Source organism: the organism of the source record quoted next, unplaced genomic scaffold (assembly GCF_019419815.1).
Source record: "Pyrus x bretschneideri cultivar Hongxiangsu unplaced genomic scaffold, Pyrus_bretschneideri_v1 Contig2, whole genome shotgun sequence".
NCBI classification, from domain to species: domain Eukaryota; kingdom Viridiplantae; phylum Streptophyta; class Magnoliopsida; order Rosales; family Rosaceae; genus Pyrus; species Pyrus x bretschneideri.
Window position 1 is genome coordinate 7,165,559 of NW_025999501.1, and position 122,686 is coordinate 7,288,244.

The 122,686-nt window shown below is 37.2% G+C and overlaps 16 protein-coding genes across 28 annotated transcripts; 9 read left to right on the forward strand and 7 right to left on the reverse strand.

The window, feature by feature from the left end:
* Positions 1–1,067: 1,067 nt before the first annotated feature.
* LOC103952533 (vacuolar protein sorting-associated protein 60.1) lies at positions 1,068–4,791 on the reverse strand. Of its 2 annotated transcripts, none has more exons than XM_048582917.1 (8): positions 4,507–4,791; positions 4,254–4,408; positions 3,709–3,860; positions 2,810–2,903; positions 2,021–2,092; positions 1,815–1,926; positions 1,407–1,567; positions 1,068–1,259 (listed from the first exon to the last, which is right to left on the reverse strand). In XM_048582917.1, exons 2-8 carry the CDS (start codon positions 4,320–4,322, stop codon positions 1,203–1,205), a joined length of 717 nt encoding a protein of 238 aa, XP_048438874.1. In that variant the 5' UTR covers positions 4,323–4,408; positions 4,507–4,791; the 3' UTR covers positions 1,068–1,202. The 2 variants fall into 2 exon arrangements, with proteins under 2 accessions (XP_048438874.1, XP_048438875.1); XM_048582918.1 differs by having other exon boundaries at positions 1,068–1,256; positions 4,507–4,785.
* A 4,698-nt stretch (positions 4,792–9,489) lies between these two features.
* LOC103952535 (crossover junction endonuclease EME1B-like) lies at positions 9,490–14,219 on the forward strand. The gene is made up of 12 exons (XM_009364134.3): positions 9,490–9,900; positions 10,126–10,281; positions 10,437–10,507; positions 11,070–11,246; positions 11,320–11,473; positions 11,564–11,673; positions 11,923–12,098; positions 12,369–12,432; positions 12,556–12,674; positions 12,969–13,058; positions 13,360–13,474; positions 13,830–14,219. The coding sequence occupies exons 1-12, from the start codon at positions 9,612–9,614 to the stop codon at positions 14,007–14,009; spliced, it is 1,701 nt and encodes a 566-aa protein (XP_009362409.2). The 5' UTR covers positions 9,490–9,611; the 3' UTR covers positions 14,010–14,219.
* Positions 14,220–14,960: 741 nt separating this feature from the next.
* LOC103952545 (pentatricopeptide repeat-containing protein At1g71490) lies at positions 14,961–22,924 on the reverse strand. Of its 3 annotated transcripts, none has more exons than XM_048583227.1 (5): positions 22,623–22,924; positions 22,278–22,331; positions 21,855–21,924; positions 21,018–21,113; positions 14,961–18,340 (listed from the first exon to the last, which is right to left on the reverse strand). In XM_048583227.1, the coding sequence occupies exon 5, from the start codon at positions 18,169–18,171 to the stop codon at positions 15,988–15,990; it is 2,184 nt and encodes a 727-aa protein (XP_048439184.1). In that variant the 5' UTR covers positions 18,172–18,340; positions 21,018–21,113; positions 21,855–21,924; positions 22,278–22,331; positions 22,623–22,924; the 3' UTR covers positions 14,961–15,987. The 3 variants fall into 3 exon arrangements, with proteins under 3 accessions (XP_048439184.1, XP_048439183.1, XP_018504268.2); XM_048583226.1 differs by having other exon boundaries at positions 22,278–22,357; XM_018648752.2 differs by lacking the exon at positions 22,278–22,331.
* Positions 22,925–24,367: 1,443 nt separating this feature from the next.
* Positions 24,368–36,369, forward strand: LOC103952603 (DEAD-box ATP-dependent RNA helicase FANCM). Its single transcript, XM_009364231.3, is given in 24 exon segments — positions 24,368–24,749; positions 25,179–25,222; positions 25,224–25,323; positions 25,618–25,700; positions 25,812–25,926; positions 26,141–26,232; positions 26,421–26,475; positions 26,547–26,668; positions 26,741–26,854; positions 27,211–27,401; positions 27,935–28,065; positions 29,310–29,370; positions 29,471–29,541; positions 30,600–30,649; positions 30,714–30,879; positions 31,000–31,127; positions 31,217–31,234; positions 31,236–31,550; positions 31,642–31,723; positions 33,227–33,889; positions 33,997–34,449; positions 34,667–34,718; positions 34,923–35,069; positions 35,754–36,369. Coding segments are annotated over 24 exon segments (4,173 nt in total). The 3' UTR covers positions 36,292–36,369.
* Positions 36,370–42,941: 6,572 nt separating this feature from the next.
* Positions 42,942–47,112, forward strand: LOC103952542 (probable alkaline/neutral invertase D). The gene is made up of 4 exons (XM_009364145.3): positions 42,942–43,338; positions 43,723–44,154; positions 45,117–45,675; positions 46,529–47,112. Exons 1-4 carry the CDS (start codon positions 42,952–42,954, stop codon positions 46,822–46,824), a joined length of 1,674 nt encoding a protein of 557 aa, XP_009362420.2. The 5' UTR covers positions 42,942–42,951; the 3' UTR covers positions 46,825–47,112.
* A 1,519-nt stretch (positions 47,113–48,631) lies between these two features.
* LOC103952541 (F-box protein CPR1-like) lies at positions 48,632–52,017 on the forward strand. Of its 6 annotated transcripts, none has more exons than XM_048583228.1 (4): positions 48,632–48,863; positions 49,027–49,110; positions 50,225–50,455; positions 50,603–52,017. In XM_048583228.1, exon 4 carries the CDS (start codon positions 50,632–50,634, stop codon positions 51,889–51,891), a length of 1,260 nt encoding a protein of 419 aa, XP_048439185.1. In that variant the 5' UTR covers positions 48,632–48,863; positions 49,027–49,110; positions 50,225–50,455; positions 50,603–50,631; the 3' UTR covers positions 51,892–52,017. The 6 variants fall into 6 exon arrangements, with proteins under 6 accessions (XP_048439185.1, XP_048439186.1, XP_009362419.2 ...); XM_048583229.1 differs by having other exon boundaries at positions 50,345–50,455; XM_009364144.3 differs by lacking the exon at positions 50,225–50,455.
* A 5,259-nt stretch (positions 52,018–57,276) lies between these two features.
* LOC103952544 (alkaline/neutral invertase CINV2-like) lies at positions 57,277–61,543 on the forward strand. Its single transcript, XM_018648753.2, is given in 4 exon segments — positions 57,277–57,618; positions 57,969–58,400; positions 59,461–60,019; positions 60,893–61,543. Coding segments are annotated over 4 exon segments (1,614 nt in total). The 5' UTR covers positions 57,277–57,291; the 3' UTR covers positions 61,189–61,543.
* Positions 61,544–63,020: 1,477 nt separating this feature from the next.
* LOC103952540 (F-box/LRR-repeat/kelch-repeat protein At2g27520) lies at positions 63,021–66,284 on the forward strand. 3 transcript variants are annotated; one of them, XM_009364141.3, is made up of 4 exons: positions 63,021–63,210; positions 63,379–63,462; positions 64,610–64,720; positions 64,868–66,284. In XM_009364141.3, the coding sequence occupies exon 4, from the start codon at positions 64,897–64,899 to the stop codon at positions 66,154–66,156; it is 1,260 nt and encodes a 419-aa protein (XP_009362416.2). In that variant the 5' UTR covers positions 63,021–63,210; positions 63,379–63,462; positions 64,610–64,720; positions 64,868–64,896; the 3' UTR covers positions 66,157–66,284. The 3 variants fall into 3 exon arrangements, with proteins under 3 accessions (XP_009362416.2, XP_009362417.2, XP_009362415.2); XM_009364142.3 differs by lacking the exon at positions 64,610–64,720; XM_009364140.3 differs by lacking the exons at positions 63,379–63,462; positions 64,610–64,720.
* Positions 66,285–68,675: 2,391 nt separating this feature from the next.
* On the forward strand, positions 68,676–73,703 carry LOC103952539 (adenylate kinase, chloroplastic). The gene is made up of 7 exons (XM_048583233.1): positions 68,676–69,004; positions 69,089–69,184; positions 69,563–69,691; positions 69,776–69,910; positions 70,199–70,345; positions 70,521–70,595; positions 73,288–73,703. Exons 1-7 carry the CDS (start codon positions 68,777–68,779, stop codon positions 73,390–73,392), a joined length of 915 nt encoding a protein of 304 aa, XP_048439190.1. The 5' UTR covers positions 68,676–68,776; the 3' UTR covers positions 73,393–73,703.
* Positions 73,704–74,623: 920 nt separating this feature from the next.
* LOC103952538 (serine/threonine-protein kinase-like protein CCR4) lies at positions 74,624–77,318 on the reverse strand. The gene is given in 2 exon segments (XM_009364138.3): positions 74,624–77,101; positions 77,104–77,318. Coding segments are annotated over 2 exon segments (2,370 nt in total). The 5' UTR covers positions 77,210–77,318; the 3' UTR covers positions 74,624–74,837.
* Positions 77,319–78,250: 932 nt separating this feature from the next.
* On the reverse strand, positions 78,251–81,545 carry LOC103952537 (receptor protein-tyrosine kinase CEPR2; the record flags this gene model as incomplete). Its single annotated transcript, XM_048583362.1, is given in 3 exon segments — positions 78,251–78,797; positions 79,056–79,508; positions 79,511–81,545. Coding segments are annotated over 3 exon segments (2,886 nt in total), but the record flags the coding sequence as incomplete, so codon positions are not given.
* A 9,252-nt stretch (positions 81,546–90,797) lies between these two features.
* On the reverse strand, positions 90,798–94,873 carry LOC103952536 (E3 ubiquitin-protein ligase RNF170). Of its 2 annotated transcripts, XM_048582891.1 has the most exons (6): positions 94,537–94,873; positions 92,601–92,774; positions 92,259–92,458; positions 91,451–91,552; positions 91,210–91,261; positions 90,798–91,114 (listed from the first exon to the last, which is right to left on the reverse strand). In XM_048582891.1, exons 3-6 carry the CDS (start codon positions 92,445–92,447, stop codon positions 91,002–91,004), a joined length of 456 nt encoding a protein of 151 aa, XP_048438848.1. In that variant the 5' UTR covers positions 92,448–92,458; positions 92,601–92,774; positions 94,537–94,873; the 3' UTR covers positions 90,798–91,001. The 2 variants fall into 2 exon arrangements, with proteins under 2 accessions (XP_048438848.1, XP_009362410.1); XM_009364135.3 differs by lacking the exon at positions 92,601–92,774 and having other exon boundaries at positions 94,537–94,861.
* Positions 94,874–97,319: 2,446 nt separating this feature from the next.
* On the forward strand, positions 97,320–101,004 carry LOC103952546. The gene is made up of 7 exons (XM_009364150.3): positions 97,320–97,621; positions 97,883–97,951; positions 99,270–99,386; positions 99,464–99,538; positions 99,895–100,029; positions 100,315–100,456; positions 100,675–101,004. The coding sequence occupies exons 1-7, from the start codon at positions 97,394–97,396 to the stop codon at positions 100,833–100,835; spliced, it is 927 nt and encodes a 308-aa protein (XP_009362425.2). The 5' UTR covers positions 97,320–97,393; the 3' UTR covers positions 100,836–101,004.
* A 1,142-nt stretch (positions 101,005–102,146) lies between these two features.
* LOC103952550 lies at positions 102,147–106,003 on the reverse strand. Of its 2 annotated transcripts, none has more exons than XM_048583235.1 (3): positions 105,732–106,003; positions 103,950–104,092; positions 102,147–102,480 (listed from the first exon to the last, which is right to left on the reverse strand). In XM_048583235.1, exons 1-3 carry the CDS (start codon positions 105,862–105,864, stop codon positions 102,472–102,474), a joined length of 285 nt encoding a protein of 94 aa, XP_048439192.1. In that variant the 5' UTR covers positions 105,865–106,003; the 3' UTR covers positions 102,147–102,471. The 2 variants fall into 2 exon arrangements, with proteins under 2 accessions (XP_048439192.1, XP_048439191.1); XM_048583234.1 differs by having other exon boundaries at positions 102,147–102,577; positions 105,732–105,998.
* A 1,091-nt stretch (positions 106,004–107,094) lies between these two features.
* On the forward strand, positions 107,095–109,374 carry LOC103952549 (patellin-3). Its single transcript, XM_018648757.2, is given in 7 exon segments — positions 107,095–107,343; positions 107,345–107,677; positions 107,680–108,219; positions 108,361–108,471; positions 108,473–108,486; positions 108,628–108,778; positions 108,890–109,374. Coding segments are annotated over 7 exon segments (1,581 nt in total). The 5' UTR covers positions 107,095–107,166; the 3' UTR covers positions 109,145–109,374.
* Positions 109,375–115,488: 6,114 nt separating this feature from the next.
* Positions 115,489–118,272, reverse strand: LOC103952547 (patellin-3). Its single transcript, XM_009364151.3, has 4 exons — positions 116,956–118,272; positions 116,599–116,723; positions 116,336–116,477; positions 115,489–116,089 (listed from the first exon to the last, which is right to left on the reverse strand). Exons 1-4 carry the CDS (start codon positions 118,255–118,257, stop codon positions 115,829–115,831), a joined length of 1,830 nt encoding a protein of 609 aa, XP_009362426.2. The 5' UTR covers positions 118,258–118,272; the 3' UTR covers positions 115,489–115,828.
* Positions 118,273–122,686: the final 4,414 nt, after the last annotated feature.

Here is a 122,686-nt window from a genome sequence, read left to right on the forward strand (position 1 = left end):
CTAGATAATGGCAAATCTATGATTCTAACATCTAATAGTCCTAATCAAGGTAAGCTAGTTGTTAGTCGAGCGGCGAGTTTGAACCTAACGCCTAGACACCTAGACGGATTTAAATAAATTCATCACATATTATATGAATAAGTGCATATTTACACGTAAGAAAATTATACATTTATTGAAATTTTGGGTTTATTATTTTAATTAGGTTTATTATTTGACATAAAACATACAAAATATTAGAATTAGTATTTTAATGAATTTGGTGATACGAGTCGGGGCGGATCCATTCATGGACTCAGATGGTGCCAGGACTTCTTGAAAATTCGAAGAAGCGCCTATGAGGACCGACTGACGGTCTAAGCAAGTGGTGAAAGAGAGAAAACCATCATGACTTTGCTGTTTTTAGACCTTGGTTCCAACAAAGGATAAAAAATTCCTCTCTATTTCCCACATGACTAGCTCTCTATATTTTTTTTTCTATTGTTGTTCAATCAGGTTGTGCCTAAGCATTTTAATTAATAAAGGAATTGTCTATTACTCAACGAATACTTTTTATACCATATGTTTGTCACCATTAATTTTTTTTAAATACACTACGGATTCATACCTCCGAAAAATATTTTGTCAAGTACAATGCACTCATAATCCCATAAACTTCTACTTCAGTTAAATCAATCTAAACTTCAACGTTAGTTAAATCAATCTAAACTTCTGTGTGATTATCTTCGTTAACCGTCATACTACACGTCCTAGACTAATAACCTTGTGAGTTGTGAAGTGATTTCCACTTTTTCTGTTCCAAATCTCAATAATATTGGAACTCATTTGGAAATACTTGTAAAATAACTGGAGATTTTTGATGAGAGAACTTTTAGAACCAATCTTTAATAAAAATGAAAATGAATCCTGAAAAAACACTTCTTGAAAAAATCCCAGAGCTGGTGCGTCTTTGAGGAAGCACTCTAGGTGCTTTTGGAACCCAAAAATACTTTCACCGAAACCACTTTAAATCATTTTAAAAACATTTCTAAACGAGCCCTTATTATGAAAAGTTGAAAACCAAACTATTTCCAACCACAAAATACGTGAATTTGAACACTGCACAAATGAATATTCACTTCTGCACAATATGTTTGATACAAGGGTTGTTACTCCTCCATCCAGCTCTGTCCCGCATGCACAAAAGAAAGAGCAAATGAACCCTAACCGCGAAGTGTTGCCCGAGGGGCAGCCGGTAAACCCAATTCGTCCTCAGCCTGCCAGCATTGTATTTCAAAGAAGAATTAGCACAACAGAAAACAGTTATGTGGAGCATGCTGCCAATCCAGCGAACGGGTACCCTGAAGGAGACTTTCTAACCACAAGGAAAACATCCAATTCAGCAAACAAAATCAAGGCACATGTACCTGGGCATTGGATCTCCCAGCTGGAGCTGTTGCATGTCCTGTGGGTGCTGAAGGCAAGCGGAGCTCCGCATCCAAGTCCGGTTCAGCATCAGGTTGAAGATAGGAGGGAACTCCATCAGCTTCTGTTTCCATACCCATGTCTGCTTCTAGAGCATCCAGCTCTGCACACCAAATTGAGAATACGGTAAGACAATTAGAAACAGAACCATCAAGAACACAGAATCATATCAGCTTTGAATGTGACCAGAATAGATCTTAACAGTGCACGAGGTGAATAAGAAGGTTTCCCCTAGCCTATAGTCTAAAGATTGACAGTCCGAAATTGATCAGAAAGATTTCAGCCATGAATGAAATGTGAAGGCAGTATTTCCTTCAATAGTTGGGAACTTAAATGATTTCTAAGCTTACCACCCATAAGATCTTCCTCGTCAATGTTATCAGGAACACTATAGCTTCTACCAAGGGTCTCTTGAATTTCATTGCTCACATCCATCAGGTCCATCATTTCATCTTGCAAATTCTACAACAAACGAGTATTCACACGTTAGAAAGATAAGCTTTCAAAAGTAGCTAGTATGGAAGCAAGGGAACAAAAGTAGAACGAGACTACTGACATCAATATCTTGAATCTTCACAGTTTTCATCATCCCTTTGAGCTCCTTGTTTGCGGACTTCAGAGCTGTCATCTGTGTAAAATATATCAATGTTATATTCCAAACAAAAGTATTCTTACGGCAGAAAATATGCCTCCATGGCGTCTACATTTAGAATCCTAAATGGATACCAGGAATGAGCATAACGGAATCCAACTTATAAGAAAAAAACCCTCCCCATACACAAATGGTCCATCTCCTACCTCTCATGAGGTAGGCAGCCGGTTCCAATCAGGGTACAGAAAAAGCTCCACCTCAACAGCCTTGAACTATGCCCCTTGGGCCGCTACCAAGGAAAATCAACAATTTTAAGGTGAATTTAGTATATTCCCAGTGCAACCAAATTTGATGTAGAATACAGAACCTCTCCAGCATGCTGTAAATCAATAGTTAACCCTTTAATTTGAGCATCCTACCTATCTCTTCTTTTGTTTTTTTTGGTACTTGTTTTTTAGAGGAAAGAAGGCATCTAATCCATCTAAATACATGTCATAATTAAAACATACTGGGTACCTACCCCCAGCCCTTAGTGCTAAAGGTTTGGCTTCACTAATAAAATGAAAGCAGTTCGTCATACAATGTCATTTGTTATGTTGAGCTATGTCATTCAGTATTCTCGAATCCTCACATTTGAAAATCAAAACAATCCAACACATGGACGAACATTAAACGAACAGATCCTTATATGTCTATTTACTCAATACTAAACATATGACGTTTATCACAGAACGTAACAGCTTAGGACATTACCGTTTGCTGAGCATCTTTTATACCCTCTGAAGCAAAGGCAACTTGATCAAGGTTGAATGTCTGATTATATAGCATGTCCCGTTGTCCTTCATACCTGTCCAGAATCTTAACGAATTACATAAATCATCAAGGAAAAAAGGATAATGCAAATTGATTCATGTGGTATATTCACCCCATACCTTACAAGTTGCAAAAGATATCTCAATAATTCTAAATTCCAAAGAGAATGATCTCATAATTAGTGGAAATTTTAAAATGATATCATCATTGGTGAAAAAATTTAAAACTTAAATTTATTGTTATTATTATTTTTTTTTTTTTTTTTTGCAAATTTACCATCATGGCCTGCTAACATTGAAAAAAGGTATGTAATAGGCAGAAATGTCCTCACATGCAGATTGTAGCCTAAACCACTGGACATAATGAACCAATGATGCTATAACTGTTCATATTTGAAGGATTTCCTTTTCTCATTGAGGCTAAACCATGCAAAGACACCGTAAACTTATGCCTTTAGTTAGCTGCAGGACACTTCAGGATGTCTGAGTGTGTACACAAACTCATGCACGCCTACTTTGTATTCTATTTGACGTACTTCTAGCACTATTGTGCACCCATAAGTCGCTCCTCATGTTTTTTAAAAAACTTCCTTTTTTTATTTCAAAATTTTTATTTCAATCAACCACTTAAAGTTCACTCCCAAGTCCAACCGTTCTTAAGTCACAGAAATGTTTAATCATCGTCACTCCCAAGCTTTTTCCAAAGTCAAAATAAACCAATCTCAAAATCCTCGCAAATTTCATATGAATGAAGCAGAACAAAAGGGATACAGTAAATATGAGAAAAGATGAACCACCGAGGGAAGCAATAAGTTAGAAACATGGAAGGGGGGGACCTACATTCGTTTCTGCTTGAGAACCCTCATGGCTCGAGACTTGACTGCTTCTTGTGCAGGACCGGGCCTTGTCTTCTTGATTTGCTCTTTGTATCTATTCAGTTCAATATCAAGTTTTTTTATCTTTTCATCCACCGTTTCGCCCCTTTTATTGATCTGTTACACAATAATGTTTTACTTCTTCAACACTAGTAGCAGATAGAACACCCATCGTAACTACAAAGCTATGAATTCAACAATAGACAATACTTTCTCGGAAACAAAACTTCGCGTTTGGTTACAAAAACTATCGATTCTACAGCTAGTCATAATGATTCGACTAAATCTTCAAACTCATGATTATAGTAAAATCTACCCAATTTTTACTATTATTCGTTTCGGTTTAATTAAACCTAATCCTAGTAGAGCAATAAATTGAAATCCCCAATCCCCATTCCCAAAAAATTGGAACAAAAACAAGACGCTGATAATCCCGACTCTAATTAAATTAAGTGATACCCAACCCAACAATCAACCATCAATCACAAGAGTGAGAGGGAGGAAACAAACCCTATCGGAGGCATCGCCAACAGAAGGAGGGGGCTCTTTGTCTTTCTTGACACCGAAGACCCTTTTCATCTCTCTTCTCCTACTAAAACTTGCCCGCCCCGTCCGCCTTTGACCCGACCCGACGACGACGACTGATTCCACCAAAAGCACTTGAACTGAACACAAACAACACAGACAGACAGAGTAAGAGAGAGAGAGAGAGAGAGAGAGAGAGAGAGAGAATTTTCCAGATCCAGATCCAGATCGAACTTACCACGAAAATGGCAACTTTCTGGGAAACCAGACTTTCCCAAAAACCGAGAGGAGGACGAAGGGAGAAGAGACTTTGATTTGAATTGATGCGAATATCCACCAGTGGCCGTGCCCTAAAAACCAAATTAATTTTGGGATTTTTCGCGGTGGCTTACTGGCTCTCTTTCCTTCTGCAACACTCTGGAAAAACAAAACCCTTATACAACTCGGGTTGGATCAGCCCGAATCAGCCGAACTCTCCAAAACCCAATATTTAACCCGCTTTGTTGTGTTCTCAATCCTCTCATCTTACCTTTTTTTAAGGCTTATTTTGGTAATGCCTCGTCCAACTCAAACTTAATTTCATTGTATTTTCGCCAATATCGTCGCTTTACACTTTAAATCTCGATTTTGCTCCACTTTAGCTATAATCCGTCTCTATCATCCAAAGTAGTGTCAAATATGCTAATATGTAAATTGCACGGTTGCGTTTGGTACGTGGAAAGAAATTCATGAGAAATTATCTCCTATTTTTTTTCTTAGAGGAAGGGAAATGCAAAATTGTTTTCTCATATATTTCGTAACAATAGGAAAGTAAGTAGGAAAGATTTTTTTTGGATTCCCGTGGAGAAGGAAAATAAATACTAAAGGGTGAAGGGTAGGGATGGGTAACGGTTATGGCAAGCGGGTAACCGCGGTTATTTACCTATAACCATTTATGTTCATACCTGCATAACCGTTTACTCGTTGGATAATTATATAAACAATTATACTCATACCCATAACCATTTATAAACGGTTAACCATACTCATAACTGTGTATCCATTTAACCATAACCGTTTATCAATTTAACCATAACCATATACTCGTTTACCTGTTTTTGAACTCGTTTATCTTTTTTTTTACCCATTTACCCCTTTTTCACATGTCTACATGTTTTTTTTTAACAACTTGAAAATTACAAAAGAAAAATTTGTCGTAATTTTCGTTTTTTGACAATTAAACACTGTTATAGGTACATTTTAGCATGCATTTCCCTATTTTAATCATTTAAGTCCTCATACAATTCCAATAATTGAAATAATAGTTTACGAACGATATTTTTCTGATACACCCAAGCAAGTCTTTAATTATAATTCATATGATTACAAAGTAAAGCTTCTAAAAACAAAAAATAGTCATTATCTTGAATACGAGATGATTCAAAGCTCCAAATATTCCGAAACTAAACACTTTCGAACACTAATGTTTTAGCACGTTAATCACAAAGTCTCATCGATTTATTGTCACCAAAAAAAGCCTACAAAATAAATGAATTACATAGCATCCCAACAAGAATTTGATTTCCTAGAAGCAATATGATCACACACACACACCTACCTATAATGGATTCATTTGAATAGAGGCAAAAACCATGGAAATTATATTATAAGCATTCATAAACAAATAAATCAATAATCAATCAGATAAGTATGAAATCAGAAGGGTAAAACACACCTTGAGGGGCGAGGAGAGAGAGATGAACGACGAAGATGAGAGAGAGATGTGCGACGAGGAGAGAGAGATGAGCGGCGTAGATGAGAGAGAGGGCGGCGAAGATGAGAGAGGGGGCTGCAAGGAGAGATAGATGAACGGAGGAGATGAGAGAGAGGACAACGATGAGGGAGAGATGAGAGGGGGATGATGCGTTTGAGACTCTGAGTCTGGTGGAGAGATTGAAAATTTAGGGTTTTTATTTTTATTTTTTAAAAATTTTACATATATGAAATTAAATGGGTAAATAGATATCAGTTATAACCGCGAGTAATACCCATAACCGTCCATTTAAATTTCACGGATAAATGGTTATACCCATAACCGTAACCGTGAATTTTAAATGGGTGGGTAACCGCGGTTACCCAAACCTATGAGTATTTTGCCCATCCCTATTGGAAGGTTTCACTTTTCCCCTATTTTTCATAATGCAGGAAATCATTTCTCAAAAGGCTGGGGTTTTCAAACAGGGGAAAGAGCTAGGCGGCCACCTGGGTGGTCTTAGGTGGATTTGGTTTTTTTATTTTTTTATTTTATTAATTGTGTGCTTTTTTATTTTTTTAGTTTCATTATGTTATACTTATATAAATGGTGTACCTAATTTGCAAATGATGGATTGACTACAAGTTCATCAAATTGTGAAATGAATTGGAGAACTTTTGAGAGGATACATACAAAAAAGAAGAAGAAATAAACTAGATACAACAACTTCAAATAGTTTAGTCTATGTCTAATCAATGCAAGGATCATGAACAAGAACAACAACTTCAAATAGTTTAGTCTATGTCTAATCAATGCAAGGATCATGAACAAGAAGAATTTAGTCTATCATCTAAGAATACTCCTCATTATGATTATATGCTTACTATTTCTTAAATATTGAACTTGTTGGATGGATGTACTTTGTGTATTCTTCTACTTCTATTTTTGCATTATATCATTATTCTATTAACTAGATACAACAACTTTAAACAGTTTAGTCTATGTCTAATCCAATGGAAGGATCATGAACAAGAAGAATTTAGTCTATCATCTAAGAATACTCCTCACTATGATTATATGCTTACTATTTCTTAAACATTGAACTTGTTGGATGGATGTACTTTGTGTATTCTTCTACTTTTATTTTTGCATTTTATCATTATTTTATTATCCATATAAGTATAATTTTTTTTAGTGTAAATAGACACTTATTTATAAGATATATAATAAATTTACATAAACCAGCCTAAGCCTCTTAAGCGCCCACCTAGCCGCTTAGGAGCTAGACCTGCTGCCTGACTAACGCTTGACGTTTTTTAGAACCTTGCTTGTAAGAGAGAGGTCATAAGTTCAATTATCGCCAAAGGTGAATTTGAACTACATTATTATGGCTAACCCAGTGTGAGGTTTGGCTCACTCCTCGCCCTATTAGAGTAACTCCACCATTGCTTATTGCCTTGGGGATAAGCAACCCAATCCACTATCCTCCCTCCCTAAGACATTCTAGCCCACTCGGGCAATTGAATCCAAAGGTAGCCCGATGAAGAAGTCAGACAATAATCGCCTAGCCTAGCCCTGTGTAACATCCCACATCACCCAGGGGAGTGATCCTTAAATGTATATTCCCATCCCTACCTAGCACGAGACTTTTTGGGAACTCACGAGCAACTTCCTAGTGGGTCACCCATCATGGGATTGCTCTAGCCCCCTTCTCGCTTAACTTCGGAGTTCCTACGAAACCCGAAGCCAGTGAGCTCCCAAAAGGCCTCGGGCTAGGTAGGGATGATAATATACATTTAAGGATCACTCCCCTAGGTGATTGTGACATCCCACATCCCACATCACCCAGGGGAGTGATCCTTAAATGTATATTCTCATCCCTACCTAGCACGAGGCCTTTTGGGAGCTCACTGGCTTCGGGTTCCGTAGGAACTTCGAAGTTAAGCGAGAAGGGGGCTAGAGCAATCCCATGATGGGTGACCCACTGGGAAGTTGCTCGTAAGTTCCCAAAAACAAAACCGTGAGGGAATGGTAAGCCCAAAGCGGACAATATCGTGCTACGGTGGTGGAGCGGGCCGGGGAAGTGATCCGTCCCGGGCCGGGATGTGACACCCTGCCTATATGACGTAATGCTAACATCATGATGATGTCAGCCACAATTTAAATTATAAAAAACTAATTAGAAATATACAAACTTATAATTTTTTCTATAAATACTTAACCATGTTATTCCACTTTGTACATTTCAATATTTTCAAATACTTTCAACCAATCTTTTATTATTATTTGAAATTAAAAATAAAGTTATCTTTTATTATTTTAAAAAATACTAATATTTTAATATGAATTGCTAAGGCAATTTAGTTTAGGGGTACAGTTACACTTGGGTAGTTACTGTTCATTGCAGGCAATTATTCATTTAAGCGGATTGAGTTACTTATTGCTCAAGGAGCCTTCCTACACTGGAAGTGTTTTTAGTATAGATACTATCGTTTGTTAAAAAAAAAAAATACTACATATTTATAAGGCGGTGTTTAAGCAATTAACTCATTTTATCGTTGACAATCTTGTCACTCATGTCTCTCTAATGTCAGTCCTTCTATTTTAAGTTTTAACATATTTATCATGTTTCAAAAATGACCACCAATTTCCCAAGGGCGTGCACACACATCCTTTTATAGCCTTTAAACGAGAGAATTTTTAGTGTGTTCAACAGGAAGTGATACATCACATATAACTATGTAATTAGATGGCTATTTGAAAAAAAAATAAAAAAATTTCCAACACTTGTATAATAACATGTGGTGTACCGTCTGTATTCTGGACACCTTAAAAATTCTCCCATCTTTTGAAACTCTTAGACCTACTCCAATCCTTAAAGTAAAACTCAAACTTTAGGTTATAAACTTACTCCAACTCTTGGGGCAAATATGAATTAAAACTCAAAACTTATTTCTGGGTCAAATTTAGCCCACGATTTCCCATTGGATTAGTTGGGTTGGTCCATCATATATGTATATTTTTTTTTAATTTTATATTTATAAATTCATTGAATCCAACGATTAAGATATAATTTGATGAAATCCAACATTAAAAAAAAAAAAAAAATCTAACTGTCCAAATTTAAATTCAACAGCTAAAGTAATTAAATAAAAAATTCTTTTATATGTTTCATATTATTTCATAGTGTTTCACGAGTTTTATGTTGTCAGTTAGTGATTTTTCAATATTTGTCGGAATCTAAATAATTTTAGGTTAAAATGTTCATAAAATTAAATTAGGATAGTCTACATAATTTTTTTTTCCTTAAAAAGGTTACTTTAAGAAAAAAAAAAGAAGCTTAAATTCATTATTTAATAATTTGGGACTAAAATTTTAATCCAAAATGGTTGGAGAAAAAAATACTGTTTTTGGTTAAAACCTATATTTACTGAGTTAAAAAGTTTAGATTTTAACCAAGAGTAGGAGATGGTAAAAGAAAACCAGAAACAAGAGGGAAGACAGAATTGCCGCTTAAAATTTTGAAACGCAAATTGCCTTTTGTTGATCACTCACAGGAATCAAGAGTGCAGTGTCGTCGTTCTACTCTTCCCTCCCACTCCCAGTCGCAAATGTCGGAGCCTCAGCAGCCAATCGTCCTCTCCGACGAAGAAGAAGACCGAAATGCGCTCTCTTCAACCCCTCCATTTCAATCATTCCACCACTCTAAGAGACGCCGAACAGAACTCGTTCCATACCCGAATCCTCCTCCTCCTCCTCCTACCGTTCTCGTCCTCGACGACGACGACGATGGTCCCACCTCCTCCCGCTACTTGGTCCTCGATGAGTCTCCATGCACAAAAGCACCTTCGGACTTCCAAACCCAAACTAGGGTTTCACATTCCCAACACAAATTCTCCGGTTGGCTGTTTGATTTCTGTTTTTGTTTCAACTACGGTTTCCGTAACACTAATTGTGAAATTGCTTATTACTTGCCATGTTCATTTTGTTCGAAAATTACGTGTTTATGCATTCTCTGCTATGCTTTGGTTGGTTTGAATTATATTATGATTTTGTAGAATTGCATTTTCTTTGGCTAAACTTGGTTAAATTTGGTCATAGAGGCGTTGTTTTCTTTTCATTCAGGCACCGATGGATTGGTATGCTTGGAATCTGATGATGAGTGTGAAAGTGGTTGTGGAAGGGGAAGGGAGAAGGAGAATGAATCAGCTGCTGGTGTTTCTGGTGTGCTGAAGGACTTAGGTTGGATATCCGGATTTGACGAGTCCCCATGTTCTTTTGGTATGTTAAGGGTTGTATCTGTTAGTCCTGTGGTTATGGTTGGGTGTTCACTTTTGTTTATCAGTTTTGAATTAAAAAATTTTAATTGGAATGACTCAACTCCATGCAATATGTTTTCGCTCCTAACATAGACCCTTCAAACACATGTTTATCAGGACATGATGATCTACAACATGTTTCTGGGAGTTCTTCACAACCTATGGCTTTTCAAGAAGATATTGATCAGGTTTTTTATTTTATTAATTTTTTTTCTTCTGATGCTAGATGGCTATGGAGTAAGCCACACCTCAGGCTGCCATTTCTTATAACTGTATGATAGTTCAGAAACGTGATTCCTGTCAAAGTTTGTATATTAGGCACGACATTTTTCAGGATGTATGCAATACATGATTCCTAACTGAACTGATTCTGAAAAGTGAAGCCTGCGGTAAAATTACTTTGGCATGAAAATTGAGGCATAGTGCTAGGAGTAACGCCTGGTAAAACCTTGAAACGTGACTGATGAATTCCAGTTTTATGATTTGGATGTCAAAGTGAGCTGATGAAGATGTCCAGGTAGGACTGGTGAAAATTGGTTAAAAGAGTACAGATTGAAACGGAAGTTACAAGGGAAAAGTTCACTATACTTCAGTATTTCAACAAATGTATAACTTCATAAGAACAAATTTGTTCACATTTGTAGTCTAATGGCGGTACCATTATTTTAATTTTCTCATTGAATAAAAGTGTGCTGTTCAAAGCATGAAATTTGGTATTTATTCTAAAATTTAATACCATGACACGATCAGGTATTTGGTTATCCTGACAAAGAAAATAGAACGGATCAGACGAGAAACATTGTGAAACAGAGGAGAAAAACTAAAGCTAATTCTGAAAACGAAAATATTGCACAAGCAACGGACAAAAAGAAGATGGCGAAAGAGGAAAGGATACGCCAAAGAGAAGAAAAGAATAAAAAAGAGAAAGTAAGTTGTTCTTTATGATCTGTTCCTAATTATTTTTAACAGAAACAAGATGACTGATATATGTGAAAAACAGGAAGAGAAGCTGCAAAGAACATATCTGAAAGCTGAAGCAGCAAAAATAAAAAAACTTGAGAAAGAAAAGCAAAGGTGGGAAAAAGGAAAGTTTGCTTTAAAATCCATTGTGGCTGAGATTGATACGAAAGTATTGGAATTGGGGTCAGTTGGAGGTGTGGTCTTAATATTATTCCCCTTCTGTGTATGTATCTTGCATTAGTTCATATATTGTAGCCGAGAAGTTATTTGAATTTTTATGGTAGGAAGTCTGCTTACAAAGATTTCTGAAAGAGGGCTAACATACCGCATAACATCAAATCCAATTGAAAGATCAATTATCTGGACCATGACTGTTCCAGAACATATTTTACAGGTAATAAGTTTTTGGAATTGAAGAATAAATCATGATGTTGAAGGTTTATTGTGGGTGTGAATTGTGTGTGACTGGAGACTAGTTAGTAAAGGATCATGATAGGTGCATCTTCTTGGGTTGTATGCATAGCCAAATTAAACTAAATTTTTAAGGATTTCATGAACGTTGGCATCACTTGACTTACTTTACATCTTTGATGCATGCCTGGTGTAACCACTAACATATGCTAACCTCAATAACTGATTGCAGACTTCTCCTGAAGGAACAGAGGTTAAATACATATTACTGGTGTATGAAGCTGAAGAGTTTTGTAACCTTGTCATCAATGAATCTGTTTTGGACCATGTTTTAAGTGTTCGAAGTCGTTATCCAACTTATACAGTGTGTTATCTAACAAATAGGTTGATGGCTTATATTGATAAAAGGTGAGAAATTGATGAAGATCAATGTATCCTTGTGATGAAAAAAATAACCTTGCCATTTGACTGTATGAAATTGCAATAATTATGTATTGTGTGTGAAGTTTTTCTTGCTAGAGTATCAGTTTTTCCTTTTTAATTTTTGCTTTTGGCTTTTTCAAATTTACGGCTGGTGGTGAACCTGGAAACTACATTCTCTATTTTCCTTTCTACTATAAAAAAGCAGTTATTTGTTCGGTTTGTGCATACTCATCGTTGAATTGTTTACAATTTTAGGGAACAAGAAGTGTACAAGAACCCAACAAATCATAATGGCTGGAGACGCCCACCTGTTGAGGAGGTTGAACCAATAACACAAAATTCTTAGGATCGAGACACGTTAATGCTTTCCGGCGGTTCATACATGTCTTGCAGAATAGCAGTTCTTGGTTTTTTTAGTATCTTAACTTCTCTTTTTAACCAGGTGCTGGCAAAGTTGACCACTAATTTTATTAAAGTACATTCCAGGCTGTGCATAGATGAGGCTGAACTTGCTGAACATATTGTTGGTTTAACATGCAACTTGTCATCCTGCCAATTTAGGTATTTCACATGGCATCACTCAGTTTTTTATCTATTTATTCTTCTTTCTACAGCTAGCTTAAGAAACCAAAATTAATCAAGACACGAGAGCTTCCCAATTTAGTACTATCGGATGCATATATGTTCATAAAAACAGGAGATAGAACCCCAATGCGCTGCTCAAACTTGACCCTCTCTCGCACTGCATTCACTTCCAACCCCCTAACCATCGAAGTAGATGGACCTTCTGTCTATCTACATTTTTAATGTTAATTGGTCGATATTCTAATTCTACCTTTTGCTCTAAAAATGCAGAAAGAAGTTAACCAGACTGGATGTAAATGCTAATGAATCTCTTACCATTAAGGACTGCGTTGACAGGGATTTAATCAGAAAAAGCTCATGGTGAGTTGTTTGATGTCAACAGACAACATACAAAAGTAATGCAGAATGTTTAGGCAGCTCATATTCTTATCATCTCCTGTGGCCTTTACAACAGTGGTTCTAATTGATAATTTCATTTGATGCACTTTCTTGTTTCCGGGGTCAAATGGTTAGGATGATGGGTTCTAAACCAAGGATGCAATGCAATATTTGTAGATACTAGGAAAAAGATGTTGAACAACTGCATAAATGAAAATGATTTGTCTGATTTTATAACTTTATCATTTATCTAAGAGCATTTTATTTTGTACCTGACATTTAGGTTAAAAGCATTGGTGGCTATCCCGAAGGTACAGCCGCGATTTGCTATTGCTATATGGAAGAAGTACCCTACCATGAAACTTCTTTTGAGTGTTTACATGGACCCAAATATACCAGTAAGTATAAGATGCTGCAACCTGTCATGAAATATAAAAAGAACGTGTGTTGATTGAACTTGACATGGTCACTCTCCTCTTATTTACGTAACAGATTTGAACTGTTTCAGGAAAGTTAAATTTCAACTGGATGGGTTTTCTTTGTGCAATGCAGATAAAAAAAATGTCTGTCTAGTTAATGAGTGATATGTTTCCGTAAGTAGCAGAATGCATAATTCGCAGAGGCATACTTACATCCAGCAGCAAGCACATTGCTCATTGCTGTATTGAAGGCGGAATTCAAATTGTTTCTGCATATTCTATTTACTTTCGTTTTTCCCTACGTTTTCTTGGCTGCTAAGTATTGCAATGTCAGGTTTGCGAAAAGGAATTTCTGCTCAAGGACTTGATAACGGAGGGTTTACTCGGCGATGACAGAAGATTGGGTGAGGTTTGTTCCAGAAGAGTGTACAGAATACTTATGGCACAAAGTGGATCCATTAAAACTGATGATGCTGAGGACGGTGCTGATTTGTTCAGGCGTCAATTGACTTGAAAAAACTTCTCTCCGGATTTGTCTAGTACTTTTTGATCCTCCGGAGTCCGCCATGCCCATGATAATCCGGCCGCCATGATTTATTTTTGGTAAATGTTATATTTGGGGCCTTAAATAGTAGTTCTTCTTTATAGTATAAAAAGTAAAAAGATTCTTGGCTGTATAAAAAAAATGGTTAATTTCATATTTCCCACCTAAAGTTTTACAGTACTTTCACTTTGGTCAACTTTTTGAGTGTCAAAAAGGGGGAAAGACTTGTATTGCATGGGTCACTGCCATGGTCGCATTCTATGCTAATAATATAAGAACATGTTATTGTTAACCCGTTAGTACAAGTGTCTAATCCACGGTAGTATCGTAAAAGTTCACAAAACTCTCAGAACTCAAAAGGACATGTTCTGCCTTCAACATACCGTTATTTGATTCGTTTTTATAACGTAATCAAGAAACAGCTAATAATTTCCTTTGATCGGAAGATTTGACAATTATACTTCAGAAAAAACACAAAAGATACACAAATTCGTACTATGGTTCGGTTTTGGTTTATTTTTCTCCTAAAACTTTTTCGGTTCGGTATTCGAGTTGGGGTTTTCGGTTCGATTACCGAACCAAAACCAGTCCTACGTATGGTACCGTAAACACATCAATTGATTAATAAAGAAACTGGATATAAATCGAACAAACCAATAACAAAAATTTGTCGTTGAACACACGAATCAAATCAACCTAAAATTAGGTGGCAGTTGAAGAGAGAATAAAACTCAGTTTGAGGTTAGAACCCCCTGAAACCGTATATCTTCTTCTATACACCACCTGCCTTCTCGCGCCTTAGCCAAAATACAACAGCTCAAGCATGCCCAAAATTTTGTTACAGTACAAACTAATGCAAGAACCGAATGTTATCATGCAAATTCACGATAAAATATTGTTACGGTACAAACAATTGTAAGCTTGTAGTGCTTATGAACTGTATATCAAGAACCAGTTACTATAGCTAGACATCAATCTAATCCAAGGAAAGCTTAACATAGCTAAATTCAAAACAGTTCTCATACACAAACAAGAATAGTTAATGCCATCCTCCGAATCAACCACTAGAGATCCACAACATTCGCAAGTAAACGTGGAAGGCACAAAAATCTAGCGCACACTGGGACTGGGGGAAGTCAAGGATCGAGACAATGTCCTAGAAAGCCGCTCTGGCAATATTCACTCAAAATATAATTACTTTCATAGGAGAAAAGACTAGAAGAAGAATGGAAAACACCCGTATGAAATTAAACCAAACCCAGCAGGAGACTGGGACTTCGAGTAAAGGAACATACCTGTGAAGTTGCTCTCACCAACAGGCGCATGTAACAGGAAAATAACGCCAGCAGTTTCCCTTTGACACAAAAGTAACCCATCCCTGTAAGCAAACAGGAAGTGTTGAATGCCACTAATACTTGAGTTTTGAGAAGTCACTAGACAATGAGATGCCATTAGAAAACCGAAAAACATGATATCGTGGTCTGCATTAGAAACACTTTACTAAAATAAGTAAAAATCATATTCTAGGAAAATTACTATTGCTCTCTGTACTCAGAAAAGAAATAATGTTTTGTCAGTTCACAAAGGTGCAACGTCTCTATAAAGAAGTTTCGGCAAATAGCCACTAGCAGGACCGGAATTAGCAAAATTATGTCAAATCAGTCCTATGCACTACAAAACTGAAATGTCAAAGCACAGAAAGAAGATAAAATCTGAAAACAATTCCGCCCAGCATCAACCTTTAGATGTGAATCATGAGATAAGTTCAAGTGGGACAACTCAAGGATTCGTCATGAGACTCTATCCTGCACCATATTAGCAGAATATTTTCACTTCAAAATTGGTAAAAACCCATGGATCTGCAAGTGTTTCTCAAGATTACAGAATTGAAATCAATTCACTTCACATGTGTTAGCAATCCTTTTCGTATAATCGGCTTCCTTCTATTCTAATCCTCAAAAACATCATAACCTGAACTTATATCCCCATTTACAACGGAATCAGTATCTTTTATTAACTCCGTTAAGCCATCCAACAAAAGGTAAATTTCATCTCTCAGCCGATTTGTTGTGTCCCCCACCAAAAAGGGTGAAAATCCATCGCCCACATCAACCCAAGCACAGCCAGGATCCTTCTTCACACCCAAGTCCCTCATGAAAGCCCTCACTCTCGCTAGGTTGTTCCAACAACCAGCAGCAGCATACATGTTAGCAATTAACACATAGTAACCAGAATTTTCTGGTCTCATTTCTAACAACTTCCCAGCTGCCCATTCCCCTATCTCCATATTTCCATGGATACGACATGCTCCAATAAGTGTAGCCCACATAGCAGAAGTTGGCTTGTAAGGCATCCTTGTGATAATCTCCTTTGCTTTGTTTAGTAGACCGGCCCTCCCAAAGAGATCAACCATGCAGGCATAGTGCTCTGAATTGGGAGTTATACTGTATACACTCAGCATCTTTTCAAATAGCAATTGGCCTTGGATTACTAGACCAGAATGGCTACAAGCTGATAAAATTGAAACCATAGTTACATGATCTGGTTTTATGTGTAACAAGTTCATCTCTTCGAATAACTTCAGTGCAGCTTTTCCTTCACCCTGGACTCCATATCCTGCAATCATGGAAGTATAAGTTACTTCATCCCTCTTCAACATTGAATCAAATACTCTTTTCGCCTGTAAAACCTTGCCTGATCTGGCATACATGTCCACAAGGGAATTCCACAGCAATAAACAATCATCAAACACTAAACGTTTTGTAATGTAGCAGTGGAACTCCTTCCCATGTTGAAGATTTGCTACCCGAGCACAGAGGGGAAGGATGCTGGCAATAGTAACATAGTTAGGTTCAATTCCTGAACACAACATCTCCCTAAATAAGAATGAAGCTTCCTCAGCTCGATCCATGTGGGAATAACCAGAAAGCATGGAGTTCCAAGTAATTATACTCCTATCTTCTATCAATTCAAACAAAGTATAGGCTTTCCTAAGGTCTTTGCACCTAGAATACAATGTAATCAATACATTATTAACATTATCATACCCATCACAACCACTACGAATCGCAAAACCATGAATTTCCTTCCCTAATTTAATGTCTCCAATGTGGGAACAAGCACTCAAACCAATTGTCAATGCTACCGAGTCCAATAAAATACCACAACTTATCATTTGAGAAAGCAACTCAAGAGCGCCCCTGAAATTACCCGTCCTCAAGCACCCTCCAGCAATGGTATTCCACAGTAAGATATTAACTCCAATACCCTCCATCTGCATGTTTCCAAACAGCTCGAATGCATCTGTCCACATGCCCTTGGAGGCATAACCAGAGATCATTGCATTCCAAGAAATTGCATCCCTTGTGGGCATTTTGTCGAATAAGTGGCGAGCAACGTCGAGAAGCCCAAATTTCCCATACATGGCGACCAATGAATTATGCACAAATAAATTCCACTCCTGACAACAAGCATCAATGGACTTATGCACATCCCTACCAAAACTTATATCCAATTTTTCACCACAAGCCTTGAGAACAGATGGGTAAGTGAAACAATCTGGCCTAATCCCCTTGTTGACCATTTGTTTATACGTAGAGAGAGCCTCATCCAAAAGTTCATTTTTAACATATGAAGAGATGAGCACATTCCAAGGTAGAGGATGCAATATATTTGAATTCTCAATAATGATACGAGCATCAGCATGGAGATTAAAGCTCGAGTAAAATGTAACCAGCTTGGGAACCAAAATGGGGTGTCGTTCAAATCCCAATGTGACAATATGTGCATGAAGCTGTTCACCATGTAGTAATGCTTTATGGTTGGCACAAGATAAGATAACAGAGGAGATGGAATGTAAGATAAGGTCACAAGTAGGAGAAGAGGCATAGAGCTGGACAAGAGAGATAGTTTTGAATGCTTTTGATAAATTTCCTTGGCTTGCATAATTCTTGATGGATGTAAGAAGAGAATCTACCATAGAACCATCAACAGCTGAACCTGTTTCCGAAATACATAAAGCAGATAATTTCCCAAATAGTTTCGTTCCTTCCTTCCAGCTTTTAGGTATGAATCTTTGGATTTGAGATATAGAAAGGCCTCTTGGGAAGAAACGAGAATAAGATGGTGGCATACACTATAAAGTATCTTCTGCACATAATAACATGGTAAGCAAGAACTGATCGCATGACGTTGCCCGAATTTGCAGCAGGTGTCTCGAGAAAACTGGCTAATAGGAGATCTACTTTTGATTATTAAGATCAGGGACAACTGATCAGATTAAAAAGAAAACCACCTCTCTCCTGAAAAATAATTAGAGAAAGTTTTAGAAAGGGCATATTTTATTTATACAAGGATTTTTAGCCAAAATGGTCCCTGAGATTGTCATAACTACTCATTTTAGTCCCTAAGATTTAAATCGATAGAAGTGCTCCATGAGATTGTCTACCATCAATCATTTTGGTCATTCTGTGAAAAATCTTCGTTAAATTTAAGAAACCACCAGTTCAAGTGGAGGGGTTGATATGACAAAAATACCCTCAATTTAACGGAGATTTTCACAAAAGGACCAAAATGATTGACAATGGACAATCTCAGGGACCACTTCTGTCAATTTTAAATCTTAGGGACCAAAGTGAGGAGTTGTGTCAATCTTAGGAACCATTTTGGCTAAAAGGCCTTTATACAATCATGAAATGTGAGACCGGTCACCATATGCATACATCTTAAATGGTTCATATACAATAACTTGAAAGTAGGGTGTGCTTAAATTTATGCGTGTGCTTGTGTGTGTGCATGAGGGAGTGCCTCAAACTACGACCAAATTGATCAGTAAAAGTAAATGACAAGACAACACAAAACAGGTTTTTGTTAAGTACTTTGCAAAACAAAAAGTACCATGGCAAGTTACACAGTTTCTGATGTGGCCACTGGCACAGTAACATATTCTGAATTTTTGGGAACGCACATGTAAAGTCCTATTCCTTCGCTCAGCTGCTTTTCTACTTCTCCACACCCATTGGCACAACAACCATTTTCTTTAATATTTTATAGGCTTAGGGAGTAGAATTTATGGTTGATTACTTTAGGATGTAATCACCGTTTAAAAGCTTAGGGTATAGGGCTTAGCTCTTAACTAGGAATCTAGAATCTGTACTAATCTCTTGTAACAAAAAAAGTTCTCTGAAAGAGAAAGTAATTCATTGAATTGAACCAATAAAATTGGCAATTGTGGTCCTATTTAAGTTTTCCTTCTTTTCAAGAAGGAAATTTTGCATTGTTTCCCTTCAATCTGTATTTAAAATCAGTTGTGATGCCGAAGGTCGGTGTGATGCTGGAATTTATCTAAATACTCTATTGCAGTGATTCCAATACCGTTTTGGTGTGATACCAAGGGCCGGGGTGAGTCCGGATATCTACCCCGTTCGTATTTATTCCTATTGTCCTGCATCACATATTCCAGTAAGGAACCAGAAACTAAGACTACCCATTAAATCCTATAAAAGTTTCAGCCTTTCTAAAAGAGAATCTACTATGAGTACATTTATTATCAAACATTATAACTTAATTACTTCAAGCATTCTTTCTTTTTGTAATTTTACTAGCAAAGTGTACCCGCGCGTTGCTGCGTGGTTTGAAACACTGTTGAAGATGTAAAAGGTCTCGAAAAATATATATGCTAAAGAGTGGTTTTTTTTTTTTTTTTTTTTTTTTTGAACAAATGCTATTATCTACACTAAGTGGCAAGAGAGATGTTGGTATGCATATTATATTACAAAAATTGGGGATGTTGGTATGCCAGCCTAAAGGATTGTTTTTCAAAAGCTATGGCTCTATCTCATGGAGTGTTTTATGTTTACAACTATACAAAGTAGAAAAAATTTTTGATCACTCATGAATTGAATCACCCTAAATTGCATTATGAATTGAATTGAATGAAAGTAAAAAAATGAAGGGAAAGGTTTCATAAATTCACTATGCAAGATTTCACTATGCCAGATTTCATTTGCAGACACCAAAACATGCGCAATATTAAAGTTGGGGTTTTCATACTCTATTGGGTATCAAAAGTCATGTGAAAGCTCGGAAATAACCAAACCAACATCCAATTTAGTACACACCTGAATAAAACTTAAGCAAGAAAATATATCCAACTCCTCAATCATTAATCAAACACAGTTATACAATGACTGAAAAACTCTCAATCATTTATCAAAATTGAATTAATAAAATTGGATGTTGGGGTCAAACTTTTGTTTCCGCCTAAGGATATTTGAGGCTAAAAATTTAATTTTACTCAATTTAGCTTTTATGTTATTTTATTTTCAGTCTTCAAATTTAGAGTAAATATTAACATTCTACAGTGTGGTTTCAATTTCAATTTTCATGCAATTTGTTATCTTCAAAACTTCAAACCAATAGAAACTCTACATGCATGTATTCCTCGTATCATGAACATCAGTCTATATCAATATATAATTTTAGCATATACTTAGTGGGAACCAATTATTCTTGATGCTCCTGACAATGACAAATATATATATATACATATATATATCGATGTCGTTTATGTACTTACATCTTCACTGTGCATGCCAACTTTTAGGGTTTCATTTTGGGATTGTGACGTTTCAAATGAAAATTTTGGTACCCTTTAGTGATAGTTTGTATACTGGATTTATCTTCTTTAGCCCTTTGTTTGCAATTTGAATTACATGACTCAAAGTCTGTTGTATTTCTTCAATTTTCAGCTTCCGGTTTAGAGAAAAATTGGGGATGTGATTAATAATCTATTGTGTCCATTTATGTAATTTAATTATTTAATAATGTTCTAGTAAAATACAACCCCAATAGAACGAAATGGACCATAGAAAAAAAATGCGAAATATTTACCAATCACTATTCACAGTTTTGGTCAAAGAACTCAAATTTCAGAGATAAAAAACAGAGAAGCATGTATACATCATTTATAAAGGTTACCTCCTTTTGGTTGAAAAACTGAAGCGTGACGCTAATTCTTCTTCTGCTTCCACCTCCTTATAGAACTTGACCCACCAGTAACATTTGTACTTCAACCTACAATCAGTAACCAGTCAATACCTTTGGCAAGCTCATTGGGTATGGCAACAATATGTATGGGAAGATTATTGCAAACCTAACAAACGAAGAAAAAGAAGGAGGCATTCAGTTGAGGATGTCGATGAGGGAAAGAATAAGAAGAAGAAAAGAAGAGCTAGTTGAGGAACAGAAGAATTTTGGTGCTGTGTTCAGTTTGGAGGTATGGTCTTAAGAGTTTAGAAACTGCCTAATGATTCTCTCACTCCAGTGTTTACAAACTGCTCTGGTTTAATCTAATTTGGTAGTAAATTAATGATTTTACTCGAGGTAAATAAGCACGTTGCAGACCCTACTGAATTCTGTAAATCTCTATAACCCTTAACTGTCATGGTGAAGCAACTGTTACTTCAACTATTAACCGTTCTATGAGAGTGTATGCTACTGCCATAATTGCAGCAGTTTATAATCTAATCAAATTAGTAAGAAAAACATATGTTCTCATGCATGTAGAAACTCAGTGGAGAGAATACTACATTTGCAACACAATGAAAAGAGGCAAACACATGACAAATATACCCAAAATATAGAAGCATCCAGGAAATAAAATGACATCAAAAAAGAGCCCACCAATTTAATGAAGAATTCTCCAAAACTCAGAACTTTAAACGTAATTTTACAAAATCATGAAAAATTTACTAAAATCCAAATATACGTAACAAAATTGAAGCATATCTTGACATGCAAAAGGTCAAAAGGTACCTGAAGTGATGAGCAATGGTTTGACATACTTTTTTTTCTTCACCTCTTTGTAAGTTGCTCTTTGCATAAGCTACAGCAATTAAAAATAAAAAATAAAAAACCCATTACATTAAATTTATCTGAATATTTAATCACAGGTGCACCAGAAAATTATAAAACTCAAAATTAAAAAATCCCAAGATGAATTTGAGCAAAACCCATATCAGATTCTAAGTGGGTTTATGAAAAATAGTATTAATCAGATATCAACACAGTAAATAAAAAAATTGAAATTCTCCTACCTTTAAGTTTCAAGGTTTTTACTTTAGAATCCAAGGAAACCCCAGATCAGATTCTAAGTGGGTTTATCAAAAATAATAATCTAATAAGAAATTAACACTGAAAGTAAATAAGAAACCGAAAAAAAAAATTGAATTTTCTTACCTTTAGTTTCTGGGTTGATGCTAGACAGCTATCAACCCAAAAACAAGCAGCATCCTACAATAATCATCAGCCCATAACACCTTAAAAACAAATCCGTAAATTCGAAGTAAGAAACCAAACAAACAATTAAACAAATAAACCAAGAAGCAAAAGAAAATAAACCACATACAAAAGCATATTGATTTCAATTAATACTAGTAATCACAACAAAATCAAAAATTTATTTGCAAGTTTCCAAAATTAACAATCCAAGTCTTTTCAATTATTCTTTTTCTCTTTCCAGGAAACAAAAATGTTAAATATTAACGAAAACCATAAATACAATACAATAGGAACGAACAATACCTAAAGCGGAGAAGATGAAACCGTGGCGGCGGTGGCGGTGGAGATTAATATACGGGAGGAAGCACAGTCTGAAAATGCAACATGAAGATGGAGGGGCGGAGAGCTGAGAAAAGAGAGGCTGAGGCCGACTGAAGATGGCAACCCAGCAGACCCAACAACTCGCAGAATTCAGCTATCGCGCGGTGGGGATTCGCTGGACAATTGGGGCTTTATACGTTGGAGGACGGCGGGGACTGTGAAATGGGAAAAGAGTTTGGGTTTTACTGAGGTTTAAAGCCGGTCGTTGCCTTACTCATCCAACAGTAAAAAGGGATGACAAAAAGGTAACCAATTCTAAAATATAGAAAATAAAAAGGATTGTCTGCCTCCCATCCCATATTTTTTCTATCCTCTTTTATATTATGTGATCACGATTAAGTCACGTCAACATTTTATACTAATTTTTAAGGTGTGTGGCTTCTCACACACCTTTTTAATTTTCGACCGTTGGATCAGATGAATTGAAGAAGATCAACGAACAGAAATTATCAAGATGTGTGAGAAGTAGAATGAGATGTGTGGATAACACATCCCTTGATTTTTTTTTTTTATAGAAATAATAAAACAAAAAGTAATGAGAATATAAAATGTTGATGTGACTTAACCGTAACCACATAAAAGGGATGGGAAGGGTATGGGATAGGGAGGGCAGACAATCAGGTCCAATAAAAAAATAGACGGGTTCTGTATTTAATATGTAATGCTCGTGTTTATCATACTCACTGTACTGTGATAATAGTTTAGTACAAATCAAACTCACTAATTCTTATATATAGACATTATACTTACTTAAGTTATCGTTAAATACTTAACAATAATATTATATAAATTAGACATCAATCAAATTCAAGTTGTTTGATTCCGAAAGCCTAATGGTTTATTTCAAAGTTCATTTTGTTTCAACAATAAAAAATGCAAGTGAACATGAAAGCTTGAAGATAATTATGGGTAGGGTAATAAATTTACAAAAAAAAAAAAGTTTAATTTTTATGTCAAACAATATAAAACTATTACTAAAGGACTATAAATACACATACATCTCTTTACCTTTCAAACACTTCTCTTAACTTTCAGCCGCTAAATTAAATGAATAGAAGAAAATCAACTGATAAAAATTAACATGGTATGCATGTGAGGTAAAAAGAGGTGTGTGTTAACACCATCATAAATACATTATAAACACGTAATCAATGAAAAAAAAAATGCTACAAAGACACTACATAAAAAAATGGATTAAACTACAATCATTATCTGACAGTCAAGTATAATTATTATCTGATTGATGAGATGATTATTTTATTAAAGGGAACTTTAACGAAAAACTCATGTTACTGTTCACTTTAACGAAAAACCATATTTTTACACTAAAAAGTCAATTCTGGTACTATTCACTTTACCTTTTATTTTATTCTTATCTTTAAAACTCAGAGTTTTCAAATCATTTTCATTAATTTTTCTTTTATTAAATATACGTTAGTATTAAAAATCTCATTTGAAAGTCTTTTTAAATAGATTCATACGTATGGGCTTGTGCAATGTTCTCATTTTATTTAGTTAAGTCCAGTAGCAACGACAACGAAAGCCCACATATAGAAGCGTGGTGGGCAAAGCGAATTCTTCAAGTTTTGCCGCCAAAACGCTCTCTCTCTCTCTCTCTCTCCAAGAGTTTATCGATTCACATTTCTCTCTCCTCGCCCAGTTCACCAATGACTTCCGCCAATCCTCACCATGTCATCGACGACGACGACGACGACGACGACAATTTTGATTGGGAAGCGGCGGCGAGAGAAATCGACGTGGTTTACCAGACCAAGGCTTCAAAGCCCTCCTCTACTTCAGACCAATCTTCCCATTTTGCCCCTCCTCCCAGTAACATTAACACCCCAGTGCAAAATCCGATTGCCCCAATCCCTGGCAACAAGAAGAAGGCCGGCACTTCCCGGCAGAGCACCCTTGACAAGTTTATCGGCAGGCCTCCACCAGAGATTCGAGATGTCGAAGAACGAAACCTGGATTGTAGTGAGGGTGATGGGAGGGTGTCCTGTGTTCCAATTGATGCTGAGGCAGCTAAAACTTGGATGTACCCAGGTTGGATTCATCTTTTCTCTGCAATTATTTTCTCTACTGCGTGGAAGTTTGGATTTTGGGTATTCAGGAAGAGGGGTATACTGTTCTTATTTTTTACTTTCTGATATGGGATTTGGAGACTGAAGTTGGAATTTGATTATTTGAATGAACTAGATGGCATATTGCCCCGGATGCTAGCTTTTCAATCACATTTTTATCAGAGTATAAATTTTGCTAATGAGTTGTGCTATTGAGCTAATGTGGGTTCAAATGCATCGGACTTTTTAGGGAAAATGTGAGTACTTGTGCAGAGATTGAGATTGTGAACTAATGATCTCACTTTTTTCGATATTAATGCTTGGAAAGGGTTCTTCTTGTCTCATTTTTTCTGTTTATTGTTAAGTGTAGAAAACATTAAACTTATCTTCGGACTCTTATTCCTTTTTGCAGTTAATTTTCCTCGGCGTGACTATCAATTTTCTATTACCCAGACTGGCATTATTTTCAAATACATTGGTGGTACTGCCAACTGGACTTGGGAAAACGCTAATTGCTGCAGTTGTTATGTATAACTATTTCAGATGGTTCCCTAATGGTAAAGTAACTTGTACCATGCTTCTTCACCAATTGTTTATTATACGTGTTCTGATTCTGGATTCTTAATTTTTGTTTGTTTGATTGCTCTGAATTCTTTTTATTTTAGTACGAACCAACTTCATCCTATTGCAGACAATTAGACAGCTATGCCCTATTCGAATTTGTTCCTATTATGATTTATTCACATTCTCATGTCAATTCATCCTCATTTCTGTTCAGTTTCTTTTGCTGTTGGCTTTTCAAGTTTGTTTTCATTAGTTATGATATGTGGACATTGTTCTTCCCACAACAGGAAAAATAGTCTTTGCTGCTCCTTCTCGACCACTTGTTGTGCAACAAATACAAGCGTGTCATAATATTGTAGGAATACCACAGGTAAGAACCCCATTTACTTGTAAGCAGTGGGCATTGTTCAAAATTTGGTGGTTTCTTAACAATTTTATTCACTTAGGAATTATAAGAAGATTCTGATCAAACTGATTGCAGGAATGGACAATTGATATGACAGGTCAGACAAGTCCTACGAAAAGAGCTTGCTTGTGGAAAACTAAACGAGTTTTTTTTGTTACTCCACAAGTGCTGGAGAAGGACATTCAGTCTGGTGATTAATTCTTGAACTAATACACTAGGATTATCTAATGAAAAGCTGTAGAAATTTGATATTTTCATTTGTTCTATTCTAAAATGTGAAACTGTCCCCACTAGAAAATAAGTATATTCCAACACCATTTTTATGCATATAAATATATAGATTTTTTTTCCTGTTGAGAAAGATCTTTTGTCGCTGGATTTTGATCAGGGGTAATTTGTTGCAGGCACGTGTGCAGTAGAATTCTTGGTATGTTTGGTGATTGATGAAGCTCACCGAGCATTAGGAAACTATTCTTACAGTGTTGCAGTTCGTGAGGTATGTTCTGTTGATTTCTGATCTGTAAACTATGTCTGATCATCCTTTGCACGTGTACTGGTACATAGTGTGGTGTCACTATCGCCACTAATGTTCTTCTATTGCTACCCTTATAAGTGTTGGCTCGGTGTGTTATTATTGGACAAAGTTAATGGTTTTAGATACTAATGATAATTTAATTTTTATAGTTAATGGCTGAACAAGTGCAACTGCGAATTTTAGCTTTGAGTGCAACACCGGGATGTAAGTTGCTAACATACTGGGTTGCTACTAAATTTCATTTAGAGTATCCTAAACTACATGCACTTGTACAGCAAAGCAGCAGACTGTCCAGCAAGTTATTGATAACTTATATATATCAACACTTCAATATCGCAATGAAGACGACCCTGATGTCAAACCATATGTCCACAACAGGGAGGTAGAGTTGATTCAGGTATGCATTGTAATCTTTTGTTTGCTGAATTTTTTTGTACAGAGGAAAACACTTTTGTGGCAATATGTCTAGGTTGCAATGGGTCAAGCTGCTGTTGAGATAGACAATAAGCTCTTGGAAGCAATGCATCCATTTGCATCCAGGCTTTGTGCCATTGGAGTTCTCCCAACTCGAGACATTCAGAATGTATGGTTCGGTATAATTTGAATTCTTCTAGTTTGCTCTAGGAAAACTGTGCTGGATGGGATTGTTTTTTTGCATTTTTATTCTGTTCTGGCGATGCCATCAGACATGGTAAAAATGGGGTGGTTTTGAGTTTTTCTAGTAACTTCTCCTTTTGTTTTTCCTCTATATTTAAGGAATAGAAAAGCCACCATATAGATAACCAATTTCTTTTACTAATGAAAATTTATTACCTTATCTTTCTATCTGTTATTTCTTTTTCTGCTTTAATTCTTACTGAAACAATTACATACTTTCTGGGTCCACAATCACATAATCTCACTCCTTTTTCTTTGGGTTGGGGGGGGGTGTTGTTACAGTTAAGCCCTTGTCTATTACTTAATTCAAGAGAGAAATTTCGTCAAGCACCTCCAGACCTCCCCCAAATTAAGCCTGGAGACATTGAAGGTTTCTTTGGAGCACTGCTTACACTTTACCACATTCGTAAACTAATATCAAGCCATGGAATAAGGCCAGCATATGAAATGCTTGAAGAAAAATTAAAACAAGGGTATGGCTTTTCTATACTCTCAGTTTCCTCACTGTCTTTATTAGCTCATACTCAGATTCTAATAACTATTTCCTATTATATGTGGAACCATCATGCATTTTATTGTTTACTTTTCTCGAGTTAAATATTCTTTAATCTATGTAGGAACCTTCCCAATTCCCATTGATGTGTTAGTAATGCACCTTGAAAATGAAGTGCCAGAAGCTGTTGCTTTTGATGAGAATCACCTAATAACAAAATTTGGTATCAAGCAATTCCAAACAGATCTGCCTTGCAGAAATTTTGAGGCGGATAATTTTCTATTTTTAAGATATTTTTGTTACGTGAAAGGCACACACTCTGTTGTCTCATTATGATAATTGGTGTTTGACTTTTCTGTATTTGGACTCTGAGTTGAAGGACAGAAACTTCTTGTATAGACTTTACTAATATCTAATATATTATATATTAATGTTGATGGCATGGAGTTTAAGCTGTTAAATTTTTTAGCAAGCAATTCAAGACTGTTAAGCTGTTCAAGATCATTTTTTCAGGTCTTTTGCAAGGTATATGAGCAGGAATGAAGATATTTGTAAAGCAAAGCTCATAATGCAGCAAAGTTTGTCACATGGTGCTCCGAGTCCCAAATTGTCCAAAATGTTAGAAGTACTGCATGATCATTTCAGTATGTGGTCTCTGTTCTTAATTTTATTGTATGCTATCATTTGCTGGTTTTGATATTTTATAACTCCTGCTTATGAAATGTATAAGTGTATCAAATGTTAGAAGTACTGCTGCTTTCATGGTTTCAATATTGTGTTCGTCAAGAAATGCCTATTCGCAGATAAATAATTTTTGTTTTCAATGAAGGGCCTGGAACATCTCCCCAGCATTTTTCACTTGTTCTGAATTCGGGAGTAAGGGATTAAATGCTTATTCTGATGTATAAACAATTTTAGTTAGCAATACTAGCAATGTCAAAACTTTAATGTTTCTGTGAGCCAATATACCAATTTGTCCAGAAACTATTATTTGTAAATAAATAATTTTTGTTTTCAAACAAAGGCCTGAAACATCTACCCGGCTTTACGTTCACTTATGGCTGAAGTAGGGATTAAGGGATTAAATTCTTATTCTAATGTATAAATAATTTTATTTAGCAATACTAGCAATGCCAAAAGTTTTGCATTTTTGTGAGTCAATGGACCAATTTTGTCATGTATAACCAACTGCAAAAGATGAGATTGCTAGGACTTGAGAGAAGAAGATAGTTACCGTATCACATCTCAATAAAGATTTTCAGAGCAATGATAAAGCAAAAAGACTTAGCATGGCATAGTAAAGGAGGTCGTGGGTTTAATTCTACTTCTGCAATTTGAGCTTCACAAGTTGAACCCTATAGCACTGGAAAGAGGCCCATATATGAAGGGGAGTGTTAGAAAATAAATTAATTGTTGATCCCCATCATAATAGCTTAAAACTTTTTGGACCATATGAAACAGAAATTTCTGTCAGACCTGTTCAATTTTTTTATTTGATTTTAGGGAATTTTTATATGAAACATGTTTAATTTTAATTAGGATTACTGCTGCTTTATGGCTTTATATTTCTTTACCATTAGGGTTTCCCTGTTGGCTTTATTTCTTTGTTGGATTTGGACTGTGTATTATTATCTGAACAGAACTTGTTGCGGCTAAACTCTGAAGACTTGAGTTTTAAGTTGACATTTGTACATGGGAAATGGACAAAATGTTTGAGTACTTACTATTTATACCAATGATTGTATGCGATCTGGCTACAATGATTTAGTTTTGAGTTTTTGAGTTATGTTTGTGCTGATGAAACACTGGTTTATATTGATAGCATATATTAATCGTATGACTCAAAGTATTAGCTCTCAGTGGTTGATAATTATATTTCTCATTGTAGAAACAAATGATCCACAGAAATCAAGGGTTATAATTTTCTCAAATTTTCGGGGAAGTGTCAGGTGCAACAATTTATGTGTTTAATTAATAATGATGATTTTATTATTATGTTTTCTCAAGCTAATTATATATAAAATGTGGAAAACCCTTCTGAGTATACAGGGACATAATGGATGCATTAGCAAACCTTGGCAATTTAGTCAAAGCTACCCAGTTTATTGGTCAAAGTTCAGGTTTGAAGCTCCATTCTTCACTTTGTTCCTTTTCCCTATTAAATGTGATGTTTAATGAAAATTAGTTATCTTTTGTTGCCTAAATAAAAATTTATTATAAGATGCAGTTGTTCTTAATTCTTTAACTTCCTCTCTTGTTTTTGTTCGCTTTTCTCATGGATTTTTTATTATTTTATATGTACGCTTGGTTCAAAACTTCAAAACAAAATTGTCATATCCTATGTCTCTATTACATGGTCAACCTTTTCAACCATGTGTCTGGCATGTTGAACAGGAAATGTTAAGAGTGAGTCTGACATGCAGGAAGACAATGGAGTTTTCGTCTGATACTGACTTATCTTCCCCTTTTTATTATATTGCCTCTTATTTGTCCACCTCTCTCCTCTCTCTCTCTCTCTCTCTCTCTCTCTCTCTCTCTCTGTCTCTCTCTGACTTTCTCCCACTCTTCAGGTCCTTGACCTCTTTTGAAATGAATTTGTGTTCAAGGCAAAGAGAAGATAATAATTGTTAAGAGATCTTCTTAGGAGACTGGATTGAAATGGTTTCCTAGTTCTTCAAATGGCATACTACAGCCAAGAATTTATGTATGTCTTGGTTAACGTTTGCATTAGGATTAACTTGTATAGTTGGCCTATTCCCTAATACCTCAAGCATTTGGGTTCTAGTTGTTGCCTAACATGGTATCAGTGCCCTGGTCTGAGGAACTCCCCGGTTCAAAACCTTGATCCTTCTAACTCACTTAATGATTTACGTGGGTATTGTGAATTAGCTGGAGTAGAGCTTTTGGAAACAAGAGTAGGCTTCTTGGTTTGTGCGGTGATAATTGGGATTTAATTTAAATAATCTGGTCTGAATGATAGCTGTTAGGTGGAAAACCAATTATTTTAAAATAGTTCTATAAGCAGAATTTAGAACACTGATTATAAAATAAGTATATAAGCCTATAACAAAATCGGGATGGAAATTACCTGTGAAATTTTAGGGCCTCACAGGTTGCCTCACAATTATATTGGTTTGCGTGTCTATTGTGAAATATATTGACTATTATTTTCTTACAGGGAAAACATTAAAAGGTCAGTCACAAAAAGTTCAACAAGCTGTTTTGGAGGTAATTGTGTTGTACTTATTTCTTTTTGTAGCACCTTGCATTAGCTTATTTTGATCTCCCACAGAAATTTCGTGCTGGTGGATACAATGTCATTGTTGCCACATCTATTGGTGAAGAAGGCCTGGATATTATGGAAGTTGATCTGGTTATATGCTTTGATGCTAACGTATCACCATTGAGAATGATTCAACGCATGGGGAGAACTGGAAGGAAGCATGATGGACGAGTTGATATCCTTTTCTCATATGACTAATGCATTTTATGTGGTTAGTTGTTAGTGAGATCAGTATGAATATTCAAAGAATTTCTTGCTTCCCCCGAGTAAATCCTAAATCCTTGACAAGTCTTACTAGTTCTAGCCTGTGAAGGGTCAGAGTTGAAGGGTTACCATCGTAAGAAAGGAAACAGTAAGAATATGATGAAACACATGCGAAATGGGGGAATAAATAGCTTCAATTTCCATTCTAGTCCAAGGATGGTGGGATTTTCTAACAGATGCTGCATCTTTATAACTTTTAATGCTGCGGTCCATTTTTTAGCTATTGATTGCATCAAATTTTATTGCAGATTCCTCATATTTTCAAACCCTGAAGTCCAGTTTCTTCAGTTTTCAGTTGAACAATTTATTCGTCGTGGAAAGAAAGTTATTGATGATAACATTGTTCAGACACCTGTGATCTCAGAAACGTTAACTGTAGCTGAGACTAACTTAATTGCCAAGTATTTCCACCCTCATGGACTTACATGGAAGCCGTCTCTTATTGCCTTTCCTCACGTTCAAACGTATCCGTCAAGAGTGTATAAAGTAATGCATTCACGTCGGACAACAATGCTGATTGATATGATGCAATGTTTGCAAGGACTAACGTTTTCTAGGGACAGCAATATCTCCCTTGTTGAGGTTTGATTTGATCTATGTGGTTAAGTTGTTTTCCTTCTTGTAATGTATTACATATTCTTGAGTTTTACAACTTTTACTTAATTGCTTTCAGGATGAATTCTATGTAAAGGGAATTGACACTACTGAGCAACATGTCATTGACAGTGCTGAACATCATGAGAACAACAGACAAGGTAACTCAAAGGGAAAATAGCTACAATAAACATATTTTGACGTTTGGTTTGCATAAATGATCATTTTTCAGTAACACGGCGACATATTGATAATTTAATAATTAACAATGACACAAACGATGACATAACAACAACACGACGATGATATAATGATGACTGATCATTTCTGCAACCAACTGTCAAAATATGTTTATTGTAGCTAGTTGCCCCAACTCAAAAAGGGCTGTGTAACAAGAAAATTTGATTTCAAAATTCTTCTGTTTATTTTAAGGATTCATTCAGATTATATGCAGATGTAACTTTGAGGATGTGAAGAAATGTCCCACATCGGAAGTTTACTTAACTTGCATGTGCTTGTAAGGGTTGGGCTACTCCTTGCGTTGCCAATTGGTTTCATGGTGGAACCTCAACTTCCTTCAATTATTATGAAAAAATGAATATTTTTTTATGAGGATTAGTTTCATCGTGTCAAATGGAGTTCTGAGGTGCATTTAATTCGTCATACTTTGCATCAATGCCCTGCATCAAACCTATGCATGTTTACATATTAATCAAAATCCAGCTGAGCTTCTATAGTTTATCGTACTTATATTTTCTTTTAAAGTTTATTTGAGATAAGTGAATATTATACTTCAATACTCGTTCTACAAGTAGTTCAGAAATTAAGCTTAGGATCACCAAGTCATTGGTTCATGATGTCTTTACATTCTCGTTTTTGTTTTAACTTTTATATTTCATCTTATATGCAACCATAATGTAATACTGGATAATCTTATTATATTCTTTGAGCCATATTGTTCTTTACTTTGTAACTTTGATTTTTTTCTCACTTTTTGGTCCTGTGTATGCATGCATGCCTGTTCAAAGTTGTTCTGAAATTCATTCCTCTTATCCTGACATTTTCTTGATTGATGAATGAAATAATGTTGTTGTCTTCTGTATGCTTTTCGTCTTCCGATGATAGTAGTAGTACGACAGCTATGAGGTTGGTTATCTTTTCCTGGAGTTAACTAACGCAAGGAATGGACTGAAAGTATCATAATGTTCACTCTTACCACATTTTGTACGGTAACTAGTATGCATAATCATGCTGCTAATTTGAAGTCATGATGCTGCACCTGGATTCTTTAACTAATTCAGTTGATTAATATTGCGAATCTAAGAATTTGAACCTTCTACCTGTTGGCTAGATAAGAAACCCCATTTTGTTTTCTGTCAGAGGGTATAAAAGAAATCCCTTGTAACGGAATACGAAGTTTAATCAGGATTTGGTTCTCATGTTTCAAATGAAATTGTAGAGAGGATTTGTTTCTTGCTATCCCCTTAGCTATTTTGTGTTATGGCTTAAGTCATCATTTACTTAAAAACTAAGCACCCATCATCTCTTCATTTCTTCTTTTATTTTATTTTATTTTTGGCTAGGGGAATTGAATGCAGAGAAGATGCAGGCTGTGCTACCCATTTTCTTAGTATTGTACTCAAATCTTGAATATTTTGTTGCAGGTTTTCTGAATCTTGATGATTCTTTAGAGAAACAGTCGGAAAGAAAAGTACTGGATTCTGAATTATCACCTACTAGTACATTGAAAACCAAGGAGAAGCATTACAAACTTAATTTCCCTGGTGAAAATCCTTATGAGCACTCTTACCTCTTTGATTCAGATGTTGTAAATGTGGATGCTTCCGGAAAGGTCTTAATCATGTCTGTTCCTGTATTTCGATGGAAAGACTTATCACATTCCATGTTCACAAGTGAAAGTAGTATGAAGTTGGATAGCTTGAAGCAAAATTCTTACCATGGAAGGACGTCAGATGAAGACCACACAGAACTAGCTACTCAAGGTGGTGCCAGTGGAGATGTTAAAACTATTCAGATGAAAAGCATAAAGTATGAGAATTCACTTAGCTCTAGATTGTGCAAGTCCGAAATCTGGATGGAGAAAACATTGAATGGGGCCGAAAAAATTCCTCGAACTACAATTTTGAAGGGAGATTTGTTAAGTAAAGGAGATAGTGTTTCCGACACACCTGATGTTCTGGAAAACAAGGCATCATTGTTGCTCACAGATGAAGACAATGGTATTTCGAGAGATGGTGAGCTCAGTCCACGGCTTACTAATTTAATGGAAAGTGGAGTTGTTCCAGAGTCTCCTATCAACACTAGCGGTTAGTAATGCACTTAGTAAGATTTCATTTTAATTCAAATTGGGATAAGCTTTCCTGAGATTGCTATTGTCCCCTAGTATGAAAATTGATGCTAACATATGATGCAGGACTATCAAATAACTCAAATGAGTATGCAGTTCCTGTCCCTGTTTCACCTGCCCAGTTACATCCTGCAAATAGAGAAAAAGTAAGTACGGAAAACAATGCCTGTGGAGGAAAAGTCTCTGTTTCTTCTATGGATACTGAAATTCGAACTCCATTCCATAACAAGCATAGTAGTGCCAGTATAAGAGGCTGTACCTCCGCATCACCAATTAGTGGAAGAGCTAATACTGTTTTAGCTGACCTTACAAACAATAGTTGTGGCAAAGATTGGAATTTAAGTTCTGGAGACAAGTCGGAAAGTGTTAAAGAGGCACGCAAGTTTAGAAGGTTGTGCAAAGTCGGGGATCGTTGGAGAAGTAGGAATCGAGAAAACGTGACAAATAATGTGGGGTCAACAAGAAACCTTGCTAGATCATTTTCTAAAACTGGTTCACTCCATTCGAAGCACAATAGAGGTACCGTGAATACAAGAGAGATGCTAGTTTCCCTTCCCGTATTCTTTATCTTTTTGCTAATCTATCTATTTTTGGAGTTCGATGCTTACTGACTAGTTTTTAGCGATCCTCATTTCCGTAATTTAAAGTGCAACCACACCAAGTCTTTTAGGACTGCCTTTCAGATACTAATCTTTTTATGTGACCTATTTACCGATACATTGCTGTTGTTACTTAGGTAAAAAGAATTCAATTGATGATGTAAGGGCCTTCATCGAGGAGGAAGCTGAGTAAGATCATACTTTTTCTATATTAGAATGGTGTGGCTTAGGTTTTATTTTTTTTTTTTTTGGTAAATTTGTGTTGCAATTTCACCTAACAGAATAAAGAATGTTTACTGTTTGATTTTTTGTTTTGTTTTTGTGGGGTAATAAAATGAAGCTTTTGTTGAAAACTAATATTTGAAATGCTGTTACTCCACTGAAATTACTCAGGGTATCTTCAGAAGCTGGTATGTCTGATGATGAGGAAGATGATCAAGACAACTATTCAAATGATAGTTTCATAGATGACAGAATAAATCCTACAGCTGCGGCTACTCAGTCTGCAAGTGGTGGAAATGATATGATGGCAATATACAGGTCTTTCATCTCTCTCTCTCTCTCTCTCTCACACACACACACACACACACACTCCGACACATTTGAATGGATGATCAAGTTGTTCACTTGGTCGTGGAGTGAGCACTCTGTTCTTCACAAACCATTACCGGTTTGACTCAACTACTTTTCATAATGTAGCCTTTCATATGAACTGGGTAGTTGTCGGAATTTTTTTTTTTTGTTTTGAAAGTCAATATTATTGAATACTCCATCTTGGAAAATGTATTAGAACTTGAATCCAACTTTTACTTTGTTTCACATAAAGGTGCTGGTTCCAAAGTTTTTGCTATCTTTTAAGGAACTTGGAAACTAATATCCAATTGTTATAAGAATTTAGATATAACTTTGCAAAAATTAAAATTACGTGCAGTTGATTAATCTTCCCTTGGAAGCGGTGGCGGTTGTTTCTCAAAACTACTTTACAACTAGTGGGTCATTTAGAATGAGATTATTTAGCTGAACTTCCTTTCTCTCTTAAAATTTCTAAGTTACAAACCGAAGTGACAGTTGGAGTTGCTATGCCCCATGTAAAACCATTTACCAGGCCCCAATCCTCCTGCATTTGGCCGGTGAACTGTGCCATCAATGTAGTTGCTTAGGTTTCTTTGTTTCTGTAACCTGTATTAAAATTCTAATAAAAGTTTTCTTTGATTTCTTACAAAGGCGTTCATTGCTCACCCAATCACCCATGGGGAGGCAGCCAGTTAGTTCTGCGGTATATTCACCTGATTCTGTGGCAGCGACAACGAGGACAACCGAAACTGGAAGTTCCTGTGGCAAAACATCGTTCTCTCTCCAAACGCCCCTAAGTGACGGTACAAATCAATCAACCAGGATGGATTCAAAGTCCTTGGAAATGAACCGGGTAAGGGTAGACATACCTTGTACCGGTGGTGTTTCCCCAGAATACGAGAGAGATGTTGAAAGCCGCAAAAGAAAATTGAGCTGTCATCATTCAAGATATCCTGCAGTCAACTTGGAGCGAGAATTCTCGCTCGAGTCAGAGGCTGCAGGCAGAGACTTGCAGCGCATTGATGCAAACGATGACATGCTTGACGATCAGTTTTTCGAGGGTCTTGATCTTGACGCAATGGAAGCGCAAGCTACATTGCTTCTTAAACAGAAAACAGAAGCGCCAAGGCCGCAGGAGCAGCTTCTGGTTCCCAAGTTGTTCGAGCCGACATTTGATCTTGGTATATAATAAACTTACAGGAAACACATCTAACTGATATTGTTTCTCACTAATTGAGATTGTTTATCCATGATTGGTTGCAATTTATTTATCGTTTATCTAAAATGACAAAAATACTTTTGAAATTTGTTATATCATATTGGCCCACTGCTTATTAAATTAAGGGTATTTTTCTTATTTTGGTCCGAATTTAACATAATTTTTTCTCGAAATGATCAAAATGATTAATGGTGGATAAACTTAGAGATCACTTCCATTGATTTCAAATCTTATGGACCAAAATAAAGAGCTATATTAATCTCACTGACCATTTCGGTTAAAATGGCGCCAAAGAATGACCTTTTGATGGGTGCAAATGTAGTCTTTTATTTTTAGTACAACAATATATTTTACATTAAGAGGAGGAAGAGTTCGTCATTCATGAGATTTAAGTCTAAAACCTCTTTCTTGCTCATTAGTAAGATATATAAAAAAAGGTTTAGTTGACTCCTTTGGAACTTTAATCTTAATTAGGGGTGATTTTTAGACGGATTGAATCAGAAACAACGTTTTCATTCCAAAATTTTGGAATAGGATCAAATTGGGTTAAAATTGTCAAATTCGGAATATTCGGAATCCAAATAACTTTGAAAATTTCGGAACATAATTAAAAAATTCATGTAATTACAGAAAACCCTCCATAAATGAATAATGTTGGGACTAAAAAAGTTATTACTATAGAGAGGCTATTATACATCGATAAATGAATGTTTATTAATTTATGCAGAATTTTATATTTTGTTCATTTTTCTTTTTCGTGATAAGTATCTTTTAAAAAAAGATACATGCAATTTATGTTTTTGAATATTCTGGAATTTTACATGCAATTTATTGTTCTATTTAATGAATGGTATAAGCTTATATATAAATTCAATTATTTTTTTGTTCTACTAATATGCTTATCCTTTTTAATAAAGTGTATGATTAATATAAAAAAATAAACAAAAGTGTCATAAACATTGTATTTAAGTGTGATTGTGTAAATTCTAAATTAGATTTGCTACTAGCTATTTTTTCCTATTAGGCCTTGTATTCCTTATAGGAGAAGGATTCTTTCCTCTACACAACCGTACACACACATCTCTCTCTCTCAGATAAAATAAGCCACAACAATAAGTATCCAAAACTAACCATAAAATATATAAGTTTACAAAATGCATAATTTGAGTAAATACCTATAAAATATCAAAAAATTTTTGTCAGAATAAGTTCAGAACACTTTGAAAAAATTTGGATTGAAAATTTGAAATTACCGAACCTTAGATGCGTTCCGATTTTTATTCCAAAATTTCCGAAATTATTCATATTCGGAATTTTTGGGTTTAGATTCGGAAACGAAAACGCCATTTCTAACTTGCACTTAGGCTAAGTTTGGTATCCCATTGGAAATAACTTCGTATGCCTTTTACTTAGGGGGATGAGAAGTGAAAAATTTCATACCTATATCAGCAAAGATGAGAAAGGAACAAGAAACTACTACTTTTTGGAGATATTGACCTTTTCAATTATCATTGAGGGTAGGTTAATCATACCAAAAAAAGTAATAAATGGTTTATGTTGGTTTCCCACGAGGAAGGAAACTTTCCTCCCTATCTTTTCATGACCAGGAATTTATTTCCCAAGCCTGCCCTTATAAAACATGGGAAATACAACACTTTCCCATTCCCAAGCTCACTTTCCGTTAAACCAAACACACCCTTAATTTTTTCGTTAAAACTAAAATATCTTCACTTTGCACTCTGAAATTCTCTTTGCTCCACTTTGGCAAAATTCTGTCAAAAGTGCTGACTTGGAAGGATAATAGTGCAAATTCATCACAATTGGCAATGAGGACCCGATTTCTACTGGGAGCTCGATCTCCTACGAAAATTCGATCTTAGGCAAAAATTTTGATTTCACGCGAAAATTTTGATCTCCTTGAAACTCAATCGATTGCGGGTTTAGTGATCAGGGCTTAGGTCTTGGTTTCATGACTCAAGATTTGGTTTCTAGCGAGGTTCCCTAGAAAAACCAATCTCAGATAGAAAATAAGAACTTTCTTTTTGATGTCTAAGTCGGACTCGATGTTGGTTGAAGATAGATTTCTAAAGAGACTGTTTGTACCCAATATTACATGTTGAATGAATAACTCGATCGTTGTGGGTTTAGTGATTAGGGCTTAGAAGATTTGGTTTCTAGCGAGGCTCCCTAGACAAACCAATCTCAGACAGAAAATAAGATCTTTCTTTTTGATGTCTAAATCGGACTCGACGTTGGTTGAAGATAGATTTCTAAAGAGACTGTTTGTGCCCAATATTACACGTTGAATGAATATAGTTCTAAAACATTGAATGAAAGAACTGTTAGGACAATTTTTTGTGGATGTTATTATGATTTCATTTATAATCATAGTACTTGTGTCGGGAGGTTATCTTGACGTCTATTTATCAATATCAAGATGGTGTTATCAACAATTGGGATGATTTGGGTCCATGCATGTGTTTACCCATATATGGTTTACTAGTGATGCAATTCCAACAAATTTGCCGTGTGGTCTTGATAGCCAGCATGCAGTGCCGTGGATTGTCAAGGCTTTCAAGGGATAATCATCACCACCAAAGAATGGTCAGTTATCACCAAATAGGATCTTATCCGGATCTTCTTTGTAAAGATCTCGGCTGTTCATTCATCTGTCATCATGCAGCTATAAATTATTTTGAATTTTTTTATTTAAAACTAGTAGAGAGTGTGACATTCCACATCGTCCAGGGTGTGATCCTTATATATATATTCTCATCCCTACCTAGCACGAGGCCTTTTGAGAGCTCACTGGCTTCGGGTTCCATGGGAAATCCGAAGTTAAGCGAGTAGCGCACGAGAGCACTTCCATGATGGGTGACCCATTGGGAAGTTCTCGTGTGAGTTCCCAGAAACAAAACCGTGAGGGCGTGGTCGGGATCCAAAGTGAATATTGTGCTATGGTAGTGGAGCGGGCCAGGAAGGTGATCCGCCCCGGGCCAGGATGTGACAAATTGGTATCAGAGCCTAACCTTGACCGCGTGTGTGCCGACGAGGACGTCGGGCCCCTAAGGGGGGTGGATTGTGACATCCCACATCGCCCAGGGGTGTGATTCTTATATGTATATTCTCATCCCTACCTAGCACGATGCCTTTTAGGAGCTCACTGGTTTCGGGTTCCATGGGAACTCCGAAGTTAAGCGAGTAGTGCACGAGAGCACTCCCAAGATGGGTGACCCATTGGGAAGTTCTCGTGTGAGTTCCCAGAAACAAAACCGTGAAGACGTGGTCGGGGCCCAAAGCTGACAATATCGTGCTACAGTGGTGGAGCGAGCTCGGGAGGTGATCTGCCCCGGGCCGGGATGTGATAGAGGGCACATATTTTGTGTGTGTGGATAATTTCTCTTAATAACTGCATATTTTTCTTAATATTACATAACTATTGTTTTGTCCTCCTTATGTAAATATTGTATATCAAAAGTGAGGGTAAAATTGGAAAAATAAGTATAAAAAGAGGGTAAATTAGGAAAAATAAGAATATGGTTGTCATTTTGTCAAAATGTACAAAATTACTATTTTGCCATTCTTTGTCAATAGTGTGTATCAAAAGTGAGGGCAAAATAGGAAAAAAAGTGGCAACAAGTTGACAAGCAGGGTTCTCTTAATAATAGTATAGATTAAACATAAACAGTACCTGATAAAAACTGATAACACGATATACATTGAACGAACATGATGAAATAATCACCAGAATCCTCATAAAGAGGATCCAAAGATGATCCTCATCTAGTTATCACCAAGGAGTCCCTATCATTATTTGTGAGATAAATCCTTGATCTAAATAATGTTTAACTAACGATGGAGATATTGATTAGGATGTGGTGGTGTTTGGTAATGATCATCACGTGTCTTTATCTGAGGCCATAAGCGTTGGTTGTGCATGGGATTATCCACTAATTGGCAAATGATTAACATGGCCATGCATGTTTCACAAATATAGTTGAAGCTGCCAAAATTGATGTAAAAGATCTTAAATTTAGTAGTGAATTGCATAGCTTTTCTTCAGGTTCTAGAACTCTAGGTCGAGAGTGTTCATTCCTCGATCATAGTTGCTTGGTGCAGAAGTCAACAACGCGTTTCATCACCACATCACCGCATTTAATCTTGGTTGCTGATTGTGTTTGATTTATTCAATTTCGATGACCATAAATAAAGATGTGTGTGTGAAAGTCATTTTCTCTTATTTTTTTTAACAAATTTAGCCATGGTAGCCCTCCACAAGCATTTTTTTTTTTTGTAACAAACAATATTATCTACACTAAGAGAACGAGATGAGCCTAACCTCATAATAGACTAACAATAATGTGATTTAAATTCGTCTTTCAGGAAGAATCAAACCTAAGACCTCTCACAAATAAAGATGAATATTACTAAATACTATTAGAACGTAATACTAAATATCTTATTCTGACATTTAGAGTCTCAAAATCACCTTAGTTCTTCTGTATATCCGCCATTAGATGTACCCATACCTTGGTCTATTCTCGTAAACAGAGGAAAAACTGTCATAATCACATGTAATTAAATATTTTATCAGTATTTAATTAGCTTACCAAACCACCACGTGGAATTTAGTTAGTGGGGAAGGAATTGGCAAGTACAAAAAAAACAGTGTTTTAAATGAAAGAAGACCAACGGATAAAACAAGTTGATAGCGGGCGTGCCTGCGGAGTGCGGGCAGTGAGGCGTTCAATGCGGGCAGTGAGGCGTCCCATGCTGGGTCAGAGACGGAGACCCTTGCGGAGGCTCACACGGTGTCGTTTTACCCACGTTGACTAATCACTCGAGCTCTCTCACCGGCTATTCCCGGTCTACTGTCTTACACTTCATTTTGCCTTTTGTCCATTTTTTTAAAGGGTTATTTTACTGCATCTCATATGTTGTTGATTACACCGTACGCATCTACTTTTTAAATTAAAAAATATCTTAATACACCTCGCATTATTTTTCAAGCTACCCTCACATTCTAAACTCTTTACATACACCCTATATCAAACTCGTGTATTCGTCTTCACAAACTTGTTTCCTCCAGTTTTCTTTTCAATTTTCATATCAGTAACCTATATAATTCTAAAATATTTCTTTTAGTTGAAATGAGTTTTCATTAAAGCAAAGACAAAAGGACACAAGCCTCACCCAAACTGACTCAAGAGCAAAAGAGTTTAAGTCTTGCAGTTGTATATATATATATTGAAGTCATGGAGTTTTGCATTGAGTTTTCAAACTTTTACGGAAAACCTGTTCATTCTTTTTGGAAAAATAATCATATTGCTTATGTGCGAGCTAAGAAGTAAATTTTAAGCATGACGTAGGGGTATATTTAGAATCTTCTTTTTAATTTTTAGAACATTTTAGGGCTTAAATAGTCATTTTATTTAATATTAAATTATTATATGGAGTGTAGTCAACAAAATATGAAGTGTTAATAAACGGTGTCGTTTTTGACACGTTGGCAAATCCATCGCCTGCTCCACTCTTTCAGCTACCCTCCCACGCTATAAATAGTAGGTGCTTAACCACCTGCTCTTTTTTTCCTCTTCGTTCTTTTCTTTCTCCTTTCTTCCAAGAAGCAAGCAAATCGCTCTACTGTTGTAATAATATTAATATTATATTTTTACGTCATCTTTCCGACCACTCCCCCGCGATATCGCCGGCGATAGCCCGATCACGCCGACGGAGACTCCACCTCCTTCACCTCCTTTGACATTTCTCTCTCTCTCTCTCTCTCTCTGAGGTATAATCTCTCTTTCTCTCTTCTCGTTCTCTCTCTCCTTAATTTGCATTTTTTTTTGCTGAGAAGGTTCAGATCTGGTTTTCTTGTACGTTAATGCTGAATGTTACTTGTTGATCTTGATCTACCATTATTACAATTTATTATTATTAAATAATGTTTAATTTTATCTGCTGTAATGATTTAATCTGTCAGAGACTGTTATATAGTGCTAGTACTATTCACACTTTTTTACTGTCACGCACCTTTGTTTATTTCATATTCTTCAATTCATTCTATTTAACAGTTAAAATTGATCTGACGGCGAAATTAAGAGATTAAAGGGTATGGAGAGTAAAAATGGATACTCATGTGGATTACATCACCCTAAGTAATCTGTAATTTTCTGTTTTGTTGCATATTTTTGTACACAGGTTTTGAAAAATGATTGTTCATCCTAATAATATTTTACTTATGGATAATGATAGGAGACGAAATTTTCAAACCAAATTTTATAAACTCATATGAGGTTGTTATTGTTGATTGAATTATTATTTAACTATTGATTAACGTCCTTAATTTTTGTTGGTGATAGATTATATGATTCACTGGAGCTGCTTTCTCTCTCTCTCTCTTTTTTTTTTTTTTTTTTCAATTTTATTTTCTTTCTGAAAGGTTTATGTGATTTTGTTTTTCATGTAAATTGTATGTTTTGCCTGATAAAATAATAAATAAATTGGTCTGGTAGGAGTTGAACACAACACAAACAGATTTCAGATCCGTTGAGACTTGAGAAGTGAAGCAAGTCATTTTGTTCGATTGGAATCTGTTGAAGTTCGAAGAAGAAGAAACGGACCGAGGAAATGGAAGGGACCAAAGAGTTTGGGCTACGAAATGTGAGCTCGCACTGCTCCATTTCGGACATGGATGACTACGACCTCTCACGCCTTCTCGACAAGCCCAGGCTCAACATTGAGAGGCAGAGGTCCTTTGACGAGAGGTCACTCAGTGAGCTCTCCATTGGCCTCACAAGAGTCGGCTTGGACAACATGGACAGCACCTACTCCCCCGGTGGAAGGTCTGGTTTTGACACTCCTGCTTCCTCTGCACGCAACTCGTTTGAGCCCCATCCAATGGTTGCTGAGGCATGGGATGCTCTCCGCCGCTCTTTGGTCTTCTACCGCAACCAGCCTATGGGCACCATTGCCGCATACGATCATGCCTCTGAGGAAGTTTTGAATTATGATCAGGTCAACTTTTCACAATTGTCAACCCTTGCTTGCCTTTTGTTTTCAATTTCATTTTGTGTGAGATTATGCAATAATCTATCTGTTTTTGAAATAATAATTCTGGCAATCAAATCAAATTGGGGAAAAGTGGTTCGCCCTCTAGATTGATAGACATTCTTAATATCTGCTAACTGCGATCAATTGAAATATCTAATTTAGACTCGTGAGGTGAGGTGATGACGCCGAGAAACTTATTGATCTAGCAAATGTCGCTTGTTCTCTTTGATTTTGGCATAATATTGGATATAAAAAGGAATTACACCCTTGGGAGAAGGCAAACAAAGCTCTAAAAAAGTGTTCAGTTAAGTGAGCATTAAATCTTGACATGATTCTTGTTGTGTTTAGGTTTTTGTCCGAGATTTTGTACCTAGTGCTCTGGCTTTCCTTATGAATGGTGAGCCGGAGATAGTTAAGAACTTCCTCTTGAAGACCCTGCAGCTTCAAGGATGGGAAAAGAAAATAGACAGGTTCAAGCTCGGGGAAGGTGCAATGCCAGCAAGCTTCAAAGTTCTTCATGACCCTATCCGAAAGTCAGATACAATCATTGCAGATTTCGGAGAGAGTGCAATTGGAAGAGTTGCTCCTGTTGACTCTGGTTTTTGGTGGATTATACTGCTCCGTGCATATACAAAATCAACCGGGGATTTATCTCTCGCGGAAACAGCAGATTGTCAAAAAGGAATGAGGCTCATATTGACTCTATGTCTCTCAGAAGGTTTTGACACGTTCCCAACGTTGCTTTGTGCTGATGGATGCTCCATGATTGATCGTAGAATGGTAAGTTGCACTTCATTTTCAAAGGAATTTCTTTTTTCGAAAAGAGACTTAATTGCCAGTCCAAATAAGAAGTAGCTTGAGAAGTCCTTTAAAGGCATCATAAGGTCATTAATCTTTAGTCTTTCTGTCCCTAACCGTTATAAGATTACAGGTTTGCAACTGTGGTTTCTTTGCTAGGTTTAGTTTCAAATAGATGATACACTGTTTAAATGTGGTTGGAGTGCGCATGAAATTGGATATTATGTACGTAGCACGTTACCCTTAGTTCTTACGTTCAATATTACAATTCTGAGAAGTAACAAGGCGCAGTTGGCATTTACATGAATTGACCCATAAGATGAATTATCTGAATAATATGTGTGGGAGTGTGTGGACTGATGGTTAATACTCGGTGACGAATTTATCACCAATAGACTTCTCGTATAGCAATCTGTCTACGTATGGGTTGTCCCCTAGTATCGTTTCTATTAGCAGTATATTCTTGCTTTCTTCATTTGAAGACAACAATGATAGCTGCATTGACATTGATTAAAAGTGGCTTTAATCAGCGCTCTAGCTATAAAGAAATTTGTAATTATTTAAAGCGTTGAAACTTGAAAGTCATGTTCTTGCGGTTCTATTTGTTAGTGTCTAATGCCTTATCCATTGACATGTATGGATGGATGGATAGCCGACTAAGTTCCACTTCCTCCCATAATAAAAGTGAATATGATTTGTAGTCCCTATAGATGAAGGTTTAGAAGCTCATGAAGGATATTATTTATTTATTTCTTACATGGTATATTATGCATTTTATTTCACTGTTTATATATTATTGTCCATTAGTCTTCACGTTGATGCAGGTTTGTAGCTGACTTCAAGTTTTCTTGTCTGCCTGATTGTTTTATTTCTATATCGTGGTTTTAGTATACTTAACCTTAAAAAATGTCTTATCTTATTTAACCTGTTATATGGTTATCCAGGGAATTTATGGTTATCCGATTGAAATCCAAGCTCTGTTCTTTATGGCATTGAGATGTGCATTGGGAATGCTGAAACCTGATGGAGAAGGAAAAGAATTCATAGAGCGAATTGTCAAGCGTTTGCATGCCTTAAGTTACCACATGCGAGTTTACTTCTGGCTTGATTTCCAACAATTAAATGATATATACCGTTACAAGACTGAAGAGTACTCGCACACAGCTGTAAATAAGTTCAATGTCATTCCTGATTCCATCCCAGATTGGGTATTTGATTTTATGCCATGCCGTGGTGGCTACTTTATTGGCAACGTGAGTCCTGCTAGGATGGATTTTCGATGGTTTGCTTTGGGTAACTGTGTTGCAATTCTATCTTCTCTTGCAACCCCAGAGCAATCAGTGGCTATAATGGATCTCATTGAATCTCGTTGGGAAGAGTTGGTTGGAGAAATGCCGTTAAAAATATGTTATCCAGCAATAGACAGTCATGAGTGGCGAATTGTAACTGGTTGTGATCCCAAGAATACCAGATGGAGTTACCATAATGGGGGATCCTGGCCAGGTTTGTCCCTCTACTTGAAGTTTCTATGTTATTGCTGCAAATAAAATTCAAATCGAATAGTTGTGATGGTAGATCATTTTATCATTATTTGCGTTATGGATTATAGCTTGGTTTCCAAGGTGGAAATCAGTTGTGGACTATGGATGTTTTACGTAATGGAAGATTTCTTGCTTAGATGAGCTTTCAAATGCATATTTTAAATACAGTGTTCAAGTCCTTCACTTCTGAACTGAATACTCATCCTGAAAAAGTAAGTTTGATATCTCTTTCTTCAAGTTTGTTTTCGGAAAACGGTGGTGGTATATTTCACGCGGTTATCTATTCTTTCAATTTCGTAAAAGAACCAAGCAGGCTTCATGGCTAATATACTTGATTCCCTTGCCTAGCGTTGGGCTGCATTCCCTTGCCCCGCCTTGTTTCGTTTTGTTGTGTTTCGTTTTGTTTTGTTTTCATTACCTGTTATTGCCCCCCATTATCTACCCCAGGACTGGTCTAGATGAAGTTTCCACTTTGAAAAAACCACACCAAGATTATTACCATACATATCGACAACAAAGCCTTATCCCACTAGGGGGTTTGGTTGTATGATTCTTAGAACGCCACTGCGCTCAGTTTTGCGTTAAGTCTTCCGTTAGTTCCAAGCACTCCATGTCATTTCTTAGAGTCTCATTCAAGTCCTTCTAGGTCTTCCTCTACCTCATTTGGCCTGAGCCTCTGTCTCATAATCGCATTTTTTAACCGGAGCATCTTTAGGTCATTGTTTCACATATGTAAACCAACTTAACCTACTCTCTCTTATAATCGCATTACCATACATACCCTTTTAACATTTTTGTGTTTCAAATTGCTGCAGTGCTTTTATGGATGCTAACTGCCGCTTGCATCAAAACGGGAAGACCACAAATTGCAAGACGGGCAATCGAGCTTGCTGAGAGTCGTCTGCTAAAAGATTCTTGGCCAGAATATTATGACGGGAAACTAGGAAGATATATTGGTAAACAAGCAAGGAAGTACCAGACATGGTCAATAGCAGGATATCTGGTTGCAAAGATGATGCTAGAGGATCCGTCACACTTGGGGATGATTTCGCTCGAAGAGGACAAACAAATGAAGCCAGTCCTTAAGAGATCGTCGTCTTGGAATTGCTAGAAGCTCAAAAAAGCTAAACAAAAATGGCAGGAAAAAAAAACAGAGGAAAATCAAAAGGTGAGAGATACTCGTAATTTCTTTGCTACACAATTCTTTCGGGAGTTTGTAATCGTAGCCTTGATCGACAATGTGATTTTGTACAATAGTGTCTGCTGTGCTTAGACTGCTTATTGTTTTTAAATAAATTTGAACATTCGGCCTTCTATGTTTAAAATTCGATGGAACTCAGCAATGCCTGTGCTGCGGAAAAAATTAATAAGCTCAAGACTATTGGTTTTGGTTTTTTTACTAGTTACTTGTAATTTCTGTAATTTGAATTTCTATTTGCTTTTCATAATTTTTTGTGTGCATCTCATTCCCTTTCCTCCTCTCACTCTATTCTTTGCTTTTTGTCTTTTTGTCTGTATAAAAAAAATCAATTTAAGATATTGACGTAGCTTAATCTTAACAGTCCAAGTAGAAGGAAAGGAAAGGGAAGAGAGATACGGAGGGGAGAAAATCCTCTTCCTAGTTTCCCAACAATTAGTGAAGAGTACATATAGACACGTTGAAAGTCCTTACTTTTCGTGGGTCAGCTTGGCTTACTGCGGTTAGGAATGGAAAAGATGAGGCTGCTTTTGCTAGAAGCACAGAAATAACTACAGGATGGGTTGGGCAGCCACTTGGACTGTCACTATATTCCTCCGATTAAGGTTACTAGTCTGACATACACTCACAATCTAATATCTTTAATTAAACAGTCGAAATAATTTTAAATATTTTTATTTAAAATTAATTACAAATCGTACCTGACAAAAAATAATCGCATAATGTATGATGAACATATATGATTTACAGATCTTCAGGATCCTATCCGGATCCTTTTGATGAGGTAACTCCCAAGAAATGAAATTCAGGGTCAAAAGTAATAAAAATTTAATTACGGCCGTGATGACGCTGACTAGTAGACTCACTCCCCACTCCCACGGCCGACCCACTCGATGATGTCGACCGACTGGATTGACTGGACTGACAGAGGAGGAGCGGAGAGGATAACTGGTACTCGGCGGGGTTCCTTTCTTTTTTATTTGACTTCCTTTTTTTCACTAAAATAAAATAAACCAAAACTTAACAACTAATCTTTTGTTTCAAACAAAAAAAAAAAAAAAAAAAAAAAAAACTAAGCGAAGTATTAGTCTGTTGCCTTGTGCTCACGATAGTTTGGTGGTCCTGCACTACCCTTAGCAGAGGTTCTTCTAGTGGTTAGTTTGGAACTCCTCAACTAGAACTTGAGGAGAAAATTTTCAATGTTTTTAGAACACGAGTTGATTGTTCATATGTCATTATATAATTGGTGAAAAATATATTTATAAGTGCTTCATTACTTGTATATTGATATGTGGTGTATTCGTATTTTACAAAAAATAAAAAATTTCTCTAACTTGAGAGTTTAAATTCTCATAAATACATTTTTTTTCATACCATCGCATCTATTTTAACCTTCTGTTTCACTTGGTAGGCCAAAAGTAATTGTATTCCCATTTGACATTTGGAAGAGACTGCACTTAATTTTCTTCCAAAATTTCAAAATTAGATTGAACGAGATCACATTTTCTCTTTTTTTCATAAAATAAAAAGATTGTGATATTCACAAACCAATTTTTATATCTCACACATTCTTATTAATTTAAGTCATTGATATTTTTTTATTCATTTGATTTGACGGCCGAAATTAAGAATGATGTATAAGAAGTAAAAACGAGTGTGTAGATTGCCTTACACGAAATAAAATAGTATTAAGTTGTGAGGGACACGCTTCAACCGAAGAGAGAGAGAGAGAGAGAGGGCACGGGGCACCAGCTGGCGTTGTGGGTAACGGAAGACGAGCATTTCTCCTTTGGTTTGGTCGTGGTCTTGGTCGTCGCCTTTGTCGTATAAGTGGGGTGGTAGTAGTAAGTAGCTTTTGTTTCAGTTTTCATTCTCTCTACAAAATTTCGAGACGCAGACGTCGTGAATTTCGATCACTTTCGCCTGACGAATCAATCACAATCATCGATCAGGTAATCCCATGATCCCATTCCAATTCCAATCGCAGGGAACTTGAGATATGATCCCAATTCCCAACTTTTTTTTTTTTTTTTTTACCATTTCACAGTCACTTCGTACAATTGAATTAATTCTTCTTGATTCTGGGTTCTCTCTTTTGAAAAATTTACTCAAAAGGTTGCGATCCTCGGCTTAACGGAAATGTTGCTTCTTTGTGACTGAAGGGTCAAATTTTTGAGTCGTGGAAGCCTGCAAAGCAAGGTAAGGCTGCTTACCGTCGAATTAGACGTTCCCCGACCCTCGTAAAGCGGGACCCTTGTTAGCTTGGGGCGCCCTTTTTCAGTAAACTACCGTTGAATTTCCCTCTTGTTTTTTTTCCTGCTTGCGATTAGATCTAGGGAGGGAGGGCCGGCTGCTTGCTTTGTGGACCACCGGTCCTGCCACCGTGGATGTTTTGGTGTGGTGTGATGTGGTGTTTGTCAAATAAATACTTACTTGTTCTTTGCTAACCAGTCTGTTTCTGAATTGAATTTGATCAACAAAAGTCAAGTCGTAGTCTGTCTTAATTAATGGCTTCGTTACTATTAATACCCTGAAATTATATGCATATATATATGTGTGTGTGTGTGTGTGTATAATGATTTGTTTGGCAATCTCGCTCTAAAACGACACCGAGGTTTGGTTTGGATCATTTTATATATGATGAGGAGGAGGAGGAGGTGACAATTATATAGTGTAGTGTAAGAATTGTGAAGCAGTTTCTGTTTTCTTTGATTCATGTCGATTGCGATTGGTGGGGTGCTGTAGTTTGATGATTATTATTGTTGTTAGTTTGGTATGCAAGCTGCGATAGTTTGTATTGCGATAGTTTGTATCTTTTTATCCTTATATCCTTGTGCATGGTAGCTTGTTTTCTGCTAGAAGTCTATGCAGAGGCAGTGCATCAACCTATTTTTGTGAAGTAATTGGAAACCACTCGGATGCAGCAAATATCCCCAGGAGCTCTGTGCAGAGGTTGGGGGTTAAGTTTCTAGAGTGGCTGTCGAGGTGTTGCGGAGAAGCTCTGACACTTGTCTCATTTGTGCACATAAATCTGGCATCCTAGTGCATAGTTGGCTAGATTTTAGAGGCTTTTTTACTAGGGCACACTCCCCGTCGTGAATTATATTTTTAATACCTTTTGAGCTTCTTTTGGTCCTAAGCAAGTTAGATGTCATCCTAAGTAGGACCTTCTGAATAGCATGCCCCCAGCGTAGTCGTACCTGGTCCTTTTATACTGGCTTAACTCAAGAATGATTGTAGCTTTTAGCTGTACATGTGGTGTGTGCTCATTGGTCGCAGTATCAACCGTTATCTGGGTTGTATTCCTTATTAGGACCTGCAGGGGTTGATGAGCTTTTGGGCAATAATTGGTATGTCTGGTACGCGAGCCCAACAGAGGAGGCTTCCTCTGTGGGTTTGCAAGTCGAGGCTTCACCTACCTCATTTAATGCAGGACGAGATCGTGCATAGTTTTCCCGTGTTGGTTTGAGGGGTACAGTGAAGGCGGCATCCTTCAGTTCACTTGTAATATTCTCATTGGGCGGTGGAAATAGGTTTCCACATAGTACGTTTCATAACTTCATTTGATGCTTTCCTGAAAGCTGCCAAGCCATTGTTATCCTCACTCTCTTGTTTTATATTTTATTTTTGGCTTATTTAATACTTACTTCATTTGGAAATGAATGTTTGTAACGTTATCCTTTATTTGTAGGTGCCAAGTGCTTAAACTAAAAGGCCATAATGGAGAAATTAATTGGAAACAAGAATGCAGGCTTATTAAGGTTAGTGGAGGAGAGATCGTTGACCAAGAAATTAGAGGAAGAGAAAAAACAGTGGCCAGAAGCACAAGCCCCTTACCTCCATAAAGATTGTGTATCAAATATCCTTGTGCGACTTCCTCTCGACTCTCTTCAAAGGTCAAGGTTTGTCTGCAAGCCTTGGTATAACATAATTAAAAACCCCAAATTCATTGATGCTCATCTCCATCGTTCTGAATCTGTTTTGATCTTTCTATCACCAATTCCAAAGCACAGTTTGTACCCTTATTCTAAGGCTTCTATACCACGAGAAAACCCAAACACTGTCTCGGTTGAACTAAAACTTCTTCATCCAAACCCTATCCCCATTTTTGGCCACCCTCTCATAAACTCTCCAATGTATTCTATCCAGTTTCTGGACTTCAAAAATGATAAGAGTGAGATAGGAGAGTACAATTTAAAATGCTCGGGCAAGATCAGAGCCACCTGCAATGGTCTAATTTTGCTTGATAACATGGTGAAGAAAGGAGGACTGGCAGTCATGAATCCTGTGACGAGGAAGCTGATTGCACTTCCTCTGGGTACTTTATCTCATCCACATCGTGAATCCTATGGTTTTATACTGAATGATGTTACGGGTGAATACAAAGTAGTCCACTTGTTTTGGGATGAGTTGGGGTTTGACAGCTGTGAGATTTTGAGTCTTTGGACACAAGCATGGAGAGAGGTAATTGGCCCTCCATTCAGGCTTCTTCGTTGGTTTGGATATGAACCTGTTTCAGCCATTGGAGGTCTTCACTGGATTCCTGAAGTTGACCGCAGCGATTACATTGTATCTATGGAAGTGGATAAGGAGAAGTTTCACCAAATACCGCTCCCAAAACCCAGCCGAACTCATGACAGGATCCTGGAAATGGGTGGCCTTTTGAGTTTTGTCATTCATGAAGACGTGAACCATATCGACATTTGGATCTTGAAAGGTTTGTGTGGGGAAGTCTGGACAAAGAATCACAGTATCACGGTGGGTTCGGTCATAGACATGGTTCCTCTTTTCAGTTTAAGAATCAAGGGAGATATTATTTTCCAGAGAGACGAAGATGGCTCGTTGTATGCTTATAGTTTTCGAGACCAAGAGATGAGGAAGGTCGACATGGTAAATGGATGTATCCGGCGGTCTTACATGCCTCATGTCAACACCCTCGTTTCATGGAGGAAAGCAAGTCAGGACATGTCTGATGATTGATCTTTGCGTCAACTCCATCTATTTTTTCTGTTAAATGAAGGGTTAAACAATTCAAAAATTGATCTTACAATCTTATATTTGGTAAACTTTTCGTTTTACAAATACAAAAAACGAGTGTAAAATGCATTTGGTAGACTGTTTTTAAAGAATTGAACTTACAAGTAAAAAATACAACTAATTTTTCCATTAGATAAAATTAATTATAGGGAATTTCTCCCTATAATTTAGGTCCTTTATTCACTGGAACAATGTTCTAAGAAATGGACATGGTCCAAGATGGACCGCTATCTGGGCCCATTTTCACTCATATTATTCGATTCGGATGTGACAAAAATTCTAAGGGATATCATACCAAATTAATTTTGGATGATTTGGTTCGGGCAGTTTGGACCTAAACCTAATAATCATTAGCCCAATTATAACAATAAAATCCACAATTTACTACATAACTTTTATTTTCTAGCATCAAATCATCCTAAAAATTAAGATGTTGCCAAAGTTCAAGGGCTAGTAACAAATATGGTTACAACTTAGGAGTCAATAGCTTTATAGTTTCAACTTTCAATTTTAAGTACATGGTCGTATTTTCTTCCTTTGTAAGTGAGAGATTATAAATTTAAATTTTGTGGATAACGAGTTTGATCGCAATTTATGCTCTTACCCCTTAATGTAAAATAAATATGTAATGGTCAATCAAGTTCAGTTTAAGGCTGTTCACAAAGCTCAAAATTGTAGCCAACCCAATTGGTACACTTCTGATTTTTTTAAACAAACGATATAATCTACACTAAGAGGAGTTGGTTGATTTTAAGTTGTTTAACTTGTTATTTGAAGTCAAAATCAAACCAATTTACTCCCCTCACCCCTAAAAGGGTGAGTTTGTAAATGTATCGTTGCATAACAAATTAAACTAAAATGGTCATTTTTATATAATAATATATTTATACTAAAGTCTTCCGGATAGGAAATTAAGTGTGATACTAATAATATAAAATCAAACTCCTATAGCAGCCGAAAATCTGAGTGTTATCAGTTTGTATTTTTAGTTTAATATATTGAACTCATATATAAGACACCTATACAATACATACCATGAGAGAGAAATGAAGTAACCAATCATAAAATAGAGATAAAACAAAGAGAGTTTTAACAAAAAACTCAAAGTACTGTTCACGTTAATGAAAAATCACATTTTTACATTAAAAAGTCAATCATGATACTATTCACTTTACCTTTTATTTTGTCCTTATCATTAATATATCAAACTCATCCTACAATGGTAATAATGTAATTTGACTCAAACTCACGGCGTATGAATTTCAAACTCCATTAATACCTATAAGATTAGAACTTAAGACATTTTGGTTAGGCCTTTCATGGTAAGCTGGAAGCAATGAGTGTGATATCAATATATTGAACTCATATAGGAATCACACTCTTACAGCGGGCTGAAAAATTTGAGTGTGATACCAATATATTAGACTCACAGTAATGACACACCCCGATCGAGATCAGGGCGTGTTGGCCGTCACGTGGAAGTGACGTAGCCATGTGCACAGTGCGGAAGCTAGTAAAATAGTAACGTAAAAGTACGAATAAATAAAAACTAGCATACATAAGTTAAAAGTAATAAGTGCTAGTGTAAGTGAGACATAAGTCAGAGCAGAAAGCCTAAAGCAGTCCAAACTAAAATGACACAACAACAGTACACCCGAAGGTGGACCTACGCTGGTGAACGTCTGTCAGAAATGCCGGGAAAGCCCTCTGGGACACCACCAACCTTGCTAGCTAGCTAGAACTTGGAGGGGCGCAAAACAAAAGTGTGAGTGGGCAAAAACAAAGCTTTTCCAAAAACCATTTCAAAAACAATATTCTAACCCCTCGCCGTAAAACATGTATACTTCCCAGAATATAAACGTAGATACGTACATATAATATATATGCCAGTCATGCTCAAGAATATGCCATGTCGGAACCTCAGAACGAAATGCAAATGCTCAGGTATAACTCACATCAATAACATATCATCTGGCAGCCGGAGTCATCTAACGTGGCCTGTACGGCTGCATCTAGAGCTCAAATCTCAATAACAATAACTGAACCTGCCCATGAGTCGGAACCACCTAAAGTGGTATGTACGACAGGCCTGGGTGTAACACATATAAACGCTCTAGTGCTACGATCACGTGAAGGCTGTGCGAATAATCGCGGGTCACCTACGAGTCGGAACCACCTAAAGTGGTCTGTACGACAGGACTGTGCACCTAACTTGGATCCAAGCTGAGCGTGTGGTGCGGGAGGTGAACATCACGTGAAGGACTGTGCCCTACTCTGGGCGGGAGCACTAACATCGGGGGTGCAGGTTATGAGCTCTCTAAGCATCTCGAATCACTACTAGAAGTAAACATAAGTAACACTTACCTGGCACTTACCTGTGCGTCCGCAGCACCCAATATGCATGTGTGTGTATATATATATATACAACTAATAATGTAACTAACATTCCATAATTAACGATAATCTAATGCATGGCGTATGGCAATTAACAATTCAAATCAATTTCTGGGAAAATATAAGTATATAGGTATATACGGAAAACCAAAAGCCCACTCACTGATAAGTGGAAGGGTTGTAGCCCCCTGCCTCGAGTGACCACGCTCGTCCTCGGGATACGCCTCACCTATATGCGAAAATACTATAAAAACGTTAATTTTAAAGCACATAACCTTCCTTTCGTAATAACCTCTCATACATTGCTCAAATTGGACAATTGAATATACCAACATGCTCTACACAACCTCAGGATCACACCCAAATTTTTAGAAAAATTTTCCACCGCCGGACGCTCCCCCACGCACCGGCCAAGGCACGGCCACACGCGCCGGCCACGCGCAGGCACGTGCCTGGCACGCTGACGGCGTCAACTGACGCCGTTAGGAATATTCCGTTAGTTTTGACAGATTCCGTTAACGGCGTCAGGAATATTCCGTCAGAATTGACGGAATATTCCGTCTCCTTCCCCGGCGAGACTCCGGCGACGTTGCCGGCGCCGGAAAACTGGGAAATTTTCAAACTTCAATATCTCGCTCGTTTTTCATCCAAATTTCATGAAATCACCACCAAAATGAAGCTTAGACCTAGGAGAACATAAATATACTACTTTTAAGGGTTGAAAACCACGAGATTTCACTTGTCCAAACCACCCAACTCCGGCCAACTCCAAATACAACGATCCCGACGTCCAATTTCTTCAAACGAACCACTCCGAGCCTCCTTGGGACCTCACCAAGTTATCTACAAGCTTCATTTTCCCTAAAACGTGAGAAATTACGTTCGCATGAATAGTACCCCAAATCGGCCATTGTGAAATCGATGTGAAAACTGTTGTAGTTCTTACCTGAAAATGGTACGGTTGAGTTCCCACGAGCCTCACGAGCTCGAATATGGGCTTGGTTCCTTCGATCTGTGGGTGATTAGTGTGCTTGTGTGTGTGTCCGTACGTATGGTGAATAGGAAGGGAGAGAGAGAGCTCGGGACAGATGCAGGGAAAGGGACAGGGAGGTGATGGTGTGTGGGAGAAGGTGTGTGGCCCAAAACATGCCAACACACACACACAAAAACAACCCAAAAACGTAACAAAATCGAACTAGGGGCAAAACTGTCTTTTTACACGTACGTTTAAAATGTTTTTGGGACGGGCTGTCACAGTAATGTAGCAGTAGTGTTAGCAAACTCAAGTTGTCTGATTCCTATATATAAGTATCACACTCACTCAAAATTTTATGGAAGTCCTTATAAGTTAAGAGGAATATTCATAAAATAAAACTGTAGTAATAAGTGGTAGACGACTACCGCAGTTAGGCCCTGTTTGGTTTTTATTTTATTTTTTACCAAAAACTAATTCACATTACAGTTAAGCAATAAAAAGTGTTTGGAAAAAAAAAAATAAAACTTTCGCTTATTTTGAAAGTAATGTCATCTAGATAGTAGCTTTTAAAAGGAGTTTGTAGGTTGCTTTTAAAAGCTACTTTCATAAAAAAATAGAGTTGCGCCTTTAATGGATATTTTATACCCTTCTTTAATCATTCTACATTTATTTTCTTTGTTGGAGAACAAAGTGACGTTCACCACCTACCACTACAACCACTAACCTTGCACAATCACCACCATTACCACCACCCATCATTGCCACCGTCGCAGCTGCTGCCACCACCACCATCACAACCACAATTACCACCACTACCACCCTTACCACCGCCGTCCCCACCATCACTACCACCATCACCGCAACGATTTGCAGTTGCCATCACCACCATTGTCCTTACCATCACTGTCATCACCAGCATCCCGACCCACACCACCATGTCTATTTTTATCATACACACGATTATATCACTTTTATATTAAAATTTACTAAACGCTTTTATACTACCTTTCCTACTCACAACACTCTCAAAATACAATTTATCAAACACGTAATCGCTTTATTTTACAACTAATCTATCCACACACTCATGTTTACCTTTTATAGACCCATCTTAATTTTTGGTCTCGAATCAAATGAATCAAAGATGATCAAATGACATAAATTTTTGTTTTTGTTTTTTGTTTTTTTTGAACAAACAATATTATCTACACTAGGGGATAGAGGTGCACTTAGCCTTACAATGTGCTAACAATAATATGATTCAAATTCGCCTTAACAAGAATGAAACTTAAGATCTATCACTTACAAATAAAAAGAAATATCACTAAATGATAGAAATTCATAAAGTTGTATAGAAGATAAAAAATGTACACAGATAGCTTCACCCTTATTCCATGTCTTCGGAAAAACTACAATCCCATGTTTGGCCGTATGGATGCCCACCCCAAGATAATAGCCGAAGCCAAATCTTTAAATATTAACGCTACAGTTGAACTTAACGGTGGATGTGAAGCTCTGCGCGGTGAAGTCTACCCGCCGAGAGAGAGAGAGAGAGAGAGAGAGAGAGAGAGAGAGAGAGAGAGAGATAGCGCGCGCGCAAGGAAGAGAGAGAATGGCTTGCAATGTAAGTGTAGTCCACCAAGCAATGGCATCCGCCATAGCACAGCCTAACAAGGCTCCTCCTCAGCTCCCCTGCGCACATCTGTCTTCGTCTTCCAATTCAAAGCCCAAGCCCTTCAAGCTCCTTCGATCCTCCCAATCTTCTTTCGCTTCCACCTTCTCCCCCTCGCGCCCTCAAACCCTAATTCCTTCTCGTTCCAGCAAAGCTCCCAATTTCCTCAAACCCTAATTCCCTCTCATTTTGTTCGATTGGAATCTGTTGAAGTTCGAAGAAGAAGAAACGGACCGAGGAAATGGAAGGGACCAAAGAGTTTGGGCTACGAAATGTGAGCTCGCACTGCTCCATTTAGGACATGGATGACTACGACCTCTCACGCCTTCTGGACAAGCCCAGGCTCAACATTGAGAGGCAGAGGTCCTTCGACGAGAGGTCTCTCAGTGAGCTCTCCATTGGCCTCACAAGAGTAGGCTTGGACAACATGGACAGCGCCTACTCCCCTGGTGGAAGGTCTGGTTTTGACACTCCTGCTTCCTCTGCACGCAACTCGTTTGAGCCCCATCCAATGGTTGCTGAGGCATGGGAAGCTCTCCGCCGCTCTTTGGTCTTCTACCGCAACCAGCCTATGGGCACCATTGCCGCATACGATCATGCCTCTGAGGAAGTTTTGAATTATGATCAGGTCAACTTTTCACAATTGTTAACCCTTGCTTGCCTTTTGTTTTCAATTTCATTTTGTGTGAGATTATGCAATAATCTATCTGTCTTTGAAATAATAATTTAGGCAATCAAATCAACTTGGGGAAATATCTATCAGTTGAAATATCTAATTAGACTCATGAGGTGAGGTGATGACGCCGGGAAACTTATTGATCGTGCAAATGTCGCTTGTTCTCTTTGATTTTGGCATAATATTGGATATAAAAAGGAATTACACCCTTGGGAGAAGGCAAACAATGCTCTAAAACATTTATGTTTTAAGTGTTCAGTTAAGTGATTATTAAATCTTGACATGATTCTGGTTGTGTTTAGGTTTTTGTCCGAGATTTTGTACCTAGTGCTCTGGCTTTCCTTATGAATGGTGAGCCAGAGATAGTTAAGAACTTCCTCTTGAAGACCCTGCAGCTTCAAGTATGGGAAAAGAGAATAGACAGGTTCAAGCTCGGGGAAGGTGCAATGCCAGCAAGTTTCAAAGTTCTTCATGACCCTATCTGAAAGTCAGATACAATCATTGCAGATTTCGGAGAGAGTGCAATTGGAAGAGTTGCTCCTGTTGACTCTGGTTTTTGGTGGATTATACTGCTCCGTGCATATACAAAATCAACCGGGGATTTATGTCTCGTGGAAACAGAAGATTGTCAAAAAGGAATGAGGCTCATATTGACTCTATGTCTCTCAGAAGGTTTTGACACGTTCCCAACGTTGCTTTGTGCTGATGGATGCTCCATGATTGACCGTAGAATGGTAAGTTGCACTTCATTTTCAAAGGAATTTCTTTTTTCGAAAAGAAACTTAATTGCCAGTGCAAATAAGACGTAGCTTGAGAAGTCCTTTAAAGCCATCATAAGGTCATTAATCTTCAGTCTTTCTGTCCCTAACCGTTATAAGATTACAGGTTTGTAACTGTGGTTTCTTTGCTAGGTTTAATTTCAAATAGATGATACACTGTTTAAATGTGGTTGGAGTGCACATGAAATTGGATGTAATGTACGTAGCACGTTACCCTTAGTTCTTACATTCAATATTACAATTCTGAGAAGTAACAAGGCATAGTTTGGCGTTTACATGAATTGACCCACAAGATGAATTATCTGAATAATATGTGTGTGGGAGTGTGTGGACTGATGGTTAATACTCGGTGACGAATTTATTGTGCCTGAAGGAATATATTACCAATAGACTTCTCGTATAGCAATCTGTCTGCATATGGGTTGTCCCCTAGTATCGTTTTTATTAGCAGTATATTCCTGCTTTCTTCATTTGAAGACAACAATGATAGCTGCATTGACATTGATTAAAAGTGGCTTTAATCAGTGCTCTAGCTTATTAAGAAATTTGTAATTATGTAAAGCGTTGAAACTTGAAAGTCATGTTCTTGCGGTTCTATTTGTTAGAGTCTAATGCCTTATCCATTGACATGTATGGATGGATAGCGGACTAAGTTCCACTTCCTCCCATAATAAAAGTGAATATGATTTGTTGCCCCAATAGATGAAGGTTTAGAAGCTTACGAAGGATATTATTTATTTATAATAAAAGAATAAAAAAATGAGAAAAGGATAATTCTTGTCTGTTATGAAGGTTTGTAGCTTGAAGTTTTTAGTAAGAAAAAAACGAGAAAGGAAACATTTGCATAAATCTTTTAGTTATATATTATTGTCCGTTAGTCTTCACGTTTATGCAGGTTTGTAGCTGGCTTCAAGTTTTCTTGTCTGCTTGATTGCTTTATTTCTATATCGTGGTTTTAATATACTTAACCTTAAAAGATGTCTTATCTTATTTAACATGTTATATGGTTATCCAGGGAATTTATGGTTATCCGATTGAAATCCAAGCTCTGTTCTTTGTGGCATTGAGATGTGCATTGGGGATGCTGAAACCTGATGGAGAAGGAAAGGAATTCATAGAGCGAATTGCTAAGCGTTTGCATGCCTTAAGTTACCATATGCGAGTTTACTTCTGGCTTGATTTCCAACAATTAAATGATATATACCGTTACAAGACTGAAGAGTACTCGCACGCAGCTGTAAATAAGTTCAATGTCATTCCTGATTCCATCCCAGATTGGGTATTTGATTTTATGCCATGCCGTGGTGGCTACTTTATTGGCAACGTGAGTCCTGCTAGGATGGATTTTCGATGGTTTGCTTTGGGTAACTGTGTTGCAATTCTATCTTCTCTTGCAACCCCAGAGCAATCAGTGGCTATAATGGATCTCATTGAATCTCGTTGGGAAGAGTTGGTTGGAGAAATGCCGTTAAAAATATGTTATCCAGCAATAGACAGTCATGAGTGGCGAATCGTAACTGGTTGTGATCCCAAGAATACCAGATGGAGTTACCATAATGGAGGATCCTGGCCAGGTTTGTCCCTCTACTTGAAGTTTCTATGTTATTGCTGCAAATAAAATTCAAATTGAATAGTTGTGATGGTAGATCATTTTATCATTATTTGCGTTATGGATTATAGCTTGGTTTCCAAGGTGGAAATCAGTTGTGGACTATGGATGTTTTTCGTGATGGAAGATTTCTTGCTTAGATGAGCTTTCAAAAGCATATTTTAAATACAGTGTTCAAGTAGTATGAAAATAGCAGCCTTGTTTTGTTTTCATTTTAAGTCTTTGACTTCTGAACTGAATACTCATCCTGAAAAAGTAAGTTTGGTATCTCTTTCTTCAAGTTTGTTTTTGGAAAACGGTGGTGGTATATTTCATGCAGTTATCTATTTTTTCAATTTCGTAAAAGAACCAAGCAGGCTTCATGCCTAATATACTTGATTCCCTTGCCTAGCATTGGGCTGCATTCCCTTGCCCCGCCTTGTTTTGTTTTGTTTTCGTTACCTGTTATTGCCCCCCATTATCTACCCCAGGACTGGTCTAGATGAAGTTTCCACTTTGAAAAAACCACACCAAGATTATTACCATACATATCGACAACCAAGCCTTATCCCACTAGGGGGTTTGGTTGTATGATTCTTAGAATGCCACTGCGCTCAGTTTTGCGCTAAGTTTTCCGTTAGTTCCAAGAACTCCATGTCATTTCTTAAAGTCTCGTTCAAGTCTTCCTAGGTCTTCCTCTACCTCATTTGGCCTGAGCCTCTGTCTCATAATCGCATTTTTTAAGCGGAGCATCTTTAGGTCATTGTTTCACATGTGTAAACCAACTTAACCTATTCTCTCTTATAATCGCATTACCATACATATCCTTTTAACATTTTTGTGTTTCAAATTGCTGCAGTGCTTTTATGGATGCTAACTGCCGCTTGCATCAAAACGGGAAGACCACAAATTGCAAGACGGGCAATCGAGCTTGCTGAGAGTCGTCTGCTAAAAGATTCTTGGCCAGAATATTATGACGGGAAACTAGGAAGATATATTGGTAAACAAGCAAGGAAGTACCAGACATGGTCGATAGCAGGATATCTGGTTGCAAAGATGATGCTAGAGGATCCGTCACACTTGGGGATGATTTCGCTCGAAGAGGACAAACAAATGAAGCCAGTCCTTAAGAGATCGTCGTCTTGGACTTGCTAGAAGCTCAAAAAAGCTAAACAAAAATGGCAGGAAAAATAAACAGAGGAAAATCAAAAGGTGAGAGATACTCGTAATTTCTTTGCTACACAATTCTTTCGGGAGTTTGTAATCGTAGCTTTGATCGAAAATGTGATTTTGTACAATAGTGTCTGCTGTGCTGAGACTGCTTATTGTTTTTAAATAAATTTGAACATTCGGCCTTCTATGTTTAAAATTCGGTGGAACTCAGCAATGCCTGTGCTGCGAAAAAAATTAATAAGCTCAAGACTATTGGTTTTGTTTTTTTACTAGTTTACTTGTAGTTTCTGTAATTTGAATTTCTATTTGCTTTTTATAATTTTTTGTGTGCATCTCATTCCCTTTCCTCCTCTCACTCTTTTCTTTGCTTTTTGTCTGTATAAAAAAATTAATTTAAGATATTGACATAGCTTAATCTTAACCGTCCAAGTAGAAGGAGAGGAAAGGAAAGAGAGATACGGAGGGGAAAGAATCCTCTTCCTAGTTTCCCGACAATTAGTGAAGAGTACATATAGGGACGTTGAAAGTCCTTACTTTTCGTGGGTCAGCTCGGCTTACAGCGGTTAGGAATGGAAAAGATGAGGCTGTTTTTGCTAGAAGCACAGAAATAACTACAGGATGGGTTGGGCAGCCACTTGGACTGTCACTGTATTCCTCCGATTAAGCTTACCAGTCTGACATACACCCAGAATCTAATATCTTTAATTAAACAGTCGAAATAATTTTAAATATTTTTATTTAAAATTAACTACAAACCGTACCTTACAAAAAATAATCGCATAATATATGATGAACAGACATGATTTACAGATCTTTAGGATCCTATCCGAATCCTTTTGACGAGGTAACTCCCAAGAAATGAAATTCAGGGTCAAAAGTAATAAAAATTTAATTACGGCCGTGATGACGCTGACTAGTAGACTCACTCCCCACGCCCACGGCCGACCCACTCGAGGATGTCGACTGACTGGATTGACTGGACTGACAGAGGAGGAGCGGAGAGGATAACTGGTACTCGGCGGGGCTCCTTTCTTTTTTATTTGACTGTCATTTTTACACTAAAATAAAATAAACCAAAACTTAACAACTAAGCTTTTGTTTCCACACACAAAAAAAAAAAAAAAAAAAAACCTAAGCGAAGTATTAATCTGTTGCCTTGTGCTCACGATAGTTTGGTGGCCCTGCACTACCCTTAGCAGAGGTTCTTCTAGCGGTTAGTTTGGAACTCCTCAACTAGAACTTGAGGAGAAAATTTTCAATGTTTTTAGAACATGAGTGGATTGTTCATATGTCATAATATAATTGGTGAAAAATATATTTATAAGTGTTTCATTGTATATTGATATGTGGTGTACTCGTATTTTAGAAAAACTAAAAAATTTCTCTAACTCGAGAGTTTAAATTCTCACAAATACATTTTTTTTCAGACTATCGCATCTATTTTAACCTTCTGTTTGACTTGGTAGGCCAAAAGTAATTGTATTCCCATTTGACATTTGGAAGAGACTGCACTTAATTTTCTTCCAAAATTTCAAAATTAGATTGAACGAGATCACATTTTTTTTTTTTTTTTCATAAAATAAAAAGATTGTGATATTCACAAACTAATTTTTATATCTTACACATTCTTATTAATTTTAAGTCATTGATATTTTTGTATTCATTTGATTTGAAGGCCGAAATTGAGAAAGATGTATGAGAAGTAAAAACGAATGTGTAGATTGGCTTACACGAAATAAAATAGTATTAAATTGTGAGGGACACGCTTCAACGGAAGAGAGAGAGAGAGGGCACGGGGCACCAGCTGGCGTTGTGGGTAACGGAAGACGAGCATTTCTCCTTTGGTTTGGTCGTGGTCTTGGTCGTCGCCTTTGTCGTATAAGTGGGGTGGTAGTAGTAAGTAGCTTTTGTTTCAGTTTTCATTCTCTCTACAAAATTTCGAGACGCAGACGTCGTGAATTTCGATCACTTTCGCCAGACGAATCAATCACAATCATCGATCAGGTAATCCCATGATCCCATTCCAATTCCAATCGCAGGGAATTTGAGATATGATCCCAATTCCCAACTCTTTTTTTTTTTTTTACCATTTCACATTCACTTCGTACAATTGAATTAATTCTTCTTGATTCTGGGTTCTGGGTTCTCTCTTTTGAAAAATTTACTCAAAAGGTTGCGATGCTCGGCGTAACGGAAATGTTGCTTCTTTGTGACTGAAGGGTCACATTTTTGAGTCGTGGAAGCCTGCAAAGCAAGGTAAGGCTGCTTACAGTAGAATTAGACGTTCCCCGACCCTCGTAAAGCGGGACCCTTGTTAGCTTGGGGCGCCCTTTTTTAGTGAACTACCGTTGAATTTCCCTCTTTTTTTTTTCCTGCTTGCGATTAGATCTAGGGAGGGAGGGCCGGCTGCTTGCTTTGTGGACCACCGGTCCTGCCACCGTGGATGTTTTGTTGTGGTGTGATGTGGTGTTTGTCAAATAAATAGTTACTTGTTCTTTGCTAACCAGTCTGTTTCTGAATTGAATTTGATCAACAAAAGTCAAGTCGTAGTCTGTCTTAATTAATGGCTTCGTTACTATTACTACCCTGAAATTATATGCATATATATATATATGTATATATAATGATTTGTTTGGCAATCTCGCTCTAAAACGACACTGAGGTTTGGTTTGGACCATTTTATATATGATGAGGAGGAGGAGGAGGAGGAGGTGACAATTATATAGTGTAGTGTAAGAATTGGGAAGCAGTTTCTGTTTTCTTTGATTCATGTCGATTGCGATTGGTGGGGAGCTGTAGTTGGATGATTATTATTGTTGTTAGTTTGGTACGCAAGCTGCGGAGGCAATGCATCAACCTATTTTTGTGAAGTAATCGGTAGCCACTAGGATGCAGCAAATATCCTCAGGAGCTCTGTGCAGAGGTTGGGGGTTAAGTTTCTAGATTGGCTGTCGAGGTGTTGCGGAGAGGCTCTGACACTTGTCTCATTTGCGCGCATAAATCTGGCATCCTAGTGCATGGTTGGCTAGATTTTAGAGCCTTTTTTACTAGGGCACACTCCCCGTCATGAATTATATTCTTAATACCTTTTGAGCTTCTTTTGGTCCTAAGCAAGTTAGATGTCATCCTAAGTAGGACCTTCTGAATAGCATGCCCCCAGCGTAGTCGTACCTGGTCCTTTTATACTGGCTTAACTCAAGAATGATTGTAGCTTGTAGCGGTACATATGGTGTGTGCTTATTGGTCGCAGTATCAACCGTTATCTGGGTTGTATTCCTTATTAGGCCTGCAGGGGTTGATGAGCTTTTGGGCAATAATTGGTATGTCTGGTACGCGAGCCCAACAGAGGAGGCTTCCTCTGTGGGTTTGCAAGTCGAGGCTTCACCTACCTCATTTGATGCAGGGTGAGATCGTGCATAGCTTTCCCGTGTTGGATTGAGGGGTACAGTGAAAGCGGCATCCTTCAGTTCAAGTGTAATATTCTCATTGGGCGGTGGAAATAGGTTTCCACATAGTACGTTTCATGACTTCATTTGATGCTTTCCTGAAAGCTGCCAAGCCATTGTTATCCTCACTCTCTTGTTTTATATTTTATTTTTGGCTTATTTAATACTTACTTCATTTGGAAATGAATGTTTGTAACGTTATCCTTTATTTGTAGGTGTCAAGTGCTTAAACTAAAAGGCCATAATGGAGAAATTAATTGGAAACAAGAATGCAGGCTTATTAAGGTTAGTGGAGGAGAGATCGTTGACCAAGAAATTAGAGGAAGAGAAAAAACAGTGGCCAGAAGCACAAGCCCCTTACCTCCATAAAGATTGTGTATCAAATATCCTTGTGCGACTTCCTCTCGACTCTCTTCAAAGGTCAAGGTTTGTCTGCAAGCCTTGGTATAACATAATTAAAAACCCCAAATTCATTGATGCTCATCTCCATCGTTCTGAATCTGTTTTGATCTTTCTATCACCAATTCCAAAGGACAGTTTATACCCTTTTTCTAAGGTTTCTATACCACGAGAAAAGCCAAACACTGTCTCGGTTGAACTAAAACTTTTTCATCCAAACCCTATCCCCATTTTTGGCCACCCTCTCATAAACTCTCCAATGTATTCTGTCCAGTTTCTGGACTTCAAAAATGATAAGAGTGAGATAGGAGAGTACAATTTAAAATGCTCGGGCATGATCAGAGCCACCTGCAATGGTCTAATTTTGCTTGATAACATGGTGAAGAAAGGAGGACTGGCAGTCATGAATCCTGTGACTAGGAAGCTGATTGCACTTCCTCTGGGTACTTTATCTCATCCACGTCGTGAATCCTATGGTTTTATACTGAATGATGTTACGGGTGAATACAAAGTAATCCACTTGTTTCGGGATGAGTTGGGGTTTGACAGCTGTGAGATTTTGAGTCTTTGGACACAAGCATGGAGAGAGGTAAATGGCCCTCCATTCAGGCTCCTTCGTTGGTTTGGATATGCACCTGTTTCAGCCATTGGAGGTCTTCACTGGATTCCTCAAGTTGACCGCAGCGATTACATAGTATCTATGGAAGTTGAGAAGGAGAAGTTTCACCAAATACCGCTCCCAAAACCCAGCCGAACTCATGACAGGATCCTTGAAATGGGTGGCCTTTTGAGTTTTGTCATTCATGAGGACGTGAACCATATCGACATTTGGATCTTGAAAGGTTTGTGCGGGGAAGTCTGGACAAAGAATCACAGTATCACAGTGGGTTCCGTCATAGACATGGTTCCTCTTTTCAGTTTAAGAATCAAGGGAGATATTATTTTCAAGAGAGACGAAGATGGCTCGTTGTATGCTTATAGTTTTCGAGACCAAGAGATGAGGAAGGTCGACATGGTAAATGGATGTATCCGGCGGTCTTACATGCCTCATGTCAACACCCTCGTTTCATGGATGGAAGCAAGTCAGGACATGTCTGATGATTGATCTTTCAGCAATGGTGTGTATGTATAAAACATTGACTAGTCAGCTTAAACTTGAATCTCCCTTTTGTATCCTTTATATATACTTTGGTTTTACCCCTTAATCTATATTGCTACTATTTGGGTTGATCACAAAATTGTCCATGAGCTTGTCCCCCCTCCCCTTTCATTTTCACTCTCGACTGGAGTGGCATTTTAGTTCTTTTCGTCAACTTCGTCTATTTTTTCTGTTAAATGAAGGGGTAAACAATTCAAAAATTGATGTTACAATCTTATATTTGGTGAACTTTTCGTTTTACAGATACAAAAAACGAGTGTAAAATGCATTTGGTAGACTGTTTTTAAAGAATTGAACTTACAAGTAAAAAACACAACTAATTTTTCCATTAGATAAATTTACTTATAGTGAATTTCTCCCTATAATTTAGGTCCTTAATTCATCAGCACAATATTCTAAGAAATGGGCATGGTTCGAGATGGACCGCTATCCCAAACCCATGCCCATTTTCACTCACATTATTCGATTCGGATGTGACAAAAATTCTAAAGGATATCATACCAAATTAATTTTGGATGATTTGGTTCGGGCAGTTTGGACCTAAACCTAATAATCATTAGCCCAATTATAACAATAAAAATCCATCATTTTCTACATAACTTTTATTTTCTAGCATCAAACCATCCTAAAAACTAAGATGTTACCAAAGTTCAAGGGCTAGTAACAAATATAGTTACAACTTAAGAGTCAATAACTTCATAGTTTCAACCTTCAATTTTAAGTACGGGTCATATTTTCTTCCTTTGTAAGTGAGAGATTATAAATTTAAATTTTGTGGATGACGAGTTTGATAGCAATTTATTCTCTTGCCCCTTAATGTAAAATAAATATGTAATGGTCAATCCAGTTCAGTTTAAGGCAGTTCACAAAGCTCAAAATTGTAGCCAACCCAATTGTTACACTTCTGATTTTTTTTAAACAAACGATATAATCTACACTAAGAGGAGTTGGCTGATTTGAGTTGTTTAACTTGTTATTTGAAGTCAAAATCAAACCAATTTACTCCCCTCACCCTAAAAGGGTGAGTTTGTAAATGTATCATTGCATAAAAAATTAAACTAAAATGGTCATTTTTATATAATAATACATTTATACTAAAGTCTTCCATAGTGGACAGGAAATTGAGTGTGATACTAATAATATAAAAATCAAACTCCTATAGTAGCCGAAAATTTGAGTGTTATGAGTTCTTATTTTTAGTTTAATATATTGAACTCATATATAAGATACCTATACAATACATACCAAGAGAGAGAAATGAAGTAACCAATCATAAAATAGAGATAAAACAAAAGTAGACGGGTCCCACATTTAATATATCAAACTCATCCTACAATGGCAATATATTAGACTCACATTAATGTAGCAGTAGTGTTAGCAAACTCAAGTTGTCTGATTCCTATATATAAGTATCACACTCACTCAAAATTTTATGGAAGGCCTTACAAGTTAAGAGGAATGTTCATAAAATAAAAATGTAGTAATAAGTGGTAGACGACTACTGCAGTTAGGCCCCGTTTGGTTTTTATTTTATTTTTTTACCAAAAACTAATTCACTTTACAGTTATGCAATAAGAAGTGTTTGGAAAAAAAATAAAAACTTTTGCTTATTTTGAAAGTATTGTCCTCTAGATAGTAGCTTTTAAAAGGAGTTTGTAGGTTGCTTTTAAAAGCTATTTTCATAAAAAAACAGAGTTGAGCCTTTAATGGATATTTTATACCCTTCTTTAATCATTCTACATTTATTTTCTTTGTCGGAGAACAAAGTGAGTTCACTACCTACCACTACAACCACTAACCTTGCACAATCACCACCATTAGCACCACCTATCATTGCCACCGCTGCAGCCGCCGCCACCACCACCATCACAACCACAATTGCCACCACTACCACCCTTACCACCGCCGTCCCCACCACCACTACCACCATCACCAGAACCATTTGCAGCTGCCATCACCACCATTGTCCTTACCATCACTGTCATCACCACCATCCCAGCCCACACCACCATGTCTATTTTTGTCATATACACGATTATATCACTTTTATATTAAAATTTACTAAATGCTTTTATACTACCTTTCGTACTTGCAACACTCTCAAAATACAATTTATCAAACCCCTAATCGCTTATTTTACAACTAATCTATCCACACACTCATGCTTACCTTTTATAGACCCATCTCAATTTTTGGTCTCGAATCAAATGAATCAAAGATGATCAAATGACATAAATTTTTGTTTTTTTTTTTGAACAAACGATATTACAAGAATCAAACTTAATATCTATCATTTACAAATAAAGAGAAATACTACAATAGAAATTAATAAAGTTGTACAGAAGATAAAAAAATGTACACAGATAGCTTCGCCCTTATTCCATGTCTTCGGAAAAACTACAATCCCATGTTTGGCCGTATGGGGATGCCCACCCCTTGATAATAGCCAAATCTTTAAATATTAACGCTACAGTTGAACTTAACGGTGGATGTGAATCTCTGCGCAGTGAAGTCTGCCCGCCGAGAGAGAGAGAGAGAGAGAGAGCGCGCGCAAGGAAGAGAGAGAATGGCTTGCAATGTAAGTGTAGTCCACCAAGCAATGGCATCCGCCATAGCACAGCCTAACAAAGCTCCTCCTCAGCTCCCCTGCGCACATCTGTCTTCGTCTTCCAATTCAAAGCCCAAGCCTTTCAAGCTCCTTCGATCCTCCCAATCTTCTTTCGCTTCCACCTTCTCCCCCTCTCGCCCTCAAACCCTAATTCCCTCTCGTTCCAGCAAAGCTCCCAATTTCCTGGTACGCATTTACCCTCCCACCACAATTTCTTGTTTTTGTTTATTTTTTTAGTTAATTTTATGGATTATTATTGTTGTTTAATAGGTTGAAGGTTGTGGCAAGGCGGAGCCGCTAAGAATAATGATATCGGGGGCGCCTGCTTCCGGTAAAGGAACGCAGTGCCAGCTGATTACTCAGAAAGTGAGTTCTTGCTATTACGAAATTTTATACCTAATTGTTTTGATTTGCTGGTTCTATCTGCAACTTGGGACTTTTGCTACTCGAAAGTGCAATGATACCAATGTTTTATTCGCCTCAGAGGAGTCCCATTTTGTACAATTTTCATGCAGTTTTTGTTTGCCTAAGATATAATGGGTATGCACGTAAAGCAATTGATTGATTTCGGATGTGATTGTATGTGTAATGTATGTATCTTCGTGACGCTAAAATTTGAGGCCGGAGAAGTTTTCAAATTGTTATGAATTTATAGCATTGTTTATATAAGTTACTACTTACCACTTTATGTCATGATTGTCTCATGACGAAAGCAGATTGAATCAAGTCATCCTCTATATGCAGTATGGTTTAGTGCACGTCGCTGCTGGAGATTTACTTAGAGCAGAAATTGCTTCTGGGAGTGAAAATGGAAGGCGTGCAAGGGAGTACATGGAACAAGGAAAATTGGTTCCGGATGAAATAGTTGTCATGGTAGGGAGTACATGGAACAAGGAAAATTTATTTATGTTGACATTTTGTCATGCTAGTGATGATTCCTTGGTTTTAATCCTGTAGATGGTGAAAGACCGTCTATTGCAGCCAGATTCTCAAGAAAAAGGTTGGCTTTTGGATGGGTACCCTAGGAGTTCATCGCAAGCACTTGCTCTTAAGGAATTAGGCTTCAAGCCGGATCTTTTCATTCTACTAGAAGTAAGGATTAGTTTTTGCTGCTGTTCACGTTTACTGTTTTATAATTGTTCAAACATTGTACATAAATAGGAGATAGTCTTGAAGAAGCATCGATGCGTATTTTAGTTCTTTTATTTGATTTTTTTTTTTTAGTTTATAAGCCAGGAAAATTGTTTTATATCACGAATTTTAGCTTTTCTGATGCATAGTGGGGAAAAAAAAAGAACAATGGAAATTTTCGTTTGTTGGATGCAAAAAGTCAGTGTGAGCTTCACAACTGTTGTTAACCATCTGACTTTTGATTTGCAGGTCTCAGAAGATATTCTTGTTGAGAGAGTTGTTGGAAGAAGGTTAGATCCTGTTACTGGAAAGATATACCATTTGAAGTATTCTCCGCCAGAGACCCAAGAGATAGCGTCAAGGCTCACCCAACGTTTTGATGATACAGAAGAAAAGGTAAATTTTGAATCATTCTTCCAATTCATAATACTTTGACTTCAAGGTGATCAATTATCATTGTTCTCTTGTTTAATAGATTTTCTTAATTCTTTGATAGTCCATGTAGGTTTTTAATCAAGTATAGCCACTTAGCGACTAAATTATATTTATTTTTATTTTACTTCAACAAAAGGTGAAATTGCGATTACACACTCATCATCAGAATGTGGAGGCGGTACTTTCAATGTACGAAGACATAACAGTTAAGGCATGTATATAATCTCTCTCTCTCTCTCTAATGTGTGTATGTGATGCCTCTTGTTTAAAAAAACATTACATATATTTATTTGCACAATGTACATATCCGTGTAGTACTCAATGTGTGTATTTACTTGTACACCCTATGTGCATGTTCTATTTATTCTTATATGTGTATGCTATTTACTTGTATACACGGGTCTATTGATATCTAGTCTTCTGGTAATATGATGCGAAATCAACTTAGGATATCAATGTTTGTTGATAGCTAGTCTTCAGTGGTTTAAACATTCTTGTCTCATCAACCATTTTATCATTTGTTTAATTTCATAGCTGGATATTAAAACAAATGATCCACATATTTGGGGTGTCCAACTATATCCTTGCCTGAACATGTGCTATTGATGCTAGTATGTTAGGTTAAGGATGAAAAATATTGACCGATGTTCTGATAGGTCAGCCAATATAGTGATATTTTCCTATAGAGATACAAATAAGGGGTGAAGCAATTCCTTCCACGGTATCTCTGCTATTGTTTGTTTCTGCAGGATTAGTTTCACACCCTTTCTTGGCCTGTTACCACGGGCGTCAAGCCCCTGGATAGATTCCAGTTATCTTTTATTATTGTTTAATTTCAACTTTTATGTATTTTTGCTTCCTCTAGTCTACCAAATTCCGCTGTCCAATCCCATCCTACCTTATCTTACATGCCCACCATGAACCCAAAGACCCACCTACCAGCATGAGCTAGCTGAGCCTAAATGCTATGGAGGCTGGAGATCAGCCAACCCAATGGAGACCTCATATTTCCTCACTATTATAAAATATGAAATTTTTGCAGTCGTAGCAACATCATCTTTCTAAAGCATTATTCTAATCAATTGGGAGTGCTTTATGTATCATCCGTTTGCTAATCATGGTTGTCTTCGAGACTACCTCCACTATAAGAATAAAGTCACACGCTGGGAAAGTGTCTTGAAATTCAACACCTTGATTACAATCTGCATGAAAGGAATTCCAGGAAAGTATATCCTTGTGCTTATCATATAGATGATATCTAAGTAGCTTAAAACAACACTTGTGTCTGAAGCCAAGATGAGGTGCTGTTCCCTTCTCATATTCCCATTTCAAATTGTCAATCTTCATATATCCAAGAGGCAGTGCTGATTACCCAAGGGTAAAGTTGTAAAATAAAAGTTATTAAAAGGTCAGTAGGGAAAAGGGTTATTTATTTGTTAGTGTTGTTTATTTTATATTTTGGAGAGGGTGGGGAGGAATAGAAAAAGGAAAAGGAAGAATCACTTCACCTCACTCATTTCTTATTCTTTTTTAACAATTTATTAAGTGTTTGTTTTCTTGATATACTTGCTCATTTTCGGCGTTACTCTACTCATAATTGTACACCTATGCAATTGCAAGTTTGCACCAGCATAGTCCACCATGACGAAAAAGTTTTCAGTGTGCCGGGAACATTGCCGATACATCGTGTCATAATATAAGTGGTTGAAATTATTTTTTAAAGTATCCAATCACTTGTAATATGACACTTGGTGTACAAGGCCGTGTTCCCGGCCCACTGAAAAGTCTCTTCACCTTGACAGCTAAGTCTGGTTTTCTGATAACATAAACGGTGTAAAGTCAAGCCTAGTAGCAGGTTCCATGGGCATATTCTTTTCCTGGGAGAAAAAAAAGTGCCTACTAAACTGTCTTTCTCCAAGGTAGCTAACTTTATAAAGGATTGTGTCATATGGTATCATGATATCATCAAGAGAAGGATCCTAAATAAACAGACATGTTCTCGTAGACCCCAGGGTCCAAGGAAATTGTGGTCACCCCCATTTCAATCTCAATCCAGATGGTCACTTAACTTTTTTATTGTGTTTCTCCTCCAATGTTAAATTAAGATCGAACGGTGGATCACCATGATTTCCTTGGACCCTGGGATCTAGGAGAACGGGAGTCCCTAAATAAACATATGCATAGGTTGATCATGGTATCATAAAATTTGTAGATGTATAACTTGCAGGGGTTACTTAAATAGTTTTTTTTTTTTTTCCTGTGAAAAGTACTGCAGAATTTATTTCTTGACTGTTGACACACCTCCCTCTTCACATTGCTGATGCCTTTGAGATGGCAGAAGTTTGACATGGGATGAGTGTCAAATAGTTAGAATGGATTATGTTTTTTATTTTTGGGAAAATTACACCAATACCATCTGATCTATAGCCGTTGTTTCCGTTTTCCACTTGGAAAAGAATTGAGTGAGTTGGCCACTTCATTACAATTTTGCTGCACTGTGGCACCTATAGCTACCTCCCACCAAACTTTTTCGTCAAAAAGTTGCACATGATTCGCAGGTCAGCCTGTTTGAAGGGTATTTTGAGCTCTAAGATGTCAACACACACTCTGTTGAAAGGGTCATGTGCAAAGTACATGCAACTTTTTGGACAGAAAAAAGAACAGAGTTAGTCATAGGTTGCCTATTGCAATTAGATTAAACTGAGGTGGGTGACTCCATTTCCTTTATCCAGGTGGCAAATTGCAACAAGGCCTAAAATGCAGGTGCTATTTGCATAATTTGCCTTTTATATTTTAACTTATGCTGGCAACCGTTGGGATGAGATTGCATACTGTATGATGAAAATACTGTATCCATTTGATTGTGGATTATGTAACTTGGATTGTACTTCTGTTTGCTTCAGATTGATGGAAGTCTTGCCAAGGAGGATGTGTTTGCCGAAATTGACAGTGCGCTGACTAGACTTGTTGAGAAAAGAAAGTCGACTTCAGAATCTCTAGCGGCATAGAAGGTGAAGTGTTCCTATTCTTACAAGTTTAGTTCAAGTCGGTAATTTTGCACAATTTGGTTGTTAGGCTATGCTTGCAATCTCCTGCGAACGGAGACCCAACTTCTACATGTCTTATGGAAAGGTCAGCCCAAAAAAAAGAAAAGAAGTAAATAAGTTAACACTCATATTGTGTTAGACCACAGTTATTTATTTTCAAGGCATTTGAGTCAGCTTAAATTCCGATTACATTTGTTTTATAATCACAACTCGGATAATAGTTTGAATCAAAATTGGAGCGATATGGAGAAATATTGTTTATTTCCTTTTTCTATCCTGGTATTTGGCTAAGCGACACAGTGGGTCAATTATATTTATGTGTTGCGTTTGAACCTTTGATGTCCTGTATTAAAATCAAGAGTTTTTAGAAAACTTTAGAGAATTGAAGTTTGGTGCTACGGTGCATCACCAAAACTAGCTCACAGGATTATTACAAGAGTCTTAGCTACGCTCGTCGTATCATCAAATAAACGACAGTGATACCTGAGATCCATATTATAGCAATATAGCCACAATTAGCAAGGTCATCCGCAATTATGTTTTTCTTCTAGTACACATGAATTAATTGCAGTCCCAAACCCGTCTCATGTACAATCTAGTATTATCACTCAAAGAATGAAGAATAAAGATTTCTGGTCCGTTTGACGAGCTAGATGAGATTGGGCTTTAGGAATAGGATTTGATTGACAAAGATTGGTTAAGCTTTGTAAGACAGGATTTGTAACTCATGTATAATGATATGTTATATAAACCACTATATTGTGGTCATAACAAACAATAGACCGGACTCAAATTTATTTTAATCAGTCACAACCTATCCCAATCAACCTACCAAATAAGGCCAGGGTTTACGGTTGAGGGTTTTGTTTTGTTTAAGTAATAAAGATGAAAGAGGATGATAGCTTTGCTTGTTTTTGTGGGCCAAATATTAGATATTATACTTTTTCTTCCTTTTCAGTGTTATTCTATTAGGTGTTTTTTTATCAATTTATATTAGATATACATTTACTTAAGAGCTAATGGAACACGTGCTGTAAAATCAAGCGATGTTGCGTTCTAGACTTCACTTAATGAGATTAAGCTTCATTGTTGTTGTTGGTATTTTATTTGTTGACTTTTCCTCCAATTTGACTTGTTCTCGAAGGAGAAAAAAAATTCAAAGCTAAACCATTTGAATGAAACAAAGACCAAGTTGAAGAAAAGAAAAGGTCCTGGCTTGAAATCCAGTGGTTGCAATTTACACATATAATTATATACACTTTCTGTCTTGACCAATCAGCAAATGCCAAGAAGATTAAGAAAACAAAAAAAGGTCCAATATATGCACATAAAAAATTGGAAAATGAAAAGGAAGTGAATGGTTTTTGCTCTACAAAACTTGACACCGTCATGGCACCATTACATCATCACGTGGATTCAGTCGTGGAACTGGAACGAGAGTGAGAAGGGTGTGCCAAAAAATAAGCCGACGCATTTTCCAAGCAACTTACAATGTGAGTCATGGTTGGCCTGTCACTACCTTGTAGTCTTACACAGTCCGCTGCCAAGTACCCAACATATGCCACTGCCTCTATTTCAAACGGCGTTGGGGGTGCCACTCTTGGATCCAAAATCCGGTGTATCTCGTCATTCGCAATGTACGGCACGACAAAATCAACAACATTTCTTGGCATCCCGTTCTCATTTTTGTGAATTGCGTTGTAACCGGACAACAATTCAAGCAACACCACTCCGAAGCTATAAACATCACTCTTGGAAGTTAGACGACGAAGCCTATAGTACTCCGGGTCCATGTACCCAAATGTGCCAGCCGCGCCAAGCGAAAGGTGAGTTTCTTCATCCTCCGGCCCCATCAAAGATAGGCCAAAATCGGCTACCTTGCCCCTCAATGTGTCATCCAACAGTATGTTGGATGACTTAATGTCGCGGTGTATGACTGGTGGGATTGCATACACATGTAGGTACTCGATCGCTCGGGCTGCATCAAGAGCCACTTCGATGCGCTTGGCCCATGAGAGCAAAGGGGAGTGTGGGAGCTCGTGGAGATGGTCATGGAGGGAGCCATTTTCCAGGTATTCATACACGAGTATTCGCTCTTTTGCATCTTCGAAGAATCCAAGTAATTGAACCAAGTTCTTGTGGTTGAGGCGTGAAAGGGACTCGAGCTCGTTTACAAAAGCACAGTCCTTGTCCTGCTGGCGCTTTGTGTAGCCTCCGTGTGATGAAGAGATTGACGTCTCAGCACGCTTGATGGCCACTTTTCGACCATCATCTAATGTGGCGTGGTAGACAGAGCCGTAGCTGCCAGTTCCGACCTTGTGTTCTTCGGAGAAATTGGAGGTGGCTTCGAGTAGTAGTTGCAGTGGAAATTCCTCCAAGGAAGCCCCATTGCTCACCAAATGGCTTAGCCGCTTCTCTAACACCGGTGTCCCTGCCATTGCCGCTGCACCTTCCTCGGCTTGTAACTGGGGCTGGTCATCCAAGGGGCCTGAGTCATGAACACGGGATCCTCCAACTCCAGTTTTGCAATACTTGAACACAAAGAAACATACCGACACCACAAAAGCTAAGGACCCAACACAACCGACTACAAGAAAAGCAACCATTTTTCGGCTCCACTTACTACTTCCTGGTTCTGATGGCGGCGATGGCGGCGGCGATGGCCCCGGCCCCGGCGACGTTCCATCATTCGGCTGACAAGGTTGGCAGACTTTATATCCGTGTTCACAGAATCTACCATAGCCTGGCAATGGATTGCTGCCGTGCGGACATTCCCTTGTACATGACCCCGGTTGCACATCACTTCCGAATACCGTGAAATTGTTTGAGGCGTTAAAAATTGGGTTGCCCCAACAATACAAGGAAAAATTGGATGATGAAACTCCGCAGAAGACGCTGCGTTTTGCTTCAATTGCTGTGAAGTATGTATCTTTCAGTATATCGGGCATGCTGAAGTTGTTTTCCCCCCAACAAACAACTGTTCCGTTGCGCCTGAGAGCACAGCTGCGGTTTTCTCCCAAGGCCAGAGACGTGAAACTCCCCTGAGGTTTCTCACCCTTCATATCTCCCCAGCAATCCAAACTGCTATCAACCGATGAGATGGCACATGCATGACGGAAACCTGCACTCACAGCTCCGTAAACATTCTTGCCATTGATAGCGCTGGGCCCCTTCCCAACCACCAAATAATTGCTTCCTAAGCAAGTAACCTTTCCAATTTGTGATACTCCGCATACAAAATTTTCTCCCACCGCGATGCTTGAAAATCCGTAGTTGTGTCTACTGATCATTCTTTTGTTAAACCAATGCCATTGCCAGCACTGGAGGCGACTACTAGTACTAGACCCATCCTCAATAAGGCCGCAAACGTGAGAATTTCCAGCAACAAGTTGCTTGAGAGGGGGGCCGTGGTAGATGCGCTTATGATTGCCAGACAACCTCCAGCAGCTCAAAGACGAATTAGTATTGGAGGAAGAAGACGGCAGGGACCTCAAGGCGCATAAGAAGCCATCTCCGGCAACTATAGCAGTGAAGGAAGAAGAAGCGTTCTTGATGAGACGAATTTGACTGCCGCCGCCATTGCTTCCGGTTGCAGCTGTAGGAAACTTGAAACGAGTACAATTGAGAAACGATTTCTGGTTTTGGGGATGTATGAGTGCGCAGATGAAGGCTGGTTAGAATATTCCGAAATCGACACGGTGGAGGAGAGTGAAAGAGGAAGGAAAGTAAGCAAGGAGAAGGTGATGATGAAAAGTGTTAAAGAATAAGGAGCAGCCATAGTGCAGAAACTTTCATGGCAGGGAGATGATGATGAAGAAGAAGAAGAAGAAGAATGAGAGAGAAGGGGTAAATTAAGTTTGTGGTGGCAGTTTCAATTTAAACGTGTAGAAGGTGGAAGAGTCGGAGAGAGTGGACCAAAGACTCGCTTACACGCTTTTGAGAGTGTTTTTGAGGACCAAAGACCAAGTCCCTTTGAACACCTTAATTTTTGTATGCATGTATAGAGACAGAAGGGGAGAAAGGGAGGGGAGCGTGTGGGTCAAAGACTCGATTAAGTCCAACGTAACAAACGATAGACAATTATTTCTTAATTTTCTTTCGTAAAAAGTCTTGCTAATCTTGTTCTAAACAGGGAAGTAAACTTAACCTTAGTTTAGTAGAAGAAGAAGGAAAGACTTTTTTTTTTCTCATATTTATTTATAAATATCTAGTACAAAATACAGAAAACTATTAAGGGAGTACTATCTATTTTTCTCCTATTTTCTTTTTCTATATGCGTGTTGAGGGTATGAATTTCACATTGAAAAAAGGAAAAACTTTGTGTATACTTATAAAAAATTGAGTTACCTCCTATGTTACCAACAATGGTTTTAAAAACGAGCCTTGCGATGCGCCTAGACGGTTTTCGAGGTGGGGCGGTGAGGAAAACGCCTCTGCCCCGCAGGAGTAGGTTAAACGTGCTTAGGGTGGTCGAGGTGCGCCTAAGGCATCAATTGGGGCGTTTTCTTTTCAAGGTTAGGGTTTATCATAGTGGAGAAATTTTTTTATTTGATTGTTGATTATTCTTCTACAATTAATTTTGACTCTGTATTTTTGATTTCGACTCTATATATTTGATGTCGGTTGTATTGCTATATATATTAATAATTTTAGCTCCTATGAGGCTTCGCTTCATGCCTCAAGACTTTCGCCTAGGCGGGCTATCTATGAAACACCTTGGTTTCGCCTTCGTCTTTAAAAACATTGATTACCAATTCATTTTATATTGAACCTCAACTTCCATAATTGTCCAGCTAGGTAAAATGACAAACACACATGATGCAAGGAACAACACTTTTAAACTTTATGGTACATTTAGTAATCATATAAATGATATTAAATTCTTTACTTACTCACATTACAAGCATTATCGAAGAAAAAATTCACACTTGCATCAAACTTTTGAACCTTGAAATTACGTAGCAACTGCTAAAACTGCAACTCATCGGTACTGGGTGAGAAATCCTTGACTTTTTTGTCGTTACCTGTGTTGTTCCCGGACCGGAAACTGCAAGGATCAGCATCCGCAAGCATCTTTATCACCTCCCGCATTGTCGGGCGCAACGATGGTAGCTTCGTAGTACAAAGAACAGCAACCTTTAGGACCTTGATCATGTCATCCTGGACACTTTCATCTGCCACTTTTTCATCGAGAATCTTAACAACCGCTTCACGGTCACTCAGATGCGTTGAAACCCAGTAAACAATATCTTTTCCTTCCCCGTAATCCTCTTCAATTGGTCTCCTACCAGTTACTAGCTCTAGCAGCACAACACCGAAGCTATACACATCGCACTTTTCGTTCACTTTAGCAGTATATGCCAGCTCTGCAGGAAATTAGTTCAAAATGTTTGAATACATGCATGTTATGGAAATTTTGGATACAATCGGAATTGAATGAGACGGTCCAATATAAAAAATGAAAGCGACATCAAACCTGGTGAGCAGATTAAAATTCTAGAGTTGTAGAAAACGTCGCAGAGCAATTGATACAAGCATAGTTGAAATAAGAAACCAACGCTAACATATGTGACCAACAACGATGGAAGGATAAAAGTATGTGCTTTTGTAGATTTGAAACTCACCGGGAGCAATATAGCCATGTGTGCCTGCGAATGAGCTGTAATCAGAACCCTTCTGAGAATTTTCTGCAATCTTTGCGACCCCAAAATCAGCAACTTTTGCCTCATAATCGTCGTCGAGCAGAATGTTGGTGGATTTAATATCTCTGTGAATTATAGCTGGTGAACAATCATGGTGCAGATAAGCAATCCCCCGAGCTGCTCCCAAAGCAATCTTATACCTCTGGCACCAATCCAATTCGGGCTTCCCGCATTTAATCTCTCTGTGAAGCGCTTCAAACAAATTACCATTTGCCATGTACTCAAACACGAGAACACTAGATCCGCCCTTCACTAAACAAGCGTATAGCTTCAGTATATTTTTATGCCTAATCTTCCCCAAAATGTCCATCTCTGCAATCAAAGGCTTCATGCCATCTTCTTTCCAAAGTTGTTTGACAGCTACCGTGCCACGACCTTCTTCAAATCTATGCGGTAAACTTTCCCTGTACTGCCACTTCCAATCAAATTTTCTTCTTCCAAATCGCATATCTCATCTGCATCTATTTCCAACTGGTGGAAAGATTCAAGTTTCCATTTCGGATCTATCTCCTTCCCCGCTTCCAATTTATTTTCTCTGTCAACCGCCTTCCCAAGCTTGAAATTCTTATAACTGACAAGCAGTAATCCAGCAAAAGCAACAACCAACGCCGATGCTATAATAAAGAACAAAACCAGTTTACTTTCAAGCACCCTTTTTTTATTCGGCTTTTCAGTACACATGTTCATCCCAGAATTTGTGCGAGTTCTGGAATATTGATCGATGCAGAGTCCCTTGTTTCCGGCAAAGGCTTTGTCTCCTCCCATGGTCAGAAGATCAGATGGTACTCTTCCAGATAAATGATTCCCAGAAAAATCTATAGAACTTAGCTTCAGTTTCGCCAAAGCTTCAGGAATCAAACCCATGAGGTGGTTTTTCGAGAGATTTAGAGAGTTCAAAGAGCTCATTAGTGATAATGTACGAGGGATATTACCAGTTAGAGAATTCGAAGCAAGATTCACGTCCACCAACTTAACACAGTTTCCCAATTCTGATGGTATTGATCCTGTCAAAGAATTCAATTCGAGATGCAAAGATGACAGCTGCTTTAGAGCACCCATTTCAGAAGGAATTTCACCAGAAAAGTTATTACTGCTCAGATAGAGCTTCTCCAAGTTCGATAGTTCCCCAAGTTGCGGTGGAAGATAACCTGAGAAACCATTGTTCTGCAATATCAACTGATTCAAGCTGGTAGAAAACCCAATGCTGGGGGATAATTCTCCGCTGAAGTTGTTATCACTAAAATCAATCATTGTCGCGTAGGGAAGTGACCAAAACTCGGCTGGAATCTTCCCAGACAAACGGTTCTGATTGACTCTCAGCCGCTGTAGAGATTTACAACGAACATAAGAATCTGGAAACTCCCCAGAAAAATTGTTGTTCAAAGCAAGCAAGAAATTTAACCTGCCGTTTTCACAAAGAAACCTTGGGAAACCACCTGAAAACCGATTCTCCGATATGTCAATGCTTTCCAAAGGTGAGAATCTACCAAAATTGGTTGGAAATTCCCCAGAAAATCTGTTTCCGTAGATTGAGACTGATCCAAGGTGTTTCATATCGCCGAACCCAGCAGGGAATTCCCCGGAGAAATTGTTCCCAAATAACTGAAAAACCTTCAAGTTCTTGAGATTTCCCATCTCCGAAGGCAACTTCCCATAAAACTTGTTTGATGAGATATCAAATTCCCTTAGGAGGGTGAGACTAGCAAGCCCTGGTGGGATTTCTCCAGTCAAATTGTTTTGAAAAAGTTCAATCTTATTGAGATTTTGTAGATGGGAAATGGACTCCGAGAGCTTCCCAGAGAGCTTGTTTCTCGACATATCCAACGTCTCCAATGCCTTCATTTCGTAAACAGATTCCGGAATCTCTCCTCTCAACTGGGTAAACCCCAGATGGAGCCAAGTTACGTTGGTCAAGTTTTCAAGCCCCTCAGGAATTTCACCTTCATCAAACTCATTTTCCCCAAGCACGAGAGAAACCAACCCAGTCAGATTCCCCACCCAGGATGGGAATGCGCCAGAGAAGAAGTTTGTAGAAAGATCAAGAATCTCCAATTTTCCGAGGGCAGAAAGATCGGGGATTGCTCCGACCATTTTGTTGCCGGTGAGATTTATAGTTTTAAGATTTGCGCAAAGAGTGACTTGGGCAGGAAGCTTTCCTGTAATGTTGTTGGAAGGCAGTGAAAGCGTCTCTAGGCTGTTAAGAACACCAATGGCGGGCGAAATCTCCCCCGAAAGGGACTTGTTATCAAGAGAAATTCCAATCACTTTTCCGCTAATCCCATCACAAGCAACTCCGAAGAAGTTGCAGGGCGACCGGTCAGCGGTCTCTTTCCAGGAATCGAGAACATTCAGAGGGTCCTCGAGCTGCCTCTTCAACTCAAGGAGGGCTTCAGTTTCCGTTTGACTTCCGACCGTTAGAGGCAAACATGGCGGGAAAAGCAAACCGAAGAGGAATACGGTTGGCAGCAGCAAGTACAGTGCCATTGCAATTCAGTAATAGGTACTACTAGTAGGGGTAGAATGGTCAATTAAGGACAACGGAGCTTTAAGTTTAGCGACCACCACCACCACCACCACCCCTACCCCATGCCGATGCCATTATTTGAACTTGAACAAGTTCTGAGGAAGCGGAAGGAAACAGCTGTGCAGAAAAAGCCCATAAGTCAATGTCTCTGACTGCATTATCTTGATAATTTATAATTTAATAATAATAATAATTATTATTATTATTATTATAAAATACATGATTAAATTAAGAGAATTGTTATTAGCACTTCATAAAAATCTTATTTGACACTCCAAATTATCTATAATTAAAAAGAAAAATACAAAAGAGTGTAGAATGTGATTTTTAAAATGCTAATAACAAGTTCTTAAATTAAAATTATTAATTTATAATGTATAATAATATTTATTAAGCCGTAGTCAATACCAACTAAGGTGACGTTAAAACGTCAATTTTGTCTGTAGCTGTGGATTCTCTTGCTTGCATATGAGAGTTATCGTTACTGTAAATTAAGACAACTTGATAATTGATTACCCTTGCAAGTCACTCATTAGTCCATCATTTCTTTTGCATATTTTCTTTTTTAAAAAGAGATAAGCTGGTGGCTTACCGTGATCCATCATTTCTAGAGTTGGAAAGGATCATAGAAATATTTCAATTTCTTCCTAACTATCGTTCATAAGTGCTAGGTATCGAATTTAAGACAGTGTAAAATACGGGTTTGAAATTCTCCCTAATCACTGGCCACCCGTAATGGTTTTTTCCTTTGCATATTTGCGGTTTATGTTATAATTATACTGCCTACTAATTAATCAATTAAAAATTGTAAAGATGGGATCTCCTATATTCTTTTGCATATCTGAGGTTTATGTTATGATTATACTGCCTACTAATTAATGAATTAAAATTTGTAAAGAAGGGATCTCCTTTATTGCATGAAATACCATCGAATTTAAGCTATGATCTCTCAACTTAAAATCAGTCAGTATTTGTTCTTGAACTTGTCATAATAGGGAGCAATTGTCATTTTGAATAACTTAGTTTGAACTTCCGCCAAATACCCTTTATTTTGAATGGAAGTTCCAACCGTCTTATGCAAAAGAGTCATTGATTCTCATCGTGACAAGTCCAAAAATCAGTACTCACATATTTTTAGTCCAGCTTCAATTGGACCAAAAATTTCCTCAAATTTCTTAATTAGGACTTTAACTAATTAATAAAAATTAAAGAAAGCAAAAACTTAAATTTTGCAATTACCAACTAATTAATTAAATCCACACTCGTAAGAATGGTTAAACACACATAAATATTCATATTTTGAGCCAGAAAAAATAGTTTCATTTTGGATTTCCCAAATTTCCTTGCCAGTATATACGGTCGTGAAAAAGGAAAGAGATTAGATTAATTTTGGGTTCTTTTTCAATAATCAAATCAGCGTTTTATTGTTGACCAAGACAAAAAGTAGTTTTTAGATAGTAATCCAATCATTAATCAAGCAGAAGCATTCATAAATTGAAAGAAAAATTTGAGAAAAAAAAAGAATTAATACAAGAGAATCGAAAATAATATTTAGAGCAAATAGAGGTGACAGATGAGATGAGAGTAGAGTACCTGATGGTGATCAGTTCCAAGTGAGAGGTAGATCATGTGGAGAGGAGGAAGCAGCATCATCAAGTGTGGGCAACCAATGCCTCATCTCATCTGATGAAGAACCGATTAACAGCAGCTGGGAATTGGATCAACCAACTGGATAAATTTGGTGGCCAAATTATACAGAAGAGAAACTAACAGAAGAGAGCATGCTGTATAACTTTACTTTGTGTATGTTTGGCTGATGGGATACATATATATATATATATATGTATGTATATGTAGTTTATGTGTAGATATTGAACAAGTGTTGAGCATTCATATGGTGATGATCCATGGATGGAGACTGGATAAATAATATCTGACACTTCCTTCCTACCCACATGTTTCTTGCTTACTAACTTCACCACTCACCACACAGTAATCTTTCAGCTACCTAGACAGACAGCGGTCGGTGGAGGAAGCAGAAGAGAAAAGGAAGAGAGAGAGAGAGAGAGAGAGAGAGAGAGAGTAAATAGTTCCGGCCGTACGTCGTCGAATTATTAGAGATGATGGGTAATCTATGTGAGTGACGAGTGGGGGAGGGAGACAGGGATGGAGAGAGAGCAGAGACAAAAATGCTTTATGAGCAATTTTTGGAAATTAGTGGCCTCCTCGAAAACCACGAAAAGTAATTATTGTAATATGATATTATTGATTTTTGAGTGGATGATGATGATCCCAAATTCAGTTTCCCTTTATTCATTTTACGTCTCGTTGTGTGAGATACCGGTGGGGAAAAGAGAAACTTTCCTTAACGCTGTGGGATCAGGAAGTATGATCGAAGAGTCAATGACAATAGTGTGAACAACGCCTAAATTTTTGGACACTTATATCATGTAAATTGTCATTTTCTCGAGTTTTGGTTTGGTAGTGTTTGAAGTTATTTATCAAGTCATATTGCACGTTTATTAATAATTTTCGAGCAAGCATATCGACTGATATCAATAGCTTATGAGCGAGCATGTAGACAGATGTTAACATATGTCAAGTGAGTGTATCAAAAGATGTCCATATCAACTTATACAAAGGTATGAGGCGAGTAGATACCCTACTTATGCCTATAAAGGCAATTCGTCGAACATCTGTAGGAAAATTTTCAAAGACATCTCAGATTTTCTGAGGTCAGCACCCAGCTCTTGAAGAATTTCTAAGCTTGGAGGGTTTAGTTGACCTGCCTTGCTCCAAAGTGGATATGTCCTTAATGTAACGTGTACAATGATTGAGTATGTAATATCTTAAGTCACTAACATAAAACTTTATAAAAAAGAGATTATAAATATCATGATAACAATGTACGTAATGTATATATATCTTTACCGTCAACAACTATCTTATGAGATTGAAATATTATCCGAAACAACTGTCTTATGAGATTGACGACTACTATTTCCATGTGATGTGTTATACAAAAGAAAATTAGTGGAAACAACAAATGCCGTATGGTTGGTATTTAAGGACGAGTTTATCCCTTTCAAGCTAAGCTAAAATAAGACGAACTTATTAATTCTACGCAAAAACAAAGTGGAAGTTAACAAGCCTACCTACCATGATCAAATTAAGGTTAAAAATAATAAAAAAAAACCAAAGGAAAATTGACACACCCCGACCCAGAAAGTCCACTTGGACCCTGAATTGAGCTGTGCTGGCCGACACCTGGAAGGTGACGAAGCCATAAAATGTGATAGTGCATAAAAAGTGAATAAATTTGAATCTAAAAGTGTCTAAATACCAGAGTGCGCTACGAGTGGGAGCGAACCCATTTCACACGCGATGTCAGAGCATAAGTGAGGTACAGTAGTATGGGTAAGAATCATACCCTCAAAAATATCCATCAATACAAAGATTCGTCACAGATTCTTGTCGATACAAACTCAGCAGTTAAAACCTGGAGGGCACCAAACAGAAGGTGTGAGTAAGCAATAAAACCAAGCTTCCCAAGGTTACTACCTCTCAAAAAGTAATGCCCCTAAATGTAAAACCCGTATCGTTTCCCATAAGACAGTACAACATATATACATATATCCAAACCATACTCGGAAATGACCAAAACCACGGTTTGCCATCAACTCCACCATACATCAATAAGTAGGCCAAATGAACTAAATCAATACAAAATGATTTATCAATCGGAGTCACCTATAGTGACCTGTACGACTTATCCACATCTCGTCAATCTTGGCTAGCATGTAAGTCGGAGTCACCTATAGTGACCTGTACGACTTATCCACATCTCATCAATCCACATCTCGTCAATCTTGGCTAGCATGTAAGTCGGAGTCACCTATAGTGACCTGTACGACTTATCCACATCTCATCAATCATGGCTAGCATGTAAGTCGGAGTCACCTATAGTGACCTGTACGACTTATCCATAAGTCGGAGTCACCTATAGTGACCTATACGACTTATCCACATCTCGTCAATCATGGCTAGTATATAAGTCGGAGTCACCTATAGTGACCTATACGACTTATCCACATCTCATCAATCATGGCTAGTATATAAGTCGGAGTCACCTATAGTGACCTATACGACTTATCCACATCTCATCAATCATGGCTAGCATGTAAGTCGGAGTCACCTATAGTGACCTGTACGACTTATCCATAAGTCGGAGTCACCTATAGTGACCTATACGACTTATCCACATCTCGTCAATCATGGCTAGTATATAAGTCGGAGTCACCTATAGTGACCTATACGACTTATCCACATCTCATCAATCTTGTGCAACACATGGCAACCAGTACGACAGTATCGAAGTTGCCTAACTCATAACTGTAGTCATGCTATAACTCAATCGATTCAATTAATACCATAAACTCACCTGAACTTACCTGGGTGTCTTGAGTTCACCTTTGCACTTGAAAGCATTCCCAATAATTATAAGCAAGTAATATACATATGGATATATCATGATGCAATCTACTACTCAACCATGTCGTAGCATTTTCAATTATAAACAATATGGTGTGAAGTGTACAATCAATAACGCCATACTCCCAAACTACTTATTTTCAGGGATAATTATCCATAACAATCCAATTAACTCTAATTTAACTAACTAATTCACAAAACTAAAACTTGTCTTTACCAATTTCCTTCGCATTACTCAATTTCCCAAGCAAGGCTTTTGTCTCAAATATTTTATGGCTGCATCTAACGTCTCGTTAGACTGCCTACGTACCCTAAACAGGGATCAAGCCATTCGTAGTTCACATTGTACTTCAAGCATTCACAATAATTATATATGAAAGTAATATGTCTAATCAATTTAAAGGTGTCGATAGAACTCTCAATAATATGCACAATAAAAAGGAAAAGATCCACTCACCTGGAGTCCACGCTATACTACTCTAGCACGCGCATCGAGGCGTCCTGAATGATCGGTCCCTGTGGCCAATTATCAAATCACATCTCAGAACTCTTATCTGAAGAATATGCAATTCACATAAAACACAACCTCCACGACATTCTAAAATAGGTTGAGACCTATTGACCACAAGTCAACCGTCGATCAAAGATCGACGGTAGGGTTTACAACCCTGTATAACCTGACCCGGAAGATCCGCATATCAGATTTCCAATCTGCAACTTCCAATGATCCACAATATGTTTCTAGAATAACATCTTAAAATTTCATTACGATCCAACGGTCAGATCTTCGCCAATTGCCTAAAACAAGTGGCCGTGAACATTTATTTTACTAACTTACAAATCCAATTCAGGAAGATCCGTAAGTCGGATTCCCGATCCGTAAATTCCTATGATCTTTAAATATTACGTAATATAATGTATCCAATTTTGGTGACGATCCAACGGTCGGATCATCGATTCACATTTTTATCAAGTAGCGTATTATAACGAATTTAGGTTCCAACGATCAACCTACGTCATTCAAATGACAAAACTGAATTCAAAACATTCGACATAGCCTAAAAATAGCATTGGCGGCTCACCGGCCACGCGCCGCCGCACGCGCCGCCGCGGGTGGCGGTCGGCCGCCCCGACTCGCCGGAAAATCCAACTAATTCCAAAAATTATCAAACTTCACAGAAATGAAGATCTCAGTGAGTGGAGCAACTTTCATACCTGCCACGAAGTCCAAAAGTGGACGGAAGATGGTCAATTTTGCCCACGAAGCCGGCGGGTGCCTAAAACTTCCCGACGTCGATTCGTCGTCTACGGTGGTCCAACGGGGTCAAGGTTGGTTGGGTTTTGCTCCTGGGATGATGGGCTACAAAGCCCAAGTGGTGGCATCGGCCATCGCTTTGCCGATTTGCCGGAAAATGGAGAAGGGTGGCCGGAGTACCATTGATTTTCGTCAACTTTCGTGGCCTCAAACCTCCACATCCCGTGGTCAATCAAGGTGGTTCTTGGGTGGGTTTTGTAGAGGGGAATGAGAGCTTCAAAATGGTGGTGGTGGCATCGAAAAACTCCACCGGAGTTGGCCGGAATCGGCCTTGGAATATGGCCTCGCGGTGGTGCGGGTATGGGTGCACGGGAAGCCCTTTTCCCCTTTTTTTTTTTTTTCTTCTTCTTTTTTTTCTGATTGGGCTTCCATTTAATTTAAATAAACACTCACCTTGAATAACCAATTTCGAACGTCCGTAACATACCGTTATAATCCGGACTGCAAACGCTTTCGCTATACTAGTACCAAAGTATACGGATAGCTAAAAGATAAGTTCTCACTTTCAGTCGATGGTCAAAAGTCAAAGTCTTGCCTTAGGGCAATTTCGTATTACCTTTAAAATAAAAAAAAAGTAAAACGGTGTCCAAAAATACAGTTTAAACCACTCTCTTGAGTATCCTTTAATTTTTCAACTACACAAAAAAATATCCTTTAATTTACTCAATTGAAAAAACGAAAGTGAAAAGTAGGCGTACTCGAATCATTATAAAAAAAACAAAAGTAGATAATACAATTATGAATTTGAGACAACTAAGATATGAGTCAATTACACCAACTAAACTTTTTTAAGAGAAAAGTATTACGGAAGAAAATATAAAAGAGAGTTTTAACGAAAAGCTTATAGTACTATTCACTTTAACGAAAAATCATATTTTTACACTAAAAAGTCAAACTTGGTACTATTTATTTTACCCTTTATTTTGTCTTTATCATTAAAACTCAAAGTTTTCAAACACTTTTCATTAGTTTTCCTAATATAAAAACCTAAGCACATAATAGCATTCGAACCACTAGCGCTTGTTTCGTAACTATTTTGTTTTTTGTTTTTAGACTGTTTGTTTTTTATATATGTGGAAAATGTAAAGGATAAAGGAAGATGAAGAAACGCTGGTGGATGAGTGGGAAAGAAATAAAAAAAAATTGAAAGTGAAAGCAAACTCGAATATATATATTTTTTGTTTTAGTTTTTACTCTTTAGTGTTCTTTGTGTACCCTTGTTCGAGCATTTCTTCTGACTTTTTAGTCAAAATTGTTCTTAAGATTGTCATAACGTATCACTTTAATCATTGACAATGAAAATCGATAAAATTGACTATGACGGAGCCAGAATTTCTAATGAGGAGGCACCTCACACAAGTATAGAAGAAAACTAAACCAATAGTGATTATAAACTTACTAATGCTAAACATCATAACATATATCCAAATAATTAAGTAGTCAAAATTAACATATGCATAGATAATTTTATCTATTTATGGTAATTATAATTATTCTTGACGAATTTCATATTTTGAAACCATTGCATGATGTCATCTATACTACTTGAAGTATTATTAAACTCAATAGAGAAAATTACTAAAAATTTTGCAAACCCTAAAACTCAAGGAAGAGGTAGGATAGAATAGAAACAAATATTTTATAGAGAATAATAGAGTGTCACAAACCTTATTGTTCTTTATTCAATACATTTGGGATTTGGAATGGCTAAATATATGAAATCCAAGAAGAATAGGAGAAATAGCTATGCTAGTGCATGAGTGAAAGATGATTTTTTTAATTAAAAGTGAATAATGGGTTTTAATTTAATGTCATTGGTTTGTGATAATGACCATTTGAAATATTATACTTAATTTTGGGATGAGATTTGGATGAAAAGATATATAAATGATTGGATTTTTGTGTGAAGTGTTAAGAAGGGTTGCAAAGCAATAGATATAGGTATAATACTAACCTTTTTTTTTCAAGTTAGGATAGGCCTAGGACTACTCTAGTCCTCATGTGCCTCTACCAGTGTCCTTGAGTTTGTCCAACATAAATCATTTTTGTCTTTCTATGAAAATTTGTCAACATCCTTGTTAAGTAGAGGAGTTGGTTTTGTAACATCTCACATCGACCAACGGAGAGGGGATGATTTGCCTTATATATACATATCCACCTTCATATAGCAGGAGACATTTGGGAAATTCACTGGCTTCAGATTCCATTGGAACTCCAAAGTTAAGTGAATTTGGGCACGAGCAATCCCAAGATAGGTGACCTACTAGGAATTTCTCGTGTGGGTTCTCAGAAACAAAACCATGAGGGCGTGGCTCAAAGTGGACAATATCGTGCTACAGTAGAGCCGGTCTGGGATGTGACAGAATGGTATCAGAGCCACTCTGTCGTGTGGTGCGAGTGCGTCAACGAGGACGTCGGACCCCTAAGGGGGTGGATTGTAACATCCCACATCGACCAACGGAGATGGGGTGATGTGCCTTATACGTTCATGCTCACCTCCATATAACACGAAGCCCTTTGGGAACTCACTAGCTTCGAATTCCATCGGAACTCCAAAATTAAGCGAGTTCGGGCGAGAGCAATCCCAAGATGGGTGACCCACTAAGAATTTCTCGTGTGAGTTCCCATAAACAAAACCGTGTGAGCGTGGCCCAAAGCGGACAATATTGTGCTATGGTGGAGCAGGTCTGGGATGTGACATGTTTGACCAAAAAATTAAAAAATAATAAAAAACCTTAAAAGATGGTCACGTGATCGTACAAATTTAACGAAGATATTTACAGATTTTTCACAAAAATACCAAAATGATGTATGGTGAACAAACTAAAAAACCACTATCAATTTTCATTGTCAATGACCAAAGTGAAGAATTATGCTAATCTCAGATAAAAGCCCGTTTCCTCTTCATCTCTACTTTCTACCATATACTTCTTCACATCTCAAAGTACAAAAATATGAAAATTAAAAACTATATGTGATTATTTTAAGGAAATGAGCTCTGCTTAGTGCTTCGACTCGCATAAAGTTTGGACTTAATTCGATCAGGACAGAGTGCCGACACTAATTTGGAATCTAGATGTCACTGTCAGTTGGCTCCACATGTCCCACGAAAGAATCATTTATAAGGAGTCATCATACAACCATCTCTATCAGATAATCCGTGTCTAAACCTCGTCATTACATACCTAATGTGATCAAATAGTAATACAACAGAAAGCTACGGAATACGGCGAGCTACGCTTACCCTAAACCCTAACCCTAAACCCTACATACCGTAAAAAGCGTGTGGATGTCGATGTACTATTGACACTCGATGAACCGTTATAAACATAAGTAGTTCAAAAATCATGGTAATTAAGCATGAAATAGTTTAAAAATCAACCGAAACTACGCTGAAATGTATAGATGGCCTTCTTGTACAATCCTATCTTTCGTGAATCATCTCCGATTTTTCGACCCCATATAACGGGAAAAATATAAAATCCAGCTCCTTCCCTGTTTTTTTCTGTGTGATTAAAAATTTCCATGGTCGCACAGTTCAGGAGCCTCCATGACGGCGATAGAGTACTGACCGATAAATGGCAGCAACATGGAAGAACACAATGAGCACTACGAAGAAATCATCCAGGAGACCGGCTATACCAAATATTGCTGCATGAACACTCAAAAACAAGGATGATGTATTAATAATAGTGCGACAACGGCTCCACAAGAAAATACAACCAAGTTGAAAGCATAAGAAACACCTTCCGGGATGAAGTCAAAAGGACTGAATAGGTACGCAGCAGCCATTATCATCTGTATATTTAAGAAAACAAAATTTTTAAAACGGTCAGAACTTCGTAACGAACATGCAGTACACAATGTACTTCAGATTAAAGATGAGTTCTCACGTAACGTTACTGCCAACCACATAAACTGCATTAACAGCCACACGAGAGTGCAAGATATAAGAGAAGTGATCGCATATTGTGTCAATTACTTAACTGCAATCCAAACACGAGCCCTTATAACAAGGGGAAGAGATCTATCAGGATCAATTAGTTCTCGCAGCAGCCTCCGCAGGAGAAAAGGAAGGTCCTGCGCTCTCTGTTCAAAAGAGGATTGCCATTTATAGAAACAGATTAGAAATGGAGGAGTGATGTTCTACTATTCTATATCAACTACGAAACGATCTTCAACGTAGGAATAAAGATACTTTTTCAGGGGTTAAGAAATCAAACTGGCATCTGAGGAAAAATTCTGTTCCTTACAGGAAAAGAAGATATAAACACTTTACTTCTCCACGAGTCTTAAAATAAAGAATTAATTTCTTTTGAAAGTGTATTCTTTTCATGCAGTTGGACGAGTACAGAAACTGCATATATTTTTCAACAAAAAACATATCTAATCATATTATTCAACAATAGTGGGTGTGTGCGCGTGTGTACATGTCTGTGTATTATAGAGGGAGCTCCGATTAAGAGGGACACCCTTGCAGCTCCCACTTCCCATTGAACCTCAATAATTCAAGTCTAATTATTAGGTCTCCCCTCAAAGATCATCCTTGCAAAATATCACTGAAATCTGAAACTGTGACTACTAAATTAAATGTCACTTTTAGTGTTTTCTTGATGTACCATGTTTGTCTATTTTCTTGACTCACATTAGATGGCTAAACGGTCAGATTTGTCTCATATCATATTTTAAGAAGATGATCTTTGAATGAAGAACTAATAAATAGATTGTTCGGATTATTGACATAAATAAGAAATGGGCCCCACAAGGTTATTTGATGTATACATATATCATTTACCTGAAGAAGACTTCTGGAATGACCTCCAAAAACACGATTGTACCTTTCAACCTTCCTTAGAATCTCCGCAACCTCCGGCCTATTAAGCTGCCTTGAAGAAGCCCTACTTGGAACCAACAAAGTGATGGGACGACGACACAGCGGGCATTTACAAGGGCGAACTGCCGATCCATGATGCCAAACAAGCATAATACAATTTCCTGAAGAAAGGGAGCCAACGATGCATTATCAGCCTTTATTTTCATGATTACTCAATGGGAGTTCAAGCCTTGTAAATTATATGTAATGGAATCTGATACTTGTATGTTCGTATGTTGTAAGAGTCCTGCTAATTCTACTTACACTCAGAGTGTTATACTTGATCCGTTATCTGTGGCTGGTTTTGAGCATGTGCGATAGGTGCCCTTGCATAGGGCCCCCAATCTGTAAAGGACCCCTAAAAGATGATATCATCTACATATGTCCCAACTTGGTTTGTGGCAAAAAAAAGCTTCATCTTTGGGAAATTTCTAGGTTCTGCATGAATAAGAGAAATATGACACCCATACGCATAAGAGAAATCACTTTTCTGTTTTTAGTTTGGTTCTGCCGGCTTTGCTCAAAATTTTGATTTTATTCATATTTTTCCATGATTTTTTTGTTGATTTGAACTATAATTCAAGTAATAATACTTCATTTAAATTCCTTACTAATACAACCATAGACATATAAATTAGCTTTGTAGCAAGAGTTTTATACAAGGGCTCATTTACTATCTTCCGCACAGAGCCCCTAAAATCTCAGAGGTGACACAATATGCAGTGTACTGCTAAATAGAACATCACAGCCATTCAGTTCAGGTATATAATTCGTCCAAAAAGTATGGACAAATATTTTCAACATGCATGCTGGGGATTTTGTAACCACTTCGTATATCCACAATCTCTATAATCTATTGAAACAAAGCAATTCCAAGCATAGATCACTTTTACGTACAATAGAAGCAGTAAACTTGTCAAACATCAAAAGTCCTTACGGTGTGCTTGGAGAAGGGGACTTTTAAGTTCAATGTAACGTATGATAAATTTGTTAAGCATGCACTACAAAAATAGATAAAGGGCTTGAAAATCACTAGATGCAATACATTTGATAGAACTTTCAAATAACTCCTTGAAGGTGTCATTTAAAGGTGTTCTAGTAGTAGCTTAACAGTGCTTGAGTAGTTCATTGGTAGTGTTCTTGTGATGCATTTTAACAATAGAGCTTAAATTTCCTTGATACTCGAAAGTCTCTCATCCAAACATAAGGTTAAAGCCTAAGCGGGAGATGGTCTATAACTAGAGTCAAGCTCAAAAACAGCATTGGGCCTCTATATGAATCATGAATGAGTAAAGGATCTGTATCATCAAGTTCAAATGATCATTATATACATAAATATATAGGCACCATGGCATCCTGCAAGATTTATAACCAGACTTGGAATTGTGCTTGGAAAAACTGGCTACATCTGATGTTAGATGATATGCAGACCAAGAATATCAAGTCTATTCTACTTGGAATGAAACAGACATTGGTAGCGGAGAGGGGAATTTTTTTTTACATATACGCGTTTCCTTTTCAACATTTTTAAGATGCAAGTCTAGGAAACCTACACAAACGTGTTCTTCCTATTTACAGAACTCTGCAGAGTATAATTACATGTACAATGACATCCTGTTTTGACTCTTGATATCAATAAGAACAAGAGACTAACAGTCCATAATGAATATGACCGGTTTCTATGATACCAAATGATAATGACCATTATCGGATATCTACAGCGATTTCTCGAAGAGCTCCATCTTCGGCCCCCTTCTTAGTTTTCACCAGACTTTTAAGTTAGTATAGCTAAGTATAGCTAAAGCTAAATTGGACTTGTTTCAAAGGGAAAACGTCATATAATTGGTCGAAATAAACACCCAATTTGGATGTGGATTATAAGTCCCTTCGCTCTAAAGAGCAAATGATATCGAAAGCCGCCGCTACTAAAATCTTCTGAGTAATCAATCAAGTCTTTCAACACAAGCATGCTTAAATGATCAATCAATCGAATCAAAACATGAAAAAGCATGCTTGAGCAAAATACAAACAGAAGCAGTTGAAACAAAATAAAATGCATAAAATACAGTTGAATGGAGAAATTGAAGACGAATTGGGTTTAGGGTTCTTTTATATTGCACAAAACCAATAACAACATTGGTTGACCGACTAAAATGTAAGCGAGGAAATAGGAATGAGAGTGAGGGAGGAAGGAAGGTACCGCAAAACCAGTGAGAGCAATTGGCCTGACAAGGAGTGTCGAAGTTGCCATGGCAAACCGAACACAGATCGCCGCCTGGAGGGCCGTCCATTCCGATCTTTCCTTCGCTTACCCCGCCGTTCGTCTCTTACAGTACTCTGTCCCCCATTAATCATGACGTGCCACGCAAATGGATAAACACGTATCGCTTTTTGTTTTGGAAATTAACTTTTGGAAGAAGAAAATAATTCAAATTTAGAAGGAAAAAACAATACAAAAATTGACATCCGTCGCTTGCGAGGACTTATAAACCTTGTAATCTAAAAACTTTGCGTGGAAAAGGAAAGTTTAGAATTTGAAATCTCCGATCCATAAGTTTAAATTTTATATAAATAAATGCTATTTTCATAACCATATGTCGCCAACACTTACCACCTGCCACCACCATTCACAATTATCATCACCATTATGGTTGCCGGCACCACTATATACGATTGTGACCCCTGCCACTACCACTGCCAATATCACAACCTACTACCACTACACACTATCATCACTACCACCACTTCTGTCACATTTTCTAACTACTATCTTTTATATATATATATATATATATATATTATATTAACGATACATATTAAATATTTAAATTTTATTGTTCTTTTAGGTTAACCAAACAAGAAAAAAAATAAAAAATTAGAATTCTTTACTAATCTTAAATTTCTCATCCAACATATTAATTTTTGGCTTTTTATCACAAATGATCCTTGAAAATTGACCCTCACCATCAAGATGGTCTTTGAAATTGAAAATCAATCAATGTAATCCTTGAAAATAGATGTCACAAATCAATGTGATCATTTCGTCACAATTATGTTAAAATTTCTGTTAAGTGCTGATGTGGCACATAAATGGGTCCCATGAGTTTTTTTTCCCTCACAAATGGTCCTTAAAATTGACATGCGACATCAAAATGATCTATAAAATTGACTTGTGACATCAAAGTGGTCCCTGGAATTAAAAATGATCAATGTAGTCCTGCAAGTAAGTGTCCCAAATTAATGTAGTCATTCTGTCACAATTCTGTCAAAAATTCTGTTATGTGCTGATGTGATACATAAATGGATAACACAAGTCTAATTAAATTTTAAAAATTACAACTAGGTTTAATAATTTAATAGTTAATAAAAAGTTGTGAACCCAAAAACCTAGTCCTACAGTCACCTCTGATACCAGTCCACATTCCTCTACCTCATTCGTTATTTATTCTCTTAAAAAAAAAAAAAAAAAAAATTCTCAATACACCCATCTTTACACACTTCGACACCCTTCACCGAATTAAACCTAAATCGAGGTCACCTTTGGTGACGACTTGACTTATTGACAACGATTTCTGGGACATCACTGCTAACATTTAAGCGGTCAACATCCTCACAACCTTAATCTTGGAGAGCTTGTTTGACGCTTCCCTTGTGGTCTGGTGACTCAAAGAATGACAAGGTATGCCTTGAGATAATAAGGTTATAACTGAGGTGCGTCTATTGTTGGTTGAAAACTATTTCTAAACCCTCTCTTAGGCCTTAGTTAAACATTGTGCCTTTGAGAATTTATGGAAGAGATCTCTCTTAGGAGTAGGTCCTATACTATAAGAAAAACAAATTCTATTGTGCAAAAATGTATTTAGACAACTTTCTTAACTAATTATTAAACCCACATCAGCATATAACAAATTTTTTTACAGAATTGTGGTGGAATGATCATATTGATTTACAATACCTATTTTCAAGGACTACATTAATCGATTTTCAATTTTAAGGACCATCTTAATGGTGTGGGTCAATTTCAAGGACTATCTTGATAGTGTGGGTCAAATTCAGGGACCATCTTGAAGGCATGAGTCAATTTCATAGACCATTTGTGATAAAAACCTGTAAATCTTGTGGGGCCCATTTATGTGCCACATCAGCACTTAATGGAATTTTTAACAGAATTGTGATGGAATGACCATATTGATTTGTAATACCTATTTTCAAGGACTATATTGATTATTTTTCAATTTATGGGACTATTTTGATGGTCAGGGTCAATTTTAGGAACCATTTGTGATAAAAACCCTTAATTTTTTTATTTTTGAGTAGTCCAAATAGGTGATAGAAAGGGCCCGCGATGCCACGTAAGCAGATAACAAGGATACAAACAAAAGATTGTAACTTTGATGGACTACAACATTATAATGATTGAAATCCTAAATTTTTTTACATGACATTGCAATAAGATATTGTATGAAGTTGCGATTTGACACAAATTTGATACTGCAAAAACTATAATTTACCCTTGGAATTTCATTGACCCTTGAATTGTACTAGATTGTAGCCACGCGTGTGTTTAGAATTCGAACTTGGAAGTGTGACAAGAACATAGTTTATAACTTATTCGATACGGTTGATTTTCCATGAAAATATCCAAAAAAAAATTAGAGAATGTATGGAAAATGGGTGGTGAACTTTAAACTTCAACTTATATCGGAGAAACTCTTAAGTTTAGGCTAAAATCGATAGATGTCGTCGATATTTCTGACATCCTGTTAAATATCGGAGAAACTTTTGTATATTTTTCTTCCAAACCAATGCTTGACAATCTCTAAAGTTTTGTTTTAAATTTCCATCATTTATATCGAAAACAATTGATATTAATATCTATATTTCTACAAATTAGCATATCGATATTTCTACGGATATCGATATTTTAAATACTGAAATGGAGAGAGGCCTATCATCGTGCGGTTAGAATTAGTTTAATAGTAGTAGATAACCCGTCAGACCGTTGTTAGTTGGGAACTTGGAAGGAAAACGAAAAAGCCAATTCGAAGCAGCAGAAAATGAATTGTACGGCCTTCAAATTCAATCCCACCACTCCGTTTGTCCTGGACAAGCACGCTCAGTTTATACCAGCGACACGAATCCGAAACCCGCACCGGAATGTCTATAGTTCCGTTGGTTTCAGTTTTACCAGGAAGAAACTCAAACGATGCCGCCACTTGGCTCCTCCAAACGCCACCTCCTTGGTTGAATTGGAGCTCCCGCTCCTTCCCTTTCCCTTGAACGAGGTGTTCACTTCAATTTCTCTTTCTTTAAACTCAGTCTTTCTATTTTTATAGTCCCAAGTTCGCGGCGGAAGGGAGCACTATGCTCTAGCCAACTTGGCTACGATTATGTCTGCTGTTGTTTTTGAACATGATTATATTTGTGTGATTTAATTTAGTTAATATTTGGATTGCTTGGAATGATTAATTCTTTTGTTTGTGTTTATTTCTTACAGTAAGAACAATTATTTCTAATTTTCGAAAAACTGGTTTTCGAAATTTCAGGTTCTAGTTCCCTCTGAGAGTAAGGCATTGCACTTATATGAAGCAAGGTATCTAGCTCTACTGGAGGAGGTAATATACACTTTCATTGCTACATTTTCTCCGATTTGATGACCGCATGTGTTATGAGTGTTAAGCAAGTAAGGTGGAAGAAATTTTGTTAGAATAAACGAAAGAGTAACATTCAACCACGAAAGTATATTGAAACAAGAACCAACCGTGCGATAAGTTTTTAAGAAGATGCTTTTGCTGCTGTTGTTCTTCTGTTTTAGGTGCTTTGCTTTTACGAGCAGCCTTTAGTAAGCCACAGCATACTGAATCAGGCCTTCTTGTCTCTGAATTATATGAGGTCGGAAAAATTCATGGAGATTTAAGTCAAATTGGTATTGCTAGGGAATTTGTGAAGTTACACTCGGCAAGCTACTGAAAGTCTGTTTGGTTACTTTCGCAAAGCTGCTATTGATAGGTAGAAGCACTGAGTGAGATAGTCGTAAGTGTTGTGAAGATATGATGTAAAATGAAGATGGTCTGCCGCCTTTCCGCAGACAAATACATGTCCAATGGCACATTAACATCGTAGCTATTGTGCTTATCTATAATCAAGTAGTTTTCTGTAAAGTTATATAACATTGATAGTAATAATATGCAGCACCTGGAAAGAACGACATGGCTGCTCTTCGGATGAGATTATGGAACACAGAAATATAAGTCCATATGAATTTTATAAATTGTTCGTTTGAATGCTTTTGAAAAGCATAGAAAGAGACACCCGAATTCAAAAATTTTTAAAACCGGGGGATTTCTTGTATGCGTTAAGAAATGTCCGAGTCCTTTGGTGCTAATGGTGAAATTCGATGGTTCAGTTAGTGTATAGGTTTTTCATGGCAGCTGGAGGTGCTCATCACATGTTACATATGGAAGCCCCTTGGTTCACCTTGAATGCTTTTTGATGTTTAAATCAAGCAATGTGGTTGAAACCCAAATCTCTTTATGCTCAAGGAATGGCCTTGGTTTAACAACTGACACCCCTTCAAGACAAACAGGAGGGACTTCGGTCTTGTTCACCATTATTTGGCGTCTGCTTTAGAATTATTAACATATATAAATTCTGTTATTTTGTGTAGTTGTAATTCCCATATGTTTGTCAGTATATGTAGCCATGCGTTTGCACAACCGCCGGTCATTTTATGGTGAGAATCACAAATTGTTGTACACCCAATCACTCATTGATGCTACTTTTGTATTTAGTATAACATGAATCTGAAAGGTGAGCCGGGAGAAAACAGTCCCTCCTCGTACGCGTAGGTTAGGGAGATCCTATGGTGTGGTTTGGGATGTCAGAAAAACTGTTTGTATTCATCCTACTTACAGTTTATTCTATTTGTCGCAGTCGTTGACAAGGAAGAAGCTTTTTGTGCATTTTGTGTTGGATCCTATCATCATTGACAATTCATCAGGAGAAGCATCCTTTGCGGCCAGAAATGGTTGCTTGGTTTTCATAGAAAATGTAAGCTTCTGAACTTCAATGCAATTTCCAAATATTTGAAGGACCTTATGAACTAAAATCATTCCAGTACTCTGCAGGTTGAGCGTTTAGAAGTTGGAGCACTAGTCTCTATTAGAGGAATTGGTCGTGTAAAAATTGTGAAATTTGTGCAGGTGAGTCACAAGAGATCTGGTGAATATTAGGAGCTTTTGATGCAACATCAAAACTTTATAAAACTCTGCGCACATGAAGTTAGTCAAAAACTTAGTGAGACGAAAAACTTTTAATTGCAAGTGCAACCAAGTATAATTTTTACAGAAAGTGTTACTATGCATGATGATCAGAATTTATTGTGTAGTGAGTTCAGGAAGGAAGAGGAAATATAACCCTCAAGGTCTTTTATTTTTTTCTTTAATTCTTCTTTTTCTTCTGCTCTTTCTGTTGTACTTGTACCGTCATTTGTAATCTCTTACGAAATAGCTTGACTCTTATGCTTTCTAGATGTTGGTTTGCACTTTTGTACACGCAGGCAGATCCTTACTTGAAAGGTGTTGTCATACCTGAGCACGACAGGGTTCCTGAAGGCGAGAGCGCATTAGACCCAAAAGTTATGCAAGTAAAGGAAGCTCTATATAGTTTAAATAGCTTGGAAATCAAGCTGAAGGTGTGCTTCTCTCTCTCTCTCTCTCTCTCTTCTCTCTCTCTCTCTCTCTCTCCTCTCACAGACTATTCCCACTTCCAACAGTCTCCCCACTTATTCTCATATTCTCAGAGAGAGAGAGAAGAGTTTAACAAGGAAAGGAGAGAGACAAATAAGAAGAGTTTAACTAATGTGTATGGTTTTTTATGTGGTCCTTAACACGACTCTTTATTAGATGAGGAATGTATGTACATTCTACACTCATATGCATTCGTTGACTCTTGTCTGCTCATTTATCTGTTCTACTAGGCCCCCAAGGAGGCACCGTTGCAGACTCGAATTGCCAATTCTCTAATGTGGAGTGAAAAGGAACTAGTCTTAGATTGTGATGAAGCTTTCATTCCTTCCTTGCCCGAGCGTGTATCCTTTGCAGCACTTCAACCGGTATCAGGTAACAAATTTTCTAATGGAATCAGTAGTTGTGTTGGCATCCTGCTCTAGTGATGCAAACTTACTTTGGCCGAAGCAGACAATCGAACAACATAGTGGACATTGGTCTTAGCGGACATAGGACAGTGTCATGTGGCTTTCCTTGTAAACTGGAAAATGGTGACAATGCCTGAGATCTCCCCCTCATGCATCTTGTTGTTTATATGTAATGTGTATCAGGATCAGGTGAATCGGAACTTGCGAAGCTACAGCTAGAGAAGTTAAGGGCAATGGAGCTCAAGGACACCGTCCAGAGGCTAGATAATTCCCTGGAATTTGTTAAAGATAATATCTCCATGGTTGCAGCCAAGCTCGCTATACAGTCAGTGGAGATGCAGTAAGTTGTGGGACGAATCCATTCGAGGATCACTCCTTCATTGCAAAATATTATTCCCACACCTGTTAACTCATCATCCTCTGAATTATGGCAGATTTTGCGTGTATAATGTATATTGAAACACTATATCTTGGTTTATTTTGTTTGATCACAATTACATTTCTCGTTCTCAATGTTTTCCAATTCAACTAATGTTTCATCGCGAATTCGGGATGATTTTTGGATAAAATTCAAAATTATTGAACTGCAGTGTCAGCGTGAAGAATATGGGAGTTCGGAAACAAACTAAAAAAATTATTGGACTACAGTATCAAGTAACATAATTATTCAACTCAAAATAACCTTGACGTGCAACCATGGAAAAGTTAAATGAAATTGTTTGGCTCATTACACGTGAAGAGTTGTGGTGGGTCTCACGTAAAGGAACGTGTTGAAGAATACAAGAATCTCAAATCGAACAATTGTAAATTTAAATGACTTATTTTGAAAAGTTTTACTTCTAATATCGCCAGGGACGTTTGTGATAATAATCAATATTTGTTGATGACCCAACTCTGAAATCGTGACAACATCAATGTTATTAGTTGTGGTCGATGAGCCGACTATGAAATCTTTACAACTTAAGGGTAGGTCCCTCCCTAAAAGTGGGGAAAATAATTTTGCGTCGTACGTTGGTTTGAAGAAACAAAGATCAAACACAATATTTGATCTTGGCTAAACAAGCTTAATATTTGCTGCGCCGCTGTGTGTGTTGTTCTACCTCAGTTTAGGTTCAGAGGCAATGCAGGTCGTCGGAGGTCAGCTGCAGCGAGTACAGGCACAAGAGTTGCTTTAGCCTACTAAACGTGAAAGACAACGTAAATGACGTCGAAACATGTGAGCTAGGCATTGGAGTTGAACTTTCAGTTGACGGCAAGGGTGCTGTTTATTACAGGGGACAACGACTCGCTCTGTCGTGTGAGCATGGTAGGATGTTGAGAAAAGTATCGGCAGGGGATCGAGGGTGGTGAGTTTCAAGGGAAGAGGCCATTGCTTCGCGCACCGGCCTCAAACCTTTGAAGAAGATGAAGATGCAGAGAAAGCTTTCACGATGATGAGAAATTGGCAGCATGATAGCTTGCTTGTAAAGTAAAAAGAACAGGAAAAATAGACTTATACCTTTCTTTAATTTTAAGATTTTTGCCCAAACTCAACTGCAGTCAACAAGTTAACAAGAACCCGGATCGTTCCATGCCTGAATCATTTCCATAGAAAACGTCCTCGCCCTAGCAAGAACGATTACGTAAGTTGAGCAAACATCTCTGCACGTATATAGTGATAGAGAAACTAATACCAATAAGATCAAAGCAGAATACTACACGACTGTTCAGCATTGCCAAGCACAACTACTATTATTAGCATACCCTAGAAACATTATCAGTAAACAACGGTGCGCATCAAACATACTTCTGACGGGTTTCCTTTTGCTTAGTCGTCAAAGACACCAAACGTCGGCCGCAATTGCAATTATTTCTTTCCTTCCACAAACTAAGTTTGACAGAGTGACAGCATTACAAAACAAGAGGTAACAAATTTGTATTAAGTCTGAGTAAGATCAGGTGATATCCTTATCAATCAAAAACAGTATTTGTACCACATACTCAAATCCCCTGCAAGCATAAACACGACCGACAGTCAAAAAACCTCCAATTTGAATCCCAAAACTGTCGGTTAACTTGACTTTGCATAAATTCAATTGTGTCCGTCCTGGAAACAACAGGAAAAAAAGACATCAAATCACTTACATGCACAATTCATCCTAAGGTATATGAGTGCAAAACAATGAACCTATATCCATCCTTACACATAGAAGGCCTGAAATTTAATTGGTTTCAAATAAATCAACATGCTGAAAAAATCAAACGCCAGACTCAATGGACTGGCCTTAATCGATTGAAATTAGACAAAATATATGAATGTAGTAGCTGAATTTTTCACCTGTGATGAACTCATTTTCATCAAGAAATTTAAATACATCAAAAGTTACATTTCAGTCCATGCAGGCATCTCATAAATCCAAAGTATAAGAAGCAAGTGTTAACAAAATCTGGACCTGTCTGGGATTACTTCGGGAAGGGCTAAAAGTACTTTCCAACAACACAAAAGCACTTCTGAATTTGGAAATGAAATTCAAAAGTACTTCTAGGTTGTGATCAATGAATAAGAAAGCTATATTTATAAACGATAAATACCATAAAATTTTCAACATACTTCACAACCATATCAAATGTCAAAATGGATTTACTCCTGCAAATGAGTGTGAACCAAGAGATGAACTGATATCATTTATCTGAATAGTAGAAAGGAAGAACCTCCGAATGACAAGGTACTCATCAGAGCTTTAGTTATGCTATTTTTCAAATAAAAAATTGAAAACAAATTATAGGAATTGGTCCCCATTTTACTTATTATTATTCCAAAATGGTGAAGTTTCCATATTTAAATTTGAGGCTTAAAAGGAGAGTTTTCGATGCTTCATTCAAACAGGTACTTTTGTTTAATTCATAAAGGAAGGGATTTCAAATTCACTGCAAGATGTTCACTTTTCTCAAAAAGTAATCAATGGAGTGAGGTGCAAATGGGTTCTCCTAAGCAATGTAAGCTTATGAGCACATGGTATGTTCAAACTTCAGGCCATGGAGTCCCAAAGCATGCATCCTAACAGAGCCCCATCCTCAACCCAAGCAAGCACCTCATCTTCCAGGTTTGGCGAGGAAACTCAAGGCCCTTGCCACATGTTGAAAATAAATGAGATAAACATCTCCAAGAGTGAAGTCAGACGAGTAGAGGCTTATGAGTCGATGGAAGCCCCCTCCTTCAATCACGTGTTTAATTTATTCCCTTTCTTTTCTTGAAGATATTAGAGTGCAGACAGTTTAAGATTTCGAGTTTTATGGTACAAAAAGACAGCCATGCCTATCGATTGTTAATTTGAGTTATCTTCCATTGAAAATAGGGAATGTTGGTGGAAGAAACCAATGGTGTGGGGTCCCAATGGAATATGTTTAAACCACAGGGGGGTTGTAATTTAATTCTCCCTTTATCTTTTGTATTTAAAATCAGAAGAGATCAGCTCTACCTGAGGAGCAGGGACCTCAATAATCTTAGGAGCAGCCAACTTTGCAGGAGATCCCTCAAACAAACGGGAGCACTCTGTGTATGCAGATCCAATGCCCACTCCAGCACCAAAAGCTACAGAAGTCCAACGAGTCACAGGACTCCCTAGTAAGAGTAAGACACAACAAAATACATTTATTAATTCAAGATCACTAATTTTGAAAGATTTAAAACATATATTTACTGTTCAAGCAAATTAAAGACATTGGTCTCATCCTAATGATAATTAGATAAAGCATCAAAAGAACCTCAAAAGGACAATAAAAATGTAAAAAATAACGTTACTTATGTTTTTATGCTTTTGAAAGTCATACCCTTGAAAGCTCATGATGATACATATACTTGGACAAGAATATTCGATGAAGGTACATGTTCGTGTGTTCAATTAGTCTGTTTTTATAAGATTACCAATGACATCGGAGTGTCTAGTTGTCATTTTATCATGGTGAGGTCCCATTGCAGGAATATGGCAGGGCAATTAGCTGTATCTACCAAATTACTGGTATGAATTTTTCAAGATATTAGACAGGCTCCAAGCCAATTTCCATTAGAAGCCACTAAACAGTACTGTACCGAATGCTTGGTTTTTGGAAAATGTGCAAATGGAAATTACTTTGCAACGATAAATAACAATATCCTGAACCAATTCCTAGAAAAAGGCTAATTGGGGATGGTAGACATCATGCTCAAGATAGTTTCGGGATAGCCTATGACTATCCAGCCTGGGTTGCATTTCTTCTCCTCTTTGATGGAGGTCATAAGTTCAAATCTCATGAACGATGGGAGAGTTGTTAAAGAAAGAAAGATAGCTTTGACCAAAGTTTTGCATTTGATAATAGCCCAATACCCTGAGCGATGGTAATAAACCAAATTAAAGCCACTAAAACATGAAGACCTAACCTGAATCTTCTTCTCTTTGACCAATGAATAAAAATGGTAACAACATTACTTTTACATTGGCAGCCAACCTCACATTTCATGTTATTGAATTAAACAGTAAGCTCTATTTTATTTAAAAAAACCTATCGGGAGTGTTTGATACATAGGATTGGCATGGCTTGGACCTAATTATCCAGACTGGTTTGGATTGGTTCGGCTTCGCTTGGGTTGGCTCTAGTTCAATGCCCTCATTTTAACAAGGTCAAAATAAGGAGACTAGGTGAGGCACTAGTCCCACTTAGTGAGATTGCTAAATAGCACCCTGTTTGATACAACTTAGACTAACTCATAATAGCTCAATCCGGCAAAGTAATGCGGTGTAGCAAACATAGCCATAAAGTCCAAGTGAAGCAAATAGCCGGAGATCCTACCCCCTCCATTTTTCTGATGTTACAAAATAAGGAACACAAAGAATGCAGTAATGGATCGAGAAAAGTTCTACAATCTCTCACGTTCATTGGGCATAACCAGGTTGCGCACAAACGCGCGCGCGCGCACACACACACATATATATCCCAGTATGTATGCTTTATGAAGGCAAATTAAGGTCCCATGTAGGTCAATTCAATTAGGCAAATATGGAGTGTTCGTGTTCCGAACAACTTTGGGCATTCCAAATTGCAGTGGCAAACATTTTGCAATCCATCATCCAACCAACTAATCTTCCAATTATTTGCACACACACACACACACATATATATATATATATGCTTGGAATATGTATTTAATCATTGCAGAGAAGCAAAACGGAGAAACAAGAAAATTAAAGGGAAAAGGAAAAGGGGAGAAGAGAAAGAGAACTGACTGAACAAAAGGAGGCCGCCAAAGGCACCGCCCAAGGAAGAGTAGACGAAGCGCCGGACCGTCAGATCGAGACACGCGTCCCATTTGGCGTTCAGGTCGTACTGCTGTGGGATGATTTCTTTGCTGTCTGCCATTGTAGCCACCTGAATTATTCCTCTCTCTCTCTCTCTCTCTCTCTCTTTCTGCTTTGATTCTTTTCTCTCTCTCTCTCTCTTGCTTCTCTCCTCTTGCTCTGCGCTTCGATTTTGAGATTCTTCTGTGGTTTTGGTTGGGGGCTGTGTCCGTTTAGGTTTCGAGCTGCATAATTTTGAGCTTTAGTTGAATTTGTATATGGGCCTCTTCAAACGGTAGGCCCAGCGTTTTCTTTTTTCACTTTATATGGTTCGGGCCCAGATTAGGGCCAGTTTATGGAACTGGAAACTTCTGAATTTCAAGTTTAGTTTTGCACACGGATTTTTTAAATTTATATAATTATGATTTCAAATAAAAAAACTGAGCTATTTCAATGTTTTCATTCTCGAATATCATTTTTGGACTAAACTATCAAAATCGTTCTAAAATGATAAAAATGTATAATTCTAGTCGTCTTTCTTTCATAAAACAGTTTTTCAAAAATCGTTTTGTAAAATTATTTGACGGACCTAAATTTTTTTTTAACTTAAAGCTTATTTCTCTCCCCTTATGTAATTTTAATTCAGTTTATTTATACCATTCAAATAGACAAGAAACAAAAATAGAGAAGATAATTGTTATTAGCACTTCATAATTCTTATTTTGCACTCCAAACTTTCTATATTTAATTAAAAATAAATAAACTTATGAGAAGTGGCAAATAAGATTTTTGAAGTGTTACAAAAGATAGAATACATTATTGCTCACCACCTAAAAGTGGAGATGCTACTCCATATTAATTTCGTTAAATTAGTTAAATTTCAAGATTTTGATAATAGATATTAAATCAAATTTATTTGACAATAATCAATGAAATTGTGAGCATCACTGTCATTTTAAAGTGGTATGCAAAAGATTTTAAAGTGGTATGCAAAAATATCTTTTGCCTAATGCTAAAGCGACAATCTATAATATTTGATATTATCTAAAATATTTTCCAAAAACATAAAAGGAAAAAAAAAAAAAAAACAAAAGAGGGGTGGGGCTTGTACTTTGAAGAGCATAGGATTCCAGATTGAAGCATGGATCCTGACGGTGTTACTACACTTCTGACTGCTGGTAGTGTCATGTGGTGAGCATGCTTGAGTTCACACATCCCTCACCACGCTGACAGTGCCACTCACTCACTGACAAAACAAAACCATCGCTTCCCTTTCTCTCTCTTCACTTTCCTCCTCCTTCATAATTCCATATCTTCCTTCTGCTTCTCAACACCAACTAAAGTTAGCCCACCTAACTCCTCCTTCCCGTCTCCATCTCCAAAAATGGCCGACGAAATCCCCATAACACCATCATCTGACCTAGCGCCGCCGACACCGCCTCCTGCCGCTTCTGAGCCTGAAGCACCGGCTTTGACGGAACCAGAGTCTAAAGAAGACGCACCCCCACCACCACCGTCGCTGCCAGAAGTGACAGAGTCTGAGAAAGAAGAGGCACTTGCACCTACCACCAGTTGCGGCGGTGGGGTCTGTGCCGGTGAAAGAAGAGGCGGAGAAAAAGCAGATTCCTCGATCTTTGATTTCGTTCAAGGAGGAGAGTAACGTAGTGGCCGATCTCTCAGATTCAGAGAGAAAAGCTCTTCAAGAACTGAAGCAGCTCGTCCAGGAAGCTCTCAACACTCACCAGTTCACATCCCCGAAAGCCGAAGCACCAGCACAAGCACCGCCACCACCAGGAGCACCGGTTTCCAAATCGGAATCAGAATCAAAACCAACCCATGAACCCAAAATCGAAGAGCAGCCAGTGAAGGAAGCAGAGGAAGTAGCTAAAGAAACAGCACAATCGGTGGTGCCGCCGCCGCCGCGGCGGAGGAGGAAGTGTCCATTTGGGGAGTCCCTCTTCTCAAGGACGATAAGAGCGATGTGATTCTTCTCAAGTTCCTGAGGGCGAGGGACTTCAAGGTGAAGGATGCCTTTGTGATGCTTCGCAACACTATTCAATGGCGGAAGGAATTCGGGATCGACGCTCTTGTGCAGGAGGATCTCGGTGATGATTTGGAGAAGGTGGTGTTTGTTCATGGGTACGATAGGGATGGTCACCCTGTGTGTTACAATGTGTTCGGAGAGTTTCAGAACAAAGAACTGTACCAGAAAACATTCTCGGACGAGGAAAAGCGGACCAAGTTTCTCCGGTGGCGGGTTCAGTTCTTGGAGAAGGGTATTCGGAAGCTTGATTTCACTCCCGGTGGTGTTTGTAGTATTTTTCAGGTCAATGATCTCAAGAATTCTCCTGGTCCGGCTAAGAAGGAACTTCGAGTGGCCACCAAACAGGCTCTTCACTTGCTCCAGGACAATTATCCCGAATTCGTAGCCAAACAGGTACTACGTAGTACTTACTTGATTGTCTGTTGTCTGTTGATTTTGGTAACCTTGTATTATTGATATCTCGGTATTGAATACTGAATGCTGATGTTTGTTTGGTTGGTTTGGTTTGGTTATGGATAAATCTTGTTAATGAAGGTGTTTATCAATGCGCCGTGGTGGTATCTTGCATTCTACACCATGATCAGTCCGTTCTTGACGCAGAGAACGAAAAGCAAGTTTGTTGTTGCTAGCCCAGCCAAAACCGCAGGAAACCCTTTTCAAGTTAGTAGGATTACTCTCTATTGTGACTATCAATTTATGCCCGCAATTCTCATTCGGTATCAAGCCGGCTTACGATCTTATATATATATATATGTATGGTTGGTTAGTTTTGGTTTAAATTTCGATTGGCGGATAATGCAGGTACATCTCTCCTGAGCATGTTCCGATCCAGTATGGTGGCTTGAGTGTCGATTACTGTGACTGCAACCCTGAATTTACCATTGAGGATCCAGTGGCCGATGTTACAGTTAAACCTGCAACGAAACAAACTGTGGAAATTATAATATATGAGGTTTGATTGCTTCTCTTTTGCTCTACTTTTATAATATATGAGCATTGGCCAGGTGCTAAATTATTATTCATGGGTCATTGCTTTAATTCATATGGAATTGATATGTTGCAGAAGTGCACCATTGTGTGGGAGCTCCGTGTGGTCGGATGGGAGGTGAGCTACGGGGCTGAGTTTGTGCCCGATGCCGAAAATGGATACACAATCATCATACAGAAAGCCACAAAGATGAGCCCGACCGATGAGCCAGTGGTGAGTAACAGCTTCAAAGTTACGGAACTGGGTAAAATATTGCTCAAGATTGACAACCCAACCCCGAAAAAGAAGAGGCTTCTGTACAGGTTCAAGATCGAACCCCTCGATTACTAAGGATTTGAATGAGGCTGCAGCACTTCAAACACCTGTTGTGCAATGTGCACTTTGGTCGGTTGGCATCATACTTGTTTATCATCATCTTTTTTGTGTTGTATTCTGTAAATTGGGTTTTCTAGTTATATCAGAAAAATACAGTGGTAACTTTTGAATTTTCAAAACTATAGTTTCTATTTTCCTTGTAATTCTGCGTGGCTTCTGTATTATAGTTTATGCTTTTCTGGTTACAGTTTTTCTTTTCTTTTTATCCTTAAAAAAAGCATTCAGTCGGTGGCTTTCGTCACAGCAATCTATTCTTTTGGGGATCGGAAAATCTCACAGATGCGTTTCAATCTCTCTTTGAATAACTAGCAGTCTAGCACCAAGAGTCAAACTCAGGACTTACTTGATATCAATGAGTTAGGTTATCTTCAACCGAAAGGATTAAACGTAGTCCTGTCTAGAATTATGGTTCTGCAAAAAATTATTTTTAAATAAACAATGTCAAGTCGTCTCATATATCATTTCAATCAAAATATCTAAACATAACCCTCTCAATACTATAATAGTTTTAAGTTTATACTTTTAAATTTATTAGTCAATTTAGATAAATTATCGTTAAATGTTTTCAAATTTAACCATTCAATTTAAATAAATTATTTTAATTGAGGAGCTGAGCCTCAAAAAAGACTAAGAGGGGGGCTACTTCAACTAGCCCGATGTTCCTTTGGCCAAATAATAATTTGGTGAATTTCATAAAATAATAATTTAACCATTGATTGGTTGATGAATTTTTTGACAAATCAGATCATTTTTTAACTGTTGAACTCTAATCCTCTCCGTTGGAGATGGCTTTAATTGTGCTGAAAAGGAATCGGCTTTAATACATGAGCTGATGTCATCATGAAAACCCAAATGTATGGGCTGGATGTTTTATATCTTCGCAACTCTTGGATCTTTGCCCGTGACTTGTGATCCAACTGGAACGAATAAATAAGCCCACACCTCACTAAAATAATACATTATATGCAAGTGAATTAAAGTTGAAACATTCCGCTTACAAATTTTAAAAAAAAAATTATAAATATAGGAAAGTGTTATTGGTACTTTAAAATTTTCATTTTATACTCCTCAAGTGTATTTTTCTTTCCAAATATAGAAAGTTTGGAGTGTAAAATGAGCTTTTTGGAGTACTAATAATAATTCCTTAAATATAATATGTTCTCCTATTAGAGTAGAATATCGTTGTATAAAAATATAATTGAAAGAAGAAAGTCAACCAAACCTTGGGAAAAAAAACTCAAATATAATTCTTCATAAGCAAAATCTCAAACATGATCTTTTATTTTGCAAGTGGTCATTTACCACAGTAGTGGAAATGTGTTAAGTCTTGCATAACAGCATGGGTTCGAATCCGTGGGTGAACTAATCTAACAAAATCTATCATTTGACAAAAAAAAAAAAAAAAAAAAAAAACACATGATCTTTCATTTCAAATGAACTTGAGAAAACATACGAGCTACTTTGAACTAACATAGTTCGAGGTGTCTTAAGAAAACATACGAGCTAGTTTGAGTTTTACGAACCAAACATATCATTACTTAGCTTGACTTGTTTGTTATCAAACCTAACATAAACTTGACTTCTTCCAAGAGGCTGAATATCCACAAACAAACGCGCGAGCCAAGTCCGAATCAAATACAAGATTGAGTAGTTTCGAGTCGATTTACAGCCCTATGTTTTAGAAAGTAGGTGAGGAATCTATATGTGAAGCCCCCTTGAACACCAAAATATCATATGCCACGTAATATATTAAGCGGTAATCATGCTCTGACCCTGGTAATTGATGATAAACTAGGCAATAATATACGTTTAACTAATTAATTAATTGAGGTGGTGGAGAAAATGATTACAAACCAAACATGGTGAGGGTCCCAGGGAAGGAATCAAACATGAATAGAGAGCTGGCTAAGAAGACAACTAAGTTTGGTTTACTTTCGTGCCAAAGTGATTGATTACTGCCGGTCCTCACCTTTTTTCCTTTTCAAAGTAAAAAATAATTATAAACAAGCAAATCGGAAATTATTATAGTGGTTAGAACCTTTCTATTTAAATCGTTCTTTTCGCTTACTCTAACTTAATGATATCGTTTGCGTTAAAATAGAAAAAAAGTGTAACAAATTGACGGAAAGCGATCATGAATGTTAACAACATGTGCAATCCTTGTTCCCATGCATGTACTATTATGTATGATTAAAGAGCTAATTAAGTGCAATTTTGAACCAAAAAAATAAAACAGGTAAGTGCAATTTGCTGGTCCCTCGACCTACCGACCTGTTCCTTTCCTTTTCTTTTTCAACGGTATCGAATTTGCCAATGCATATATATATATATTTAGGATCAAGGGACAAATATTTTTACAAATACTTTTACATTTTTTTTAAGCCTTTTGATACATGACATCCAAGGATTCTTATTTATTCATTAAATGACATGGATGCTTATGTGGATTTTAACTAATATTAAAGATAAAATAAAACTAAAAAAAATACGTAAAATCTAGAAAATTAAAAATATAATTAAAAAGGAAGATAATTTAACTGAAATTGGTTCTCCCATTTCCATTTCGATCAAGACTTGGATTCAGACTTTGAACGCAAATAAAAAAATCATGAAACTTCTTATTTGCCAGTGAGGAAGCTTGATGGAATATCTTCTTTCATTTTATAAAAAATAAACCCTAATAATAACAAAACAACATACTTTTTAAATTAAAAAAAAAATGTGATACCAGGCATAGGTAATACTTAGTGTAAACAAGGATTGAGTTTTTATTTTTATAAATCCTAATAATAATATCAAAAATAAACCCTAACAAACCCTAGCGTTTCGAGAGAGCTTACGGAAAGAGAGGTGGTCCTGGGAGTCGGTGAGGTGGTGGAAGTTGGAAAGCTGGGAGCTTAAAGCACTGGTCGACGACATGACGAACACAGAGAGGGAGGAAGGAGAGGCGAAGTAGTGGCTATCTCTGGTTTTTGGATAGGGTGGATCTCTTCAATACCTACCTCAATGCACCAAACAAAACTTTGGTTATTTTATTTATTTTATTAATTTTAGTTTTAATTTTCTTCTAGATTTTATGTTTTTTCAATTTTATTTTTATTTTTAATATTAATTAAAATCCATATAAGTATTCAAGTCATTTAATGAATAAATAGGAACCTTTGGATGTTATAAAATCTAAAGGCTACAAAGAAGTGTAAGAATGTTTAAAAATATTTGTCCCTTATTCTATCCCATATATATAAACAAAACAAAAAAAATCAAAAAAAAAAATATATATATATATATATGCATCGAATCTGCCAACGCATCTACACACACATATATATATTAAAACAAAACAATAAAATAAATCAATAAAAAAGTCAATTGTCATACGCGTAGGCTTGCGGCAAGAGAATAGTTTGTATATAGAGTGAGAATGCAAAATTGTGAAGCTTTCATAATATCAAGAAACGCCCCTCTCTTGAACCACATTATTTGTAGATTACTGTGAGGCTTAGCCTACTTCTCCATTCCTTAGTGTAGATAAATCGTTTGTTAAAAAACGCATCTTCTTTTAAAAATTTTAATGAATGCAATTTAATTAAGAAGGGACAAATCAATTTGTTATTCTGATTCATAGACCATTCTTGCAAAAACTTAGGTAAATAAAAAACCATTAAGACATTTATTTATAGTAAATAAAAACACAAATACAATTTTACAAAGAAATAAGAAAATGACTATCATTTACTTGAATAGTTATATAATTCGGATTTGAGTGACTTTTAGTAAAGACGATCTTTGAAGGAAACAAACAAAAAAAGTGCTAAGGAGTCTCTCAAAAGTTGGACTCTTTGCCCCTCATTTTTTTTTACATAATGTTTTATAATGTTGATATGAAAATTAATGTTAAACTATGAGGTGGCAAATAATTCATAGAAAATCTCACTTTAAGATAGTCTCCTTAGAAATTTTCAAAAAATAATTTGCAGATCATAAAAATACATCATATATGCTTGCAATTTTTTATAATGTGTGTGCTTTGAGCTTGACCCTATATACATAATATAGGGTGAAGTGCCGATTTAGTTCCCGAACTATCACCTCAGTGAAATTAGTTTTCTGAATTATTTTTTTCAATAAAATAAGTCTCTAGATTCATTCAAAATTGCTAATCTCATCCCTACTGTTATATTCAAAGCTATTTTATCCAATTTTTTGTCAACTTAAATCACTTGACATACTTTAGAGTGTAATACTGATTTTTTTTCTTGCCTATAAGCCCTTAATATTTCATATAGGTTGCAAATGTAACGTCTAATTTACGCTCCAAAGTTAACTCCATACACTATTTCTTTATGTAAAATTACCAATCTATCTTCTAATGTGTATTACATGCAAGTAGTGCAAATTAAATTGATGGAAAATTAAATATAGTAGCTTCAAAATAATGTTAGGGATGTAATGATAGATTTTTATAATTTAGAGACTAATTTTTCTAAAAAAGAATAGTTTAGAAATCTAATTTATACTCACGTGATAATTCAATAACTAAATTAGCAGTTTATTGTCAGAGTAATAAAGGAACATGACACTAGTAAATAAGGAGTATGATTCTCTTCCCTTCTATTCTCATCCCCTCCTCTCACATATTACTTTTTGTCTTTATAAAAAATTAATATAAAATGACGTGATTTAATTGTAATTATTTGAATAAAAAAAAAAAGGAAAGAAAGAGAGATTAAAATGGAAGAGAATCATCTTCCAGTAAACAATTCTTGACCAACAAAATGGTCCAACTCGCTCCTTCCAATAAATTCGAATTGTTTGGTGCCGTGATGTTTTTGTTTACCTCCAAAGCGGTGCCAACGGATCAAGAAAGTGGTCCCAACTCCTAGCCACTTTTCTTATTGCTAAGAGAACTCCTTTACAGTGTTCTTTACTGACTTTAGTTCGCTTTATAGTTTAATATCAATTTTTATATTAATATTATAAAATATTATGTAATGAAGTGGTAAAGAGTTAAAAACAAATCTTATTTCTCAGAGAACCTCCTTAATAGTTCTCTAAATTTCGATGTTTCTTATTTGTAACTAGCCAAACAAGCCATTATCGGTATTCGAAGTAGTTCTCAAAGCAAAACATCAAAACTTTCAAATTATATTCATTGTTCATAAAACGTTCAAAATTCGCATAAACACATCATATATGTATATATTTCTGTTTCTTTCAGGTCCGTCTAATCCATTAGGCTACGCATGGTATGCGGGAAAGGGGATTGGGCATGAATAAAAACATTATCATTCCCATGTTTGGTAAGTCTAGGTTTGGGAAATGATTTCCTGGTCATGAAAATGCAAGGGGGAAAAGTGAATCCCTCCACTGGTATTCACTTTCCTTCCTCATAGGTAACAAAAAAATGCCATTTTTATGACAAATATGCCTTCATTTTTATTTGAAAATGGACACAGGTTTGATTCCCTTAAGGGATAGATTCCTACCGCTTTCAGTTAGGGTTCATTGTTGAGTGATCGCTCTCTATTTGATTGGAAAAAGCACTTTGGAAACTTCCTCTTTCCCAGCAAGCAAGACGAGATCACCACTTCTCTCAGTAAAGAACTTCCTTAAACTCTTCTTATCCAGATTCCAAAGTTTTTATTTATTCTTGACTTTTAAGTGAAGGGAAAGTTGGATCATTAAGAAGAGCTTGTTCCTAAGCGCAAGCACTAAGAATCCCACTCCTCATTAATATTTGAAAGAGACCATTGTATCCAAAAAATTCGTATTTTCTACATAATTTCTCATTGTTACAAAACTAAGAAAAGCACTTTTGCGTAAAAATATTTATCAAAAAAATCATCCCTTTATCTTAATCTGCATATAAGATACACCAGCAACAGTGACATGGACCAGAACAAAACTAATAAAAAATAAAGATTCTATTCAAAATGGTCTCTGAAATTGGTATAATTCCTCACTTTGTTCCTTGAGATGTAAAATAGAATATAAGTGGTCCCTGAGATTGTTCGTCCTTCTTCCGTTAAATTGAAAGTATTTTTGTCAAATCAACCCCTTGAGATTGTTCGTCCTTCTACCGTTAAATTGAAAGTATTTTTATCAAATCAACCCCTCCATTTAAACTGGTAATTTCTTAAATTTAACAGATTTTTTCCAAAAGAACCAAAATAATGGATAATTTCTAAAACTATTTCTATCAATTTTAAATCTTATTGAATCTTAGTGATCAAAATGAAAAGTTATAACAATCTATTTTCATTTCATAGCTAAAATGCCAAAAGAAAGGAGTAGGGAGCGGACCAAATTTACAGAGATTTATGATTTTACAGGCAGAGGAATAATCTGTTCCCACGTCCATATATACCAACATAACATAACACAACATAGTATATACCGTGTCAAATGTTTCCCCCATCACAGCACATCATCTTCCACTACTGTTTACAATCCAAATCCAAAATTACCACAAACCCCATTCACTAAAACAAATATGAATCAAAATTTAAATATAAATACCTTCAGGCACATACACTGCAGGAGCAAAAATAAATATCAACCAGAAGAAGATGAAGAAAAAAATAAATATGGAGAGAGCTTGAGTTGAAATGTTGAATGTTCTGTTTATTTGTTGAAGAATCAGATTTCAGAGGAGGGCTTGGTCTTGGACCTGTAGAGGAGCTTCTTCTTCTTCGAGCTTTGGTTATCGATGGTCAGCACAACCTTCCCCGCCTCGCCAATCTTGTACGTGTTTGTGATCACCGGCTCATCCGCTGCCCCGACCTTCCATGCCTTTTGTAAGATTATGGTGTAGCCGTCCTCCGCGCTTGGCACGAATTCAGCTCCATAGGTTACTTCCCATCCCACCACTCTCACTTCCCACACCAAAACCTCCCCAGACTGCATCAATTCACAAAAACTCACACTTACTAAAAATTTACGTACTATTACAAAACAACAACAATAATTAATGAGAGCGTGCCACACAACAGAAAGGCTGCTCTTTTGTGACTGAAATGTCACGGGTTCGAGTCATGGAAACAGCGTATTTGCAAAACAAGAGTAAGGCTGCGCATAATAAATGTTTAAAGCGGGGGAGCCTTGCTGTCGCCGTTTTTAATAATAATTACTAATTAGATAACATACCTCAGACACGGGAATTTCGACAGTGTGCTTGGATGCTGGCTTGACAGTAATCTCAGTGACAGCGTCAGATGTGGTGAATTCATGCTCACCCTCCTTGCTTAGCCCACCATACTGAACCGGCACATGCTCTGGGCCTATATATCTGAGTAATCATGTTTCACCCTAATTAGTTTCCGTATTTTTATCTTTCAGTTACACAAATTTAGCAACAATAATATTACTAATTAGAGACGAATAAAAGGAAAATGAATGAATTAAATTACTTGAAAAGGGTTTCAGCAGACTTGGAGGGACCAGCAAATACAAACTTGCTCTTGGTCCTCTGGGTCAGGAAGGGGCTGATCATCCTATTGAAAGCAAGATACCACCATGGCACATTGATGAACACCTTCACCAAATCCAACCCACAAATTCAAATTCAAATTCAATTCACTTAATCATTAATCGCGTAAATGTTCTCTCACCAGGTGATCAGAGAGGATGCATGGTCGCTCATCTTTGGATTTGATATAAAAAGTGGAGAATAGATAATCGTGCTTTTATCGTTTTAATCTCAGATGTCAAATGCGATTTGATTTACGAGGTGACCACGAGAACGAGTAAGTAATAAAGTAAAGTACCTGTCTGGCAACAAACTCAGGGTAGTTATCCTGAAGGAGATGAAGGGCCTGGTTGGTGACCTGGTTGTGCTCCCTCTTGAAAAGCCCAGGAGAGTTCTTTATATCATTGACCTGAACGATGGTCGATATTCCGGTGGGGTTGAAGTCGAACTTTCTGATGCTCTTCTCCAAGAACTGGATCCTCCATTTGATGAACTTGGCCCTCTTCTCTTCGTCCGTAAAAGTATTCTGATACAACTCCTTGTTCTGGAACTCCCCGAACACGTTGTAGCACACAGGGTGGCCTTCCTTGTCGACGCCATGAGTGAACACCACCTTGTCCCAGTGGCTTCCGAGATCTTCCTCCAGCAGCCCCTCGATGCCCCACTCCTTCCTCCACCGCACGCTGTTCTTGATCATGGCGAACGCCTCCTTCACCTTGAAATCCCTCGCCCTCAGGAACTTCAACAGAACCACGTCGCTCCTTTCGTCTCCCAGAAGCGGAATTCCCCATATGTACACCTCCTCCGGTGCCACAGGTGGCGCCGCGGGGGCCTCTTCTTCTGGTTTAGTCTCCTCAGCAGCGGCAGCGGGAGTAGCCTCCACCGCCACCTCGGTCTCTTTAGATGGGCCTGCTTCCGCCTCTGCAGCCGGAGCAGGGGCTACTGCGACTATGGTCTCTTCAATCGCCTCCACAGTCTTGGCGCCGTCGTCATCAACAGTCTCTGTAACTTTCTCCACCACAGTCTCCGTCACAACTACCGTCTCTTCCTCTGCTTTTGGCTTCTCCTCCTCCACTTCTTTTGGCTTTTCTTCCTCTTTGGCTTCTTCTTCTGCTTCTGCTTTTGCTTCTTCCGTTTTGGGTTCCTCTTCAGCTTTGGGTGGTACTTCTTCAGTTTTCTCCTCCTTCTTCTCCTCAGCCGCCGGTACAGGGCCTACAGGCTTCTCCTCCTCTTTGGCGGGCGGCGGAGCAGTGAACTCGTGCTTATTAAGGGCCTCCTGGATGAGTACTTTCAGCTCCTCAAGAGCCTTCTTCTGGGGCTCGGGAAGCTCGCTAACAACGTAGCTCTCTTCCTTGAAAGAAACCGACTGGGCGATGGCCTTCTGATCCTCGTCAGCCTTGGGAGCAGCCTTGTCCTCCACCTCCTCAGTCGTCGTCACAGCCGGCTTCTCTGCCTCGGCCTCCGTCTCTGGAACCGGAGCCGCTTCTTTCTCGGTCACAGACTTATCGGCAGGCGGCGCATCAGCCACCACCACAACCTCCTCGGATGGTGGTGCTTCTGGCGCAGCTGCGGCCTTAGGCTTCTGGTGTTCCTCAGCCATATCAATTAATTGATTATCTACAGTGAGAGAATGAGAGAGTTTGAGAGAGGAGAGAGAGTGTGGGGAAGGGGGGGGGGAATTAAATGACGAGGGGAAGAAGTGGGGGTGGAGGAAGTGGAAGTTGAGGGGGAGGAAGAGGAGGGGGAAGTTTGAAGAGAGTGGAGAGGAGGATTGTTGTTGATGTTGGGTCGTGTTGTCTATGGGAAGAACCAGTCTGTCAGACAGATTCGCCAGCTCGTCCACCACTTCGTTTTATGGGTCCCACAATCCTCCACCCCACCCCACTCCTTGTTCTAAAACTTGCCCCCATCCTTTTCATTGTATTCGGAGCACACGATGTGAAAAATCACGTATCATCGTATAAATAAAGAAAATTTTTGTTTTTGAATTGTTAATTTTTTAACACACGTATTTTATTATTTGTATAATAACACATTATGTATCATTTGTGTTTCGAAAAAATTGAATCCCTCTTCTTCCCTCTGCCTTTGTTTCCCATGATCTGCTGTTATTCGGTGTCCAGTGTACTTTGTCGTCTAAATTTGTAATTGTCAATGTTTCTTCCGCTCAAATATCACCATCTCAATTGTCAATCTCAAGCCCAACCCTCTTGTCCGTTTCTCATTTATTTCTATTTTTATTTCGTCTAATCAAAGTTATTCCGTCTGGTGTCATAAGTTCAAACTTATCTGATACAAGGAAATTTGACAAATGCTAGTGGACTTTTCATGTTTCATCTCTTTGTGAAACTAATAGGGCAATCACTCAAGATTTTAATTGAAATTTTGAGGAATTTAATTCATTTTACAAATTTAGGGATATATGATTCTCTAAATGTTTAATTGTATTTAAATTTTGAATCTTTTTGGGTAAACAATTTTGAAATATTTTATTATAATTCAGGGTATTCAATAACTTTTTTTTTTTACAAAAAAAAAAAAACAAAAGACACTTTAACATTCTATGTGTAATTAATTAGGAATTGATTTTAAAATACTTAAAAAGTTGAGAATTTCAAAGAAATTTGAGAGATTTTGTACTGTATTTTAAGCACTTGTAAATCTCACACCTCCTTTCGAGATTTTGAAGGGATTTTACTCAAAAGTTACATAAAATTTCTAGAAAATAACGAAAACTTCATGGATTTACAAATTCGTTAAACTCCATGAATTTATTTTGTTGCACACACAAATACACTCCCTAAGAACCAGTTGCACTACTGTCTAATGGTATTTCTCTCGATTTTTAACTGAAATGCTTCAAGTTCAATTTTCATGAACAATAAGTTTTAAAATTTAATTATGGTTGGGTCATTTTGTGTTTAGACAATGTGTGCCGACCCAATAGTGTTGTAAAAAAATATGATTCTTGATACAATAATGAATTAAAATCGAAAATATTTAGTTTCTACATCATCATATGATGAAAAATCAAGACGACCAAAGATCGGTGGCACTACGATTCATCACGAGCAACTAATTATTTCAAGATCAGTCGATTTGTTCAACACTAAAATTAGTTATTTAATCTGATTTTTTTTTTTTAAGAGATGACCCTATTTACCTGTAAAATAGATAAATATTAGATGTTCAACATATTCTTTAAATAAATGGCCAAATTTTTTTGTAGTCCCTGTCATGACACGTAACTTTCAATGTGACCCTTGTGATGAAAAAACTATTAATTAAACTCCCATGGTGAGCTCTATTAGCAATTAAGGTCCAAATCCAAAGTTCCGTTAGTCTTCCATTAAATAAAATTATGTGACTATCATATGTGGATCGGTCAAAATTAAGTTTATTTATTTTGGAAAATAAAAGGACAAAAACATGATTGTATTAAGGGAATTTTAATGAAAAGCTCACAGTACTGTTCACTTTAACGAAAAACCACATTTTTACATTAAAAGGTCAATCATGGTACTATTCACTTTACCTTTATTTTGTCCTTATCGTTAAAACTCAAAGTTTTTAAGCCCTTTTCATTAGTTTTCCTTTGAATTAAAATAAAATTATAAATAAAGAAACTTGTGAAGATAAAAAAACTCAACAGTCCCCGTATCTCATCTCAAGCTCCCAGCCACCACCATAGCCGCTAGTGGACCTCCACCGTTGTTAACCATCACCTCAAATCCTGTTAACCTAGTCAAATTGCATATGAAGCCAAACCCATTGTGAAAACATATCCAAAGGGTTACAAGAATGAAAATTCAAGTAAGACTAAGACTCTAACTCATGATTAAAGACGTGTTGGCATTGAAAAAGAAACAATGGTTTATTAGAAGTATTAGGATTTCCAAACGAAATTAAATCATACCTAAGAAATTAGGTGCGACTTCACATTCACCTCCTCTCCTAGCCATTGAAGTGGTTTTAAGAGTTTAGTTTCACTCTTTGTGTTCCAGCCTTTTTTTTCTTCTATAAAATCTAATTTCAATTAAACCCTAACTCATACTAGATGTCTATAGAATAGGATGTAAATTAGATTGAAATGACGAATTTAACCCTGCATGTGATAGTCACATGAGTTTATTTAATGGAAAACTAATGGAAATTTAGATTTCGACGTCAATTGCTAACAAGACCCACCACGAGGATTTAATTGAAAGTTTTTTCACCATGAAGGTTACATCAAAAGTGGGAAAAAAATTTAGCCTAAATAAATTGTCTTCTTTCTACTACAAGTATAATTTCTACCCTCACGCCTGAGACTTCAACTCTTGTATTTTCACATTGTTGATTAAAAGAAGAAAAGTTCACAAACGGTATTAGCTATACTAAGGGGGTAGGAAAGTGGCTTAAATTTGACAATGGACTAACTATAATAATGTGGTTCAAATTCTACTTTTAGTGAGTTTGGAACATAAAATCTTTCGCGTACAAGTTAATAAGACCTTAGTATTAAGTGACACAAAAAAACTTTTATTTTTCACAAATTGAGGATTAGAGGTTTAATCAATGTGTTAAAATGAAAAATAAAAATAGAAAAAAAGAAAAAAGGATTATAGATTCACCACAAGCGTGGGTAGCTTTAACCAGGTGTAGCCTTTTTTTCGTTTTTTACTTTAGACTTTTTGCTGGTGAAAAAACTTTTTCTTTTACTGATAAGATGATTTTTTTTTTTTTAGTTTAACCGTTAGTCTGCCACTATGTTTCATGGGGTTACCATTACGCATGGCATAAAATGCGCAAATTAATACGCCGTATAACGTTATAATCGTGACTTTTTTCAAAACAAAAACTATTAACTATAAACCACTATTTAATCATTGCAAAAATGTGAGATTAAAGCTGATTCTTTTAAATTAAAACATCATAGGATTGTGGTGAAAATGATCCTGCAAGGGCTGCTTTTTCTTTTCTCTTTTTAATATTTTTTAAGGTTTTTTTTAGCTAAAATGATTTCTAAGGTTAATATAACTATTCACTTTGATTCCCAAGATTTAAAATCGATAGAAGTTGTTTCTGAAATTGTTTAACATCAATCATTTTGGTCATTTTGGACAAATCTCTATTAAATTAAGGGCATTTTTTGTCAACCCCGTTTCTTCAATTTAACGCATATTTTTCACAGAAAATCAAAATGATTGACGACAATTTAACGCATATTTTAAAAGTCTTTTATTTTTATTTTTATTTTTTTTATTGATGTGAATGCACATGCTTGAGATGGAGAAATTTTTAGGTATGATGAGAATACGGATGGTACACCACGTGTTTTTATGCAAGTGATGGAAACTTTTAATTTTTAAGTCATTAATCTTTTAACACACATAACTCACCATTTATATAAAAACACATGATGTATCACCTCATGTGATGGTCACATTGAAAAATCTCTTATTGAGATGCAAGGATGAAGTTTTAATCCTGAATTTGTGGAGAAAGTTGGTAGAGTGATGACCTATTGATTCTAGTGCCGTTTTGCTTTTTCTTTTTCAAAAAATAATCATAATAATAAATCTTTAAAACATAAACCCAAATAAACAGATAAGAAGATTGGAGGTATTGGTTGTCACGAATGATATTTCTGTCAATTCATCTACTCACAATCTTCTTTCCTTTCCCTTTCACAAATTAAATAGTCCCAAAAGCCGTCCGATTTTCAAAAACAATGGGCCGCACGGCCCCTAGAGATGGACGAGGAGTCGCTTGAAACGAAATTTCAGAAACCGCTAAGCACGTTTTATGATATTTATCATCAAAAAATCATTTTCAAAACATCATTCAACCTTCTCATCTTCGAGAACATCTTACGCAAAATGCGTTTACCATGGTGTTTTATCTAATAATATAATATCATATAGTCGTTTAATATTGTGATGTATCGATATTTTTTTCTTGTAAGTGAGAAATTTTAGACTTGAATCTAATTGTTAGGGAGTTCAAAGCCACTTTATATTTTGGTAAATAGCGGTACGCCAGTGACA

Excerpts from the sequence above, each read along its gene's own strand:
- LOC103952533 (XM_048582917.1), bottom strand. The coding sequence starts at position 4,322 with ATGAAAAGGGTCTTCGGTGTCAAGAAAGACAAAGAGCCCCCTCCTTCT. Across the intron at positions 1,568-1,814 it reads CGAGGAAGATCTTATGGGTG|AGCTGGATGCTCTAGAAGCA; the intron begins GTAAGCTTAGAA and ends TTTGGTGTGCAG. Across the intron at positions 1,260-1,406 it reads CTGGGAGATCCAATGCCCAG|CAGGCTGAGGACGAATTGGG; the intron begins GTACATGTGCCT and ends ATACAATGCTGG.
- LOC103952535 (XM_009364134.3), top strand. The coding sequence starts at position 9,612 with ATGTCGGAGCCTCAGCAGCCAATCGTCCTCTCCGACGAAGAAGAAGAC. Across the intron at positions 10,508-11,069 it reads TTCAAGAAGATATTGATCAG|GTATTTGGTTATCCTGACAA; the intron begins GTTTTTTATTTT and ends TGACACGATCAG. Across the intron at positions 12,675-12,968 it reads TTGTCATCCTGCCAATTTAG|AAAGAAGTTAACCAGACTGG; the intron begins GTATTTCACATG and ends CTAAAAATGCAG.
- LOC103952545 (XM_018648752.2), bottom strand. The coding sequence starts at position 18,171 with ATGCCACCATCTTATTCTCGTTTCTTCCCAAGAGGCCTTTCTATATCT.
- LOC103952542 (XM_009364145.3), top strand. The coding sequence starts at position 42,952 with ATGGAAGGGACCAAAGAGTTTGGGCTACGAAATGTGAGCTCGCACTGC. Across the intron at positions 43,339-43,722 it reads AAGTTTTGAATTATGATCAG|GTTTTTGTCCGAGATTTTGT; the intron begins GTCAACTTTTCA and ends TGTTGTGTTTAG. Across the intron at positions 44,155-45,116 it reads CCATGATTGATCGTAGAATG|GGAATTTATGGTTATCCGAT; the intron begins GTAAGTTGCACT and ends ATGGTTATCCAG.
- LOC103952541 (XM_048583228.1), top strand. The coding sequence starts at position 50,632 with ATGGAGAAATTAATTGGAAACAAGAATGCAGGCTTATTAAGGTTAGTG.
- LOC103952540 (XM_009364141.3), top strand. The coding sequence starts at position 64,897 with ATGGAGAAATTAATTGGAAACAAGAATGCAGGCTTATTAAGGTTAGTG.
- LOC103952539 (XM_048583233.1), top strand. The coding sequence starts at position 68,777 with ATGGCTTGCAATGTAAGTGTAGTCCACCAAGCAATGGCATCCGCCATA. Across the intron at positions 69,005-69,088 it reads GCAAAGCTCCCAATTTCCTG|GTTGAAGGTTGTGGCAAGGC; the intron begins GTACGCATTTAC and ends GTTGTTTAATAG. Across the intron at positions 69,911-70,198 it reads ATCTTTTCATTCTACTAGAA|GTCTCAGAAGATATTCTTGT; the intron begins GTAAGGATTAGT and ends TTTGATTTGCAG.
- LOC103952536 (XM_009364135.3), bottom strand. The coding sequence starts at position 94,627 with ATGGACGGCCCTCCAGGCGGCGATCTGTGTTCGGTTTGCCATGGCAAC. Across the intron at positions 92,459-94,536 it reads TTGCTCTCACTGGTTTTGCG|GAAATTGTATTATGCTTGTT; the intron begins GTACCTTCCTTC and ends CCCTTTCTTCAG. Across the intron at positions 91,262-91,450 it reads GGGCTCGTGTTTGGATTGCA|ATGATAATGGCTGCTGCGTA; the intron begins GTTAAGTAATTG and ends TTAAATATACAG.
- LOC103952546 (XM_009364150.3), top strand. The coding sequence starts at position 97,394 with ATGAATTGTACGGCCTTCAAATTCAATCCCACCACTCCGTTTGTCCTG. Across the intron at positions 97,622-97,882 it reads TTCCCTTTCCCTTGAACGAG|GTTCTAGTTCCCTCTGAGAG; the intron begins GTGTTCACTTCA and ends TCGAAATTTCAG. Across the intron at positions 99,539-99,894 it reads AAATTGTGAAATTTGTGCAG|GCAGATCCTTACTTGAAAGG; the intron begins GTGAGTCACAAG and ends TTGTACACGCAG.
- LOC103952550 (XM_048583234.1), bottom strand. The coding sequence starts at position 105,864 with ATGGCAGACAGCAAAGAAATCATCCCACAGCAGTACGACCTGAACGCC. Across the intron at positions 104,093-105,731 it reads TGGCGGCCTCCTTTTGTTCA|GGAGTCCTGTGACTCGTTGG; the intron begins GTCAGTTCTCTT and ends TACTCTTACTAG.
- LOC103952547 (XM_009364151.3), bottom strand. The coding sequence starts at position 118,257 with ATGGCTGAGGAACACCAGAAGCCTAAGGCCGCAGCTGCGCCAGAAGCA. Across the intron at positions 116,724-116,955 it reads CTGAGTTTGTTGCCAGACAG|GTGTTCATCAATGTGCCATG; the intron begins GTACTTTACTTT and ends GATTTGGTGAAG. Across the intron at positions 116,478-116,598 it reads TCTGCTGAAACCCTTTTCAA|ATATATAGGCCCAGAGCATG; the intron begins GTAATTTAATTC and ends ATGATTACTCAG.